We start from the raw sequence: 122,019 nt of genomic DNA on the forward strand, positions 1-122,019 counted from the left end.
AAGGTGACTTTTTTTTTCCTTAGAACTTTTTCAATGGAGCAAGGTAGCATTAGTAGTTGTAGCTTCCAAATATGGTTATGTCGGTGTTTCCCCTCCACCTTCACGTAATAAAGATGGACATAGAATGTTAAAGTCTAAGTTCTGTAAAGAGAGCTCTGTGACAGCTTCTTGTAGGGTCAAATTAGAAGAAATTTTAAAGTGTGGTAAGAGCATCCTATCAGAATTACTCCAAGACCCTTACTTCCCAAAGAAGTCACTTATGTCACTTTGTTTTTTTCAAGTAAAAAGACAGGTTGGATGAAGTGAGCTCCAGAATCCATCCATTTCCACCACTGAAACTCTACAGTGCTGTGAAACAAAGTATTTCAAGGAAAAGATTTTTAGCACCAGGCTTGGCAACGGAATTCCTGTCCTAGAGCGCCACCTAGCAGTGAGGAGACAGCAAAACCCAATCTCGGAAGAACCACGTACTTCAATTAATTTAGAACACAACAGATTTTTTAAAATGCAGCTTTGTTGAAATATTCCTTTCACCAAATGTACTCTGAGAGGTAATTCAGGTAGAGAAAGTCTGGGTTTATAATCCCCAAGTTAAAACTCCCACGAGGTTTTCACACACTACTTCCACTCTTGCTTTCTGACCCGTTTTAGCAGCTGCTCCTCAAAGCTCAGCTGTGTCTGGTCTTGAAGAAAAGCCCAGGAAGTATCACCAACAAACTCTCAGCTAACGCCCTTTGTGACACCAGATCACCCCCAACACTCCTACAGACTCCTTCCAAAGACAGCAGGAAATTCAATTTCCTTAATGTTTCATATCAAGTTTCCAATTGTACCCGTTTATCTTGTTGAATCAACTGGTTAACAAAGAGTAAAAGAAAAGAGTTACTGCTGACTTCATGGTTGGTCATGTGCTTCCCACACTCGTCATGCTGCCGTAACACTTGGTCCTTTTTGAGAGAGGAGAGAAAAGCCACCACAACTCAGGCATATAACACCACCCACTTTAATCTTTTTTTTTTTTAACATCTTTATTGGAGTACAATTGCTTTATATTGTTGTGTTAGTTGCTGCTGTATAACAAAGTGAATCAGCTCTACGTATACATATATCCCCATATCCCCTCCCTCTTGCGTCTCCCTCCCACCCTCCCTATCCCACTCCTCTAGGTGGTCACAAAGCACGGAGCTGATCTCCCTGTGCTATGCAGCTGCTTCCCACCAGCTATTTGGTAGTGTATATATGTCCATGCCATTCTCTCACTTCGTCTCAGCTTATCCTTCCCCCTCTCCATGTCCTCAAGTGCATTCTCTACATCTGCATCTTTATTCCTGTCCTGCCCCTCGGTTCTTCAGAACCTTTTTCTTTTTTAGATTCCACATGTATGTGTTAGCATACGGTATTTGTTTTTCTCTTTCTGACTTACTTCACTCTGTATGACAGACTCTAGGTCCATCCACCTCACTACAAATAACTCAATTTGGTTCCTTTTTATGGCTGAGTAATATTCCATTGTATCTATGTGCCACATCTTCTTCATACATTCATCTGTCGATGGACACTTAGGCTGCTTCCTTGTCCTGGCAATTGTAAATAATGATGCAATGAACATTGGGGTGCATGTGTCTTTTTGAATTACGGTTTTCTTAGGGTATATGCCCAGTAGTGGGATTGCTGGGTCATATGGTAGTTCTATTTTTACTTTGTTAAAGAACCTCCATACTGTTATCCATAGTGGCTGTACCAATTTACATTCCCACCAACAGTGCAAGAGGGTTCCCTTTTCTCCACACCCTCTCCAGCATTTATTGTTTGTTGATTTTTTTTTTTAACATCTTTATTGGAGTATAATTGCTTTACAATGGTATGTTAGTTTCAGCTTCACAACAAAATGAATCAGTTATATATATACATATATTCCCATATCTCTTCCCGCTTGCGTCTCCCTCCCTCCCACCCTCCCTATCCCACCCCTCCAGGCGGTCACAAAGCACCGAGCTGATCTCCCTGTGCTATGCGGCTGCTTCCCACTAGCTATCTACCTTACGTTTGGTAGTGTATATATGTCCATGCCTCTTTATCGCTTTGTCACCGTTTACCCTTCCCCCTCCCCATAGCCTCAAGTCCATTCTCTAGTAAGTCTGTGTCTTTATTCCTGTTTCACCCCTAGGTTTTTCATGACATTTTTTTTTTTAAATTCCATATATATGTGTTAGCATACGGTATTTGTCTCTCTCTTTCTGACTTACTTCACTCTGTATGACAGACTCTAGGTCTATCCACCTCATTACAAATAGCTCAATTTCGTCTCTTTTTATGGCTGAGTAATATTCCATTGTATATATGTGCCACATCTTCTTTATCCATTCATCCGATGATGGACACTTAGGTTGTTTCCATCTCTGGGCTATTGTAAATAGAGCTGCAATGAACATTTTGGTACATGACTCTTTTTGAATTATGGTTTTCTCAGGGTATATGCCCAGTAGTGGGATTGCTGGGTCATATGGTAGTTCTATTTGTAGCTTTTTAAGGAACCTCCATACTGTTCTCCACAGTGGCTGTATCAATTTACATTCCCACCAACAGTGTAAGAGGGTTCCCTTTTCTCCACACCCTCTCCAGCATTTATTGTTTCTAGATTTTTTGATGATGGCCATTCTGACTGGTGTGAGATGATATCTCATTGTAGTTTTGATTTGCATTTCTCTCATGATTAGTGATGTTGAGCATTCTTTCATGTGTTTGTTGGCACTCTGTATATCTTCTTTGGAGAAATGTCTATTTAGGTCTTCTGCCCATTTTTGGATTGGGTTGTTTGTTTTTTTGTTATTAAGCTGCATGAGCTGCTTATAAATTTTGGAGATCAATCCTTTGTCAGTTGCTTCATTTGCAAATATTTTCTCCCATTCTGAGGGTTGTCTTTTGGTCTTCTTTATGGTTTCCTTTGCTGCGCAAAAGCTTTTAAGTTTCATTAGGTCCCATTTGTTTACTCTTGTTTTTATTTCCATTTCTCTAGGAGGTGGGTCAAAAAGGACCTTGCTGTGATTTATGTCATAGAGTGTTCTGCCTATGTTTTCCTCTAAGAGTTTGATAGTTTCTGGCCTTACATTTAGGTCTTTAATCCATTTTGAGCTTATTTTTGTGTACGGTGTTAGGGAGTGATCTAATTTCATACTTTTACATGTAGCTGTCCAGTTTTCCCAGCACCACTTATTGAATAGGCTGTCCTTTCTCCACTGTACATTTCTGCCTCCTTTGTCAAAGATAAGGTGACCATATGTGCGTGGGTTTATCTCTGGGCTTTCTATCCTGTTCCATTGATCTATCTTTCTGTTTTTGTGCCAGTACCATACCGTCTTGATAACTGTAGCTTTGTAGTATAGTCTGAAGTCTGGGAGCCTGATTCCTCCAGTTCCTTCTTTCGTTCTCAAGATTGCTTTGGCTATTCGGGGTCTTTTGTGTTTCCATACAAATTGCAAAATTTTTTGTTCTAGTTCTGTGAAAAATGCCAGTGGTAGTTTGATAGGGATTGCATTGAATCTATAGATTGCTTTCGGTAGTAGAGTCATTTTCACAATGTTGATTCTTCCGATCCAAGAACATGGTATATCTCTCCATCTATTTGTATCATCTTTAATTTCTTTCATCAGTGTCTTATAATTTTCTGCATACAGATCTTTTGTCTCCTTAGGTAGGTTTATTCCTAGATATTTTATTCTTTTTGTTGCAATGGTAAATGGGAGTGTTTTCTTGATTTCACTTTCAGATTTTTCATCATTAGTATATAGGAATGCCAGAGATTTCTGTGCATTAATTTTGTATCCTGCCACTTTACCAAATTCATTGATTAGCTCTAGTAGTTTTCTGGTAGCATCTTTAGGGTTCTCTATGTATAGGATCATGTCATCTGCAAACAGTGACAGCTTTACTTCTTCTTTTCCGATTTGGATTCCTTTTATTTCCTTTTCTTCTCTGATTGCTGTGGCTAAAACTTCCAAAACTATGTTGAATAAGAGTGGTGAGAGTGGGCAACCTTGTCTTGTTCCTGATCTTAGTGGAAATGCTTTCAGTTTTTCACCATTGAGGATGATGTTTGCTGTGGGCTTGTCATATATGGCCTTTATTATGTTGAGGAAAGTTCCCTCTATGCCTACTTTCTGCAGGGTTTTTATCATAAATGGGTGTTGAATTTTGTCAAAAGCTTTCTCTGCATCTATTGAGATGATCATATGGTTTTTCTCCTTCAGTTTGTTAATATGGTTTATCACATTGATAGATTTGCGTATATTGAAGAATCCTTGCATTCCTGGAATAAACCCCACTTGATCATGGTGTATGATCTTTTTAATGTGCTGTTGGATTCTGTTTGCTAGTATTTTGTTGAGGATTTTTGCATCTATGTTCATCAGTGATATTGGCCTGTAGTTTTCTTTCTTTGTGACATCCTTGTCTGGTTTTGGTATCAAGGTGATGGTGGCCTCGTAGAAGTAGTTTGGGAGTGTTCCTCCCTCTGCTATATTTTGGAAGAGTTTGAGAAGGATAGGTGTTAGCTCTTCTCTAAATGTTTGATAGAATTCGCCTGTGAAGCCATCTGGTCCTGGGCTTTTCTTTGTTGGAAGATTTTTAATCACAGTTTCAATTTCAGTGCTTGTGATTGGTCTGTTCATATTTTCTATTTCTTCCTGATTCAGTCTTGGCAGGTTGTGCCTTTCTAAGAATTTGTCCATTTCTTCCAGATTGTCCATTTTATTGGCATAGAGTTGCTTGTAGTAATCTCTCATGATCTCTTTTATTTCTGCAGTGTCAGTTGTTACCTCTCCTTTTTCATTTCTAATTCTATTGATTTGGGTCTTCTCCCTTTTTTTTTTGATGAGTCTGGCTAGTGGTTTATCTATTTTGTTTATCTTCTCAAAGAACCAGCTTTTAGTTTTATTGATCTTTGCTATTGTTTCCTTCATTTCTTTTTCATTTATTTCTGATCTGATTTTTATGATTTCTTTCCTTCTGCTAGCTTTGGGGTTTTTTTGTTCTTCTTTCTCTAATTGCTTGAGATGCAAGGTTAGGTTGTTTATTCGAGATGCTTCCTGCTTCTTAAGGTGGGCTTGTATTGCTATAAACTTCCCCCTTAGAACTGCTTTTGCTGCATCCCACAGGTTTTGGGTCGTTGTGTCTTCATTGTCATTTGTTTCTAGGTATTTTTTGATTTCCTCTTTGATTTCTTCAGTGATATCTTCATTATTAAGTAGTGTATTGTTTAGCCTCCATGTGTTTGTATTTTTTACAGATCTTTTCCTGTAATTGATATCTAGTCTCATGGCATTGTGGTCAGAAAAGATACTTGATACAATTTCAATTTTCTTAAATTTACCAAGGCTTGATTTGTGACCCAAGATATGATCTATCCTGGAGAATGTTCCATGAGCACTTGAGAAAAATGTGTATTCTGTTGTTTTTGGATGGAATGTCCTATAAATATCAATTAACTCCATCTCGTTTAATATATCATTTAAAGCTTGTGTTTCCTTATTTATTTTCATTTTGGATGATCTGTCCATTGGTGAAAGTGGGGTGTTAAAGTCCCCTACTATGAATGTGTTACTGTCGATTTCCCCTTTTATGGTTGTCAGTATTTGCCTTATGTATTGAGGTGCACCTATGTTGGGTGCATAAATATTTACAATTGTTATATCTTCCTCTTGGATTGATCCCTTGATCATTATGTAGTGTCCTTCTTTGTCTCTTCTAATAGTCTTTGTTTTAAAGTCTATTTTGTCTGATATGAGAATTGCTACTCCAGCTTTCTTTTGGTTTCCACTTGCATGAAATACCTTTTTCCATCCCCTTACTTTCAGTCTGTATGTGTCTCTAGGTCTGAAGTGGGTCTCTTGTAGACAGCAAATATATGGGTCTTGTTTTTGTATCCATTCAGCCAATCTGTGTCTTTTGGTGGGAGCATTTAGTCCATTTACATTTAAGGTAATTATCGATATGTGTGTTCCTATTCCCATTTTCTTAATTGTTTTGGGTTTGTTATTGTAGGTCCTTTCCTTCTTTTGTGTTTCTTGCCTAGAGAAGTTCCTTTAGCAGTTGTTGTAGAGGTGGTTTGGTGGTGCTGAACTCTCTCAGCTTTTGCTTGTCTGTAAAGGTTTTAATTTCTCCATCAAATCTGAATGAGATCCTTGCTGGGTAGAGTAATCTTGGTTGCAGGTTTTTCTCCTTCAACACTTTCAATATGTCCTGCCACTCCCTTCTGGCTTGCAGAGTTTCTGCTGAAAGATCAGCTGTTAACCTTATGGGGATTCCCTTGTGTGTTATTTGTTGTTTTTCCCTTGCTGCTTTTAATATGTTTTCTTTGTATTTAATTTTTGACAGTTTGATTAATATGTGTCTTGGCGTATTTCTCCTTGGATTTATCCTGTATGGGACTCTCTGTGCTTCCTGGACTTGATTAACTATTTCCTTTCCCATATTAGGGAAGTTTTCAACTATAATCTCTTCAAATATTTTCTCAGTCCCTTTCTTTTTCTCTTCTTCTTCTGGAACCCCTATAATTCGAATGTTGGTGCGTTTAATGTTGTCCCAGAGGTCTCTGAGACTGTCCTCAGTTCTTTTCATTCTTTTTTCTTTATTCTGCTCTGCAGTAGTTATTTCCACTATTTTATCTTCCAGGTCACTTATCCGTTCTTCTGCCTCAGTTATTCTGCTATTGATCCCATCTAGAGTACTTTTAATTTCATTTATTGTGTTGTTCATCGTTGCTTGTTTCATCTTTAGTTCTTCTAGGTCCTTGTTAACTGATTCTTGCAATTTGTCCATTCTATTGTCCATTCTATCTCCAAGATTTCGGATCAACCTTACTATCATTATTCTGAATTCTTTTTCAGGTAGACTGCCTATTTCCTCTTCATTTGTTAGGTCTGGTGGGTTTTTATCTTGCTCCTTCATCTGCTGTGTGTTTTTCTGTCTTTTCATTTTGCTTATCTTACTGTGTTTGGGGTCTCCTTTTTTTTTTTTTTTTGCAGGCTGAAGGTTCGTAGTTCCTGTTGTTTTTTGAGTCTGTCCCCAGTGGCTAAGGTTGGTTCAGTGGGTTGTGTAGGCTTCCTGGTGGAGGGTACTAGTGCCTGTGTTCTGGTGTATGAGGCTGGATCTTGTCTTTCTGGTGGGCAGGTCCACGTCTGGTGGTGTGTTTTGGGGTGTCTGTAGACTTATTATGATTTTGGGCAGCCTCTCTGCTAATGGGTGGGGTTGTGTTCCTGTCTTGCTAGTTGTTTGGCATAGGATGTCCAGCACTGTAGCTTGCTGGTCGTTGAGTGAAGCTGGGTGCTGGCGTTGAGATGGAGATCTCTCGGAGATTTTTGCTGTTTGATATTATGTGCAGCTGGGAGGCTCTTGTGGACCAGTGTCCTGAAGTTGGCTCTCCCACCTCAGAGGCACAGCACTGAGTCCTGGCTGCAGCACCAAGAGCCTTTCATCCACAGGGCTCCTTAATTTGGGATGATTCGTTGTCTATTCAGGTATTCCACAGATGCAGGGTATATCAAGTTGATTGTGGAGCTTTAATCCGCTGCTTCTGAGGCTGCTGGAAGAGATTTCCCTTTCTCTTCTTTGTTCTCACAGCTCCCAGGGGCTCAGCTTTGGATTTGGCCCCGCCTGTGCGTGTAGGTCGCCGGAGGGCGTCTGTTCTTTGCTCAGACAGGACGGGGTTAAAGGAGCCGCTGATTCGGAGGCTCTGGCTCACCCAGGCCGGGGGGTAGGGAGGGTCACGGAGTGCAGGGCGGGCCTGCAGCGGCAGAGGCCGGCGTGACGCTGCAGCCTGAGGCGCGCCGTGCGCTCTCCCGGGGGAGCCGTCCCCGGATCCCGGGACCCCGGCAGCGGCGGGCTGCACAGGCTCCCCGGAAGGGCGTGTGGCTAGTGACCTGCGCTCGCACACAGGCCTCCTGGCGGCGGCAGCAGCGGCCTTAGCGTCCCATGTCCGTCTCTGGGCTCCGCACTCTTAGCCGCGGCTCGCGCCCGTCTCCGGAGCTCTCCCAAGCAGCGTTCCCAATCCCCCCTCCTCGTGCACCAGGAAACAAAGAGGGACGTAAAAGTCTCTTGCCTCTTCGGCAGGTCCAGACCCCTCCCCAGACTCTCTCCCGGCCAGCCGCGGCGCACCAACGCCCTGCAGGCTGTGTTCACGCCGCCAACCTCAGTCCTCTCCCGGTGCTCCGACAAAAGCCGGAGCCTCAGCTCCCAGTCCCGCCCGCCCCGGCGGGCGAGCAGACAAGCCTCTCGGCTGGTGAGTGCCGGTCGGCCCGATCCTCTGCGCTGGAATCTCTCCGCTTTGCCCTCCGCACCCCTGTTGCTGTGCTCTCCTCCGCGGCTCCCAAGCTCCCCCACTCCGCCTCCCGAAGTCTCCACCCGCGAAGGGGCTCCTAGTGTGTGGACACTTTTCCTCCTTCACAGCTCTCTCCCGCTGGTGCAGGACCCGTCCCTATTCTTTTGTCTCTGTTTAGTTTTTTCTTTTGCCCTAACCAGGTACGTGGGGGGTTCCTTGCCTTTTGGGAGGTCTGAGGTCTTCTGCCAGCGTTCAGTAGGTGCTCCGTAGGAGTTGTTCCACGCGTAGATGTATTTCTGGTGTATCTGTGGAGAGGAAGGTGATCTCCGCGTCTTACTCTTCCGCCATCTTCCCGGAACTCGTTTGTTGATTTTTTGATGATGGCCATTCTTACTGGTGTGAGGTGATACCTCATTGTAGTTTTTTTTTTTTTTTTTTTGCGGTACGCGGACCTCTCACTGTCGTGGCCTCTCCCATTGCGGAGCACAGGCTCCTGACGCACAGGCTCAGCGGCCATGGCTCACGGGCCCAGCAGCTCCGCGGCATGTGGGATCCTCCCGGACCGGGTCACGAACCCGCGTCCCCTGCATCGGCAGGCGGACTCTCAACCACTGCGCCACCAGGGAAGCCCTCATTGTAGTTTTGATTTGCATTTCTCTAATGATTAGTGATGTTGAGCATCCTTTCATGTGTTTGTTGGCAGTCTGTATACCTTCTTTGGAGAAATGTCTATTTAGGTCTTCTGGCCCCTTTTGGTTTGGGTTGTTTGTTTTTTTGATATTGAGCTGCATGAGCTGCTTGTATATTTTGGAGATTAATCCTTTGTCAGTTGCTTCGTTTGCAAATATTTTCTCCCATTCTGAGGGTTGTCTTTTCAACTTGCTTATAGTTTCCTTTGCTGTGCAAAAGCTTTGAAGTTTCATTAGGTCCCATTGTTTATTTTTGTTTTTATTTCCATTTCTTTTACCCATAGGAGGTGGGTCAAAAAGGATCTTGCTGTGATTTATGGTATAGAGTGTCTGCCTATGTTTTCCTCTGAGATTTTATAGTGTCTGGCCTTACATTTAGGTCTTTAATCATTTTGAGTTTATTGTTGTGTATGGTGTTAGGAAGTGGTCTAATTTCATTATTTTACATGTAGCTGTCCAGTATTCCCAGCACTGCTTATTGAAGAGGCTGTCTTTTCTCCATTGTATATTCTTGCCCCCTTTATCAAAGATAAGTTGACCATATGTGCGTGGGTTTACCTCTGGGCTTTCTATCCTGTTCCATTGATCTATCTTTCTGTTTTTGTGCCAGTACCATACTGTCTTGATTACTGTAGCTTTGTAGTATAGACTGAAGTCAGGGAGCCTGATTCCTCCAGCTCTGTTTTTCGTTCTCAAGATTGCTTTGGCTATTCGGGGTCTTTTGCGTTTCCATACAAACTGTGAAATTTTTTTGTTCTAGTTCTGTGAAAAATGTCATTGGTAGTTTGATGGGGATTGCATTGAATCTGTAGATTGCTTTGGGTAGTAGAGTCATTTTCACAATGTTGATTCTTCCAATCCAGGAACATGGTATATCTCTCCATCTGTTTGTATCATCTTTAATTTCTTTCATCAGTGTCTTACAATTTTCTGCATACAGGTCTTTTGTCTCGTTAGGTAGGTTTATTCCTAGATATTTTATTCTTTTTGTTGCAGTGGTAAATGGGAGTGCTTCCTTAATTTCTCTTTCAGATTTTTTCGTCATTAGTGTATAGGAACGCAAGAGATTTCTGTGCATTAATTTTGTATCCTGCTACTTTACCAAATTCATTGATTAGTTCTAGTAGTTTTCTGGTGGCATCTTTAGGACTCTCTATGTATAGTATCATGACATCTGTAAACAGTGACAGTTTTACTTCTTTTCCAATTTGGATTCCTTTTATTTCTTTTTATTCTCTAATTGCTGTGGCTAAAACTTCCAAAACTATGTTGAATAAGAGTGATGAGAGTGGGCAACCTTGTCTTGTTCCTGATCTTAGTGGAAATGCTTTCAGTTTTTCACCATTGAGAACAATGTTGGCTGTGGGTTTGTCATATATGGCCTTTATTATGCTGAGGTAAGTTCCCTCTATGCCTACTTTCTGGAGAGTTTTTATCATAAATGGGTGTTGAATTTTTTCAAAAGCTTTTTCTGCATCTATTAAGATGATCATATGGTTTTTCTCCTTCAATTTGTTAATACGGTGTATCACATTGATTGATTTGCATATATTGAAGAATCCTTGCATTCCTGAGATAAACCCCATTTGATCATGGTGTATGATCCTTTTAATGTGCTGTTGGATTCTGTTTGCTAGTATTTTGTTCAGGATTTTTGCATCTATGTTCATCAGTGATACTGGCCTGTAATTTTCTTTCTTTTTGTAACATCTTTGTCTGGTTTTGGTATCAGGGTGATGGTGGCCTTGTAGAAGGAGTTTGGGAGTGTTCCTCCCTCTGCTATATTTTGGAAGAGTCTGAGAAGGATATGTGTTAGCTCTTCTCTAAATGTTTGATAGAATTCACCTGTAAATCCATCTGGTCCTTGGCTTTTGTTTGTTGGAAGATTTTTAATCACAGTTTCAATTTCAGTGCTTCTGACTGGTCTGTTTATATTTTCTATTTCTTCCTGGTTCAGTCTCGGAAGGTTGTGCTTTTCTAAGAAATTGTCCATTTCTTCCAGGTTGTCCATTTTATTGGCCTATAGTTGCTTGTAGTAATCTCTCATGATCCTTTGTATCTGCAGTGTCAGTTGTCACTTCTCCTTTTTCATTTCTAATTTTGTTGATTTGAGTCTTCTCTCTTTTTTTCTTGATGAGTCTGGCTAATGGTGTATCAATTTTGTTTATCTTCTCAAAGAACCAGCTTTTAGTTTTACTGATCTTCGCTATCGTTTCCATCATTTCTTTTTATTTCTGATCTGATCTTTGTGATTTCTTTCCTTCTGCTAACTTTGAGGTTTTTTTGTTCTTCTTTCTCTAATTGCTTTAGGTTGTTTGAGATTTTTCTTGTTTCTTGAGGTAGGCTTGTATTGCTATAAACGTCCCTCTTAGAACTGCTTTTGCTGCATCCCATACGTTTTGGGTCATCGTGTTTTCATTGTCATCGGTTTCTAGGTATTTCTTGATTTCCTATTTGATTTCTTCAGTGATCTCTTGGTTATTTAGTAGTGTACTGTTTAGCCTCCATGTGTTTGTATTTTTTACAGATTTTTTCCTGTAACTGATATCTAGTCTCATAGCATTGTAGTCAGAAAAGATACTGGATACGATTGAAATTTTCTTAAATTTACCAAGGCTTGATTTGTGACCCAAGATATGATCTATCCTGGAGAATGTTCCATGAGCACTTCAGAAGAAAGTTTATTCTGTTGTTTTTGGATGGAATGTCCTATAAATATCAATTAAGTCCATCTTGTTTAATGTATCATTTAAAGCTTGTGTTTCCTTATTTATTTTCATTTTGGATGATCTGTCCATTGGTGAAAGTGGGGTGTTAAAGTCCCCTATTATGATTGTGTTACTGTTTATTTCCCCTTTTATAGCTGTCAGCATTTGCTTTATGTATTGAGGTGCTCCTATGTTGGGTGCATAAATATTTACAATTGCTATATCTTCTTCTTGGATTGATCCCTTGATCATTATGTAGTGTCCTTCTTTGTTTCTTGTAATAGTCTTTATTTTAAAGTCTATTTTTTCTGACATGAGAATTGATACTCCAGCTTTCTTTTGATTTCCATTTGCATGGAATATCTTTTTCCATCCCCTCACTTTCAGTCCGTATGTGTCCCTAGGTCTGAAGTGGGTCTCTTATAGACAGCATATACACGGGTCTTGTTTTTGTATCCATTCAGCCAGTCTATGTGTTTTGGTTGGAGCATTTAATCCATTTACGTTTAAGGTAGTCGATATGTATGCTCCTATTACCATTTTCTTAATTGTTTTGGGTTTGTTATTGTAGGTCTTTTCCTTCTCTTGTGTTTCCTGCCTAGAGAAGTTCCTTTAGGATTTGTTGTAAAGCTGGTTTGGTGGTTCTGAATTCTCTTAGCTTTTGCTTTTCTGTAAAGGTTTTAATTTCTCTGTCAAATCTGAATGAGATCCTTGCTGGGTAGAGTAATCTTGGTTGCAGGTTTTTCTCCTTCATCACTTTAAGTATGTCCTGCCAGTCCCTTCTGGCTTGCAGAGTTTCTGCTGAAAGATCAGCTGTTAACCTTATGGGGATTCCCTTGTATGCTATTTGTTGCTTTCCCTTGCTGCTTTTAATATTTTTTCTTTGTATTTAATTTTTGATAGTTTGATTAATATGTGTCTTGGCGTGTTTCTCCTTGGATTTATCCTGTATGGGACTCTCTGCACTTCCTGGACTTGATTGACTACTTCCTTTCCCATATTAAGAGATTTTCCCATATAATCTCTTCAAATATCTTCTCAGTCCCTTTCTTTTTCTCTTCTTCTTCTGGGACTCCTGTAATTCGAATGTTGGTAAGTTTAATGTTGTCCCAGAGGTCTCTGAGACTGTCCTCAATTCTTTTCATTCTTTTTTTTTATCCTGCTCTGTGGTAGTTATTTCCACTACTTTATCTTCCAGGTCACTTACACGTTCTTCTGCCTCAGTTATTCTGCTATTGATTCCTTCTAGAGAATTTTTAATTTCATTTATTCTGTTGTTCATCATTGTTTGTTTGCTCTTTAGTTCTTCAAGGTCCTTTTTAAATGTTTCTTTTATTTTCTCCATTGTATTTCCAAGATTTTGGATCATTTTTACTATCATTACTCTGAATTCTTTTTCAGGTAGACTGCCTATTTCCTCTTCATTTGTTTGGTCAGGTGGGTTTTTACCTTGCTCCTTCATCTGCTGCATATTTCTTTGTCTTCTCATTTTGCTTAACTTACTGTGTTTGGGGTCTCCTTTTTGCAGGCTGCAGGTTTGTAGTTCTCATTGTTTTTGGTGTCTGCCCCCAGCGGGTAAGGTTGGTTCAGTGGGTTGTGTAGGCTTCCTGGTAAAGGGGACTGGTGCCTGTGTTCTGGCGGATGAGGCTGGATCTTGTCTTTCTGGTGGGCAGGACCACATCTGGTGGTGTGTTTTGGGGTGTCTGTGAACTTAGTATGATTTTGGGCAGCCTCTCTGCTAATGGGTGGGGTTGTGCTCCTGTCTTGCTATTTGTCATGGGGTGTCCAGCACTGTAGCTTGCTGGTCATTGAGTGGAGCTGGGTCTTAGCATTGAGACGGAGATCTCTGAGAGAGCTTTCACCGACTGGTATTATGTGAGGCCAGGAGGTCTCTGGTGCTCTAATGTCCTGAACTCGGCTCTCCCACCTCAGAGGCTCAGGCCTTACATCCGGCCGGAACACCAAGAACCTGTCAGCCACATGGCTAGAGTGCCTTCAGAGTTGGAGAAGCTGGCCTGCAGTAGCCGTTCTTCTGTGCTGAACATCAGAATCACGTGCTTCTTCCTTGTTTTGCCACAAAGGCAGTGTTCCACAGAGAAAAACAGTAGCCTTGAAAATAGTCACAGCTCTGAGATGGCTTTTTTTTTTTCCTTTGTGCTTAGTCGGATTTCACTTGCTCACAGGGGGCTACGTGCAGAGGCCTTGCACCTGGCTCTTCCGACCAGAATTCCTAGTGTGGAATGGCTGCCGCCAGCACCTCAGCTCAGGCAGGCGTGTGCAGAAGTTGGGTGAAGGACACTTCATCCAAGATGGCATCTGGGGGCCGTGTCCCACATTAAATCTTTACAATATTTAGTGGGAAAATGCCACCATGCGAGATCAAAGAACCTGGGATTTAGATATCAGGTGACCAAAATAAGATCATTTTTGGGGACATAGGGAGTTGCTAATCCACGGGGTTAAAAACCTCAGTAACACAGCTAAGTTCTAGGGATCTGCTGTACAACATGGTGCCTATAGTTAACAATGTGGTATTGTCCACTTGAAAAATTTGTTTAGAGGGTAGACCTCCGGTTAAGTGTTCTTACTACAATTAAAATTTTAAATTCAGTTGCAGTAGTCAATCAGCACCCTATTTTTTTTTTTTTTTGGCAGTATACGGGCCTCTTACTGTTGTGGCCTCTCCCGTTGCGGAGCACAGGCTCCGGACACGCAGGCTCAGCGGCCATGGCTCACGGGCCCAGCCGCTCCGCAGCATGTGGGATCCTCCCGGACCGGGGCACGGACCCACGTCCCCTGCATCGGCAGGCGGACTCTCAACCACCGTGCCACCAGGGAAGCCCAAGCACCCTATTTATTTAAAATAAAAATGACTTTCTAACACAATGGTTCTCAACTCCTCATTCCCAGGCCAGTGTTTCCGAGGGATAAAACGCTCCAGTCTGTCACAGTGGCTCATGTATCTGTGCGTGGGAGGGAAAGTGGGGGGTGGGGATGGTGGGCTCTGTCAGATGAGGCAAAGGACGAGGAGATGGGCAGGCAGGACCGGGCAGCAGGAGTAGTTTGAACGAGTTGAACAGCAGCCTCCTGTAACCCCTCCCTGAAGAACCATCACTGTAAACTTTAAAGCTTATGGTGAGAAAGGTCAGGGCACGGTGTGTAGTTTTTCTTGTAGTTGGGATTATCCTCCTGCACAGTAGTTCTCGGCCCTTTCTGCTCATTGGAACACCTGAGACCAATAAAACCAGAACCTTTGGAGGATGATGTGGTCCAAGCTGGGGACGTTTTTGAAAACTCCTCCAGGTGATTAAAACACAGGGCCAGGATGGCAAACTGCTGCCCTTCCTGTGGGCTCTGTAATGTCGGTAACGGTCAGTCACAAGCATTTTATATTTCAGTGTGAATCTTTAATTTAACCTTTGTCATCTAACAAGTTTAAAGCTGGTGGCAGTTTCCCTGCTCGTTTCTTTAGGTGCAAATCACTACACTGAATTCAAAACAGGAAAACCTCACAATATTAATCTTCCAAGTCAATATATTCTTAAAAAGTATTAATGGCATAAAAGTCACCAAAAACTAAAAAGGAGGTTCTTGGTAAGAAGAGTAGATTCTCTGGTGTCTTTCATTTTGCTCTTGCCCCTGGAGGCCATTATTTGGCACCATACATAGCGCTGTCACAAGCCTGCCCCCTCCTCTCCCTCTCTCTCATTACACAACTCAATTTAGCCCCAACTGAGAGGTCACCAGAAAGTCCACAAAAGCAGTTAATGTCCAAATTAATATATTAACCCTAAAGAACACTTTTAAATCAATTTCTTTTGTTTGAACACTGAACTGGAGTCTGTGGTGCTGAAAGAATTTTCTGGAAAATAAGATGGGAAGTCAGAGGTGAGGCTCCAAGAATAAAGAACGATAAACTAAAAGGAGCCAATTTGGTAAATCAAATTTTTCTGAGAGACGGCTAAGAGGCTGGTTGCTGAGAAGCTGCAAATGTTGAACTTAAATTTTTTTTTATTTTATTTTGGCACTTTCTTTCACAAGCCAAACCAGGAAAATAACCAAATACGGTTTGTGCAGAAGAGTGACCTGGACAAAATATCTCTGGTCCTTCTACTACTCAGTTGTCTTATCTGTCTTATCTGCTCTTTATTCAATTCGAAATGCAAAGTTTAAATGGGCTGTTTGCTTGTATTTGATTAGACTCTTCCCAGTAATGCGTTCTGTTTAATAGATATTCAGAACATAATCTTGTAGAAAATAGATCAAGATTTCAATTGACCTTAATTATATCTTATTCTCTGTCCTGTTTATTCATTCACTCAATAAAATGTACTGAACATCTACCACCTGACAGAAAAGACATGAAGGTGGCTTGGCCTAAGGTGGTGGCAGTAGCTCCACAGAGAAATAGAAGGACTGGTGAGATATTTAGGGGTAGAATTTGACAGCCCTTTATGATAGGCTGGATGTGGGATGAAGGGCAGGGAGCAGTCAAGAATGATTCTACTCCTAGGTTTATATCTGAGGTAACTAGGGACACCAGGGATGGAAGTGGTGGGCAGGGAGGAGGGCAATTTTCCTGTTCAAGAATGTGTAGGGTGGGTTTGAGTCACAGACTCCTAAAAAACAGGGAACAATTTTGTACGAACATGCACTTTCTGGGGAGACAGTCCTCAGTGTTTGACATTTATTTAAAATAAAGTTAATGACCCCATAAATGGTTAGGGATCACTGATGCATAGCATATAGATCTTGGAAATTCTTAAACATTACATTCAGGTCAAACAGATGGTTCTGCCAAGTTGTTCAAGCAAATGGTCTTTTTTTTTTTTTTAATGTAAATCTTCTCATGTGCCACAATCACATTCTTGGTAATGACAGGGAATATTTTAAAAATTTTTTTTAAATTTTTTGGCTGTGTTGGGTCTTCACTACTGCACACAGGCTTTCTCTAGTTGCAGCAAGTGGGGGCTACTCTTCGTTGTGGTGAGGGGATTCTCATTGCGATAGCTTCTCTGTTGTGGAGCACGGGCTCTACAGTGCAGGCTCAGTAGCTGTGGCGCACGGGCTTAGCTGCTCCACGGCATGTGGGATCTTCCCGAACCAGGGATCGAACCCGTGTCTCCTGCACTGGCAGGTGGATTCTTAACCACTGCACCACCAGGGAAGTCCAAGCAAATGGTCTTTAATAAGACTATGTCTCAAGAGTATTCTATGCTTATGATCTGGTACAAGAACAAGGTAGCATCAGTGAGTGTTAATTTCATTCAACTTAGCCAAGACACTTGATAAAAATTCTGCAGAACTCTAGAATTTATATCAAAAACTAATTTCCACAATAAGTTGAATGACTTTGTAAATCTGAAAAGATTCTAAGCAAAGCCAGTACAGAATGCTGGTTTACTGATAATTACATGTTTGCTAGAACTGATTTGGCTTTTTTTGTAAAACTCACCATTTTTCTCTTAATGCAAGTTTTGAGGCAACTTTGCTGAGCCTCATCAATCTGGGTAAAGTCAACTATTGGGTCAATTCCATGTAGAAACCAAATAAAGACCAAAAAGTTTTGGTGGAGTTATATTTCTGAATCCAAACAGTTTAACAAAGATAAATCTACATCAACTGCAGAAAAAGTTGTTGGAAAACACAGTCTACCTGATCATAAACAGTTGTTCCACTGCCTAAAATGTGAGATGTAAGAAGGATGTTAACACTTAACTATAGCCAAATGTTCTACCCCTCTCCTCTCAATTCGATTAAGGTGGTGGCAGCAGCTCTACAGAGAAATAGGTGGACTAATGAGACATTTAGGAGGTAGAATTTGACAGGCCTCTGCCCCACTCCAGATGAATACAGGAATGTTATTACTTTTAAAATTCAAAAAAGAAAGGATAAACTTGTGGCTCTGGCCCATATCATGTATGTCTACTTAAGTTTCATCCTTCTAAGCAAAAGGAAAGACCAGTATCTGTTAAGGAGGAAGGTATTGTGAGGAGGAAATATGGAACATCCTATGGGGATATATTTTGCCTAACAGTATTCTAAATGGTTCATACACAGTCTTATTTAATTGACAGGTATTGTCATATACATGGTATGAGAAGAGATTTTTCACCAGAACATATGAGTAACAACACTGTAGTAACAGGATGCTTTTGTCAAGGAGTCATTTGTTGTAGTAAGAAATGAACTGAGCTCAGTCTTTGGTTTCTACCTGTGGTCCTGTGGAATGACAGATTAAGGAAGAGTTTGTACCAAACATCACTTAAATGGAGTTGAGAACCACCTGGAAATACTCTGCTCGAGGCAGAAGAGCTACTGCAGCAGACTCTGAATGTGGAACCAGGAAATCAAGGAAGTGACTGAAAGAGCACTGAATTACAGTCACAGCAAGATGGGCCTAGGTTTGGAATTCATGTGTGGAATAGTCTCAAAAGAGTATTTAAGAAACTGGAAGATGGTTTAGAAGGGTTTGATCTGTTGCTATGAAGGAGAGAAAGAAAACAAGTCTTTGAAATATGGCTGCCAGGTACTTAAGAAAAGGCTCCAGTGTGAATGAATCTCCAATTTCACGGAATAAAAGTATTTACAATACAGCAAAGGTTTACAAAGCCCGAAGTACTTGAAGAATGAAGAGGTCATGCCAAAAATGAAGACATATATTTTGGTCAAGAAGAATGTCAAATATTTGTTTTCACAGCTGCACAAGAGATTTTGTATTTTACTCAACTAAGCTCTTTGGGTCACACATTTAAGTGACATTTTCGTTCCTGCAGAATTATCACAACAAAAACTATAAAAAAAAAAACCACCTAGACATTTTTGACAAAACAAATTCCGACTTCATAAACACTTAAACAAATCAAACAAAATGCTGTTACAAACTCCAAAGATTAGGCTAATCGTAATTCTTTGAGCCCAATAACTTCCCATTAGTTCCATAACGTAAGTTTAGAAGGCAGAAATAGAGTAATATTTTGGTTTCCTCATCAAATTATTTATCTAAATTGCACCAAGAAGCAATAATCAAGTAAACATTGTTTCCTATATAACCATTTTTCCATAAACTAAAAAACATTTTAAAAATTTAACAGAAATATAAAACAAACTTTACACCAAACAGAAAGATAAAAGCATTTCCTGAAATCTATGCTTATAATCAAGAAAATTTAGCTATGAATAAATTCTCTACTCAGTTTTGGGGTATGTCAAACACTCAATTTCATGTGAAAAGTGGCACGCAATGATACTTCTAAAGTTAGAGAAGTCCTTGCCTGAGAAGTTAAAACAATTTCTGTCTACGTGGTTAAGAATGGCAGAGTTTGGGGCTTCCGGGAAGATGGCAGAAGAGTAAGACGTGGAGATCACCTTCCTCCCCACAGATACACCAGAAATACATCTACACGTGGAAAAACTCCTACAGAACACCTACTGAACGCTGGCAGAAGCCCTCAGACCTCCCAAAAGCAAGAAACTCCCCACGTACCTGGGTAGGGCAAAAGAAAAAAGAATAAAGAGACAAAAGGATAGGGACGGGACCTACACCAGTGGGAGGGAGCTGTGAAGGAGGAAATGCTTCCACACACTAGGAAGCCCCTTCGCCGGCAGAGACTGCGGGTGGCGGAGGGGGAAGCTTCGGAGCCGCGGAGGAGAGCACAGCAGCAGGGTGTGGAGGGCAAAGCGGAGAGATTCCCGCACAGAGGATCAGGGCCGACCGGCACTCACCTGCCCGAGAGGCTTGTCTGCTCACCCGCCGGGGCGGGCGGGGCTGGGAGTTGAGGCTTGGGCTTCGGTCGGAGCGCCGGGAGACGACTGGCGTTGGCGGCGTGAACACAGCCTGCAGGGGATTAGTTCGCCACGGCTAGCTGGGAGGGAGTCCGGGAAAGAGTCTGGAGCTGCCGAAGAGGCAAGAGACTTTTTCTTCCCTCTTTGTTTCCTGGTGCGCGAGGAGAGGGGATTAAGAGCGTTGCTTAAAGGAGCTCCAGAGACGGGCGCGAGCCGCGGCTAAAGGCGCAGAACCCAGAGACGGGCATGAGATGCTAAGGCTCCTGCTGCTGCCACCAAAAAGCCTGTGTGCGAGCACAGGTCACTATCCACGCCCCCCTTCCGGGGAGCCTGTGCAGCCCACCACTGCCAGGGTCCCGGGATCCAGGGACAACTCCCCCGGGAAGACGCACGGCGCGCTTCAGGCTGGTGCAACGTCACGCCGGCCGCTGCCGCCACAGGCTCGCCCCGCACTCCGTGCCCCTCCCTCTCCCCGGCCTGAGTGAGCCAGAGCCCCCGAATCAGCGGCTCCTTTAACCCCGTCCTGTCTGAGCGAAAAACAGACGCCCTCCAGCGACCTACATGCAGAGGCAGGGCCAAATCCAAAGCTGGGCCCCTGGGAGCTGCGAGAACAAAGAAGAGAAAGGGAAATCTCTCCCAGCAGCCTCAGAAGCAGCGGATTAAAGCTCCACAATCAACTTGATGTACCCTGCATCTGTGGAATACATACACAACGAATCATCCCAAATTGAGGAGGTGGACGTTGAGAGCAAGATTTATGATTTTTTCCCCGTTTCCTCTTTTTGTGAGTGTGTATATGTATGCTTCTGTGTGAGATTTTGTCTGTATAGCTTTTCTTCCATCATTTGTCCTAGGGTTCTATCCGTCCGTTTTTTTCCTCTTAATAATTATTTTTTATTTTAGTAAGTTTATTATATTTTATCTTAATTTTATTTTACTTTATCTTCTTTCTTTTTTTCCTTCCTTCCCTTCTTCCTTCCTTCCTTCCTTCCTCCCTCCCTCCCTTCCTCCCTCCTTTCTTTCTTTCTACTTTTACTAATTCTTTCTTTCTACTTTTTCTCCCTTTTATTCTGAGCCGTGTGGATGAAAGGCTCTTGGTGTTGCAGCCAGGAGTCAGTGCTGTGCCTCTGAGGTGGGAGAGCCAACTTCAGGACACTGGTCAACAAGAGACCTCCCAGCTCCACATAATATCAAACGGCGAAAATCTCCCATAGATGTCCATCTTAACACCAGCACCCAGCTTCACTCAACGACCAGCAAGCTACAGTGCTGGACATCCTATGCCAAACAACTAGCAAGACAGGAACACAACCCCACCCATTATCAGAGAGGCTGCCTAAAATCATAGTAAGTCCACAGACACCCCAAAACACACCTCCAGACGTGGACCTGCCCACCAAAAAGACAAGATCCAGCCTTATCCACCAGAACACAGGCACTAGTCCCCTCCACCAGGAAGCCTACACAACCCACGGAACCAACTTTAGCCACTGGGGACAGACACCAAAAACAACGGGAACTACGAACCTGCAGCCTGCAAAAAGGAGACCCCAAACACAGTAAGATAAGCAAAATGAGAAGACAAAGAAATACACAGCAGATGAAGGAGCAAGGTAAAAACCCACCAGACCTAACAAATGAAGAGGAAATAGGCAGTGTGCCTGAAAAAGAATTCAGAATAATGATAGTAAAGATGATCCAAAATCTTGGAAATAGAATAGAAAAAATGCAAGAAACATTTAACAAGGACCTAGAAGAACTAAAGATGAAACAAGAAACGAAGAACAACACAATAAATGAAATTAAAAATACTCTAGATGGGATCAGTAGCAGAATAACTGAAGCAGGAGGACGGATAAGTGACCTGCAAGATAAAATAGTGGAAATAACTACTGCAGAGCAGAATAAAGAAAAAAGAATGAAAAGAACTGAGGACAGTCTCAGAGACCTCTGGGACAACATTAAACGCACCAACATTCGAATTATAGGGGTCCCAGAAGAAGAAGAGAAAAAGAAAGGGATTGAGAAAATATTTGAAGAGATTATAGTTGAAAACTTCCCTAATATGGGAAAGGAAATAGTTAATCAAGTCCAGGAAGCACAGAGAGTCCCATACAGGATAAATCCAAGGAGAAATATGCCAAGACACATATTAATCAAACTGTCAAAAATTAAATACAAAGAAAATATATTAAAAGCAGCAAGGGAAAAACAACAAATAACACACAAGGGAATCCCCATAAGGTTAACAGCTGATCTTTCAGCAGAAACTCTGCAAGCCAGAAGGGACTGGCAGGACATATTTAAAGTGATGAAGGAGAAAAACCTGCAACCAAGATTACTCTACCCAGCAAGGATCTCATTCAGATTTGATGGAGAAATTAAAACCTTTACAGACAAGCAAAAGCTGAGAGAGTTCAGCACCACCAAACCAGCTTTACAACAACTGCTAAAGGAACTTCTCTAGACTAGAAACACAAGAGAAGGAAAAGACCTACAATAACGAACCCAAAACAATTAAGAAAATGGAAATAGGAACATACATATCGATAATTACCTTAAAGGTAAATGGACTAAATGCTCCCACCAAAAGACACAGATTGGCTGAATGGATACAAAAACAAGACCCATATATATGCTGTCTACAAGAGACCCACTTCAGACCTAGAGACACATACAGACTGAAAGTAAGGGGATGGAAAAAGATATTTCATGCAAATGGAAACCAAAAGAAAGCTGGAGTAGCAATTCTCATATCAGACAAAACAAACTTTAAAATAAAGACTATTACAAGAAACAAAGAAGGACACTACATAATGATCAAGGGATCGATCCAACAAGAAGATATAACAATTGTAAATATTTATGCACCCAACATAGGAGCACCTCAGTACATAAGGCAAATACTAACAGCCATAAAAGGGGAAATCGACAGTAACACATTCATAGTAGGGGACTTTAACACCCCACTTTCACCAATGGACAGATCATCCAAAATGAAAATAAATAAGGAAACACAAGCTTTAAATGATACATTAAACAAGATGGAGTTAACTGATATTTATAGGACATTCCATCCAAAAACAACAGAATACACATTTTTCTCAAGTGTTCAAGGAACATTCTCCAGGATAGATCATATCTTGGGTCACAAATCAAGCCTTGGTAAATTTAAGAAAACTGAAATTGTTTCAAGTATCTTTTCTGACCACAACACTATGAGACTAGATATCAATTACAGGAAAAGATCTGTAAAAAATACAAACACATGGAGGCTAAACAATACACTACTTAATAACGAAGTGATCACTGAAGAAATCAAAGAGGAAACAAAAAAATACCTAGAAACAAATGACAATGGAGACACGACGACCAAAAACCTATGAGATGCAGCAAAAGCAGTTCTAAGAGGGAAGTTTATAGCAATACAATCCCACCTTAAGAAATAGGAAACATCTTGAATAAACAACCTAACCTTGCACCTAAAGCAATTAGAGAAAGAAGAACAAAAAACCCCCAAAGTTACCAGAAGGAAAGAAATCATAAAAATCAGATCAGAAATAAATGAAAAAGAAATGAAGGAAACGATAGCAAACATCAATAAAACTAAAAGCTGGTTCTTTCAGAAGACAAACAAAATTGATACACCATTAGCCAGACTCATCAAGACAAAAAGGGAGAAGACTTAAATCGAAAGAATTAGAAATGAAAAAGGAGAAGTAACAACTGACACTGCAGAAATACAAAAGATCATGAGGGATTACTACAAGCAACTCTATGCCAATAAAATGGACAACCTGGAAGAAATGGACAAATTCTTAGAAATGCACAACCTGCCAAGACTGAATCAGGAAGTAATAGAAAATATGAGCAGACCAATCACAAGCACTGAAATTGAAACGGTGATTAAAAATCTTCCAAAAAACAAAAGCCCAGGACCAGATGGCTTCACAGGCGATTTCTAACAAACATTTAGAGAAGAGCTAACACCTATCCTTCTCAAACTCTTCCAAAATATAGCAGAGGGAGGAACACTCCAAAACTCATTCTACGAGGCCACCATCACCCTGATACCAAAACCAGACAAGGATGTCACAAAGAAAGAAAACTACAGGCCAATATCACTGATGAACATAGATGCAAAAACCCTCAACAAAATATTAGCAAACAGAATCCAACGGCACATTAAAAGGATCATACACCATGATCAAGTGGGGTTTATTCCAGGAATGCAAGGATTCGTCAATATACGCAAATCAATCAACGTGATACACCATATTAACAGATTGAAGGAGAAAAACCATATGATCATCTTAATAGATGCAGAGAAAGCTTTTGACGAAATTCAACACCCATTTATGATAAAAACCCTCCAGAAAGTAGGCATAGAGGGAACTTTCCTCAACATAATAAAGGCCATGTATGACAAACCCACAGCCAACATCATTCTTAATGGTGAAAAACTGAAAGCATTTCCACTAAGATCAGGAACAAGACAAGGTTGCCCACTCTCACCACTCTTATTCAACACAGTTTTGGAAGTTTTAGCCACAGCAATCAGAGAAGAAAAGGAAATAAAAGGAATCCAAATCGGAAAAGAAGAAGTAAAGCTGTCACTGTTTGCAGGTGACATGATACTATACATAGAGAATCCTAAAGATGCCACCAGAAAACTACTAGAGCTAATCAATGAATTCGGTAAAGTAGCAGGATACAAAATTAATGCACAGAAATCTCTGGCATTCCTATATACTAATGATGAAAAATCTGAAAGTGAAATTAAGAAAACACTCCCATTTACCACTGCAACAAAAAGCATAAAATATCTAGGAATAAACCTACCTAAGGAGACAAAAGACCTGTATGCAGAAAATTATAAGACACTGATGAAAGAAATTAAAGATGATACAAACAGATGGAAAGATATACCATGTTCTTGGATTGGAAGAATCAATATTGTGAAAATGACTCTACTACCCAAAGCAATCTACAGATTCAATGCAATCCCTATCAAACCACCACTGGCATTTTTCACAGAACTAGAACAAAAAATTTCACAATTTGTATGGAAACGCAAAAGACCCCGAATAGCCAAAGCAATCTTGAGAACAATAAACGGAGCTGGAGGAATCAGGCTCCCTGACTTCAGACTATACTACAAAGCTACAGTAATCAAGACAGTATGGTACTGGCACAAAAACAGAAAGATAGATCAATGGAACAGGATAGAAAGCCCAGAGATAAACCCACGCACATATGGTCAACTTATCTTTGATAAAGGAGGCAGGAATGTACAGTGGAGAAAGGACAGCCTCTTCAATAAGTGGTACTGGGAAAACTGGACCGGTACATGCAAAAGTATGAGATTAGATCACTCCCTAACACCATACACAAAAATAAGCTCAAAATGATTAAAGACCTAAATGTAAGGCCAGAAACTATCAAACTCTTAGAGGAAAACATAGGCAGAACACTCTATGACATAAATCACAGCAAGATCCTTTGTGACCCACCTCCTAGAGAAATGGAAATAAAAACAAAAATAAACAAATGGGACGTAATGAAACTTCAAAGCTTTTGCACAGCAAAGGAAACCATAAACAAGACCAAAAGACAACCCTCAGAATGGGAGAAAATATTTGCAAATGAAACGACGGACAAAGGATTAATCTCCAAAATTTATAAGCAGCTCATGCAGCTCAATAACCAAAAAACAAACAACCCAATCCCAAAATGGGCAGAAGACCTAAACAGACATTTCTGCAAAGAAGATATACAGACTGCCAACAAACACATGAAAGAATGCTCAACATCATTAATCATTAGAGAAATGCAAATCAAAACTACAATGAGATATCATCTCACACCAGTCAGAATGGCCATCATCAAAATATCTAGAAACAATAAATGCTGGAGAGGGTGTGGAGCAAAGGGAACCCTCTTGCACTGTTGGTGGGAATGTGAATTGATACAGCCACTATGGAGAACAGTATGGAGGTTCCTTAAAAAACTACAAATAGAACTACCATATGACCCAGCAATCCCACTACTGGGCATATACCCTGAGAAAACCATAATTCAAAAAGAGTCATGTACCAAAATGTTCATTGCAGCTCTATTTACAACAGCCCGGAGATGGAAACAACCTAAGTGTCCATCATCGGATGAATGGATAAAGAAGATGTGGCACATATATACAATGGAATATTACTCAGCCATAAAAAGAAACGAAATTGAGCTATTTGTTATGAGGTGGATAGACCTAGAGTCTGTCATACAGAGTGAAGTAAGTCACAAAAAGAAAGACAAATACCATATGCTAACACATATATATGGAATTTAAGAAAAAAAAATGTCATGAAGAACCTAGGGGTAAGACAGGAATAAAGACACAGACGTTCTAGAGAATGGACTTGAGGATATGGGGAGGGGGAAGGGTAAGCTGTGACAAAGCGCGAGAGAGTGGCATGGACATATATACACTACCAAACTTAAGGTAGATAGCTAGTGGGAAGCAGCCGCATAGCACAGGGAGATCAGCTCGGTGCTTTGTGACCGCCTGGAGGGGTGGGATAGGGAGGGTGGGAGGGAGGGAGACTCAAGAGGGAAGAGATATGGGAACATATGTATATGTATAATTGATTCACTTTGTTATAAAGCAGAAACTAACACACCATTGTAAAGCAATTATACTCCAATAAAGATGTAAAAAAAAAATAAAATAAAAAGCAGGAAGGAATCGCAAACAGGAAAACTAGAGATGAAACCAGGTGATGCTCACTGCATACAGTATCCTAAGTGGTTAATAAAATAATAAACGATGGAAGCACGACTGCTTCCCATCTACCACGACCCCTCCCTTAGCTGGGAATTGGGCATCTGTGCCAGGCTATAAATAGTCTCCTGTTCTGGAACCTTCCCCGCAGCCCAAGCTTGCACCAGTTGCCAGTACGTGCCATCCAGTGGCTCTGCAGGAACACTCATTCTCTGAACAGGAGGACCTCAAACACTGGCCCCTTTCTGAAGTCCTAGGAGGGGAGAGAATTGGGTACCTCTGAAAAGGCATCAGGTAGTGGCAGAGCACTCCCCATGGATCCGAGGCAGGAGGAGTGTGCACTGGGTGAGACCCTAGGAGAATACACATCTTGGACACTCAGTCTATCTGCAGGTGCAGGGAGGAAGGAGCTGCCAGGTGTATGCATGTCACACTGCCACTTTTAGGACCTCGGTTTGGGCTGTTACATCCCCAGGAGCTACTCCTGCTTTGAAACCTTAAACCCTAATGGCCCTTCTCTTGAGTACAATCTGTCCTTTATCTCCCTCTCCCCATCATTCTACCTGTACCTGTTCTTCAGCCTCAAATAGACCTGGTAACAGTCATCACCACCATCATCATTGCCATCCTCAAGGCTACCACATACTGAGTGCTTACAATTCACCCAGCACTTCGAGAAATACTGTATGTGGATTGATTCCATTAATCCTCCCAACAACCCTAAACCAATAATAATAGAGTTTTTAATCCCTTGTTCCCTCATTTAAAAAATATACATATTTATTTATTTATTTATTTGGCTGTGCCGGGTCTTAGTTGCAGCATGCGAGATCTTTAGTTGTGGCATGTGGGACTCTAGTTCCCTGACCAGGGATCGAGCCCCGGGCCCCCTGCACTGGGAGCACAGAGTCTTAGCCACTGGACCGCCAGGGAAGTCCCCCCTCATTTTCTTCCAGGCTCTTTCTGGATTCTTTCCCTTTCCTAACCAACTGTACTGCACAAGCCAAAGAGTTCTGAGTGCCTGCTACCCCCAGAGCCCTCCTCTGAGGAAAGTGGTTACAATGGTGGGGGGCGGTTCTTGTTCTGTCTTGTGTCATATCACTGGACTATGCTTCTGGTGCCAGTGGTTTAGTCTGGGGGTGGGACCCAAGCCCAAAGTGGCTATGGATAGGCTGGACATCAAAATGACCAACCACCCATGATATGGGTCTGTGAGAGTCTAACAGAGATGCTCCCTATTGGATAATGACAACGTCACCCAATCAGATTTCCTCTGGAGGGATGAATGTGAGACGCACACTGGGACAATGAAAGGCAGCCTCCACAGAGATGACAAGATGACAGATGATAACCATGGTAACTATACGTACCTGGATTTGTGTTTACTAAGTGCCACGTGCCCGGCTGAACGCTTCTCAAATTTTAGATTATCTTTAAGCAGTCTTACAACATAGATACTATTAGCACCTCCACTTTACAGATAAGAAGACAGAGGCTTAAGCAAGTTAATCCATTTGCCATTGGTTACACAGCCATGGTAGGGAGGAGATCCAAACCCAGGCAGCGGGACTGAAGATATTAGTCTATTTCTTTAAATAATAAACATTTTTAAGTTTTAAAAAGATTAACAGGGCTTCCCTGGTGGCGCAGTGGTTGAGAGTCCGCCTGCCGATGCAGGGGACACGGATTCGTGCCCCGGTCCGGGAAGATCCCACATGCCGCGGAGCGGCTGGGCCCGAGAGCCATGGCCGCTGAGCCTGCGCGTCCGGAGCCTGTGCTCCGCTGCGGGAGAGGCCCGCGTGCCGGAAAAAAAAAAAAAAAAAAAAAAAAGATTAACACTTGGTTGCCAGGGGAAGCGGGTGGGGGAAGGAGGGATGAATAGGCAGAGCACAGAGGGTTTTAGGGCAGTGAAGCTACTCTGTATGATACTATAATGGTGGATACATGTCATTATACATTTAACCAAACCCATAGGATATACAAAGCCAAGGATGAACCCTAATGTAAACTGTGGACTTTGGGTGGTAATGATGTGTCAGTGTTGGTTCATCGACTGTAACAAAGGCACCACTGTGATGGGGGATGTGGATAATGGGGAGGCTGTGCATGTGTTGGGGCAGGGGGCATATGGGAAATCTCTGTATCTTCTGCTCAGTGTTGCTGTGCATCTAAAACTGTTCTAAAAAATAAAGTCTATTTTAAAAAGGAAAAAAAAAAAAAAGAATGGCAGAGTTTAAAGTATTCTGGTTCCAAAAGGCTAATGACAACAAGAACTTACTAGGCCAACTGGTGACTGACTAAATGAGACAAATGACACCTGTTAGGAACAGGGCTGCGTTCAAAGCACACGGACAAATTTAGCTGACAGGCGCCTTGGTTGGCATCTTGGAAAACGTCAAGATCTGAACGAGCCATCAGAAATGAAATCTTTTAAATGTCTTAGTGATGGCTCCTGCAAAATTATGAATAATGTGGCACTGTATACATAAGTAAAATGAATTTAATTCTGAAAAGATACCAACAGTTTGTTAGAAAGGCCTTGCTCCCTAGTATAAATGTTAACAGGAAGCCTCAGAAGGACTGCTCAGTAATATTTTACTTTCTCAACCCCGAAGATGCCCCCCACCCTGATTCAGATTCTTCAGCTGTATAACTGGCCCACTGTTATTTAATCTATCCACATTCAAAAATATGAGATCTTTGTAAATCAATCCCTCTCCCCACCAACACCAGATAGCTGCTCAGCTATCTATCAGAACCACCATTCTTTTGGACTTATGCCCAAACTGTGTCTTCTGGCATCAAATCATTTATATGACACAAGATGATGTTGCAGTATTTTTCCTGTGGAAAGGGCCCTGAGGAGCTAGGAGTCAGCAGAAATGGGAATTTAAGCTGTGTGACCATAGGCAAGTCAGTCTTTCTAGGTTTCAAATTTCCTCATCTGAGGTCCCTTCTACACCAAAATTCTACAATTCTAAGTCTTTAGGTTAGACATAGTCTGACTGCAGGCAGAAGTCTCTAGTTATCCCCATACCTTGAAATGGACAACTGGCATCTCAAATGTGTGAGAGAGAGAGGGAAAAGGCATGGCTCACTCAGCTGGAATGGCCCTCTTTTGATATCCCATGGTGTGTTTTTGGATGGGAAAGGGGTACTGGCACAAGCCACTGGAGTTAAAACCTGAGTGGCTAATAGTAAAGCCGCTCTCTCTTCTACCCCTAAGGAGTTTACAACCAGGATTCTCCTGTGTGTTCTCACCCCCATTCCCTCTACACACACCTCAGGCCCCCACTTCCCAGTCAACATTTCTTGGGGACCATCACTACTTCTAATAGATCCTTAACACCAAAAATATGGGTGAGGGGAGGGCCTGTTCTAAGTATAGTAGATATCAACCCATCTTTTGTCAATAAAATATAATTAACCCTTAACCACGAGCATCTCCCGATCTTTTGAACATTTCTTATTGCTATCCCTGCCCATATACAGAAACCTATTTATTCATTTTCAAATGATCTATTAAATTTGTTTGATGCTTTGAGCTATTTCAGTTAACTACCAAACAAAGCACACCTTCTGGGAGAAGGTAGGGAAACATATTGGCAGATTGGCTGTCCTAGTCAAAGTTAAGTAGTCAAAATGTACGAGCCTCCAAAGGTTCATTCTTTACTCTGCTAATTCAAATAGGATCTTAACTATTCATTACTAAACAGGCTTCTGTCAAAGTGTGCTGACACTCATTAGTCTGACATGGGTCTGTCTAAATGATTCTCTGTGTGGCCATTTGCAAATGGATAGGATTCTGAAAGAGCCTTATTAGCACAGTGATTCCATTATCCCCATCTAACTGGCAAAGTGGGAAATTAGTTGCTGTCAGGTTACCCGGTGTTGGTAGAGTTCCTGCTGGTGGTTTTGTGCCATTATAGAGAGGGTTACAGTCTGACCTACTAAATATGTAAATACTGCTTCTACCAGATTCACCCTGCCGGAAACCCAATAATTGTCCATCTTGAGAAGTGATGAATATAACTCAATATTCTGGGTTTTTTCTCTAAAGAATGAATTCTAAGAAGCATCATCCAAAATGAATTTTCTTCTTTAGAAACAAATTGTGGATAATTATCTAAACTTGTATGAAAAACAGCTTTTCCAGTTCATATCACGGTTGAGTATCACATACGAAATTTAACTGTCATGTGATATTTAACTGTTCATTGATCCTCCATATAACTCTTCAACTGTCTTCTCCAATAAAGATGTCTGATGGAAAATCACAAAAACCCCAATGGGAAACCTGTTCTTTCCGGGTCAACTATCACTGACGTTTCCAGACTACAGTTTTTTGGTCAATTAGTATACCATCATTCTTATACATATGTTGGAATTAAAGGTAAATCTGGATTTTAAAATTTTACTGCATTTAACATGTTTTCTCTAAAGTTTTTGAACCAAAACACTCAGCAGTTAGAGACTTTGGGTTAAACTTTGTTTCATGATCACTTCATTCTAAGAAAGAAGTTTCAACCAGTAATACTCTACATTGAAATGCACTCTGATATTTACTCTCATCTCACTCCCTTCCTCAGTGGACATTTTGCTGATTAAGTAACTGAGAAGGAAAGAGGAGACATTCCTTACTGTAGAAAGAGAGAAAGGAAGTAGGGGCCAGTTCTGCCATTTAACGCCAAAACAGGAGGCCTTAGAAGAGGGGCTAGAAGGGTGAGAACCTAGTCATAGGCAGCGTGCCAGTAACTCACACCTCCTTCTCTGATTTTACCACTAAGAAATGCTTCTGTATTGGATTTTTTACAATTGGGTATAAGTCTGGTATTTTATCACAAAGAAATTTGTATCACTCACATTCTTTAATTTCACCTTTCAGTCTTTTCTCCTGATGGTTTATACTATGAGCTAAACAGAATGTCACATAATAAATTGGACTTCAGAGAACATCATGTTATATAAATGCTTAAACAATACCACTGTTTAACTATTGTTACATTAAGGCTCCAGGGAACTATGATGACTTACAGAGATGGCTCAGCTAAGTTTCAACAATCGGTCTCTATAATTTTGCTGTCAGTCTTCAAGAAATGGCCTACATTGAAAGATAGCTTAATTTTTTTTTAATGTAAAAGGGTTCACATGACCAAAGCTTCATGGTGTGGATTTTCTTACTGATCCTAGTATTTCAAAGAAATAATGATGGTAAAGATTGGAGCCCTTGATTCTCTCTATGATATAGAAGTTTTCAAATGAGAAAAGGCAGCCTTAAAATTCAGACATCCTTTTTCTGGAAATAGGGATGTGAGAATTTTTGTCTTACCACATATGGATCACAAAACATTAGTTTTTCAGTTTACCTTTATCAGTCATGATATATACAAGAAAAACATTTATACACTGTTATAAAACAGAAACTAACACACCATTGTAAAGCAATTATACCCCAATAAAGATGTTAAAAAAAAAAAACATTTATAGAAACACAAAAACTCCTTTAAACTACTACATTGAACAAAGGTGAACAAAACCATACAGAAAAAGTAACATCCACAAAAATGAAAATTAACATTAAACATCAATGCTTACACAACAAAGGGGACTGTTCGCATAACAAAGAGTCACACAGAAAGACAAAAGCATCAACTATCAAAATACTACTTTGTCTCAATACCTCCTTCTCTTTTGGCCTGGGAGGTCACCAGGCCCTAAGCATCTAGTTTATTTTTTCCCTCCCTGCTCTCTCATGCTTCCATCCTTTTCACACTGGGGTACCAGTGCAGGAGTCTCCTGGATGTGGCCAGCCGCGCAGCAGCTCCTAAGGCAGCAGTGGCTGTGCTTCGAGGAATGTAGAGCTTCTGAGAAATCTGGTGCTCAGGAGACAAAATCAAAGACAGCTGGTCCATGGCTCCCTGACTCTTATCTTTGAACACTGTAATAGCATGGCTACTAGAAAAATCTTCCTTCTCTAGGCTCTCTGGAGAGCTTTCCACTGAAAAAGAAAGAAAACACAGGTCTTTTCAAGAGGTTCTCACACTCTCCCATTCTAGATCTTTACTAACGTGTGTTACAACCATCTTCTGGTTAGGTGGTGCCAATTACCAATGGCAAATCAGAGAGAGAGAGACTCAGAAACCAGTCAAAAAATGGAAAGGAGATGAGGATGGGGGATCATGCACTGAGATAAAATAAATCTTGTCAGGATGAGGGCAAAGAAGAGAGGAAAAAATATCTACTTGTGAATAAGGAAGGGAAGATCTCTTTCTAGGACATCAAAAAAATAAATTGGATATAATTCCAATTCCAGGGAAGAATCCTTAAGCTCCCTTACTTCCTCCTCTCAGCAGTGAGCAAAATGGTGTCCCACGGGCCTTCTCTATTGCGAAAGTGGTCCCAATTCCAAGTCTGCCAGCATAGAAACAAAACTGACCAAACTGACCATAAAAATGAAAATTAACATTAATTAACATTAACTGTGTTTGCTACGAAATTCCAAAAGCCAATTATTAGCCACAAAAAGAATTCCTTGGGAATTAGTTTAACTAAGAAGAAATAATCTTTTCAATGGAATAAACTGCTGGGAACTCCACGCTGAGAGTTCTTAATAGCCACGGAAGTGGATACTAGCATCGTCACATGTGTACTCTAGACCAGGGCTACTGAAGGAGCTGGTCTATGAATTGTTTGAACCTGCCTGCAATGAGAGAAGGAGCTTTTGCCAACATATAAACCAACACACTGCTTCCTTCAAGAAAGTCCTCCTTTAGGAAAAAAAAAAAATCTAGGGGAGCTAAACAATGTGCTATTGTGTTGTCCATCATCACAAATGCTTCACAGACTAGTACCGGTATGCTGAGTACATTCTGAAAAGCACCGCTCTAGACCTTAAAATTACAGATTTCAAAAATTCAGAAAAACATCAGGCATAATCCAATATCTTATTTTGCATCTTTAGCATCTAGCAGCAGTAGCATGTGGTACACGTGCCATATAGTTATGATAAATTAAATTAAGGAGAATTTTACAGGGTATTCTAAAAAGTAAAACTCTGACCGCAAGACTATAATTAATGCCCACTAGAGTGGAAAAGAGACAGTGAGTTCTAGTGAAGTAATGGGGCTTTACAGGAAGTCGTTGGTGAGCTCAGATTTTAAAAGGTATAAAAACATGAAAGCAGGGACACACGATGAAAGAATTTAAAAGAGTAGCAAAACTTCTGCTTCCAGACATGATGCTAATTAAACAGGGATTGAAAAATAATCTCTCCTGCTTTAAACAACTGAAAAACTGGACAAAGTATATAAAACAACAGCTTTCAGACACTGAACAACAAGCTCAGAAGACAGTGCTCCCTGAGAGACGGGAAACAAAGTGAGCCCTACAAGTGCCTGAGCTCACTGTCAAGATAAAGCCCAGGCTGCAGTACAGGGAGGGAGAGTCCACATTGAGCCTGGAGGTCTCCCTGTGCTGAGAAGACAGAGTTTGGAATTCATGGAGGCCAGGTGTCCGGAATTCGCGGGGGAAAAGTACAAGTGAAGAGGCAGCTGCAGAGGGAGAAGAAGCCGGGGAGACCTGCAGAGGTCGCTTTGCGTCTTAGGCTAGGTAACGATCTGGCTCACGTATGTGAGGGGACCACCAAGGCCAGGGAGAAAACCAACCTGAAAGGAGTAGGCAGAACAAACACTAGGCATTTTATACTGGGGCAAAACAGTTTGTGTTCCCACCAGCTACAGTGTAAAGACATCCTAACACATAGGACATCAAGTCCCATCAATACCCTCAGAAAGGTACTGCCTAGCAGGGCCAACAGACTTAAGGCTTTTCTAAATCAGCCTAATGAAACCTAAAATAAACACAGAAATAATCAAAGCAATTTCAGGTAATTTAATTACATTCCTACCCCCCCCCAATAAATTATACATAGACAACAGGGAGGGAGGGAAGGAAGGAAGAAGGAAGGGAGGGAGGGAGGGAGGAAGGAAGAAAAAGAGATTCAGCCAACAATATATAATTCAGCATCTCCCATCCAATAAAAAATTACCAGATACACAAAGAAGCAGAAAAATGTGACTTGTAATTAGGAGAAAAACCAATCAGTAGATGCCAATTCAGAAATGACAGATGACAGAATGCAGAAACGATACATATGCTAGAATCACAAGACAAGGGTATTACAATAGCTGTCATAAGAACACTCCAAGTATTCAAGAAGTGAATGATGAGTATGCTGAAGAGAAAGATGGAAGATAGAAAAAAGACCCAAACCAAACCCTAGAGATTATAAATTGAACTTCTGAGATGAAAAATATACTGGATGGGAAAAGAACATATTAAACACTGAACAAGAAAAGGTTATATTATGCTCATAGATCAGAAGACTCAATATTGTTAACATGTCACTTCTCCCCAACTTGATCTAGAGATTAAAAAAAAAAATCCCAATAAAACTTTTAGCAGGCTTTCAGTAGAAATTAAACTAATCCTAAAATTCATATGGAATATGACCTAGAATAGCCAAAACAATTTGAAAAAGAACAAATTTATATGATTTCAAGACTTATTATAAAGCCACAAAAATCAAGACAGTGGTATAAAGGCAGACGTAATAGTAACAGAACAGAATGAAAGTCCAGAAATAGACCCTCACATATACAACTTAATTGGCTTTTGGCAAAGACATCAAGGCAGTTTAATGGATACAGTCTTTTCAATAAATCATGCTGAAACAGCTGAATAATTATATGTAATCAAAATAAACATTGATCCTTACATCACACCATACACAAAAATTAACGAACTGGATCACAGACCTAATGCAGGACCTAAAACTATAGAACTTTTATAAGAAAATGTAAGAGAAAGTCTTAGTTACTTGAGTTAGGAAAGATTTCTAAATAGGACACAAAAAGTTCAAACTATAAAGGAAAAAAAACCAACAAATCTGATTTCATCAAAAGGAAAACTTTTGCTCTTCCAAGGAGGCTGTTACGGAAATGAAAAGGCAAGCCACATACCTGAAATATTTGCAACAGATGAATCTGACAAAGGTTTTGTATCCAGAATAAAGAATTTTTACAAATCAATAAAAAGAAGATAATCCAACAAAAATGCACAAATACTTGAACAGGTAATTCACTAAAGAAGATATACAGATGGTACATAAACACATGAAAACATAGTCAACATCACTGGCAAATAGGGAAATGTAAATTAAAACCACAGTAAGATACCACCACACACCCACTAGAATGGTAAAATTTTAAAAGACTGGCAATATAATATGTTGCCAAGAAGATGAAGCAATCAGAACTTACGTATATCGCTGGTGTGAATTACCAAATGGTTCAGCCACTTTGGAAAACATTTTACAGTTCTTAAAAAGTTAAACAGGGGCTTCCCTGGTGGTGCAGTGGTTAAGAATCCGCCTGCCAATGCAGGGGACACAGGTTCCATCCCTGGTCCGGGAAGATCCCACGTGCCGCAGAGTAACTAAGCCCGTGCACCACAACTACTGAGCCTGAGCTCAAGAGCCCGCGAGCCACAACTACTGAGCCCGTGTGCCACAACTACTGAAGCCCGCACAGTTACAGACCATGCTCCGCAACAAGAGAAGCCACTGCAATGAGAAGCCCGTGCACCGCAACAAAGAGTAGCCCCCACTCGCTGCAACTAGAGAAAGCCCACGCACAGCAACAAAGACCCAACGCAGCCAAAAATAAATAAATAAATAGATTTATTAAAAAAAAAAAAAGTTAAACATGCAGTTAGCATATGACCCAGCAATTCCACTCCAAGGTACTTGCTGAATAGAAATAAAAAACATACGTCTACACAAAGAGCTGTATGTGAACACTCACAGCTTTATTCATAATGGCCCAAATCTGGAAACAATCCAGATTGGTGAACAGATAAACAAATTGTGGTATTTCCATACAACTGGGTACTACTCAACAATGAACAGGAACAAACTTTAGACACCAGCAACAACATAAATGAATCTCTAAAAATCAAGCTAAATGAAAGAAATCAGACATAAAATCTACATACTGTATGACTCCCTTTATATGAAATTCTAGAAAAGGAAAAGTAACATGCCAGAAGCCAGAAAGTAGGGGGAGGGAATGACTGCAAAGGGATATGAGGAAGCCTTTTAGACTGGCGGAAATATTCTATTATCATGACTGTGGTGCTTATTACAAGACTGTACACATTTGTCAGAACTCATAGCATTGTACACTTAAAAACTGGCAAGTTTTACTGTGCATAAACCTGACCCCGCCACCCCCCAAATTGCAGAAAAAAAAGAAGAGTGGCAAAGTGAAAGGGAACAATTGGAGGAGTTCAGACAAATGCTAACATCAGCAATTTTTCAAGTCATGTTCTGAAAAGATAAATGAAGGTTTTTAACAACATGGCAAACCATTGCATTTGTCAACTGTATGTCAACCTACCTGAACCAGAGTGTTTTTGTGAGGAATCGACCACTGCAGGAGTTGAGTTGAGCGCTGCTGTGGACAGCTGAATTTGCTTTGGACAAGTCTCAATGCTGCTAGGCTCAAACTGGCCACCTTCTGCTGACTGCTGTGACTGGATAAGAGAGATGTAGAACTCCTCCAATTCGGGCAATGTGGGAGAATCTGAGGAACTCTTTAAGTTTGGTTGCTACAGAATGGGGAAAACGGGGCAAAAGCATGAAAAGTAACTGTTAGTTCAACAGTAAGAATTAAGTCTATTTTGTTTCCTTACTTATATACAAAAGAATATTTTCATATCATAATTAATAAATAAAACTCCCCACTTTTAAAAATCTAGATACTCTCTGGAAAAGAAGTCCTTCTCTAACTTAGTGACCATTAATTCAAGAAGCATGTATTGAATGCATATTATGAGCAAACATGGTACTGAGGGCTGCCAAGGAAGAACGGCAGGAAATGAGAGGAATAACATTCACTGAGCACTCATTGTCAGGCACAATGTTAGGTTCTCGGCATGTGTTTCTTCAATGAAACATCAGAACGTTTTTCTAGGTTAGGTGTTGTTACATCTTCTTTATTACCGCTTCCTTTACTTAGCATAATGCTTTTTTACAAGAGGCTTACCAAGTTATCCAATGTCAACCAGTAAGCGACAAGGCAGAGAGATGAACTCAGGCTAGCCCATGTTCTCTCTGCTCCATCACACCGCCTCCCAGTAAATACGATCCCTGTCCCTAAGGAGCTCACAGTCCTCGGCTAGGGAAACAGTACACGTGCTGCAGGTGGCCATGAAGAAGGCATTAACTGCATTCCGCAGCATCAAAAACATGCTAGGAGAACACAAAGGACTTAAAGGAGGGCTCCTCAGAAGAAGTGACAAAATGGAGTACCAAGAATCAGGGTTTGAGAGGAAAAGATGAACTTCCCAAACAAAGCCTCGATTTGGGCTAAAGCGAATGAAGTGCCAAATTGTAATCAACAGATCCTATATCCTACCACAGAGCCGCTGCTGACATAGCTACAGTTTACAGTGACTCAGAGAATTTGTCTTCTGTGATGCTAACTAACTGGCACTGACGATTAAGTGGGCCCTGTCAGGACCAGGCCGTAATGAACCGACCTAAGTGGCTTACAGCCTGGGATCTGCCCAGGGTAAACTGAAACAAAATTTATACAAACAGAAAATGTAGCTTTGTGTGTTCTTTAGGCTGTGGAGTAGACATTTAATATCAGCTGGCATTCCTTTTGCATTACTTTTTGCTTCCATTAGGAAACACCTTGTTCATTTTCAAACATGGCTGGCATGGATGTGACTGATATATAATTATGTCATATACAAATGGCTGTGCCCCTTTATTTGGCAGCAAAAATGAAAACTCTAAAAGTCCACATAGCTATCCTGCCATACAATATGCTACTTCAGGAGAGCAAAGAGCTGGATTCAATTTTTTGCTTAATTTATGCAACTTCGTGTATGTGCTTTAGCTACCCTTTAAGTTTATTCTCACTGAAAATGAGGTTCTTTCAATAAAGCTTCAGTGATAATTAAGTAAATATTAATATGGCAAACTTTTAGAGCTGGAAAGATCATTAATCCAAATCAGTCCTTGTAGATGGATAAACTAAGGCCCCAAAAGCCAACTTGTGGTAAAGACTAAGCCACAGATGACAGAACTCCCAGACAGGTGTTTTTTACACTAAGCCCTGCTGCCTATTTTCAGGAGTTTAACAAAATCAAAATCAGAAACAGTTTTTTTAAAAGCTGTATCTTTTTTTCTTTCCTGATAAATATGATTTTGAAGAAAGACAAATTGTTAAAACATAGTTAAATGCATTCTGACAGCTTTTCACACTGGAAAAAAAGAACATAGGTAATGTCTTCTAAATGTGTATGCCAGTACTGAAAGCAAGTACCTGTGGTCAACTTAAGCACTTAATTGAAAAGTAAGAGTCTCTTCCTCTAAACAGTGGTTTAGGGTGCTGCTGCTCAAAATGTGATTCACCATCAAGCAGCTTCAGCATCACCTGGAAGCTTGTAAGACACGGAGAACCTCAGTCCCCATACCAGATCTGCTCAATCAGAATCTGCATTTTCACAAGATTCTCAGGTGATCTGTATGAACATTATAGTTTGAGAAGCATTGCTCTACCAGATTTATCCCTCTGTAGTTATCAACTACTGACTCCCTCATAGTTGTCTGAAAATATACCTTTATGGAACTAGAGGTCAGTGGCAGATTTTCAAGAAACATGTTCATGATTTCTGAAACATTAACTTATGCAATCAAAAGAATAGCCCCAAACCACAACATACAACTTCATGCCCACTAGGATGGCTATAATTTTTTTTTTTTTTTTGCAGTACGCAGGCCTCTCACTGTTGTGGCCTCTCCCGTTGCAGAGCACAGGCTCCGGACACGCAGGCCCAGTGGCCATGGCCCACGGGCCCAGCCGCTCCGCGGCACGTGGGATCCTCCCGGACCGGGGCACGAACCTGCGTCCCCTGCATCGGCAGGCGGACTCTCAACCACTGCGCCACCAGGGAAGCCCCCTATAATTTTTAAAACTAGATAATAGCAAGTGTTGGCAAAGATGTGGACAAATTGGAACACTCTTATATTGCTGGTGGGAATGTAAAATGTGGCAACTGCTTGGAAAAGTCTGGCAATTCCTCAAAACACTAAACACAGAGTTAACATAGGACCCAGCCATTCAACTCTTAGGTATATACCTAAGAAAACTGAAAACGTATGTCCACATAAACACACATACACAAATGTCACAGCAGCACTATTCATAATAGCAGAAAAACAGAAACAACTCAAATGTCCATCAGCTGACACACGGATAAACAAAACGTGGCCTATCCATACGATGGATTATTCAGCCACAAAAAGAAGTAAAGTACTGATACATGATGAACCTTGAGAACATTACACTAAGAAGCCAGACACAAAAGGCCACACACTGTATTGATTCCAATTATATGAAATGCCCTGAAGAATAAGTAAATCAATAGAGAAAGTAAGATGAGTGGTTGCCTGGGGGGAAGAGGGTTGGGGAGTTTGGGTGGGGGCGACAGCTGAAGAATGCGTTTCTTTCTGAGATAATGAAAATGTTCTGAAATTCTTATGGTGAGGATGGAGGCACAATATGCTAGTAAACTAGTGAATATACTAAAAGCCGTTGAACTGTACACTTTAAATGGGTGAACTGTATGGTATGTATATTATATCTCAATTAAGTTGAGGAGACAGAGGATGGAGTCTGAGCCCCATGAATGCGGAGGAGCGTTGACAAACTCCTCAGGCTTTCAGCTGAGATCTCCAAAGAATCATGCTTTAGGAGTAAGAGCCACATTCAAGGACTAGGGACAAAAGTGAAATACAGCAGTCCTCACCAAACCTAAACCAAGCCTCAATATGTGTGAAGGTGACTGGCTGGAATCTGCCAGCCACTAGACAACTGAACCCTCTTTGGAGAGGAAGCTATCTCATCCAGAGCCTCTCTAAATTCCATAATGTTCAACATTCAATTAAAAAGAACCATGAGGTATGCTCCGCCTGTCTTTCCCCTCCCCTGAATGCCCAAAACAGGATCAAATGACAAGATCAAATAGAGAAAAAAGACAGTAAGAACACACTCAAAGGTAATTCAGATATTGAAATTATCTGCAAAAAACTTTAAAATAACTATGATTATTAACATGTTCAAGAAAACGGAAGTTACAGACAAAATTGAGGAAAATATAGAGAATTTAAATGGAGAACTGGAATCTATAAAATAAAGAATCAAATGGACATTCTAGAACTGGAAAATAGTATGTTTGAAATTAAGAGCTCAACATGTGGGTTTAACAGCAGACTGGATCCTGTAGAAGACAGGACTAGTGCACTGGAATAATCTATATAAAACCTCCAAACAGAGGCATTGCAAAAGAAAAAAAGAGAGCGAACAAGAAAACAGAGCCCAAGTGGGACTCAGCCAAAAGTTCTAACATACGTAGAACTGAAATGCTAGCAGGAAAGGAGAGAGATAATGAGGCAGAAGCAGCGTTTGATTAGATGAATGGACCAGAATTTTCTAAAACTGATGAACAGTATCCATCTGCTGATTTAATAAGCTCAGTGATACATATGCAGAATAAATCCACAGGAAATCATATCTAGATAAATAATCATCAAAATGCTGAAAGCAAAAGACAGAAAAATCTTAAAAGAAGCCAGAGGGGGAAAAAAAGACATACCTTCAAAGGAGCAATGGTAACTGACAACTGGCAATTCAACAGAAGCCAGAACATAAAGGAATGACATCTTCAAAGCATCGAAAGAAAACAGTGCCAACCTATTATTCAATACTCATGGAGAATATCCATCAAAAAGGAAGATTAAAGTCAGAAATATGGGAAATTAAACATCATACTCCCGAACAACCAATGGGTCAAAAAAGATCAAAGGTAATTAGAAAATATTCTGAGACAGACAAAAATGAAAACACAGTATACCAAAATTTATGGGATGCAGCAAAGGAAGAATTAAGAGGGATGTTTCTAGCAATAAAACATTAAAAACACATTAAAAAAGGAAGAAAGATCTCAAATAACTCAATTTTACACCTTAAGGAACTAAGAAAAGAAGAACAAACTAAGACCAAAGTTAGCAGAAGGAAATAGTAAAAATTAGAGCAGAAATAAATGAAATAGAGAAAAGAAAAAAATCAATGAAACTAAGAGTTGTTTTATATATTGAAAATATAAACAAAACTGAGAAACCTTTAGCTAGACTAATGAAGAAAAAAAGACTCAAATGACATCAGAAAAGAAAAAACATTACAACTAATGCCACAGAATTGAAAAGGATTTTAAGAGACCATTACAAACAACTGTACACAAACAAACTGGATAACCTGAAAGAAATGGATAAATTCTTAGAAACATACAGTCTTGCAAGACTGAATTAGGAAGAAATAGAAAATCTGAACAGACAGATTACTAGTAATGAAATTGAATCAGTAATCAAAAACCTCCCAACAAAGAAAAACACAAGATAAGATGGCTTCACTGGTAAAATTCTACCAAACATTTAAAGAATAATTAATACCAATTCTTCTCAAAGTCTTCCAAAAAACCGAACACTCCCAAACTCATTTTACAATGCCAGCATTACCCAGATACCAAAGGGATAGTGGTTTTTTCTGAAGGGGTGATGAAAATGTTCTAAAATGGATTATGCAGGTGGCTGCACAAGTCTGTGTATACTAAAAGTTATTTGAATTGCCTACTTTAAGTGAATTACATAGTATGTGAGTTATAGTTCAATAAAGCTATTATATCTTAAAGAAAAACTACCTGAGAAACAAAATATAAGTTTATTTTATCCTAAAGCTAAATCTGTGCTTTAAGTAACCTACATTTCTGGAACAGACTGTTCTATGTAATGCAGCATACTTTTATCAATGATCCCATGCAAAGTAACCATATTCTGTAGAAAATCTATCACTCAGAAGGTTCATCTTCCACAAATCTGCTTTTCAACAATTCTCCTAGACTTGAGTCCTTCATTTTCAATGTAATGCACAAAAGTACAGAGACCGTTAGCCAAATTTCACGATTCACACAAACAGTCCTGCTGTTTTCAGGATGGAGAAACACAAAACAAACGGATTTTGCTCCAGGGTTAGTGTTTTCTGCCAAAGCAACAAAAAGAAAAAAACTGGCCTAGATGATAGGACAGATACAGAACTTAAAATGTATGATTAAGTGAAAATACCTGTTTTCCCTATCCCTAATGTAGAGGCTTAATCAATCTTTTAATTCTAGTCTCAGAATTTTTTTCTGGAGAGATGAATAACTACAGTAAGTTAACTGAAATTTATTTTTAAATAAACAAACATTTTTATGTATATATATGTATTGTACCAAATGCTAAGAGAGGGATCATTAACCAGAATTTTACTTTCTAAAAGTGAAAGTATTTCCTCATGAAAACTTGTACCAATAACATTCGTTAGACATTTACATTTTGAATTCCGGTTGTGCCAGTATTTTTTTCTTGAGCACCCAGTCCTTCTGGTTTTTCAACTTCTACTTCCTTCCCACTCACAAGGCCTGAAGGCTGCCATGAATCATCCCATATAGCTTTGGGTGTAGAAAAACACCAATCCTATAGAGAAAAAAATTGCAACAATAAACTGAGACATAGTGCCATATGATCCAAATGGAGGATAACTTGGGCAAGGTAAAGGCAAAGAGGCAATGTATACTAAACAAGAAAAGATATTTATTAACTTTCTATATCAGTGTGAGTTTTCCCCCTTGCTTCACTGGTCCATGCTCAACACACTGAATTCCTCTGAATACACAGATCACATTAAAAAAACACAACTCTCTTTGTAGTATTTTCTTCAGTACTGTTTTCATGGTTAGATGATTTTCATGATCATCCAGTATTTAAATGGCACAAATAACAAGGGGCAACTTAAGTGTTGATAGTTCTTCTAAGAGCTGGTGGAAAATAAATTAAAATTCAAATATATAGGGCCCAATATTAGTAAATATACTCACTGCAGAGATCCAGACATAATATTACAAGGCAATGCAATAAAAATTAAATTAGGGAAAACTGTTTATTTCTAGATCCTAAGGCTGTGACTAGGTGCCAATGGTAAAACAAAAATCATAATGATTGATAGAATAGATAGCCACAATAAGTCCATGGTTTACTCTCCCCTGCTTCATCCTGCCCCTATCCCTAACACTACCACCTTTGGTGGGGGGGCGGGGGTGGGAATACATTCTTCTGAATTATTGTCTGATTAATCCCTATGAAATGCAGAATGCATAGCTTTTTTGAGGCTTGGACAATTACATTAATATTTCCTTTTGCAGTAGTGATTTGCTTTATGTTTTCCCAAGGATCTAACCTTCTGTGGCATTTCTTTACATGATGAATATGGTTTCTTTCCATCAAGCCTTGAGGTAGGTAAGTGGGAGGCAGCATCACTTCCTTCTCCCATTCCAGCCGGCAAAGGTATCCAGTTCTCATCCCATATATCATCATCTATGGTTACTGACTCCAGGCATGGCATTCCAGTGGGAATCTCATCCTAGAATGTATCAGGTGACAAATAAAACTTTAATTTATGATTCCTGTATGTATTTTGAAATTTAGGTTTAAAATTTTTCCTAACTCCAGGTAAAGATGGAAGTTTGAGTACATAATTTATTACTCTCTCTCCTGACACATCACCAAAATAAAATAATTTAAGGTATAAACTTAAGGTCAAAGAGAATGTAAAAGGAGAAAACATCACCTATGTTCTGGATACAGGAAATCAGACAACTGACAACTTATTATGCAGTCCTGAGAAAGTGGAATCCTGAGCTTGGAGCAGGAAAAACTGAGAGTCAACCCAAATTTATACCATAAATACTGCAAAAGTTCAGGAATTGCTCCTACAGAGTTTTTGGAATTGAGGGTGTAAAGTGGGAATGAAAACAAGAGCTCTCGTTAAAAGTCTGTGTAAGAAGCAGTCAGACCTCCAGGTACCCTCCCCTATTTAAAAAACCCAGGAAACTACACCTCTTCCTCCTGCTGGAAGACTAGAGGTCTTCTGGAGGGTAAAGCTGAGGACGGTGCAAATATATAATAAAAACAGTACAATTAAATGAAGGGTTGTTTTATACTGAATATAGAGCTCTGTCACTCTCTTTTTGATAGCAGGACAGAGATGAGAGTAAAGAATGCACAAACTTGAAGATAGATCCAATCTGATTATCCAGTCTGAACAACTGAGAAAAAAACTGGGAAAACAAACAAACATACATACATACAAAAATAGAGTCTCAGGGAACTATGGGACAATACCAAAAGGTTTAACATTTGTGTCGTCAAAGTCCAAGAAGAAGAAGAGAAAGAATGCAGTGCAGAAAAGTTATTTGAAGAAATATGTCTGAAAACTTCCCAAATTTGGTTTGGGAAGACACAGACCTACAGATTCGAAAAGCTTAGCAAAACTCAAACAGGATAAACTCAAAGAAATTCGTGCCTACATAGATTACGATCAACATGGTGAAAACTAAAGACACACAAATATCCTGAATGAAGCCAAAGAAAAATTACACATTATTATAGTGGAACAACAATTTCAACACTGCACATCTTGTATCAGAAAACATGAAAGCTAGAAGGAAGTGAAATGGAATTTTTAAAGGGTTGAAAGAAAAGAACTGGCAACCTAGAACTCTACATCCAGCAAAAGCATCCTTTAAGAATGAAGATGAAATAAATACATTCTCAATGACGAAAACAAAAATAATTTGTTTTCCACAGACTTGCCCTAAAAGAATCACTAAAGGGAGTTCTTTGAATAGACAGGAGATGATACCAGAAGGAAACTTGGAATATCAGAAATAAAGGAAGAGCAACAGAAAAAGTAGATATCTGGGTAAATATAATAGACTATTCCACTCTTGAATTTTTCAGAATGTTTGAAGATGGAAAGCAAAAAATATAACATTATAAATTCTCAATATACATAGTTATTATACATAGTAGAAAATAAAGAAGGTGGGAAGGGGTAAAGACCTATATGGTAGTAAGATACCTACATTCCACTTGAAGTGGTAAATATTGATTAAGTCCACTGTGAAAAGTCAAAGGTGTATATTGTAATTCCTAGAGTAATCAGTACAAAACCATACATATACAATGAAAATGTAATAAGTAAATTAAAATAGGCTACTAAAGAAGAATGCTAAATAATAAAAGAATACTACCAAAAAACAGTAATACTAAAAGAAGAAAGGAAGAGCAAAGGAATGAAAAGCTGGGGAAATGAATAGAAAAATAATAAAATGGTAGACCTAAAATCAAAACATATTGATAATTTTATTAAATGTAAATGAACTAAACATACTAATTAGAATTCAGATTGTTGTGCCTGGACCTAACCCTTCCCACCTGCAGGCTGGAACCAGCCCTGGGACACCCAGAACCATGCAGCCAGCTGTGCTGGAAACCAGCTCCACCACCAGCAGACTGGCACCGCAGAACCAGACGACCCAGAACCTGGCCCAAGCCACCACACAAGGCAGAGCCTGGCAACCAACCAGGCTGAGAGCCAGCCTTGACTACCAGTGCACCCACGGTAGTGGGCCCAGTCACAACAGAAGGGCCCATGCAGCCCACATGGGGGCATCCCTATAGAATATAGCTCTGGTGACCAAAGGGGAGTGTGCTGCTGGGCCCCACATGACGTCTCCTATATAAGGCCACTTTCCAAGAGCAGGATATGGAACAAACTAACCCAATACTTAGATATAAACACAGAGAATTAGGCAAAATGAAAAAGAGGAATATGTTCCACATGAAGGAATAAGACAAAACCCTAGGAAAGGAACTAAGTGAAGTGGATATAAGCAATTTACCTAATAAAGAGTTTAAGGTAATGATCATAAGTATGCTCAACAAATGCAGAAGAAGCATGGATGAACACAGTGAGAAGTTTAACAAAGAATTATAAAATATAAAGAAGACCCAAACAGAGCTGAAGAATACAATAACGGAAATAAAAAATACACTGGAATATCAACGGTAGATTACATGATACAGAGGAACATATCAGAGTAGTGGAAATTACACAAACTGAACAGAAAAAATAATTTTTTAAAATGAGGATAGTTTAATAAGAGACCTCTGGGGCATCAAGCATGCTAACATTCACATTATACAGGGGTCCTAGAAAGAGAAGAAAGAGAGAGAAAGGGAATTTGGGAAAGGAAACAGATATCCAGGTCCAGGAATCACAAAGAGTTCCAAACAAGATGAACCTAGAGGTCCATATCAACACACATTATAATTAAAATGATAGAAATTAAAGATAAAGGGAGAACCTTAAAAGCAGAGAGAGAAAAGCAACTAGTTACATATAAGAGAACTCCCATAAGACCAGCAGCTGACTTCTCAGCAGAAACTTTGCAGGCCAGAAGGGAGTGGCATGATACATGTCTACAACCAAGAATACTCTATCCAGTAAGGCTATAATTCAGATTTGAAGGAGAGATAAAGAGTTTTAAAGACAAGCAAAAGCCAAAAGAGTTCAGCATCAGTTTTACAAGAAATGTTAAAGGGACTTCTCTAAGCAGAAAAGACCACAACTAGACATATAAAAATTATAAAAGGAAAATCTCATTGGTAAAAGCAAAAAAACAGTAAAGGTAGTAGATCAACTACTTATAAAGCTAATAGGAAGGTTAAAAGATAAAAGTAGTAAAATAATCTAGAACCACAATAAGTAGTTAAGAGATACATAAAACAGAAAGATGTAAAATATGATGTCAAAAAACACTATATGTGAGGTAGGGGGAGGGAGTAAAACTGCAGGGTTGTTACAGTGTGTTTGAACTTGAGATCATCAACTTAAAATAACTATATATATATGCTTTTAAAACTTTACATATATGTGTGTGTGTGTATATGTGTGTATATATATATATATATATATACATACATATACACACACACATACAGAGAGAAAGAGAGGGATAGGGAGGGAGGAAAAGTGGGAGAGTTAGTTATATATAAACCTCATGGTAACCCCAAACCAAAACTCTATAATAGATATACACAAAGAGAAAGGAATCCAAACATAACACTAAAGGCAGTCATCAAATCACAAGAGAAATGAGCAAAAGAAGAAAGGAACAAAAAGAACTACCAGAACCAATCAACAAAATGCCAATAAGTATATATCTATCAATAACCACTTTAAATGTAAATGGACTAAATGCTCCAATCAAAAGACACAGAGTGGCTGAATGGATTTAAAAAAAAAAAAAAAGACCCATCTAAATGCTGCCTACAAGAGACTCACATCAGATCTAAAGACACACACAGACTGAAAGGGAGAGGATGGAAAAAAGATATTCCATGCAAATGGAAATGAAAAGAAAGCTAGGTTAGCAATACTTATATCAGACAAAATAGACTTAAAACAAAGACTGTAACAAGAGACAAAGAAGGATATTACATAATGATAAAGAGATTAATCTAACAAGAAGATGTTACAATTGTAAATATATACACACCCAACACTGGAGCACATAAATACATAAAGCAAATATTAATAAACATAATGGATTTTATTATAAATAATAATAGTAGGGGACTTTAACACTCCACTTACATCAATGGACAGATCATCCAGATAGAAAAATTTATAAGGACACAATGGCCTTAGATGACACAGACCAATTGGACTTAATAGAGATATACAGAATATTCCATCCAAAAGCAGCAAAATCACATTCTTTGGATGTGCACATGGAACATTCTGCAGGATGGATCACATGCTAGGCCACAAAACAAGTCTCAATAAATTTAAGAAGACTGACATCATATTAAGCATTTTCTGACCACAATGGTATGAGACTATGGAAGTCAACTACAAGAAAAAGCTGCAAAAAAAACACCAACACATGGAGGCTAAACAATATGCTACTAATCAAAAATGGGTCACTGAAGAAATCAAAGAGGAAATTTAAAAAATACCTGGAGAGAAATGAAAATGGGAACACAATGCTCTAAAAAATCTATGGGATGCAGCAAAAGCAGTTCTAAAAGGGAAGTTTATAACAATACAAGCTACAAACAAGAAAACAAGGAAACAAGAAACATCTCAAATATACAATCTAACCTTATATCTACAGGAACTAGAAAAAGAGAAACAAACAAAACCCAAAGTTAGTAGAAGGAAGGAAATAATAAAGATCAAAATATTGTAGAAATAAATGAAAGAGAGACTAAAACAACAATAGAAAAGATCAAGGAAACTAAGAGCTGGTTCTTTGAAAAGATAAACAAAATTGATAAACCTTTAGCCAGACTCATCAAGAAAAAGAGTGGGCCCAAATAAACAGAATCAGAAATGAAAGAGGAGTGCTTTGTGACTGCCTGGAGGGGTGGGATAGGGAGGGTGGGAGGGAGGGAGACACAAGAGGGAAGAGATATGGGAACATATGTATATGTATAACTGATTCATTTTGTTATAAAGCAGAAATTAACACACCACTGTAAAGCAATTATACCCCAATAAAGATGTTAAAAAAAAAAAAAAAGAAATGAAAGAGGAGAAGTTACAACTGATACCCCAGACATACAACCATACAAGACTACTAAGAACAATTATACACCAACAAATTGGACAACGAAGAAGAAATGGATAAATTCCTAGAAACATGCAATCTTCTAAGACTGAATCAGGAAGAAATAGAAAATCTCAACAGACCTATTACTAGTAATGAAATTGACTCGGTAATTAAAAAAAACTCCCAACAAATAAAAGTCCAGGACCAGATGGCTTCACAGGTGAATTTTACCAAACATTTAAAGAAGAATTAAAACCTATCCTTCTCAAATTATTCCAAAAAATTGAAGAGGAAGGAATGCTTCTGAATTAATTCTATGAGGTCAGCATCACCCTGATACCAAAAACCAGACAAAGACACCACAAAAAAAGAAAATTACAGGCCAGTATCACTGATGAAGCACTAAACTTGTAATTACCATACAACTCAACAATTGCGCTCCTGAACATTTATTCCAGAGAACTTATGTCCACACAAAAACCTGTGTACAGACATTCATAGCAGCTTCATCTGTAATAGCTAAAAACTAGAAATAGCCCAAATGTCCTTCAACAGGTCAATGATGAAACAAACTATGACACATGCATGCCATGGAATACTACTCAACAATGAAAAGATCTAACTATTGATACATGCAATTACTTGAATTATACTGTGTGAAAATAGCCAATTTCAAAGGGTTACATACTATATGATTTTACATAGCATTTTTTTTTTTCGCGGTACGCGGGCCTCCCACTGCTGTGGCCTCTCCCATTGCAGAGCACAGGCTCCAGACGCGCAGGTTCAGCGGCCATGGCCCACAGGCCCAGCTGCTCCACGGTATGTGGGATCCTCCCAGACCAGGGCACGAACCCATGTCCCCTGCATCATCAGGCAGACGCTCAACTACTGCACCACCAGGGAAGCCCTTACATAGCATTTTTAAATGACAAAATTTTATAAATGGAGAACCAATTAGTGGGGAGAGGGGTGGTGGGAGGGAGTGGGTGGATGGATATAAAAGGGGCAACACAGGGACCCTTGTGATGACAGAATTATCAGTATCTTGACTGTGCTGTTGCATACATGAACCTGCATGTGTAAATACTGTAGAGAACTAAATATACATACACACACACACACACACACACACAAATAAGTACAAGTAAAACTGGAGAAATCTGAACAAGGTTGGTGGATTGCATCAATGTCAATATCCTGATTGTGACACTGTACTACAATTTTGTAAAATGTGACCACTGGGGGAAGTGGGTAAAGATTACATGAGATCTTTCTGTATTATTCCCTATAGCTGCACATGAATCTTTTAGTAACCACAATAAAAATGTCAATTAAAAAATAAAATAGAAATAAAACTAATTCAACATTATCTTTTCCAGAAAACAGAAAAGGAAGAAATGCCTCTAGACTCATTTTATAAGGCCAGCACCACCCTGGTACTAAAACCATACAAAGATAGTACAAGAAAACTACAGACCAATATACTTCATGGAAATAGACATAACAATATTCAACAAAACATTAGCAAATGGAATCCATGGTGTATAAAAAGAATAATACACCATGACCAAATGGGGTTTATCCCAGGAAAGCCAGTTTAATCCAATATTTAAAGATCAATTAATGTAATATACCATATTAATACAATAAAGGAGAAAACATGATATCAACATATGCAAAAAATCATTTAACAAAATTCACATCCATGCACGCATGATAAAACTTTTCATCAGGATAACAAAGACATCCTCTCTCACAACTCCTGTTCAACATCGTGTCTGAAATTCTAGCCAGTGCAATAATAAGGCAGGAAGGAAGATAAAGACACATAGATTGGAAAGGAAAAAATAAAACTGTCCCAATTAGCAGACAACACTATTGTCTATGTAGAAAATCCCAAAGAAATCTACAAAACACCTCCTAGAACTAATAAATGAATTTAGCTAGTTCACACCATACAAGCTTAAAACACAAAAATCAATTTCTACATACTAACAATGAAAATATAGAAACTGGAATAAAAAGATATCATTTATAATTGCTCCCAAAGTAAATTAAATAATGAGGTAAGTATTACCTAAGTTAGCTTAATCTTTGTTAGCTTTAAATACCTAAAGATAACAAAACATGTTCTGTATATTAAAAACTATAACACCTTGATAAAGGAATAAAAGAAAACCTAAATAAACATATATACTGTGCTCACACATTAAAGATGTTAATTCTCCTCAAATTTACCTACAGATTTAATGCAATTCCAATAAAAATCCCAGATACAGATAAGTTGATTCTAAAATTTAAATGGAAAGGAAAAGGAACCATAATATTAAAAATAATTTTGAAAAAGAGTACAGTAGGAGGAATCATACTACCTAATTTTACGAGGTATGAATCTACAGTAATCAAGACAGTATGCTACTGGCAAAGAAAGAGACAGATCAATGGAGCAAAATAAAGTCTAGGAATAGTCTCACACAAATATGGACATTTGATTTTTGGAAGGTCTACAAAGACAATTCAATGGAGAAAGCATAGTCTTCTCAACAAATAGCACTAGAATTAGACATCCATATGCAATAAAATGAAACTTAACCTAAATCTCACACCTTATAGTAAAATTAAGTCAAGATGTCTTGACACTGAAAACACTGTACACAAAAGAAAAAAACCTGATAAACTGAACTTTCTCAAAATTAAAAACCTTTCCTGTATGAAAGGCACCATTAAGAGAATGAAGTTACAAGTGGGAGAAAATATTTGAAAATCGCAAAACTGACAAAGGGCTATCCAGAACATATCCAGAACAAAAACCCAACAGTAAGAAAGAAAAAAAACAATAAAAAAATGGGCAAAGACATAGGCATTTCACCAAGAAATACATGTGGATGGCAAATAAGCACTTGGTAAGATAGTGAGCATCACAGTCATTAGGGAAATGCAGAGTAAAACCACACTGTGATACTACTACACACCTATGAGAATGGCTAAAAATAAAAATTACTCACAATATCAAGTGCTGATAAGATATGGAGCAACTGGAACTCACACACTGCTGGTGGGAATGCAAAATGGTATACCCAGTCTGGAAAACAGTTTGACCACATAAACCAGCAATCCTACTCCTGATTATGTTTATAAAAAAACCTGTACACAAATATTTATAGAAGCTCTATTCATAATTACCAAAACCTGAAATAACCAAAATGCCCTTCAGTGCATGAATGGATATACAAACTGTGGTACATCCATACAATAAAATACTACTCATCATCTAAAGAAATGAACTATTGACACATGCAACAATTTGGATGAAGGTACTATGCTGAATCAAAGAAACCCCTATTGGGAAGTTACATACCGTATGAGTCCACTTATATGATAGTTCTGAAAAGGTACAACTACAGTGACAGAAAACATAAATGGTTGCTAGGGCGTTAGGGATTTGGGGAGATGTAATTATAAAGGGGTAGCACCAGGGAGCTTTTTCAGATGATGGAAGCATTCTGCATCCTGATTGTGGGGGTGGTTACATAAATCTATACGTGTATTGACAGGACAGTACTCCGACTACAAAGTCAATTGTGTACTGTATGTTGATTTAAAGAGAAAGAAATATTAACACCAGAGAAAATAAAAGTTATGCAGGAAAGGAAAACTTGCCGTAACATACTACTTGGCTGTAAATAGCATTTACAGAGTCATAGTAATAAAATATTGAATGGTGATCTAATGGAAAGTTTGATATAACTATATTAGTAAGATGATGGTGGGGGAATAGAAAGGATATTTTTGTGGTGGGGGAGAAGGGATGAAAGAGAACTAAACCCTCATCTCTAGTAGTAAGAAGGGCATACATACTTAAAACTGAAGAATCAGGAAATAACATAAGCATGCTATTTAATGAAAGAAATCGAGGTAAATTCCAAAAAAAGCAGCTAAAAGAGATGAAAATGGTTGCTCGGTGAAATAGGAAATGTAGGGGAAGGGGTTATAGGGAACTCTAAGCTGTGTGTACACAAACATTTGTTTGTTTTTGTAAAGCTGTGAATACATAAACATTTGATTAAAATAAAGTATATCCTTCAAAAAAGTTGTCAACATTTTTCCTGATGGGTTTTCGTAATACCGTTTCTCAATACTAGTTTCCATTCACTGAATAATTCTTGAAGACTGTCCAGAGCGATGGGATAGTAAAACACATCAAAGTCAAATAATGGCGTTTCTTTTTTTGTGATCAAGGCTATATTGCTGCAACTTTGGTCTTGGTGACTGTTGAAGAATTTGTAATTCATCTGTGGGAGATGCTCTGATGGCACTGGAGCAGTAGGGTTTAAAGAGCTATGTTATTCCAGTACCCTTCACTTATGAATTAATTACATTACATTAATTACATCTAAAAAAACTATCTTCCCTTCTCCTACCTCATTTTCTTCCTTCAGATCTTGTAGCTCAGAGATGGAACACTTTGGATCGTCTTCACAGCTCTTCTCTTGGGTTTTCAAAGAACTGAATTCAGAATCCTTTAACGGCTGCTTTGAGGTGATTGACTTAAGGTGACTGAAAGCCTTTTCATCATTAATATCTCGCTAGTAGATAGGAAAGAGAAATTATTTTATTTTCTATACTATTTCTAAAATCTACTTGCCTATAAATTCTGAGGGGAATTTTTTGCTATGGTTCATGCATATGCCATATTATTTTCTAACTTTATGCATGACCCTAGGTCTTCCCATCCTACTAAACTAGTTCAGGCCGAAAAACATTTATGGAGTACAGATTACGTAATGTGTACATGGTAGCTCTGTGGATATAAAGATGAATGCAACAGGTCTCAGCTCTAAAGGAACTCAAAATATAGCAATGAAGACACACAATCAGATAATCACAGCACAACCTTCAGTGTAGAGCCAACACAGAGATATGACCAAAATATCACTGGGGAAGGAGGATGTCTGAGAATATGCAATAAAGGAGATAACACAAATTGTTAGGATGCCTAAAAGAAGAGTAGGAATTACAGGGAACTCGGTGTATAGAGGTAGGTGTATGTGTGTGTATCTGTGTGTGTAGCATATGGGAGTCTTGACATGTTAAAATATAGGCTGGGATAGGATAGAGGAGCTTTGGACCTTATCTTTTTTGCAGAAAAGATGGCCTTATTTCATTTTCAGGACTGAACTATGATTATTTAAAGACATCAAACAGTGATGATAAGATATTCTAAAAACTTTTAAGGTTGAATTCAACTCACTATTTAAGAATCAGGAAATATAACTGTTCTAATCAAGTAATAACAACTAGCAAAAATTCAGGTTTCAGAAAGCCAAACAAGCCCAATTAATTTTAACTAATTTTATTTTATTATTATTTTAAAATAAATTTATTTATTTATTTTTGGCTGCATTGGGTCTTCGCTGCTGCGCATGGGCTTTCTCTAGTTATGGCGATAGGGGGCTACCATTCGTAGCAGTGTGTGGGCTCCTCATTGCGGTGGCTTCTCTTGTTGTGGAGCATGGGCTCCAGGCGCACGGGCTTCAGTAGTTGTTGTGCACGGGCTCAGTAGCTGTGGCTCATGGACTCTAGAGTGCAGGCTCAGTAGTTGTGGCGCATGGGCTTAGTTGCTCTGTGGCATGTGGGATCTTCCCGGACCAGGGCTCAAACCCGTGTCCCCTGCATTGGCAGTTGGATTCCTAACCACTGTGCCACCAGGGAAGTCCACTAATTTTAAACTAAAATGAAATCTAAAATGTTGACATCATTTTAAACATGCAGCAGTAAACATTCATACATATTTTTCAGAGTAGGTTAATCTCTCAGTAGTCAAATGGCCTTTTAAAAAAATTTTTTATTGAAATATAGTTGATTTACAATGTTGTGCTAGTTTCAGGTGTACAGCAAAGTAGCCTTTCCTTTTTATCTTTTCTAATAGTAAAATTCCACTAAAAAAATAACATCATCCCTATAATTTAAAAAGTCAGATATATAAAACATACTTACACAAAATAATATTTTCATATTTTATTCAAAGAAAAAAGCTTTGCTGTGTCCAAAAAAATAAATTTTGGGCTCTCAAAGTGAACCCAATCTATATTCTTAGCCCCGTATTTGTTGCCATGAGGAATATGAGACTCAGAGGACATGTCTATTTATCTGCTTATTTGTTGAAAAATCATTTAACTTATTACTTACTAATGTGCTTCACTTTACTTATATCTAAAATAGGGATCTTAAAGCACCAATCTGGTAAAGTGGTTGTGAAGATTAAATTAACTAGTACATGCAAGTACTTAGAACAGTGCCTGCCGTGCAGTATGAGTTCAATAAGTGTCGGTTATTATTTTTTTTATTATTGGTACTGTGGGATGGAATAATACATAATATTATTATTACTGTGGGTAGGAGTTGCCACAAGGTTTACAGAGAAAGTAAGAAATGAGAATACTTCAAGAAGAATGTAAGGAGTGTAGAGGGAAGAACAGCATTTGGGTCAGTGTAGGTGAGGTCACAACTGCAGCAAGGCAGCAGTGGAATTCAGTGTATGAGAGAAATCATACAGGAAAAGCATGGCTGAAGTAAAGGTTTAAACCAGCAAATGATGAGAGACAAGATAACTGTTAAGATTACTGCATAGTTTCCAAACTTTCCTAGGTTAGGAATGCCTCAGTTTCGTCATCAGTAAAATAAGGTTAATTATAGTCACTACATCACAGGGATTTTATAAGCATTAAATAATAGATTTAAAGTGCCTTTTATAGTGTTTGGCATATAGTAAGTACTCATTAAGTTTTAACAATAATAAAAAGAATATGATGATGTTTGCAAAAACCTCTTACCATGGTATATAATTCTCTCTCTTTTGATTGTGGATTTATCTCTCGATCTTCATTAAAATAGTGCTGCTGGGAAGGAAAACCCAGTTCTGTCAGGAAAATGTCCTCTGGCCCTGCACTGGATTTAGTATATAAAGTTAAAGGGTTGAGGTCTCTGAAACCCTAGGATTAAAAAAATACGAAGGAAATTTAGTTTCTCAGAGAAAAAGTGAAAAAGTTAGCACTTCATAATTTTCAAATGTTGTGGAAATGTATTATCTTCTAAAATTTAATAGTCAGATTTTTTTTCTATAGTGATAGATTTTGCTAGCCACAAAAATTATCAACATCAATATTAATGAAAATGTAGACACTGCTATCAATAATTACAAAATAAGAGACTGTTGCACTTCTCTAAGAAAACTTCAGAAAATTAAATAATTGGGAGTAAGACAGAATCCTCAATCAATTATTTAAAATAAAAGTATATTCTAAAGGAAAATAAGCCAAACGTAGTTTTTTGTGATCATGTGAAAATTAAGAAAGTGCTCTGCATTAAGAAGGCAGGAATCTCACAGATATCGCTAAAGAATAAATCAAATAACCTTCAGTATTAAATTCTCTTATACCTTAAACTGTTGAGATTAAATACAATACATTACAAAATACATCCAGACTGCTCCACCTTAGAAGGAACATTTTCTTGGCATACAATAGCATGGCCCTCTGTTCTCAAGACATGATGGAAATAGATGTCTTCATGTGAGGACGTATCACACAGAAAAATGTTAAGGATTCCATCTACATATTCATCCACTACCCCCACTAATGGCTTCAAACCACACAACTTCTGGAACTGCAAAATAGCTCCGGATGTCCAATGTTCCTGAAACACAAACAAGATATGAGATTCAGATGACAGATGCAAACATGAATTATAAAAAACATATACAAAAATGAATTCCTAATGAACTAGAGATTTTAGTGGGAAAATCAAAGCATGAAAATACTAAAATAACACATTTGAGGATATTTATGATTTGGGGATGAGAAAAGTCAGAATAAAGTCAGAAAAAGTCAGGAAAAATGATGAAAATGGGATAATGGGAAAAAATTTATTTTAATGTGATGAAAAACTTTCATGTTTGGAAATGTTTGAGTTAGATTATTGGACCAACCCTCCTACAGAAACTAAATATTCTAGATAAAATATTTTTTAAATATGTCCCCAAAGCATCAAAGAACTGACAAAAGTGTAACAAATTATCAGGCCAAAATTAAAGGGAAAGTGGGAACTATTTTTGCCTTCAGGGTATGTGCTAATCCAGGCAAATCTTCACTTCGGTTTTGATGGTCTCACAGGTCAAAGAGGACAGAAATCAAAGCCAGTAACCACCCACAGTAGGGAGTGGAGAGGAGGACTTTCCTTTATTAAGCTGAGTCCCTAGGGGTTCATGCTCAGGATAAGGAGGAAAAGAAATAAACTAGCCTTCACATGGATTTGCAGCTCAATTTTCACATCACCTGGGTGATACACAAATCCTCAGGTTGTTCATTTAAATTAACATGGCTCCAGACTGGTCGTACTGCTAGATACCTGGCAGAAGCGAATGTAAATCTCTCTGGAGGTAGGCAATCTCAATCTGTATTCAACCATTTTTACAAAAATTTTTAAAAGTCAATGAGCAGTACACAGACAAAGATAAAAAGCATATAAAGAGACAATGAATCACAAGGAAGAACAAAGAGAAACAACATAACTAATACAAAACCTCCAAAACTTTAGATATTTGAATTTCCAGATGAATTATAAAATAACTAACATACTATGCTTAAAATAAAAAAACAAAATTAATTTGAAAGCTTCTGCAGAGACCTGCAATCTATTAAAAATTGATCTAGTAGAATTAAAGAACCAAGAGAATTTTTAGAAAGTAACAATATAATAACCAAAATTAAAAACTTAATAGGTTTATTCAATAGCAGATTAGGTAGAATTAAAGAGTGTATCAGTAAAGTGGAAGGTGATTTGGAAAAGTTACCCAGAATGCAACACAGAAGACAGAAATATGTAACATACAGAAGAGAGGTTAAAAGATATGGAAGGTAAACTGAGAAGGTTTAACATACTTTTAATTATCATTCTAGAAAAAGAGAGGCAGAAACAGAGAGAGAGAGAGGGAATATAAATATGAATATGGAGAAATGACAATAATTGAAGAGATAATGGCTGGGAATTAGCCAGATTTAATGAAAAGTAACAATGCACAGATAAAAAGTCCAATGAACCACAAAGTAGGATAAATAAGAATAAATCCACACATAATCATATTAAAACTGAAGAACACGGTTTTCAGACTTCAGAAACATGTTAGAGTGGAAAAACTACCTTTGTCTTCCCCTTTCAATCTACATCCAATGAAACATCCACAACTCAACAAAGGTGTCTCCGCCCAACACAATAGGGCACTGGAGAATTCCACACATCTACACACCCAAAGCTGGGTGTACTGGAACGCACAGTGGGGGCGAGGGAACCTCAGAGCCTGTGCCTGCAATCCTGGCCCTTCAACTGAGGCAGCGGAGCCCATAGCTTCAGAGAACCCAGTAGCAGCAGGGAAGGTGGTGCACACACTGTGGCCACCTGACCACTCCAGGCACCCATGACCACAGGCAAGTGCAGAGCAGCGGCAGTGGGGCCCGCGACCCTGTCCCTCCAGCATCTGAGGCGCCCATGACCCCTCCTCCCATCCCCCTTCCCCCACAGAAGATCCTGTGCCTCAGGGGATCCCAGACACAAGGAAAGAGCCAACCATCCTGGTGATGACAGCGGCTCTGGCAGAAGCATGGCAGCAACGACCCTGGTGGCACAAAAAGCAACAAAGAAGGCATAGAGCCACACCTATTACAGGGTGGGTGGAGGCTGAAAAGTGCTAACTCTCAAATATGACCAAAGGCAGCTCAAGGAAGAGAAACCGAAAACTTGTGAGATGGTGCCACCTACCGGAGGGAATTTAACTCCTAACCTGTCATTTAATACTAAATGCACTGGCTCAAGAACACTTCATCAAACAACATGAAGGGCCACAGTGACATGGTACCACAAAAAGACAATGACAATTCTCCAGAAACCAAAGTTATGGAATGTTCCAATTTAACTGATAGAGAATGCAAAATAGCTGTTGTGAAGAAATTCAATGAGCTAAAAGAAAACTCAGAAAGGCAGTTTAATGAGCTCAGGAATAAAATGAATGAATAGAAGGAATACTTTACCGAAGAGACTGAAACTTTAAAAAAGCACCAAACAGAAATTCTGGAGCTGAAGAACTCAATAAATGAGATGAAGAATACATTAGTCTGGGACTAGAGCAGACCATATGGAAGAGAAAATTAGTGAGTTTGAAGATAGAAATCTAGAAATGATACAAGTAGAAGAGGAAAGGGAAGATATTCAAAATGAGGAAATCCTACAAGAGCTCTCCAACTCTTTAAGGACAGGCAACATTAGGATAATGAGTATCCCAGAAGGAGAACAGAGGGAAAAGACAGCAGAGAGATTATTTAAAGAAATAATACAAACCTGGGGAAGAAACTGGATATACAAGCCCATGAAGCTAAGAGAATATCTAATTACCCCTATGCAAAAAGACCTCCTCCAAGACATAATATTAAAATTGTCAAAAGTCAATGACAAAGAATTTTAAAGGCAGCCAGGGAAAAAAGGATGGTGACCTACAAAGGAGCCCCCATTAGGCTACCAGTAGATTCTCGGCAGAAACGCTACAGGCCAGGAGGGAGTGGAATGACATTCTCAAAATACTAAAAGATAAAAACTGTCAGCCATGAATACCCTATTTCAGCAAAGTTATCATTCAGATATGAAGGAGAAACAAAGACTTTCCCAGACCAACAAAAGCTGAAGGAGTTCATCAACACTAGACCTGCCTTACAAAACATGTTGAAAGGAGCTCTTCAACCAGAAAAAAAAAATGGCAAAAATACAAAAAACTTTGAGCAAAGTAATAACAAGACAGAACTGGAAAACTGCAACTCTCTATCAGAATAGATTTTTAAACACTTTATTAATAAATAGTATAAAATCTAAAGGGAGAAAAAAAATAAAGCAGAAAAAGAAATATAGCTCTCTTAGTTTGATAACAACTCACAACATAAAAAGGGGTAATTTAAGAGAACAAAAACAAATTTTATAGGGGAAGAGGAAAAGGACGGCACTTGTATAGGTAAATGAATATAAGATGCTATCAGCAGAAAATGGACTATTTTAATTGACATGTCTCATACAAACTTCAGGGTAAACACAGAACATAAAAATAGAGCAGAGACACAAAAAACAGCAAAAGAGGAAGCTAAGAAAAATATCTTAGAAAACCACCAAACCAAAATGGCAGACAGAAACACAAGGAAAAAGAAACAATGGGGGGAAAAAAAGAAACAATGGGAGATTTAAAGCAACCAGAAAACAAAAGCTAAAAAGCCAACATCCAACTATCAATAATTGCCCTAAATGTAAATAAACTAAATTCACCAATCAAAAGACACAGAGTGGCTGGATGGATTACAAAGCAAGACCCAACTAAATGTTCCCTCCAGGAGACTCGTCTCAGCTCTAAATACAAACATAGGCTCAAAGCGAAGGGATGGAAGATGATTCTCCAAGAAAACAGCAGCCAAAAGAAAGTAGATATAGCCATACTCATATCAGGCAAAATAAACTTCAAGTCAGAAAAGGTAACAAGAGACAAAAATGGACAGTATAATAAAGGGGAAAACACATCAAGGAGACCTAACAGCGATTAATATATTTGCACCTAATATAGGAGCACCAAAATATATAAAACAATTATTGACAGACCTAAAGAGAGAAATTGGCAGCAACATGTAATAGTAGAGGACTTTAATAACACCCCACTTACATCTATAGATAGATCATCCAGACAGAAAGTCAACAAGGAAACACTGGCCTAAAATGAAACAACAGACAAGATGAATTTGATAGATTTGTACAGAACATTCATTCCACCCAAATGCAGTAGACTATATATTCTTCTCAAGTGCACATGAAACTTTCTCAAGGATAGACCGTATGTTGGGATGCAAAACAAGTCTCACTAAATTTAAGAAGATTGAAATCATATCAAGTATCTTCTCTGATCACAATGGAATGAAATTAGAAATCAACTACAAGAAGAAAACTAGAAAAGTCACCAATACATGGAAACTGAGCAACATGCTACTGAACAACTATTGGGTCAATGAAGGAATCAAAGAAGAAATAAAAAATTACCTGAAGACAAATGAAAATGAAAATACAACATACCAAAATCTATGGGATGCAGCAAAAACATTACAAAGAGGGAAGTTTATAGCAATATAGACCTACCCTTAAGAAACAAGAAAAATCTCAAACAATCTAACCTTACAGCTAAAGAAACTAAAAAAAGAAAAACAAAGGGCAAAGTTAGTAGAAGGAAATAATAAAGAAATAATAAAATAAAGAAAATAAAAAGAAAGAAATAAAAATAAATAAAAAATAAAGAAATAATAAAGATCAGAGCAGAAATACATAAAATAGAGAGTAAAAGGACAGCAGAAAAGATCAATGAACTAAGTGCTGGTTCTTCAAAAACATGAACAAAATTTGACAAACCGTTAGCTAGACTCACTAAGAAAAAAGAGAGAAGGTCCTGATAAATAAAATCAAACAAAACGCAGAAATAACAACAGATATCACATAAATACAAGATTGTAAAAGAATATTATGAACAGCTATATACCAACAAATTAGACAGCCTAGAAGAAATGAACAAATTCTTAGAATCATACAAACTTCCAAGACTGAATCAGGAAGAAATAGAGAATCTGAATAGACTGATCACTAGCACAGAGACTGAAACAGTAATCAAAAGCTCCCCAAAAAACAAAAGTCCAGGACCAGACAGCTCCACAGGTAAATTCTACCAAACAGTCAAAGAAGATTTAATACCTATCCTTTTCAAACTATTCTATAAAACTGAAGAGAAGGGAACATTTCCTAACTCATTTTAAGAGGCCAACATCACCCTGATACCAAAAGCAGACAAAGACAACACAAAAAAAGAAAATTCAGGCCACTATCTCTAATGAACATAGATGCAAAATCCTCAACAAAATATTAGCAAACTGAATTCAACAGTACATCAAAAAGATCATACTCCATGATTAAGTGGGATTTATTCCACACAAGAATGGTTCAATATTCACAAATCAATCAATGTGATACACCACATTAACAAAATGAAGGATAAAAGCCATATGATCATCTCACGGGATGCAGAAAAGGCATTTGACAAGATTCAAAGCCCATTTATGATAAAAACTCTCAATAAAGAGGATACAGAAGGGACATATCCTCAACATAGTAAGGGCCACATATAACAAACCCCCAGCTAACATCACACTCAAAGGAAAAAAATTGAAAGCTATTCCCCTAAGATCAGGAAAAAGACCAGGATGCCCGTTCTCGCCACTTTTATTCAACACAGTATTGGAAGTCCTAGCCAGAGCAATCAGGCAAGAAAAATAAATAAAAGGCATCCAAATTGGAAAGGAGTAAAACTGTCACTATTTGCAGATGACATGATTTTATATATAGAAAACCCTGAAGACTCCATCAAAAAACTCTTAGAAATAATAAATGAGTAAAGTAACAGGATACAAAATCAATATATAAAAATTTGTTGCATTTCTATATGCTAACAATGACCTAGCAGAAAGAGAAATTAACAACTGCAAAAAAATAAAACATTTAGGAATAAATTTAACCAAAGAGGTGCAAGATCTGTATATTGAAAACTATAGGGACTTCCCTGGTGGTGCAGTGGTTAAGAATCCACCTTCCAATGCAGGGGACACAGGTTTGATCCCTGGTCCAGGAAGATCCCACATGCTGCAGAACGGCTGGGCCCGTGGGCCATGGCCGCTGAGCCTGCGCATCTGGAGCCTGTGCTCCACAACGGGAGAGGTCACAACAGCTAGAGGCCTGCGTACCGCAAAAAAAAAAAAAAAAAAAAAGGGCAGAGGAACAGAATAGACATTTTTCCAAAGAAGACATACGTATGGTCAACAGGTACATGAAAAGATGCTCAACATCACTAATTACTATGGAAATGCAAAACAAAACCATAATAAGATAGCACCTCACACCTGTCAGAATGGCTATTATCAAAAAGGCAAGAAATAAGTGGTGGCAAGGATGTGGAGAAAAAGGGAAACCTGTTGGTTTCCCTTTAAATTGGTACCTCCACTATGGAAGACAGTATGGAGAGTCCTCAAAAAATTAAGATTAGAACTATCATATGATCCAGCTATCCCACTTCTGGGTATTTATTCAAAGAATATGAAAACACTGATCTGAAAAGATATCTCAACCCCCATGTTCTTTGGCATTATTTACAATAGCCAAGATATGGAAACAACTGAAGTGCCCATCAACAGACGAATGGTAAAGAAGATGTGGTATATATGTACATAATGGAATACTGCTCAGCTTTAAAAAAATATATATAAATGTCTTGCCATTTGCAACAACATGGATGGAACTTGAGCATTTTATGCTAAGTAAAATAAGTCAGATAGAGAAAGAGAACTACCACATGATGCCACTGATGTGGAGTATCAAAAAAAAACGAATAAACAGACAAACAAAAATAAAATAATGTACAAACCAAACCAAACAAAAACAAATACATATATATGGAGAACAGAGTAGTGATTACCAGAGGGGAAGGGGAAGCGGGGAGGGCAAAATGGGTAAAGGGGGTCAGGCCAACTACGGTTACAGATGGAAAATAAATTTTTGGTAGTGAACACGTGGTAGGGTATCCAGAAGTAGAAATATAATGTTGTACACATGAAACTTATATAATGTTATAAATCAACATTACCTCAATTACAAATAAATAATTTTGTTTCCTAAAGAGTAAATTTACAAGTTTCAATTTCATTAGCAGATAGTTTTAATGCCATCCTGAAATTGTTAAAAGCATAGTATCCTTTGAAAAAATATCCTAGGGCTTCCCTGGTGGCACAGTGGTTAAGAATGTGCCTGCCAGTGCAGGGGACACGGGTTCAAGCCCTGGTCCTTTAAGATCCCACATGACGCGGAGCAACTAAGCCTGTGTACCACAACTACTGATCCTGCGCTTGAGAGCCCGTGAGCCACAACTACTGAGGTTGCGTGCCACAGCTACTGAAGCCCGCGCGCCTAGAGCCTGTGCTCTGTAACAAGAGAAGCCACCGCAATGAGAAGCCTGCGCACCGCAACAAAGAGTAGCCCCTGCTCGCCACAGCTAGAGAAAGCCCGTGCACAGCAACAAAGACCCAAAGCAGCCAAAAATAAATAAATAAATATATAAATTTATAAAAAAGAAAGAAAGAAGAAATATCCTGGATTATTGAGGTCTTTCTTCTATACAGATAGCAAATATCTATAAAATAAAAATCTATCCTGCTTTTTAAAAAAGCTGAAGAACACAAGTAACAAATACAAAATTTTAAAAACAGCTACAGACAAAAAGGATATTGCCTTCAAAGGAACATCCATTAGATGGACAGCTGGCTTAAATATCATAAGGGAAACCAGAAGCCAGTGTAATGATACCTTCCATGTGCTGAAGATAGTAACTACCAACCTATAATTCTATACCTACTGAACATATCTTTCAAGAATAAGCACAAAATGATATTTTCAGGTGAACATAACTGAGTTTGCCATCAATAAACCCATACACAATGAAATCCTAAAAGATACAGTTCAAATAGAAAGAAAATGTTCCCAGAGGGTTTGAGCAGCAAGACTGAAGAGCTAAGAGACTGAGAAATGCGTGACTAAATCTAAATGGATTTGTTATTATTACATGCAGTTATTTTCTTGAGAGGTTAAAAACAATAACGTTAATTACAAAACAAAAATAGATCAGAAGAGGACGTTAAAGAAATTTGTGTTCTAATGTTCTTGTATTGCTACGCACATATGCTGTACTTCCTAGAGTAATCACTGAAATAACATAGTGGAATGATTAAAAAACCTCTTCAAAATAAGGCGTACAAGGTGAGAAAAATAATAGGTAAGCCAGTGACTTTTCACTAGGGCCACTGGGTTCTCTCCAGTGCTTGCAAAGTTTAGTTGTCATCTAAGGATTTGGGCGGATTTTATATCCGTACAATGATTTTGGAACGCACCCATTCTATGGCTCCTTCCCTTTAAGTATTACACCCTAACTTCTAGCTGTTTTGCTATTCCCGAACAATGTCCTCTAATCCTGCAAGCCAGCAAGGCTGTAGACTGGGGAGTGACCTCAGGAAAGAAGCTGAAAAATTCCTGACTCACCTATTGCGGTTTGACTTCCAAGGGTAGACTTCTACTTTTCTGCCTGCTTTAGATTTTGTATATGAGAGTATTAGCTCACCAAACCAGAAAAAAGATATAGAAATAAAGACATGAATGAGATACATTCAGTTAAAAAAATTTATTGAGCACATACCATGCACCAAACATTGATCTAGGCACTGGAGATACAGTGGTAAATATGACAGACAATATCCCTGATCTCAGGAATTACAATGTTGTATGTGAACAAACAATTAAAATAATACCAGATAGTGTTATAAAGATAAAACAAGGGACTTCCCTGGTGGTCTAGTGGTTAAGAATCTGTCTTGCAATGCAGGGGATGCCAGTTCGATCCCTGGTTGGGGCACTAAGATCCCACATGCCATGGGGCAGAAAGCCCGTGCACCACAACTACTGAGTCCATGTGCTCTGGAGTCCGTGAGCCAAAACTAGAGAGCCCATGTGCCACAACTACTGAGCCCGCACATTCTGGAGCCCATGCACCACAACTAGAGAGCCCGCGTACTGCAACTAATGAGCCTGCACACTCTGGCGCCCGCACGCCACAACTAGAGAGAAGCCCACACACTGCAACAAAGAGCCCGTGTGCCTCAACTAAAGATCGCGCATGCCACAACTAAGACCTGATGCAGCCAATAAAGAAAGAAAGAAAGAAATTAATGGTACAGATGAACCTATTTGCAGGGCAGACATAGAGAATGCACGGGTGGACACAGTGGGCGAAAGGGAGGGTGGGATGAATTGGGATATTAATTTTGACATACATACACTACTATGTGTAAAATAGATAGCTAGTGGGAACCTGCTGTATAACACAGGGAGCTCAGCCCGGTGCTCTGTGATGGCCTAGGTGGGTGGGATGGGTGGAGGAGGGAGGTCCACGAGGGAGGGGATGTGTGTATTCTTATGGCTGATTCACTTCACTGTGCGACAGAAACTAGCACAACACTGTAAAGCAATTATACTCCAATTAAAATAAATAAACATTTTTTTTTAAAAAAAGATAAAACAAAATGATGATGAATGACTGAAGAGGAAGAATGCACTTTAAATTGACTGGTCAAGGAAGTCCTTCTTGGGGAAATAACATTTGGGCTTAAATTTGAATGACAAGAAGGAGCCAACCATGAGAATTCTTTGAATAAGTTATTTCAGTGACCAGCATGGGCAAAAGCCCTAAGGCCAGAAGCAGTTTAGGAAGGAAATTGCAAAGAAAACGAAAAATGGAAGCCACCTGGCTGATATGAGAGTAACGGACATTGGCTATGAGTGGGTCACAAATTTAGCCCTGACCTCCCTGATGGAAGTACTAAAAAGAAACCTAGTCAGGGCTAAAATGCACCCTAGAAAACAATGCTGAGTAGTGACTCGCACAAAAACCATACTTTGCATAATTATTTATAATACTCAAAAATCAGAAGTGGACTGAATTAGTCTAACAATAAAGGGACAGTTACACAGGCTACAATGCACATTTAGCTAATAGATTACTTACGTACCTATTAAAATTGAGAACTATAACATGTAAATGTATTTATGCTATAATGTTGAGTGGAAAATGGAATATAAAATAATATGATTACTATTTTATATAAGCCTAAAAACCCTACAAAACCCTCATCCCCAACATCCAATCAACTAAACTGAAAGAAACTCATATCAAATTTCTAAATTGAATGCATTTGAATGGTGGCATTACAGATAATGTTTTTTCTTCTTCTTTTCTCTTTATTGTGCTTTTCAGATTAAAAAAAAGTAAGGAATAATCCACGTATATGTTAACAACTGATAAGTTATTTAGGTTAAACAGACAAATATGGTGTAATAAATGTGTATGGCATATATAATTAAGAGTTCTGAGGGAAAAAACATAAAATTAGGTGCATAACTATAGCTACATAAACCAATGTATCTATATGGATGAAAATGCCTCCTGCTCCATCCCACTCCAATCATCTCCCACCACTAGAGAATTCTTTAAAAAAACATATATCTGATTGTGGCAGTTCCCTTTAGTCGCTCCCCAGTCTGGACATTGCGTCCAGACCCCTGCACATGGCTATGGGTCTCCACCTTAGTTTACTGTCTACTTCTCTGACATCATTTGCCATGCACCAATTCCAGCACATCCTCTATTATGCAGCCAAAGAGAACCACTTAAAATTCCTCATATTTGAGATATTTCATGCTGCTCTCCCTTTGCCTGAAATGTCTTTCTTTTCTTGTCTGTCCAGTTATAGAACTAATCTTCCTTCAAAGTTTCATGCAAATGCCACCTCTAGTATGGGGCCTTCTCTGATTACCCCGAACAGAGACGAGCGCTCTTCCTTTTGCATCTCTACCACACACTGCAAAATTTTCTAGCAAATATGACACAGCACTATTATTTTTGTCTACATGCCTATCTTTCACACTGTCTACAATGATTTCTTTGAGGGCTCATTCTATGTTTTATTTTTGTATTCTGAGAACCTAGAATTGTTCTTGGCATCAAATGTTTGCTGATTAAACAGGAAACAAGCAAACATACCTCTACTGGTCTCACCCAAGCCAAAGAACAGGGGATAGCCTGAGCTGGAAGCCTGGTGTAGCAGCACCTGAACAGATAATCAAATATATGAATAGTTAATCATATTTCAAAACTGCATTTTATGGAATCTCTTATCCACTCCTTGATTTAAGCTTTTCACACCATTTCAGAGTATTTTACTCATGCATTTTAAAATTAATGTCTTACACTGTAAAGTAACCTAAGAAATACACTTGTAAAAACATAATGGTCCTTGAAAACCATGCAATTAAAATATAGGTCGGATATGTATAACTGAAAATAAATAAATAAATAAAATATAGGTAGGAACAGTTCAACCTTCATGCTATATAAATGCAACTCTTAGCATGACCCAAAGAATGATTTTCTTAACATAAGATTGAAATTTAGTCTCATGGTTCATTCAGATTCACGGTCATGTGAAAGAAGACGCGAGAGATTATAATCCAACTGTGATTATAATGACCAAATGACCATTTGCCAAACCTGCACTAAGATGAAAGGGGGTGGAATGGAGGGTAGGAGGGAGGGAGAGAGGCAGGAGAAAAGGAAGAGAGATCCTAAGCCCACAGAGTTTCAGCACTACAGCTCAAAACTTAAGTTGTCCTTATTCAGTTTATTAACTCACTTGAGGAACCTTAGGGAGGACTTCTGAACAGTTCCAATATTTCCAAAGTCTGGATAGAACACTTCAACTTCCTGTTTCCCAAGAATTCGATGGATAATGACCCGATACCACCACTTATCCTCAGAAATCCTTACACAACAGAGACGTCCCGGTTGGATAAAATACTCTGGCATGGCATATCGATCAGAAACCAGCTGATTAGAATAACAGCGCCTGCAGAATTCCATAATACACAGAAACCCATAGGGGAAGAAAAAATTAAAGATCATTTTTATTGATGTATCAAGAGCAGCAATGTCTTGGCAAAAAGCAAAGAAAAAATCCCTCACTTTTTCTGATTTGGTAATGCTTATTATCAATACCAATTAATTTTCTTTTTCTTGTCCAAATCCCTTCTCTTTATCAACAAACTTCTTCCAATAGAAACTTACTAAGTGATTATTATGTAACATTATGCCAGGTGTTCTTGGGTGGTAGGTGAGTATATAATGTGGTAAAGTTAGAAAAAAACTTTTGGAGAGATACAAAGTAAATTATTCTTGTATGTGGCACCAATGTAAAAATCAGACATTTGTTGTACATGAATAAATCTAAAGTAACTGAAAATGTAAACATTTTACATAGTGTTTACTAACAAAGGACATGATTTTTCACTAGAGAAAAGATAATTTAGAGCAGTAGCTCTCTAAGTGTAGTTCACAAATCCCTGGGACCCTGATACCCTTTCAAAAAGTTCCTAAGATCAAAGCTATTTTAATATTTTAGTATTATTATGAAAATAGTTATTTGCCCTTTTCACTATGTTAATATTTGCAATGATGCTGTAAAAGCAAGGGTGGGTAAAATTCCCGGTGCCTTTGCTAAATCAAGGCAGTGGCATCCAACTGTACTAGTAAACATTTATTTTTCACTGCCATGCATTCACATTAAATAAAAAAGAAAAAGAAAGAGGCTACTTTCACTTAAGAATATCCTTGATAGGGCTTCCCTCGTGGCGCAGTGGTTGGGAGTCCGCCTGCCAATGCAGGGGACGCGGGTTTGTGCCCCAGTCCGGGAGGATCCCACGTGCCATGAAGCGCTGGGCCCGTGGGCCATGGCCACTGGGCCTGCACGTCCGGAGCCTGTGTGCTGCGGCGGGAGGGGCCGCAGCGGTGAGAGGCCCGCGTGCCGGGAAAAAAAATAAGAATGTCCTTGATAAAGCAATAAAAATTATTAAGTTTATTAAATCTCAACCACTGACTATCTTTTCAATATTCTCTGTAACAAAATGCAAGTACAAGTAAAATACTTCCCAAGTTGTCTTAATGAAAAGCACTTTTGCATTTCAGTTGTGAACTGAATTAGCTGCTTTTTGTGTGTGTGTGTAGATTTATTTTTACTTGGAAGATGAACTAGACACTATTTTCATGGAATACCATTTTTGCTTGAAAGGCCACTCACAAACTATGTTTATTCAGACTTGCATATCTGCCACACATTTTCTCAAAAATGAAGCAAGCTTGCCACTTCAAGGAAAACACTGACAGTATTTATTGTCAATGATAAAATTCAAAAGCTTTCAAATGAAAATTAGGATTTTGGCAACGCTGCATCCACCACCATAAACATGACAGCTTCCTAATACTTAATACTTTTCTGATGCAATCAGTGATACTATTAATGAATGTGATTTTTTAAAGATATATTGTGTGATGGAACATGTCAACATCTGGAAGATCTATATAACTCAGTGAACCAGTATTTTCCAAAAGACCAACACATGTTTTAAAATCGTAGATGGTGGTAAAATTCAGGACCAGTTCCATTGAGTCCACACTGAGAAGTTCCCTATGCTTACTTTAATGTTAAGCTACTGCTGTCTTGAAATTCTTAATACTTTTTAAACAAGGAGTCTTACATTTTAATATTGGACTGGAGCCTGCAATTACCTAGCTAGTCCTGGATCCATTCAAAGTGCAAAGGCAGAAAATGTATTTTAACATAGTAGAGTTTGAAAAGTTCAAATTCCACACTGAAACTAACTTCAAGAAACTACCACTTGTCAAGTTTCAGTACACTATCAAAGAGTATTCACAATTTTCTGAAAAGGCTATTAAAATACTCCTTTTCCCAATTATGTATCTGTCAGAGGCCAGATGTTTTCATGTACTTCCACCAAAATAAAGTATTTCAAGAAATTAAAGACAGAAGCAGATACTGAAATCCAACTTTCTTCTAGTATGCCAGATATTAGAGATTTGCAAAAATGTAAAAGAGTGCACTATTCTAATTTTCATAAAAGTTATTTTTCATAAAATGTTATTTATATTCAGAAAAATGAATTTATCGTTATTTTTAAACAATATTTTTTACAGTTTTAATTTCTATATGATAAATATTGATAAACAAAAGTTCTCTTCGGTCCTTAATTTTTAAGAGCCCTGAGACCAAAATGTTTGAGAACTGACTTAGAATGAGATACATGAAAAATACATTGAAAACAACAGATTCCTACCGCATTTCAATCATCATGTCTTCAAGTAACTCTGATGAATCCCTGCTATAGATTCGGATGTAGAATTGACTAGGAGAGATGATACACTCCACAAAGACCCCCACGAGGGTACTGGTACCTAATGGGGGTAGTTTGCATAATTTCTTGTCCCGTACAGCATCAGGTGGGATATCATGATTTGCCATTGCCAAGTTGAGCTGTGATTTGTTAATTTCTACTTGCTACAAGTTAAAAAAAATCAAAGAAACCACTATAAATCTTTGAGTAACATTTCAAACTTTATGACAACGTTTCTTAAAATATATTTCATGAGTCACCTTTATCAGAATCACCTGGCAAATAATAAAAATGAAAATTCTTAGGCTTTAGCCCAGACTCACTCACTAGAAGAGAGGCCCAAAATTATGCCTTTAAAAAAATTCCCTAGGTGATCCCTACCTACATTAAAATATTAAAAGTACTGTCTTACGATATTAGGTAAAGAGTGAAAAGTGTGTCACACAACTGCCCTATATAAAATTGAAAACATCGTACTTCAAATACTTAGGCTGAACTAAGAGTCTCATCCTACCCAGTTCTACCAACAAAGGCAACTTTAAAGAATGGATTAAATTTCAGGGCTTTCCTGGTGGCACAGTGGTTAAGAATTTGCCTGCCATTGCAGGGGACACGGGTTCGAGCCCTGGTCTGGGAAGATCTAACATGCCATGGAGCAACTAAGCCCTTGTGCCACAACTAATACTCAAAATTTTTAAGTACTTTTAAGGCTTAATACTGAACCTGCGCTCTAGAGCCTGTGAGCCACAACTACTGAGCCCACGGTGCCACAACTACTGAAGCCCACGTGCCTAGAGCCCGTGCTCCGCAACAAGAAAAGCCACTGCAAGGAGAAGCCCGCGCACTGCAACAAAAAGTAGCCCCCACTCGCCGCAACTAGAGAAAGCCCGCACGCAGTGACGAAGACCCAACACAGCCAAAAATAAATAAATTTATTAAAAAAGAAAGAATGGACTAAATTTCAGACTAGTCTTCCAATCAAAAATACGGTTTCTCAAACACTCTCATTCTCAAATATATTATTTTCCTTCAGGCCTTTCTATTGTCCTCTAGAAAATATAGCAGGCTCTCCAAACAAAATGTTTTCCTTCCATGAAAGAAGCCAGGTGTAAAGGGCAGAAGGCAAGAAGAGTAAGCAATTAATTCCTTAGTAACTACAAAATAAGTAATAGGAGATGAGAATACAAAAAGGGAGAAGTGTGTGTGGAGATATAATAAAGGAGAAAAACAATAAAAGCACCCTCTAACTGAGGCTAGGTGCAGGGGCAACCTGCAGCAGTGCTGAGGCATCCAGCTACAATAGAGCTCCTCAATTCTTCCCTCAAAAGTCCTGGAGGGTTGTGAAGCCTACTGAAACACATGGACAGAGAATCAGCAATGTTATCCTGAAACAACTGTTAAATCTTCGAAGACAACTGAAAAGCCTGAAATGAGACTCAAGGAAAGCTAGTTATACAAAAGGCTGAAAACCAGAATAAATGCTGCATAAGGTGACTTCAGACCAAAGTTCTGGTCTAGCCTAAGAAATCATACATCTAGAAATAAGACCTTTCTCAAACAGAATTTTTGTCTAAAGAAACATTCATTCAGTTACTTTCCATAATGCTGAATCTCCAGGGCACAAAGCCATCAAACCTTACTCACCAGCTGTAAAGGTTTTACCACCAGATTAGGCTTCTTGCAAATCTTCTCTTCTGGCTCTTTGTGGTTTTCTGAAGGGCAATCCTGTGTTTTCTCCTTGATAACAGTAGTAGACAGTGAATTTCTAGGGGGACTGGACACACAAGCTTTGGCTTCTATTTTCTTATCTGATTGAACTAAACATGAATTTCTGACTGATGACACAGCTCCATCTGAAATGACCAATAGAGGAGCCTATTGTATATCTATTAAAATAATTTGGAAACTGTTAATAAGCACATTCTATGTGCCAGGCACTGGGCAGATAATGAGAGATGAGAGATATGAACCTGTCTTTGCAGACCTTTCAGTATGGAGAGATGTAACAGAAGTTCCAGATGGGAACAAATCTTATGTTATTTATGTTGGGGGGGGGCAAGTCTGATAAGGTTTTTTTAACTTTGGTGAAAGGCTTTATTTTACAACATCCTGATTTCAATTTATTTCTTGTTCAGCTTTAGTTGTGAACATTCATTTGTTGCTTAATGTACAACGTATGTGGCTACTTAATAGTCCATAATACAATGCCTTAATTTTGGGGGAATTCCCAAACCAATCACATATTTTGACCATACAATCATACAAATTTACACGTGTATGATGATTATAGGAGGCTGACACATTAAAACAGACCCCAGATAGACATAAAACCATAGTGGCTCCTAAAGAAATAAACTAGTAACTGTACAAAGATGTAGGTACAAGAATATTTATCACTGTATTTTTTATAATGATAAAAAAATGGATACTCTCTACATGTCCATTGACAGGAGACTGGTTAAATAAACTATAATACAGTTACATAAAATAATTATATGTAGTCAAAAAGGAAGAAATAAACTTGTATATGCTGTTATAGAAAATTACCTCTATGAAGTATAAAAAGCAAGGACTTATATAATGTTTATACAATACTGTTTTGTGGAAGAAAATTATATATATGATAAATAATTATAGAGAAGAGGTCCAGAAAAAAAACACTAAAACTATCACTACTAGTTACTACCTCTGCATTGCTGGAATTGTTTAAACAAGCAAATACTGCTTTTGTAATTTTTTTCTAAGTGCAGCTAGGCTCACATATACATTTTAAAAAGTCTGGAAGGCTATATAAAAATTCTAATGACAGTTTTGGTGGGACTAAAATGTAGAGAAATATTCACTTTCAACTTTTTACTCATCTGTGCTATCTGAACTTTTTAGAATGAATGTAAGTTATTTTAATCAGAAAAATCAACAAAGATACATTTACATTTTGTAAAAAAAAAAAAAAAACCACAGCTGTCCACTTTAGCCACCTGTAGAAACTTATAAAAATGTAAGTATCATACTGTACTACAGATGGCAAGACATTACCATTATGGGAACTGAGGAAAGAGTATATGGGATCTCTCTGTGTTCGTTCTTAATAACTGCAAGTGAACCTACAATAACCTCAATAAAAATTTCAAAAGAAAAAAACCACTAAGCCAAACAAAAACAAAAGTCAAGTGCCCTAAATGCAATGTGATATGCTGGAGTAGATCCAGAAACAGAAAAAGAACAAAACTGATAAAATCGGAATAGACTCTGGAGTTTAGTAAATATCAGTGTACCAATGTTAATTTCTTAGTTTTGATAAACATATCATGGTAACGTAAGATGTTAAAATTAGGGGGAAACTGGATGAAGGGCATATGAGAACTCTGTACTATCTTTGCAACTTTTCTATAAACCTAAAATTATCTCAAAATAAAATGTTTTTTTTAAATTACAACTGCTGAGTCTCAATGCACACCCATTTATTCTGAACGTCCATATATTTCTAAGAATCTCCATATATTTCTAAAAAGAGTTAAGAACCACTGAACTATCTAGAGCTTCCCCCTCAGAACACCATTTCAGAAAATTTATTTCTTCAGAATTATTAAAAAATCTGGACAATGAAGAAAGTAAACTTAAAAATCTCAGATTTTAATACAGTAACCTCATTGCAACATATATCACCAGAAAGGAGGTCATTATATACAAAACATTTTCAAGGCTAATGTGTGATCTGTTTGGTTGATGTGGTTACAATAACGCCTATTTACATAACCAGTGCTTTCTTTTTCCTTGTTCTTACAGAGACAATTAAAAATCAGGTTTGCATCATATTGTAATTCAACTCACCAGGTGGTAGAGGCTTCATATCAGCATCAAACACCAGCAAGTCTTGTTCTCCTTCCCTGAACTCAACATGGAGAATGTCACTAAGAGCTCCAACAAGCTCGGTCACATTTAAGAAGCCCAGATTTTTGGGTGAAAGTTGCTCTTTAAAAATTACCTGTCACCAAAGCAAAACCAAAAACCAAAAAAAAACAAAACAAGAATATAACATATACAGATGCCCATGGACAATGCTTTAATTTGGAATTAGCCAAACTAAATTTGTAAGGGTGAGTTAACTCAGGCATTACAACAAACCCTTGCTTCCATGCAAGTATAATACAAACCAAGAGACCTATAATCCCTCACCATAAACTTCTAGGCCAACTTCAAGTTCCTTTTACAGCATATGTTAAATTGAAAAGAAAATTAAGGGACATTTTTACCTCTCATTTTACACAATGTCTGATTATAAAGCAAAAAGTCTTTTTTAAAAAAGAGGGGAACACACAAAATACAAAAATCATAATAAAACTTGATATTTCTCTATTTTCAGAGAAAGAGTATTCACTACCACTTTCCACATGCAATAAAATACTATTTTTAAACATTTCCTTAAAATTTTTGTTTATTATTTCACCCTGGAAGTTGGGATAAATAGGCAGGTGTCTATGTATTTCCTATAACTGTCTGATTTTCTCACCTTGGAAAAGAAGAACTATACCAAATACAGATAGAAGAGAATATATATAAGATAGATAACAAGTATGTTTGGTTTAAACTGCACAGTGAATTGGTAAGTTTGCCCTTGTTAATAAAGACGTCCCATTAAAATGTCTGAATTCTTAAACTTTTGTCTCCATAACCAAGGTAAAGCAGTAGAGCTAACCGTAGTTCTTGCTCTCTTCCTCTTGACTAGGTGTTAGTAGGAAATAAATCCCTGCTCTGACTTAATCACCTTGGGGAAGACCAACAGGAACACAGAGGGCAAACAGTTCTAAAGGATTGACCCTTGACAAAGGGTGGGATTTCTGCAGTGCACACTTCTTGTTGGTGTAATGTTCTGAGACCCAACTCAACTCTTTATTGACTTCTCCCAGGACACTTGTAAAAATGGGGCCCAGCGTCAGTCAAGTCACGGTTTAAAGGGTCATTAGTATCACATCTATAGCCAATCACAGATATCCCAAGAGAGAAAGAACTCGTAGAGGACAGAAGAAGGGTGGTGGTGAGTTAGATCTGGTACTTCTACTTACTTCCTTGTACATTACACATTATGGCTTCTTTTCTTTTTATGTTCATTAGTCTAATGGTTTCTTTACCTTCTCGGTAAGTGCCCAGTACTATGAATGTGCAATTCAGCTGAACACATGACTAGGTTGGGAAGGATTCTTTTTAATGTAAGTTATCAATTTTTTGAATAAGTGATATTCAGAAGTTTTGAAAAGGTACACAGCAAAAACTTAGTCTCCAGCCCACTCCCATCCCTCAGTTGACCAGGAGATCACCTCCTTGGAGGTAACCATTACTACTAGTTTTTTATGCAAACCATCACCAGCAGATTCTTGTGAAACTTTCCAGAAACTGTCAAAACTTGAACATGCATCATGCTTCAACATAATAGATTACACCTGTTGTATTTTTTATGAATTAATACGGAGGTAATTCCAAATCCTTATATGAAACACAGTTGAGTAATCTTATCTCAGAAGCAGTTTCTTTTAGTAAGTTAGTTTGGTCCATCCATTGATATGTCAGATACACTACCCTAGGTCCTCTGTTATGCTATCTTCTTTATATACTCCCAACCATAAGCAAGAAAGTAATTGGTGTGTATTTCTACTCCCACTCTCTTACTTCTCTTCCATCTCCAATCGATTCTGGTTGTTTTATTTTTTCCTTAGAGTTTATATTTATGCCTTCAAATATATGTATATATCCTATTACATGATTTCATTTCCTCATGGAGTAGATTTTGTAGATGATACACTCATAGTGCAAGCACTTTATTTTCTGCAAATTGGCAGCTGGACCCAGCGGCTTGATCAGACTCATGCTCCACCCCTATGACAAGACTATTGGTGATGCCATGTTCTAAAAAGAGGCACATATAATGCCTGGTTGTCTTTTTTTTTTTTTTCTTGGTGTTGTTAGGAGCCATTACTGGTCGATGCCTGATCTACTATTTTATTGAGAGGCTTAACATAGTGATATTCTAATTCTATAAATTCTTTTTTGTTATTTAGTTGGAATATTTTATAGAGATATGCTCCCCTCATCTGCTATTTGGTTAACCAGTCCTACCAGTTCATTCAGGAAAGTGAGGTAAGTGACTCGCTCTTTCTCTTTATTTACCACTTTCTAAGGTAATGAATTGGTTCTCTATCATCTTCCATGATAACCAATTAGCTTTTTTCTTTTTTAATTAATTAATTTATTTATTTAGCAGGGGCTACTCTTTGTTGCGGTACGCAGGCTTCTCATTGCGGTGGCTTCTCTTGCTGAGGAGCATGGGCTCTAGGCACACGAGCCCAGCAGTTGCAGCATGTGGGCTCAGTAGGTGTGGCTCGCAGGCTCTAGAGCGCAGGCTCAGTAGTTGTGGCACACAGGCTTAGTTGCTCCGCAGCATGTGGGATATTCCCGGACCAGGGCTTGAACCCATGTCCCCTGCATTGGCAGGTGGATTCTTAACCACTGCGCCACCAGGGAAGCCCACTAATTAGTTTTTAATATCATATGAACTCATAGAATTAAACATATTTGATGGGCTTCAAACCACTGCAATTATTATCCTTATTGAAACCTGAAATAACACTTCACATGGATTCCTAAGCCCTTCTAATGTGAACCTGGTCTTTAATAGTCCTTGCTGGTCTGGAATGGTAAGATGTTCCAGGTTCAATTTATGCAATTAGAAATCCTTGTACATACAATTAAAATTATCTCATAATTACCCCCATATATCCCATAGTAATAATAATTATTATTATTTTTTTATTTTTTGTGGTTCACGGGCCTCTCACTGTTGTGGCCTCTCCCGTTGCAGAGCACAGGCTCCGGACACGCAGGCTCAGCAGCCATGGCTCACGGGCCTAGCCGCTTCGCAGCATGTGGGATCTTCCCGGACCGGGGCACGAACCCATGTCCCCTGCATCGGCAGGAGGACTCTCAACCACTGCGCCACCAGGGAAGCCCTCCCATAATTGTTAATATGCTCTATATCAGGGGTGCCCAACCCCCGGGTGGCATACTGGTACTGGTCCGCAGCCTGTTAGGAACAGGGCCGCACAGCAGGAGGTTAGCGGCCGGCGAGCCAGCAAAGCTTCATCTGCTGCTCCCCACTGATCGCGTTACCGCCTGAACCATGCCCATCCCCGATCTGTGGAAAAACTGTCTTCTACAAAACTGGTCCTTGGTGCCAAAAAGGTTGGGGACTGCTGCTCTATAACACATTACTCAATAGTCTCAGAAAAACAGTACTCACATTACCATCACCAGTATAATTAATAAAAGCAGTTTACATTTTTTTTCCTATGCTCACCCCTTCTCTTTCTACCATTTTGTGTAACTGTCCTTTATATTGTCAGAGTTTATAGCCATTATATACTATATTCTCTTCTTTCTAACCCTCATTTGGTCTTAGTTTTATAAGTGGTGCTCATGTTCAGTTCTTTTGTTGCTGTTCCTCAAGTGATTTTGGTTACCTGAGGTTCATTCTTCAGTAGACCCCTTGAGGTCTCATGGGAACAATGGTTCTTCAATTCTTGCATGGCGGCAATAGCTTGTCTAGCTCTGTATAGTTGAAAGTCAATTTTGCTAGCCATAAAATCCTTAGCTCACATTTTTTTTCCTTGAGTGTTTAAAATATGTTATTTTTTAAAATCCCTTTTCTTCTAAACATGAGAATGTTTAGAAGAACACTGAAGGGGGCTTCCCTGCTGGCGCAGTGGTTGAGAGTCCGCCTACCGATGCAGGGGGCACGGGTTCATGCCCCGGTCCGGGACGATCCCGCATGCCGCGGGGCGGCTGGGCCCGTGAGCCATGGCCGCTGAGCCTGCGCATCTGGAGCCTATGCTCCGCAACGGGAGAGGCCACAACAGTGAGAGGCCCGCGTACCGCAAAGAAAAAACACTGAAAATGTTCTATAACCTAATTTTGTCTCCTTTATAAGTCACTTGTTCATTTGTTCAAAGGATTATTTTTTTCTTTAAGTCACTGGTTCATTTGTTCAAAGGATTATTTTTTTCTTTAAGTCCAATAATTTGGTGTTTGTCATTCTGGGTTGATATTCTCAGGTATGCAGTGTGTTCTCTCAATATATAATTTCAAGTCTTCCATTTCAGTAAAGTTCACTCAAATTATAGTTTTCAACATTTGTTCTGTTCCATCATTGGTTTTATTTCATACGTTGGCTCTTCTCTGCCTGTTTTCAATGCCTGTTACTTTCGCTTCAATCTTTCCTGTTCATTTTTTCCTAGTATTTTCTTATGAAAATTTTTAAACACAGGAAAAGGTGAAAGACTTGGACAGTGAACATCCGCCACCTAGATTATATAATTATTAGTATTCTGCTATATTTCATCATCTATATAGCCATCTACCTAACAAACCATCTTACCTTTTTTATGCATTTCAACACGAGCTGCAGACATCAGTACCCTTTACCCCAAAATATGTCAGTATGCACATAATTAACTGAGTTCAATATCTGTTAGTTTTTAAACATAAAATTTACATACACTGAAATGTATAAAACTTAAGTTTATCATTCAATTAGCTTTGATAAATGCACACTGTGTGCTGCAAACTCACATTTAAGATATAAAACATTTTCATCACTCAGCAAGTTCTTTCTTTCCCAGAGAAAACCAACTCTCTTTTTCCACCATAAATTAGCTTTGGCTATCCTAGCAACTCAAATAGAAGGTATCCTACACTGTGTACTCTTCTGTTCAGCAGCAAGCGTTTCTCAAATTCATCCATGTTAGTTCATCTATCAGTAGTTGATTTATTCTTAATGCTGAACAGTACTTCATTGTAAGAATATACCACAGGGCTTCCCTGGTGGCGCAGTGGTTGAGAGTCCGCCTGCCGATGCAGGGGACATGGGTTCATGCCCTGGTCCGGGAAGATCCCACATGCTGCGGAGCAGCTGGGCCCGTGAGCCACAGCCGCTGAGCCTGCGCGTCTGGAGCCTGTGCTCCGCAACGGGAGAGGCCACAGCAGTGAGAGGTCCGGGTACTGCAAAAAAAAAAAAAAAAAAAAAAACCATATGGGCCTGCAGTTTTTTCTGCTTCTCCCTTCTTTTGTGGAGAGGTGTTTTTCTTTCTTTTGTTTTTTTTAAATAACAAAAATCCATTTCTTGATACTTACAGGGATATTCAGATTTTCTATTTCATCTTGCCTCAGTTGGGTAATTTGTGTCTTTTGAGGAATTTTTCCATTCCATCTACGTTGTCAAATGATAGGTACAGTTGTTCATAATATTTCCTTATTGTCCTTTCAGTATCTGTAGAATTTATAATGATATAATCTCTTTCCTGATATTGGTGTTTGTGTCCTCTCTTTTTTTCTAATTTAACTAGTTAATGGTTTATCAATTTTGGTGATCTTACAAAGAATCAATATTTGGCTTTGTTAATTGTTGCTACTTTATTAATGTCTATTCTTGATTTTCTTATTTCTTTTCTCCTACTATTTTGACTTTACTTCGCTCCTCCCTTTTCTAGACTTCTTAAGGTAGACCTTCAGGTCAATGATGATTTTATACCTTTCTTTTCTTCTAATTTAGGCATTTTAGAGCTATAAATTTCTCTTTGAGCATTGTTTTAGCTGCATCTCACAATTTTTGACATGTTATATTTTCATTTTCAATTGGGAATATTTTCAAATTTCCTTTGTGATTCTGTCTTTAATAAGTTATTTAGCTACATTCAATATCCTGTAATAAACCATAATGCAAAAGAGTATGAAAAAGTACACATATATATGTATAACTGAATGACTGTGCTGTACACCCAGACACTAACACAACATTGTAAATCAACTATACTTCAATTTTAAAAAATAAGTTATTTAGAAGAGAACTGTTTAATTTCCAAATTACCTGGAGGGTTAATTCTTAGGTAATTCATTGTATTGATTTGTAATTTAATTCCATCTTAAAGAACATACTCTGTAAGATTTCAGTATTTTGAAATTTGTTGAGACTTATTTCATGGCCAACTACATGGTCCATCTTGGCAAATGTTCCATGTGTACCTGAACAGAATGTGTATTCTGCAGTTGCTGGGTACAGTGTTCTATAAAAGTCAAACAGATCATGATGGTAGAGAGTGTGGTTCAGATTTTCTATGTCCTTATTCATTTTTTTTGACTATTTTATTAAATGCCAGAAAGACAAAACCCCTATAATTGTGGAGTTAACTCATAATTAATTCTGTCAACTTTTAGATCATTTATCTTAAAGCATTATTAGGTGAATACACATTTGAATGTTGTGTCTTCCTAATTAACCATTTATCCTTATGAAATGTCCCTCTATCTCTGATAATACACTTTGCCTAGAATTCTGACTTTACCTGATTTTTTTTTAGTCACTTCGATTCTTTTATGCTTACTGTTATGTATGATATATCTTTTTCATCTTTTACTTTCAACCAATCTGTATCTTTTTACTAACAATGTATTTCATGTGGACAGCATTTAGTTCCACCTCATAACTTCATTAATTGTAATATATACTCCACTACATTTGTGAAATTATTAATATAATTGGACTTACAGGTACCATTTTTTAAATTGAAGTATAGTTGGTTTACAATGTTGTGTTAGTTTCAGATGTACAGCAAAATGATTGTTTATACACATATATATTTTTCAGATTCTTTTCCTTATAGGTTATTACAAGATATTGAATATAGTTTCCTGTGCTATACAGTAGGTCCTTGTTGTTTACCTATTTTATATATATTAGTGTGTGTCTGTTAATCCCAAACCCCTAATTTATCCCTCCCTCCCTTTCCCCTTTGGTAACCTATATAACCTATGTCTGTGAGTCTGTTTCTGATTTGTAAATAAGTTCATTTGTATCATTCTTTAGATTCCACATATAAGTGTTATCATACGATATTTGTCTTTCTCTGACTTACTTCACTTGGTATGATAACCTCCAGGTCCATCCATGTTACTGCAAATGGCATTATTTCGTTCTTTTTTATGGCTGAGTAACATTCCATTGTATATACATACCACATCTTTTTTATTCATCTGTTGATGGACACTTAGGTTGCTTCCATGTCTTGGCTATTGTAAACAGCGCTACAATGAACACTGGGGTGCATCTATCTTTTTGAATTATGATTTTCTCCAGATATATGCCCAGGAGTGGGATTGCTGGGTCATATGGTAGCTCCATTTTTCGTTTTTTAAGGAACCTCCATACTGTTTCTCAATAGTGGCTGCACCAATTTACATTCCCACCAACAGTGCAGGAGTGTTACCTTTTCTCCACACCCTCTCCAGCATTTACTATTTGTAGACTTTTTGATGATTGCCATTCTGACTGGTGTGAGGTGATCCCTTATTGCATTTGCATTTCTCTAATAATTAGCAATGTTGAGCATCTTTTCATGTGTCTGTTGGCCCTCTGTATGTCTTCTTTGGAGAAATGTCTATTTAGGTTTGCTGCCCATTTTTTAATGGGTTGTTTGTTTTTTTTATAATGAGCTGTATGAGCTGTTTGTATATTTTGGAAACTGAGCTCTTGTTGTTCACATTGTTTGCAAGTATTTTCTACTACACAGCTAACATTTTTGCTATTTAATTTCTGCTAATCCCATTTGTATTTTGTTTCTCTCAAACTCTGTTCCTTTGTTGTCCTTCAAGCAAAACAGCTGAACAGTAAACCCCGTCTTCCTTTGAGTTTACTTTTTTTTTTTTACTGAGTATTTTTATACAATTCCATTTTAATTTATCTATTGGCTTTATAGCTAACTCTGCATTATTTATTGTTCTATACATCCTTAACTTTTCAGTCTTACTGTACTACTTCACATAAAACACAAGAACCTTGCAAACTATAGTTCCATGTACTGCCCCTCCACTCATTATGCTATGGTTTTCACAAATATTACGTCTACATGTTACAAACCCAATTATACAGTGTTATAATTTTTGTTTTAAACAGTCATATACTTAATTGATTTTTTAAAAAGCCTTTGATATATACCCACACATTTACCATTTCCTGTGCTCTTCAATCCTTCCTATAGATTCAAATACAATCTGGCATCATTTCCTTCAGCCTGAAGAATATTCTTTAGAATTTCCTATAATGCAGGGCTGCTTACAATTAATTACCCATTTTTGATTGTCTGAAAATACCTCTACTTTACCTTCATTCTTCAAAGTTCTTGAAAGATACTACCAAGATACTATACTACTGAAATAAAAAATTGGGCAGAGTGGGGTTTTTTTGAAAACTTTAAAGATGTCATTCTACTGTCTTCTAGCCTTTACTGTTCCTAATGAGAGGTCAGCCATCATATTTAACATTGTTCCCCTCTATGGCAATGTGTCATTTTTCTTTAGTTGAATGATTTTCTAATTACTTTGAGTTTTCTGCAGTTTGACTACAATGTGCCTGTGTAAGATTTTCTTTGTATTCATTTTGTGGGCTTTTCTGGGCTTCTTAAATCTGTAAACTCTTTCATAAAATTTACAAAATTTTCAACCATTATTTTCTCAAGAATTTTTTCTCTTTTCATTTTTTTCTCCTTACCATCTTTCTCTCATCACAATTACACATATGTCAGGCCACTTGGTGTCGTCCCACAGGTCTCTCAGACTCTGTATTTTTTTTTTTTTTTTTTTTTTTTTGGCCACGCCACACGGCTCACAGTACCTCTCAGTTCCCCAACCAGGGACTGAACCTGGGCCACGGCAGTGAAAGCACTGAATCCTAACCACTATACCACCAGGGAACTCCCAGATTCTGCTTTTAAAAAAATTTTTTTTCATTTATTTTCTCTCTCTGTTCTTCAGATTGGATCATTTCTACCAATCTGTTCTGGGGTTCACCGATGCTTTCTTCTGCCATTTCCAATTTGTTCTTAAGACACTGCAGTGAATTTACTTCAGATATTTTATTTTCAACTCTAGAAAATCATTTGACTTTATAATTTCTTTTTCTCCACTGAGGTTTCTTATCTGTTCATTTAGTGTGAACATATATTGCTTTACACTCTTTTTAATGTGGTTTTAAGAATTCTTTAAAACCTTTTTGCTAACTTCAACATCTGCATCATCTCAGGATCCGTTTCCATTATTTTTCTCTTCACCAAGGGTCACATTTTCGCTTCACCAAGGGTCACAACAAAAACGTGGGTTCTTGTTTCTTAATCTATCCAGTAATTTTGGTTTGTATCCTGGACATCATAATAGGTAAGCTATAGAGACTGTGGAATCTTTTACAGGTCTTCTAAGGGTACTGCTTTTCGCTTAGTTTTAGCTGGGAGTTAATTTGACTAATCTTAAGTTCTGACTCCCTGTGGTGGGCAACAGCTGAAATAGATTCAGTTCTTTTAGCCTCAGAGGCTGCTTTGAGTCTGCCCCAGGCATGTGTAGTTCAACAGTCAGAGATTTGAACAGAATTTATGTGCAGAATTTGATGCTCCCTCTCTGTAGCTCTCTCCATCCTATGATTTCTCCCCTCATTTTTCAGCTGCTTATGTAGCTCCAAATCAGAAGCCGGTAAAACTTCTGATTTCTATCCAATCTCCAATTCCAAACAATGTATGGGGCCTGCCATCAGGCCAAAATCCAGGCAAACAAAAAGGTGCCATTCCCTCCTCCAAGTGCTGACTCCTTTCCAGTTTCTGCCTGCTTTTGGACAATTTCTAGTACCTTCAGAGAGTGATTTTGCATATTTTGTCCAGAACTTATAATAATTATCTTCACGATTGTTCCAAAATAGGCTACTCAGACATAATATTACCTTAATTTGTTGGCATGCCTGGGTTTCTCACTAGATTTCAAAAACCTTAGTGACACAGCCTTTTACGCCTAGATCCCCAGTGCCTCCCTCATTTATTCTGACTTTCAAAATGCTCCTCGTTTTTACCTACCGTTTTTCTTAGGGCATTAGCTGTTATATTTTTTGCTCTTGTAATCTTTGAAGTTTAATCTTCATTTCTGAAATGATTTTTCCTTTTATTTATAATTCTTCCCTGAGTACTGTTCACCTTATTTCCAAATTCGTGTAATTCAGATTTATGTTGTTCTTTCATTTTTTGTATCACTTTCTTAATATATTTTTTTGAAAAAGTAGGTTTCAGTTTTGATCTTTATTAGGGACATGTCTTTCTGACATGCTTTTATTGTCAGTAGATACGTTATTCTGCTCCTTATTCTCTTTTTTTCCTAAGACAATGATGCAATTTCACTCTGACCCTCTTCTGTTGAAATTCACGGAATTGTGAAATTCATTTTCCTGACTTACAGGACATCATTCTGGATTGCTTTCTGCTTCACAGAGCTCCTCCTTCCATTGTTTTCATATACTGTTTAAAAATACAGTAGGGGGCTTCCCTGGTGGTGCAGTGGTTGAGAGTCCGCCTGCCGATGCAGGGGAAATGGGTCGTGCCTCGGTCCGGGAGGATCCCACATGCCGCAGAGCAGCTGGGCCCGTGAGCCATGGCCGCTGAGCCTGCGCATCGGAGCCTGTGCTCCGCAACGGGAGAGGCCACAGCAGTGAGAGGCCCGCGTACCGCAAAAAAAAAAAAAAACCAGTAGGTTAATTTTGAAATTTCCTGGCTCTTTTCCCTTAATACTACTTACATCTAAGACTTCTCTTTTTCTACTGTCCGTATCCTGCTCAATTTTTCATTAGTGTCTGTAAGGGAGCTCTGGCTGGTCAGTTTCAAGAATTCACAGGAGCTATGATGCTCCAGCCCTATTCAACTCTTACCATGAAACATTCTCTGCTATTATAAGTCAAATTATCATCCAGTTTCAGCTGCTGTTTTCAAAATGGCTTGCTGTACATTCTAGTGAATACCTGATGGCTATTTTCCAATTCTTTTGTCCCTAGGTCCATCAGACATTGGCTCTCTTGCTTCCCTGTTTTCTCCTGGCACAGACATTGATATTATGAGGCTCTTGTGGCTGCTGCTGCTTACTCTCCAGCAATTCTTCATGGGAGACATATTACCCAATTTTGTTATAAATATTGTCTGTGGATTTTTTGTTTTGCTATGTAGTTTCTCTGACTGTTGTTACGTGGCACTTCAGGAAGATCCAAAAACTATGCTGCCACTGCACTATCTTCCCTTCAATTAGCAATTTAACAAAGGATCTTGAAAGAATGGCAGGCGGGTGCCCAGGTATTTCAAGAGGACAAATCACACAGGTAGCTTTTATAACATGTTGGATAAATAAAGGGTTAGTAAGTGTTACTACAAGTTAGAATAAAGGTTAAATTAAATCTATACTTATATATTTCTAATAATAATGTTGAATTTCTGCCGAAGTCTTTCTACTAAGAAGGGCAAAGAGCTTCCCTGTAACATTAAAAGCTTTGTTTTACAGACTTAGAGAATGAACTTATGGTTAGCAAGGGGGAAGGTGGGGTGCGGGAAGGACAGATTGGGAGTTTGGGATTGACATGTACACACTGCTACACTTAAAACAGATAACCAACAAGGACCTACTGTATAGCACAAGGAACTCTGCTCAATATTCTGTAAAAACCTAAATGGGAAAAGAATTTGAAAAAGAATAGATACATGTATATGTATAACTGAATCACATTGCTGTACACTGGAAACTAACACAACATTGTTAATCAACTATATTCCAATATAAAAACAAATCCTATTTTAAAAAAAAGGTTTATTTTAATTTCTCCAAGATTGTTGACTTTTAATCTTAACTCCATGAATTTTTATTACAGGAAGCTACTTTTGCTAAAATGTTAGTTGTAGAAAACTATTCACTTTGAGTTGTGAATCTAGCATAGGAAGTTTATTTTTACCCATAAATTTTGTGACAATTAAGTCATATTCTATTACTTTATTACTCTATTTTACACTTTATTCTTTTTATTTATTTTTGGCCGTGTTGGGTCTTCATTGCTACGTGTGGGCTTTCTTTAGTTGTGGCAAGTGGGGGCTACTCTTCGTTGCGGTATGCGGCCTTCTCATTGTGGTGGCTTCTCTTGGTGCATTGCATGGGCTCTAGGCGCAGAGGCTTCAGTAGTTGTGGCTCGCGAGCTCTAGAGCACAGGCTCAGTAGCTGTGGCGCGTGGGCTTAGTTGCTCCGACGCATGTGGGATCTTCCTGGCCTGGGGCTCAAACCCATGTTCCCTGAATTGGCAGGCAGATTCTTAACCACTGAGCCACCAGGGAAGTCCCTACACTTTATTCTGTAATTTCATTTTTAGATAAGTGACTTGACTTGTTAATCCAAAAAACATCAAGACTCTTTGTTTTAGCTTTCTCTCATGGGCCTATTTGAAATAAACTTTTTGGCTCTAAAAGATTCATTTCTTTAAATTCACAATGTGAAATAAGTTTTCTCCATCACTGAGGGATGATATGCATCTTTTCTAAGTTTTCTTTTTTTTATTCTACTATGAGTTTTAACAGTTATCGAACAATTACTATGTGGCAGGCACTGTTCTAATTACTTTATTTTAAGCCATTTAAACTTGACAAAACTCTATAAAGTAGGTAATATTATTCTGACTTTACATATCATCTATGAAATAGCACATAGAGGTGATGTATCTTAACCATTATGCTATGTAGTATCTCACAACATCCATGTTTATATGTACAAATATGTGATAGTGTTCATGACATAGTAGTTAAGAGTTAGGATAGTGAAGCCAGACTGCCAGGGTTTCAAATCCTGGCTCCACCCATTATTGGCTACCTGACCCTTAGGCAAGTTACTTTTCTGTGCCTCACTCTGTTGTGAAAACAAATGAACTGCTATAAGAAAGGCATTCCAAATACAGACTGGCACGCCTAACCATTTTTAAAAATTGGGTAGATGGCATTATCTGAATTATCATTCCGCAATGTGATTTTTTGTCACTAAAACATAATTGTTCCAAAAATGATTCATGTTGCACGGATGAAATCTAGTTCATTTATTTTATCTGCTACATATTACTCCATTGTATAAGTGTCAATCTCAATTTATTTATCCATTCTCCTACTGATAGCCATTTAATTTGTTTCCAGTTTTTTACTATGCTGCAATGTGCGTGTCATATGTATGTCCTCATGTGCACGTTTAAGAGTTTCTCTAAAGTGTATCTGTAGAAGTATTAATAGAACTCCTGAACCATCAGGGGTGCACATCCTCAAGTAAAGTGATATTGCCAAAATGCTCTCCAAAGGGGTTTTGTCCCACAAGTAGTGTATGACTTATTCTGTTTCTCCATATCCCCACTGACACTTAGTATTATCAGGCATGAAAAATAACTTTTATTCTAATAATATAATAATAGTGGTAAAAATATTCTTCCTATGCATAATGAAGTACTTATTAAGAATCAGATTCTTAACTCTTTTAGTAAAGAAGAGGCCACCAAAATGCAAAGCAAGATGTTTAAGTTCTAGAGCATAGACTTGGAGGATCCAAGGAACAGCAACAAAATTTCTATCAATCATAAGCAAGCCATAAAAAAACATGGCTGGTGAAAAAGAAAACACTCACCTCAAACTCTCCAAGAAGTTTAGAAATAAGTAAACCCTCTGGAAACTTGGATACAACCTAATAAATAGAAAATTGAAATACAATATAAATAGACACCACTGGAATGCTGGGTGACAAAATATCAAAATAAGAAAGTATAAATTTAAAAAGTAACAAGGCAAAAATAACATTATTATTGAGTGAATGAATTTAAGTCACAGTATTGTTTTAAAAATCAGTTTCCAGGTCTTTTTTTTTTCAATATTTATTTATTTGGCTGCACCAGGTCTTAGTTGTGGCATGCGGGATCTTCGATGCGGCGTGAGGGATCTTTAGTTGTGGCATGCAGGATCTTTTTAGTTGAGTCATGAAGGATCTTTAGATGTGGCATGTGGGATCTTTTAGTTGTGGCATGTGGGCTTTTAGTTGTGGCATGCAGGATCTAGTTCTCTGACCAGGGACTGAACTTAAGCCCCCTGCACTGGGAGCGCAAAGTCTTAACCACTGGACCACCAGGGAAGTCCCAGTTTCCAGTTTTAAAAAAAGTTATAACAACCAAAAAAGGCACTGAATTCCAACATTTCCAGAGTTGAGAAATCATTCTTGTGTAATACTGCAATGCCACAACTCCCCAGAAATTCCTAGACATAGTTCTTTAGCTCAGCTAACATAATTAGCTTTAGCTCACATAAAATAAATATTCTATGGCATAATTTCAAGCATTCTAAATGGCAGAAAAGAAATGCAATGCACACTATAGAAAATGTTGGAAAACATAGTTAAGCAAAGATAGTAGCCATTGTTGTCCATATGCACATAAAAATACCTTTACTGAATATGAAAATAAGGTCATTACTTCTCCAGCTTTTTAGTATCATATCACAGACTTCTTTCTATATCAGTAAGTATAGATCAACATGTTTCCTAGTGAAACTGAGCAGGACCCTGTTGCGCTCCTGGGCACAGAAGCCTTTCCATGTCCCCCGTTGCTTGTAGGGAACAGACTCCAGCCTCCATGACCTTACTGAGTTCCAAAGGGCAGATATGAACAGCTACTAATCCAGGAAGGGAAGGGATGCAGAGTCAAGGGAGAAACAGCCAAGAAAAAACAGTGCAGCCTTGGAACAGGGTCCTGGTTCTGCCTCAAAGGATATACATAACAATGTCTTTAAGCTCTTCATAGAATTAAAACATAACAAATGGAAGATGTCAGCATTCTTCATACCAGAGAAGACCACCTGAGGCCAGACTAAAGGAACCAGAAAAACTCATCAAGATTACCTGAGAAGATATCAAAGGAATGCAGCCCCTGCACACACCCTAATCTTATCAGCACCCCCACCCTTGAACTGTTGCCATAAAACTCACCAAACTCCCCTGGGTTGGGACACATAGTTTTCAAGGCACGAGCCTGCTGTGTCCCCCTTTGCCTGGCAAAGCAATAAAGCTATTCTTTTCTACTTCACCCAAAACTCTATGTCTCTGAGATTCAATTTGACACAGGAGCACAGAGGCTGGGCTTTCAGTATCATTAGCTACAGTTTCTTCAAATAGTCAATATAATAAAATTTGTTTATTTAATTATGTATGGCTATTTCCTATTTCTCATCATCACAAATATTGCAACAATTATCTTCATACTTGCATTTTGCATACTTGTGCAAATATTTTTAGGATAAATTCCTAGAAATGGACTTGTTCTATCCCAATAAGGTATAAAAAGCTTTGTGTTTTCCTAGACCTTTCCAGATATTATATCTTATTAAAAATTCTAATTCAAGCTTCAGAAAAATATAAAGTAAAACTTATTCCAAAATCCTATGACCCAGAGACAGTTGTTGCTGCATTTCAGAAAACATCCTTTCAGAAACCTTTTTATGCACATACATACTCACATTAGTTTTTACATGAAAGGACAATACTAAACGTGCTATTCTATAAAACCTGTTTTTAAAGTCCAACAATATACCAAGAAGACACTTCCATGTAAATTAATCGAGATACACCTAAACCTTCTTATGAACCACATGACACTCCCTAGTTTGGGTGGATAATGTAAGCAATTCTTTTTTCAATGAATGCTTAGTTTTTGTCTAGTTTTTTGTTACCATAAAAAAGTCATATTGAACATCCTTAAATAAATAAATAATTGTTAAGTAAATAATTGTTGGACACTTTAGTCAAATGTCCAAACAAAAAAACAGGGTCTGAATGCACCAAGGTTTTTGCATTTCTCCCAGTAAAACCACAACAGCTGAAACAGAATAAAATAAGGCAGTAAGAGTTGTAACGATACTCTCGACCATTCAAATCAGAATTAACAGCTCCCACCAAAATTTTAAGCATACATACCCTTTGGCCCAACACAAAACAGCCAAAGAGCTTTCACAAATTAATGAGGAGAAACAATAAATTAGGCCAAGGACATGAACATGCAATTCACATAAGAAATGTAAATGGCTATTAAGCATATGAAAAGATGCTCAGTGTAAAAATCAAGAGGTATAAGTTAAAACAACATGATTGGATAGTGACATTTTACTGTCAGTGGGAGTGTAAATTTGCTCAAACCTTTTAGAGGGCAATTTAGTAATATTTATCAAAACAAAAATATTCAATACCTTTGGCAACTCTACGTCTAGATAAATGTTCAAGGACATTAACTGCAGCATTTTTTTTTTTTTTTTTTTTGCGGTACACGGGCCTCTCACTGTTGTGGCCTCTCCCATTGCAGAGCACAGGCTCCGGACGCGCAGGCTCAGCGGCCATGGCTCACGGGCCCAGCCGCTCTGCTGCATGTGGGATCTTCCCGGACCGGGGCACGAACCCGTGTCCCCTGCATCGGCAGGCGGACTCTCAACCACTGCGCCACCAGGGAAGCCCAACTGCAGCATTTTTTAATAGCCAAGGCTAGAAATAACCCAAATGTTAATAACGGATCTCATAAGTGAAATACGGTATACCAACACAATGGGATACCATGCACTGTTTAGAATAATACTTGACATACATACATATAAAACTGGTATTGGAAAGATCTTTAACTTTTAACAATGATTTATTGGGGTGAGGGGAAGAAAAGAGAATTTTTGGAGGAACTTACATTTTCTAAATAATTTTGAGAACATTAAAAATGTTTAGGAGTATGAAATTTATTTTTTTCTAATCTTAAAAGATTAGCCACTCCATTTGTAATATATTTGAAAAGATCAGGAATAAATATAAAACTAAAATATTTGTAGGCAAATTAAAATTAACCACAAATGATACCCAAATGTATAATCAATTATTCTCATCCATTTCCCAGAAACAGCAAACACTTACAAGTTTTATCTTATGTTTTAGCTCTGGATTGATAGTCCCTCCAGGTCCAGTTTGTGCAATAACTGATTTGAAGGTATTCTCCAACTATGAAAAAAAGGGAAAAAAATTTTCAAGTTACAATCAAAAAAAAAAAAATAGTCAAAGATAAATCTGAACAGTATTAAAGGAAACATCTATCAAAGGAAACGTACGTCAATCAAATGGAAGAATAGTGTTCCTAAGAGGCACTGTAACATTTCATACCCTATAAAATACATTTAGAGTTGATGGACTCTTTTTTTTAATATAGTTTTTAAAATTTTTATTGGGCTATAATTGACTTACAATGTTGTGTTACTTTCTGCTGTACAGCAAAGTGAGTCAGTTATACATATACATATATCCATTCTTTTTTAGAGTCTTTGCCCATATAGGCCATTACAGAGTACTGAGTAGAGTTCCCTGTGCTATACAGTAGGCCCTTATTTGTTATCCATTTTATACAGAGTAGTGTGTATATGTCAATCCCAATCTCCCAATTATCCCTTCCCCACTTCTCCCCTGGTAACCATAAGACTGTTTTCTACATCTGTAACTCTATTTCTGTTTTGTAAATAAGTTCATTTGTACCATTTTTTTAGATTCCACATATAAGCAATATCATATGATATTTGTCCTTTTCTGTCTGGCTTACTTCACTCAGTATGACAATCTCTAGGTCCATCCATGTTGCTGCAAATGGCATTATTTCATTCTCTCTTTTTTTTAACATATAGACTTTTTAATGTAGAAAGGTTTGAGGGTTTTTTGTTTGTTTGGGTTTTTTTTTTTTTTTTTTTGGGCCACGCAGCTTGTGAGATCTTAGTTCCCTGACCAGGGATCGATTCTGGGCCCTCAACAGTGAAAGCGGGGAGTCCTAACCACTGGACCACCAGGGAATTCCCTCGTCCTTTTTTATGCAGTTGGACTCTTTATAAAACTAAACACTGAAAATTTCCAGGATAATTAACATTCTCTATAACAATTAGATTGAGTCTTCAATTACAAAATCCCATACTCTTTTTTTTTTATGCTTTTATTTATTTATTTTTGACTGCATTGGGTCTTCACTACTGCACGCGGGCTCTCTCTACCTGTGGTGAGTGGGGGCTACTCTTCATTGCAGCGCACGGGCTTATGTGGTAGCTTCTCTTGTTGCAGAGCACAGGCTCTAGGCATGCAGGCTTCAGCAGTTGTGGCTCGCAGGCTCTAGAGCGCAGGCTCAGTAGTTGTGGTGCATGGGCTTAGCTGCCCCGTGGCATGTGGGATCTTCCTGGACCAGTACTCGAACCCACGTCCCCTGCACTGGCAGGTGGATTCTTAACCACGGCGCCACCAGGGAAGCCCCCAAATCCCATACTTTTAACCAGTAAAGATTTTTGTTACTAATTTTCTTCTGTTTATAAAATTATTCAATGTTTATTAAACACATTATTTAATGCAGGTTAGAGGTGGGATGGTGGAAGGTCCCTGGGAGCCAGGAATGTGAGTGAGCCAGGGCACCGGTGGAATGTCTTGCCTTAAGGAGACAGAAGGAGAGCTCTGCTGTTGTAGTAGAAATGAAGAAGGACCAGTAGGGATACAGAAAGGCTCTGTAAATGTGGGGTCAGCAGGTGGAGAGAGTTACTATCTGATAGCTTCAGTATTCTCTCTGTGAGTTCAGAAGCAAGGCCCACTCCTGAGAACAGCAGGAAAGGAAAGGGAGCTCAGACAGCTGAGAAAGTGGAAAAATAAAGTTGAGGAAAAAAATGGATGATTATCTAAACTCAACAGGTAGGCAGTAAAAATAGGTGAGGCCTGAGTTAAGATAGCAAGGGTCAGAGGATTTTAGTAGAGAGAAGCCAATGGCATAGAGAGGCCCCAATATGGTAAAAAGATGATGCATGGGAATAACTGAAAAAATAAGCTGGAAGCACAGGAGGTTAGGAGTAGAGAGTATCATGGAACATATCCAGACACCAAGGTCCAGTGAAGAGCCACAGAGTGGAAACCTAAAGTAGAATGAAAGGGTGGGAGGGAGACACAAGAGGGAGGAGATATGGGGATATATGTATATATATAGCTGATTCACTTTGTTATAAAGCAGAAACTAACACACCATTGTAAAGCAATTATACTCCAATAAAGATGTTAAAAAAACAAACAGGTGAATAAAATTTAACAGGAAAGCAAATAATAAAATTCAGGATATTTTTAAAATTATAAAAAGTAGAATGAAAGATCATGGAGTTATATTTAGAACTGATAAGTAAATGTAAAAAAATACATTAGAAAAAACACAAAGATATAAAGAAAAATACAAATTACCTAAAATCCTATCACACAGACATAATCACTATTAATTTATTCCTTCTAAACTTTCTATTTTTTAATATTTCTTCATATTGCCACTTGGCCTGTCATTACTTACAAACTGTGTGACCTTTTAGGTTTCAGTTTCTTCATCTGAAAAATGAAGACAATCTCATTATCTCCTAAGGCTGACATGAAAGTAGGATCTGAGAAGGGGGAATTAGATTCCTAAGGTTATATCACTAACTTTCACAAAATGCCTCAGCCCTTGGTCTTAGGTTCTTTACATTTCTTCTGGATCTGCCATGAGATATTTCCCTAAAGCTCTCCCAGTGAACAACGGGAGAACCTAAAGATAATTGATTTTTCACATCCCAACATGCTCCCACCATTTGAAGATTCAATACAACCACTTATTACAGTAAGTCCCCTACATACAAACGAGTTCCATTCCAAGAGCACGTTTATAAGTCCAAGTTGCTCGTTAAGTCCAACAAAGTTAGCCTAGGTACTATATAGTACTGTACTGTAATAGGTTTTTAATACTTTTCACACAAATAATACATAAAAAACAAACACAAAAAAGTAAAGAAAACATTTTTAATCTTACAGTACAGTACCTCAAAAAGTACAATAGTACAGTACAACAGCTGGCATACAGGGGCTGGCATAGAGTGAACAGGCAGGAAGAGTTACTGACTGGAGGAGGGAAAGGAGGTGGGAGACGGTAGAGCTGAAGGATCGTCAGCATTAGGAGACAGAGGGCAAGCTGCAATTTCACTCACACCGGACGCTGATGGAACGCACGTTCGCATCTTTGAAAGTTCACAACTTGAAAGTTCGTATGTAGGGGGCTTACTGTAAATTACCACTGTGCTAGGTGTTTCAGGGGACAAAGAAAGGGTCACTTTTCACAGCTACACAAAAATTCACCAATTCTGATAAGTTTTTTTTTTTAATGCACGTTGATATGACAGCGGTCACAATACAACCTAACAAAATTGTTTCAAATGAAGCTAAAGACAACTAGGTGCTACTAGAGCCATCTTATGGAAAAAACCGAACGAACTTTTTGGCCAACCCAATATTTGCCAAGCCTGGGTTAAGATGTCAAAATGATAGGCTCTTAGCTAGGAACAGAATGCATCTCAAGAAGATAAGAAAAAAATGTTTTTTGCCTCAAGCTAGATGAATAAATCAAGCTGACTTTAAACTGAATGCCGTGAGGGAGATTTTTTAAAGTCCAAGTAATCCTGGGACTATCTAGATAAGTAGATAAGTAGAGGGTAAAAGTTATAATGTTGTGGGGGAGAAGTAGGAGTGGGAGATAATCAGTGATTGACATGAAGAAAGTAATCAAGAGGACACCCTGATTTCAACAATGCTTTACTGTCAGATGCCTACATACCAAATAGAAAAAATGGACAATAAATCAAGTGAACAAAAGATCATAAATAGGGGCATAAATAAAGATGGAAACGAACCCACTATATATATATATGCCATATTCAGATAGGAGCCTACAGAACCAGAGAAGGGGCAGAGAAGAGCTTTGAATCAAAAAGATATACTCCTCAGAAAAATGGATGAAGATAGGAATAGGCAATTGATTAAAAATTAACACTAGCTAGCCAATAAAAGCATAAAGTTCAACCTCTAATAAACAGACATTAATAATCAGATATAGTTATTTGCCTATCAAATTGGAATATTATTTTTACAATAATGCTCATTTATTCGTTTAACAGATATGTACTGAACACAAACTATGTGCTTCACATTGTAATCAGCACTGAATATACAGGGGTAAATAAACTAGGTATGATCACTGCCCTCATGGAACTTGCAGTCTAGTGATGGGAGACCAACATGAGACAGTCATATAACTACATAATTACAATTATGATAAACATTATGAAAAACCCACAGAGTGTCATGATAGAATACTATGCCTGAAAGTGTTAGGAAAGCAATGTGAGATCTAACTTAGACTAGGGTTGGTGAGGAGGGAGAGGTCAGGGGAGGGTGTTCTGAAGAAGTGTCCATTTATACTGAGTACTAGCAAAGGTACAAGGAAAGAAGCACATACACATGCATCTTATGTGAGTGTTAACTGAAACAACTTTTATGGAGGACAACCTAACTGCATACATGATAAGCTATAAAAGTACACATTCCTTTAGATGTAGTGATTGCTCCTCTAGAATTTTATCCTGGGGAGTAACAGAGATATCTGCAAATGTGATCAAGATTTTCATCAATAAGGTTATGTTTAATTGCAAAAATAGCAATAGCCTAAATCCCCAAGTTTATGTGGAATCTAGAAAAATGGTACAGATGAACCAGTTTGCAAGGCAGAAATAGAGACACAGACATAGAGAACAAACGTATGGACACCAAGGGGGGAAAGGGGGGGTGGGATGAATTGGGAGATTGGGATTGACATATATACACTAATATGTATAAAATAGATAACTAATGAGAACCTGCTGTATAGCATAGGGTTTCTACTTTGCTATACAGTAGAAACCAACACAACATTGTAAAACAACTATACCCCAATAAAAAATAAAACATTAAAAAAAATCCCCAAGTTAAAAAATTATGGCATATCCATAGTGCCATTAAAAATTATGTTGCATTACAGTATTTAACAATGTGGGATGTTCATAATTCTGACTAAAAAAGCACGTCACAAACCTGAACCAGAATGATGCTAAATTTTATTTTTTTAAAAAAGAAAAAGTCAACTTTTCTGGGTGATAAAAGAATATGTGATTTTAATTTTCTTCTGTGCTTTCCTGTATTTCAAATCTTTTGCAATCTATCTGTATTACTTTTGTAATAAGAGAAAAAATTTAAAAACATAGACACCTGGGTGATATTTAGAAACATGAGGGTAGAAGCATTTTGGAAGGAAAATACATGAAGCTAAAAGCAGAAAAGAACAGAAGTTACGTCTCAGAGGGATATACAGCAGGTCTTTTGGCCATATGGTAAAACATTAATACATTTCTGATAAAGATCACAAAACTGGCACAGACACACATACAGGAGTGACGCTTTCAACTGCTCAAATATTTGCTAAGTATCTCATTTGACTAAAAACTAGGCAGTATGAAATTTGACTTGCCAAACTAAAAATTTCATCTGAACTCATGGGAAAATAGGCAGGGAACAGCTACTCTAAGTTGGCCAGAGAATGCAACTTCCAGAGAATTGCACTAAAGAACTACTGAAGGGCTCCTTTTGACAGTAATTGCTTAATAGATCCAGTTACTTGTTGAGGACACTCTTAATAGACACTGGAGCCAGGTCATCACGTGAAATTTAAAATCCTTCTTTTCTTATATTCAATACAAATCACAGCATCTAATTCATGTAAAAACTATCCATTATTTGAGTGAAAAAGTTAGTTGCAAACTAAGACCCAGCCCTGATTTTTAATTCATTTAAGACCAGAACTTCTTTTATAATTCCAGGTTTACCTACTTTAAATCTCATGCTGAATATTACAATAAATTTTCTAAAAGTAGGGTAGGATGGGGTACTGATGAAATAATGTTGAGACAGGACAAGAAAAATTAAACATAAAATTCTCTCTGTGCATTTGAGCCACTACCTGCTTTACTGTGTACTGTACATCTGCAGTATACATTAACTAGATCCCCTGAAAAGACACAGGAATGCCTACTTGCCAAAAAACAAAAATAAAAGCAAAGAAAAACAATTTCCTCCTGGCTCCAGCAAAGTAACTCCTTAGGAGATAAAATTCCTTTCTCAATCCTGTAGGGGGGTCACAACAACCTACTAATTGCCTTGTTGAACTATGTAAACTGTCAGTATGTTACTTTGATGTATAACCCTTTGTCTCAAACACTGATGTAACTGTGCCTTGACCTCTAACAGGTGGAACAGTTTTCAGAGCTTTCTGAAAGACTGCCTCCTGGGTTATAATTCTCAGGCTGGCTCGAATAAAATTTCCCATTTCTTTCTTAGATCGACTATTGATTAATTTTTTTCATTGACAGTACTCTTAGTTGTAAGGCTGGAGAACAAAGAAATGTCAGATCCCTGTTACTTTGACCAAACACTCTTATGGGCAGTAACCTGTTAATGCGAAGTGAAGTAACATCACTGTTAGCTGTAGTCTAGGTCTATACACTAAGGCAGAGAATTCTGAAGAGCTGGGCTGGACAGTGTCTAAGGCTTCATTCATTAGAATGATAGCAGCTAATCCATACTTGTCCATCCACATTTTCATCCCCCATCTAAACTTCCTCTGAAGAGGTCAAAATAAAGGAAATTGAATAGAATGTGGTAAATAGGTTATTCATGTCTTGCAAAAACAGGGTTTAAATTTTTCTAACCATTTGCTTTTGTGAAATAAAGCAGGAAAATGGGAAAAGGTAGGATACTAATGAACAAGCCTGCCTGTTCCTCTTGCAGGTGAAAAAGAAACTCCAGTCCTCATTTTACAAAGGAGAAACTGATTGTGTTTTAAATGTTTTTTCTATGACAAAAATAATATACGTTCACTGAAAAAAAAACATAAAATACAGATGATCAGATGAGAGGCTGTCTCCCAGGCTATAGTCCTCAGTAAGGTCCCCAAATAAAACATAACTCACATACAACTTTTAGGTTGTGCATTTTTTTTCAGTTGACAGTGTAGAACTGGCATAGAAACACAAAATTACACACTCCAAATTATAATCCAGCTAGATTAAAACTTTAAGTTTTCTTTTTAGCCATGAATCAAAAAGAAACCAATTTTTTTTTAGAGATTAACTATGATGCTATCATTTATTGAGGGTGTACAACTATCAAGAACTATTCTACACACTTTACAAATCTTAACCCATTTATGCTACAAAAGTCATCCACACTTTACAGATCAGAAATCTGACTTACAAAGAAGTTTATCAATTTGCCAAGTTTACATGGCTGAAAAGTGGCAGTGGTGAAGTTCGACTCAGTCAATCTAGTTCAAAACTTCACTGTCAGCCATTCCCCCCCACCAATTCCCACACAGGTCAACTCAAATCTCACTTTCCCCTGGAAGACAGTCTTGACTACTTTAGTCCTTTCTATATCCCACATGACAGAATTAGCACCTACATTACAGAATTCTATATTCTTCATTCCTATGCAGCAGAAAGCATAAGCCACCAGAAAACATGAGATGTGGACCCAGGGGTGGAAAATGTATTTTGGGCTGCCCTGTTCTAGCCGTTTGTCTTGGGTCAACTTAACCTCTCTGGGTCCAGTTTTCTGGCATAACAATATTTTTCTCTTGAAGTTCTCATGAAGGTCCAATAAAGAAACATAAAAGAACTTTGTAATGTTAAGGCACTGTCCCAATATTCTTCATGCCTCTCATTCTCTTTCTCTCTCAGTCTGTACCTAATTAGATTATGTCTCAAATTCAGGGCAATTCTTGTCTCTTCCTTTTTTCTCTCACAGCTTTCACAATTTTTCTTTGCTTATGACCTTTGCTAGGACATTGGTTGCTAAGCAGACTTGTTGAATACTGAAACATTCAGGGTCCCAGTCTTTATTAACCTCCAAAGCTTTATTGCCCAATGGACCCCCAGCCCAAAGATGACTCAGGAACCCAACAGGTCTTCTGGCCCTGGAGACTTGCCTGGCCTAGCACTCTGAGAGTATTACACAGGAGGCACAGAACACCATTTATATTAAAGTCACATTGACTTAGATTCTACTTAGTTACGTCATTTAGACATGGTAAATGTGCTTCTAACTCAGAATTTCGCCTTGGGCAACATCACGAGCTTGGCAAGTTTCTCTTTGGTGTCTAACCTTGTCACTTCTCTCCCCTCCAAATCAGCATGTAGAATTCCCATGATCCTTGGATCTTCTTTAAGGTAAATTAATCTTTTGATTTGTGTATATGCGTGTGTTACTATAAAATGGAGGTTTATGTTTTATTTATTCTTAGTGCAGATGAGCAGTTTAATTGAAGTCTTTGGATGACTATAATTTTGCGTAAGGCATTAGCACCAACAGTGGAAAGGTTAGGCAGTCCATTGCTGTTAGGGTCTTAGACGAAGGGAATTTGAGACAGATAAATATTTCAAAACTCATCAGAACGACTAGAAAACAGATAATGCCTATTCTGAATAATTATTTCTCTTGTGAACTTTCAGAATTTTTTCTATACAGAAAAAAAGTGAGCTGATCCTAATTTAAAGTTCATTGCTGCATTGCAATTTGAATAAAGCTTCTAAAGGCTATTATTTGAGTCTTCAGCTGGAAAAATGACACATCTAGTTGCCATGTGTTCACTAGAGTTAAATTTCCTAAGACTTATTGAGCATCTGCTCAGCACAGTAGGTTACTTAAGCTGAAAAAGATATGAGTTGTCTCCCTCTAGATGCTTATGCATATGCAGAACCATGAAGAACAATGTGAACGGACAAATCTGAGTTTAAGTTTTTGCAGTGAAACTTTCTGATTAAGACATTATTTAACCTCTCACACCTCAGTTGCTTAGTCTGTAAAATAAGAATTGTAAGTCTAATATCCCAGATATTCTGTTTTATGAGTAACTTAAAATGAGACAATATAAGAAAGTGCAGGGCATATCATGGTCTCTCAAACAAATAACAGTTCCCTTTTTGTCTATAATATACTGCAGATTATGATGAGTGAGAAACCAATTTTAAACCTTCAAGCGGGGAAGAGCTTTGTAGGTATGAGATCAGAGGCAGAAGTAAAAGAAAAAGACTAACAGATGTGATATTCCTAACTTGTGAACTTCTATTTCAGAAAAGGAAAATGACAATTTAGAAAAATACATTTCTAGCCTATGACAGCCAAAATTCCTTCACTTCACTAAGCAAAAATTGACTAAGCAAACTTTCTTCCACTCATTAAGATGAGCATATCTCAAGAGAAAAATAGGCAAAGGAAGAGAACAGATAATTCATCAAAATAAATTAAAGTGGCTAATAAACAATTTTAAAAGCTCAACTTTGTCAGTAACCAAAAATGGATATGAAACAATTAGACTATGTGCAGCTTTCGGTCAGAGAAAATATTTTTGTATTTAACCCTGTTTCAAGAATTAACATTTGAGTTTTTAACAACCACATGAAATCCCATGGGTTATATAACCAAAAGGTATGGAGAAAACAGACACTAACATACCATTAGTTGTACAACTTTTCTGGATATCAGTTTGGAAAAAAATCATTTTTAAAAATGAAAATTTTTTTGATAAAATAAATGGGGCTTCCCTGGTGGCACAGTGGTTGGGAGTCTGCCTGCCGATGCAGGGGACACGGGTTCGTGCCCCAGTCCGGGAAGATCCCACATGCCGCGGAGCGGCTGGGCCCGTGAGCCATGGCCGCTGAGCCTGTGCGTCCGGAGCCTGTGCTCCGCAATGGGAGAGGCCACAACAGTGAGAGGCCAGCATACCGCAAAAAAAAAAAAAAAAAATTAATGAAAAAGAGTCCAACAGTTAGTTCATTGTAACCTTCTGAATTTCAAAGATAAAGACAGGAATTGACAAACATACAGTCAGTTTATCTACCAAGGAAGATGACCATGCTGGTGTCAGGTCTCTCCAGCACAGGAAATGTCAGGAAAAACAAAAGAAATCTAAACAACGGGGAAATCACTATGAAAGGAACAGGAGTGAAAACTATCTTTTGGCAGTAGGACTGTGAGTAACTTTCTTAGGCTGAGTTTTCTGTATTAAGAAAACTTCATCATTCAAAACAAAGTTATGGCTCCCACCATCCTGCCATAAACAGGTGGAAAATAATGAGTTACAGATGTTAACTAACAGTGCTGCAACTGAGCGGTGAGTCCTAAACTGCCTCACCTGATAGCCTGGAGAGTTCAGTCTGTAGCACAGAAAGAGGTAATAGAAACAGATGAACTGAGGAGACAGATTCCAGTTTGGGGAGGAAAAGGATGCTACTACACAGGTAGGTATGGAGAGTAGGGATTGGCACAGAGAGATATAGCTCTGCAGGTCTGCAGAGGGACCCCTCAAGTTTCTGGATGAGTACTGATGTGTGCATAAGGCGGGGGAAGGGGATGTTCTCTGAGGCTGGGGAAACAAACGATAAGAAGCAAGAGGCCAAACAATACCCAGAGCTCACAGAGAGCTGAGAAACATTAAGTGCTCCCACTAAGGCAGAATGGAAGGACCTCTTAACACATCCAGGTGAATCCTCAGAAAGGTAATGCCTCAGTGGTGGAGCCAAATTAGCTCTAGGCTGAAGGTTTCTCTGGACTAGCAGTCTTAGCCTGCTAAGGGTTCTATAGCAAAATAACTTAGATTAGGTAGCTTTAAACAACAGAAATGTATTTTCTCACAGTTCTGGAGGCTGGAAGCCCAAGATCAGGGTTCCAGCTAAGAAATAAAATATCGCTTGCCATATCAGTAAATAAAGGATGTCGAAGTCATCAGCAATTGTAGCTACCCCAGATGGTGAGCCCTGATGGAACTCAGGATTAAAACAAGGAATGCCCACCATCTAGCAGCCATCAGACTGCAGCTACTTCCAACGGTGCAGCCTGAGGAAACTCAGGATGGGAAATCATAGGATACTGGCCCCAGATAGCTGAGGTGCATATCAAAGGAATTATTTCAGTGAACCCAGACTCCTGCATCTTCCCCTACACAAAAAAGTGCTAACTAAATTCCATAACTTGAGATATCTAGTTTTCTTTTATTTACAGTAGTCTTTTGTTCCAACTACCTGGTATTGTTATAAAAACTCCTATATATCCTGGTTTTCCCCACTTCCTCTTCGGAACAGTCTTCTCAGCGTTTATCTGAGAGGCTGTCTCCCAGGCTTGAAGTACTAAGAATGTCTGCTGAATAAAACATAACTCTCTACTTTCAGGTTGTGCAATTTTTTTCGGTTGACACAGCCTAGTTGGATCCTGGTGAGGATTCTCTTTCTGACTTGCAGATGGCTGCCTTCTTGCTGTGTGCTCTCACGGCCTTTCCTTGGTGTATGCACATGGAGGAGAGCAAGCTCTCTGGTTTCTCTTCTTATAAGGGCACTAATCCCATCATGAGGGCTCCACCCTCACAACTTCATCGAACTCTACTTCCCAAAGGCCCCACCTCCAAATACTATCGCATTGGGGGTTAGGGCTTCAACATATGAATTTTAAAGGAACACAATTCAATTGATATTACCTGCCCTAAAAAATCTTAAAAGCAAAACTCAAAATGATCGATTCCAAGTAAATTAACTGAGTGAAGCTCAACAATTCATAATGTCTAGCAGCTAATCAAAGTTACCAGCCATGCAAAGAGGTAGGAGAATGTGACCACATCAAGAAGGAAAATAGGGAATTCCCAGGTGGTCCATTGGTTAGGGCTCCGTGCTTCCACTGCAGGGGGCACAGGTTCGATCCCTGGTTGGGGAACTAAGATGTCACATGCTGTGGTGCAGTCAAAAAAAAAAAAAAAAGAAGGAAAATAAATTCAAAACCCAGAAATGATGGAGATGATAAAATTAGCAGTTAAGGTCATTAAAAGTTATTATAAATCTTATAAATATGCTTATGTATATAAAGAATGAACATAATAAAGAAATAAATAAAGGACATAAAAGAGATCCAAGTGGAATATGTAGAACTTAAAAATATAATGTCTAAAATGAAAAATAATCTGGATGGGATTAAATGCAACAGAAGATCACTGAATTTGAAGACAGCAAGAGAAAGTACCTAAAATGAAGCACACAGTGGGGAGGTGGAGGGGAAGAGACTCAGAGAAAAAAAAAGAACAGAGCCCCAACAATCCACAAGGAAATAACAAGCAGTCTAATATAGGCATCCTAGAAGAAGAAGAAAGGGGAAAAAATACTTGAAGACAAAAATTCTCCAAATTTTCTAGGAGGGTAGATCTTATGTTAAGTGTTCTTATCACAAAAATTTAAAAATAAATAAAAATAGGGAATTCCCTGGTGGTCCAGTGGTTAGGGTTCTGCGTGCTCACTGCCAAGGGCCTGGGTTCAATCCCTGGTTGAGGAACTAAAATCCTACAAGCCACGTGGCATGGCCAAAATAAATAAATAAACATATAAGATAAATAAAATAAAATAAAAATAAAGAGGGCAGGTGATGAATATGTTTATCGTATTGGCTGTGGTGATGGTTTCAGAGGTAGATAATTATCTCCAAACTCATCAAGTTGTATACATTAAACATATACAGCTTTTTGTATGTCAATCATACTTCAATAAAGATTTTTAATTAGAAATAAATTTCCAGATCTCATGAAAATTATAAAACTCATCTGCAAAAAGCTCAGTAAATCTCAACCAGAACAAATAAAGAAAACTCTACCAAGGGACACCAGAATGAAACTGCAGAAAAACAATGATAAAGAGAAAATCTTGAAAGCATCAAAGGGGGAAAAAAAACGCGTTATGTACAGAAGAACAAAGAATGACTATAGATTTATTGTCAGAAACTATGCAGACCAGACAGCAATGAAACTGTCTCTGAAGTTCTAAAAGAAAAAGAACTATCACCCCAGAATTCTATACCCAGAAAAAGTATCACTCAAAAATGAAGACAAAGACTTTTTCAGATGAACAAAAGCTGAGAATATTCACTGCCAACATATTTATGTTATAGGAAATGTTAAAATTTTCCAGGCAGAAGGAACATTATACTGAAGGGAAATTTGGGTGCAAAGGATTGGAACTTTTAAAAATAAATAGGTAATTTATTTTAATATTTTTATTACTTAAATGTTGCTTATTCAAAATAAATACTTTAAAGCAAAAATAAAAATGCATTAAGGAGCTTATAACATATACACAATTAAAATGTATCACAAAAATGGCACAAAGGATGGGAAGAGAGAAATGTAAATCTATTGTTCTAAAGTTCTTAATCTACATGAAATAGTATAATATTACATGAGGATCAACTGTGATAAATTAAAAACATATGTTGAGAACCCTAAGGCATCCATTAAAAATATTTTTAAAGAGTTATAACTAATAAACAAATAACAGCAACAAAACAGAACCATAAAAAATACTTAATCAGGAATAAGGTAAAGATGTCCCCTCTCACCTCTGCTTTTCAATACTGTTCTAGGAGTCCTAGATAATTCAATAAGATAAGAAAAGGAAATAGAAAGCACAGCTGACCCTTGAACAACATGGATTTGAACTGTACAGATCCACTTACACACAGATTTGTTTCAGTAAATATATTAAAAAGTTTTGGAGGTTTATGACAAGTTGAACAAACTTGTAGGTGAACCGCGTAGCCTAGAAATATTCAAAAAAATTTTAAAAGGTATGTCATGAATGCATAAAATACATGTAAATACTGGTCTATCCTTACATAGGCATAAGATGAGTGATATTTAATATAAAAATAATGTCTTCATTTTCTTACTTTTTTATAACTGTGCTTTCAAAGAATTATATTACTGTACAGTATGTCTCTCATAACTGGAGAAACTGCTCATCAGCCTATCATCACAGGTAAGTGTTTTTTTAAAAAAATGAAACAATGCTTCCAATACTGTATTATGAATATAATACTGAATGTCATAAAAATTTTATAAGTCATTCGTTAGTTAGGCTAGGCTACCATGAAGGAATCATATCGATTACTTTAGGCTATCATAAAGCAATCACATTGCTGCTTCTACAACATCAATGCATGAATCACTGTACCTGTAACTAATATTATTTTCTGTTTCACATTATCTTTTCATTTCTGATGTCTAGTTAGTAATATGTATAATATATACAGTGTTTTGTATCATATAAAACAATATTGATATAAGTACTGACAAATGATTCATCTTGTTGATAAATATAGTAGAGTTCTGTAAATGTATTTTTCTTATGATTTTCTTAACATTTTTTCTCTAGCTTCCCGCATTACAAGAATACAGTATATACTAACATATAATATATAAAACATGTTAATCAAATGCTTATGTTATCAGTAAGGCTTCTGGTCAACAGCAGGTTATAAGTAGTTGTTTTGGGGGAGTCAAAACATATATGCAGATTTTTGACTGTGCAAGGGGTGGGCACCCCTAACCCCTGCAGTATTCAAGGGTCAACTGTATAATAATTCAGAAGGAATAAATACAACTATCTTTGCTTGAAGATGACATATTTGTCTATATAGAAATCCCAAAGAATCAACCAAAAAACTGGAATGAATATGCAATTATAGCAACGTTGGAGAATACAAAGTTAATAATACAAAAGCCAATCACTTTCCTATATACCAGCAAGGAACAAGTGGAATTCTAAAGGAAAAACACATAGCCATTTACATTAGTGTCCCCAAAATGAAACACTTAGATATAAATCTAACAAAATAGGTACAATCTATATGAGGAACAATACAAAACACTGATGAAAGATATCAAAGAACTACTACTAAATAAATGGAGAGATATTCCATGTTCACAGATAGGAAGACTCAATACTGTCAAGATGTCAGTTCTTCCCAACTTGATCTATAGATTCAATCCAATCCCAATCAAAATCCCAGCAAGTTTTTTTGGGGGGATGTAGTGGGATAACTGACATGGAAAGGAGACATGACCCATGAGCCCCCCCCCCAGCAAACTGGGGGCTGGCGAATAAGCCAGAACTGCAAACAGTCCTGATTGCTTTGAGCCCCCCCCCCGCGGCAAACCGGGGGCATGCGAATAAGCCAGAGTTGTGAACAGTTCTGAATGCTTCGAGCGCCCCCCCCCGCCCCCCCCCGGCAAACCGGGGGCCTGCGAAAGAAGCACTGAGTGCTTTGGGCACTGATCCATGAGATGTCCTCAGTATAATCAGAGTGGTGGGAACGCAAGGAAATGTCCTTGTGCTACTTCAGTATAATCAAAATAATGGTGGGAACTTTGTGCTGCTCTTGCGCTCAAGGACGAAGCACAGCAGGTGCTCACGAAAGCCAATTATTGCTTGTATAATCAATAAAAGCATAGGTTGCTGCTTTGGCACTTCTGAAATGTTAAGAAAACAAGTCTTAAAGTGTAAATCTAGATAATGCTTTAATAAAAGTTACCACAGCAAGACAGACGGCGCTGTTTTGCCTGAGCGAGCGGCAGCCCTCTACTGCTGTGCTTTGGCACAATTCATCTCGTGTGATGAGCTTACTTTCGGCCCTGTCCTAAGAAACTACAACAGGGGGATATCAAGAAATCAATTCTAAAGTTTATATGGAGAGACAAAAGACCCAGAATAGCTACCTCGATATTGAAAGAGAAGAACAAATTTGGAGGACTGACACCATCCGACTTCAAGATTTACTATCAATATAAAGCTACAGTAATCAAGGCAGTGTGGTATTGGCAAAAGAACAGACAAATAGACCAATGGAACAGAACAAAGAATGCTGATATAGATCCACAAAAATATAGCCAACTGATCTTTGACAAAGAGAAAAGGCAATACAATGGAGAGAAGAGAATCTTCAACAGTAGTGCTGGAAAAACTAGACATCCACGTGCAAAAAATTGAATCTAGACACAGACCTTACACGCTTCACAAAAATTAACTTTAACATGGATCACAGACCTAAGTGTAAAACAGACTATTAAAACTCCTAGAAGACAACATAGGAGAATACATAGATGACCCTGGGTATGGTGATGATGTTTTAGATACAACACCAAAGATATGATCTATAAAAGAAATAAGTGACAAGCAGGACTTCATTAAAATTAAAAACTTCTGCTCTGTGAAAGACAATGTCAAAAGAATGAAAAGACAAGCCAAAAACTGCCAAAAAAAAAAAAAAACTGCAAAAGACGTATCTGATAAAGAGTTGTCATACAAAATATACAAAGAACCCTTAAAACTCAACAGTAAGGAAACAAACAACCTAATTAAAAACTGGGCAAAAGATCTGAACAGACATCTCACCAAAGAAGATATACAGATAGCAAAGTAAAAGATGTTTTACATCATATGTCATTAGAGAATTGTAAATTAAAACAACAGTGAGATACCACTATATACTTAGTAGAATGGCCAAAATCCAAAACACTGACAACACCAAATGCTAATGAGGATGTGGAGCAACAGGAACTCTCATTCACTGCTGGTGGGAATGCAAAATGATACAGTCACTTTGGAAGAGAGTTTGGCAGTTTCTTGAAAAACTAAACGCTTATCATACGATAGAGCTATCACGCTCCTTGGTATTTACCCAAAGGAGCTGGAAACTTATGTCTACACAAAAAAACTGCACACAGATGTTTATAGCAGCTTTACTCATAACCAAAACCTGGAAGCAACCAAAATGTCCTTCAGTAGGTAAATGGATAAACTGCAATATATGCACACTATGGAATATTACTCAGCACGAAAAAGAAATGAGCTATCAAGCCATGAAAAGACATGAAGGAACCTTAAATGCATATCGTTAAGTGAAAGAAGGCAATTTAAAAGGCAACATTTGTATGATTCCAACTATATGACATTCTAGAAAACACAGAACTATAGAAACAGTAAAAAGATCAGTGGTTGCTAGGGGCTAGGGAGGAGGGAGAGAAGAGCAGATGGAGCAAAGAGGATCTGAAGGGCAGTGAAACTATTCTGTGTGATACCACAATGGTGGATATATGTCATTACACATTTGTCAAAACCCACAGAATTTACAATACCAAGAGTGAACCCTAATGTAAACTGTAGACTTTGGGTGATTATGATGTGTCAATGGAGGTTCATCAACTGTAACAAAGGTACCACTCTGCTGCAGGATGCTCATAGTAGAAGAGGCTGCATGAATGTGGGGGCAGGGAGTATATGGGGACCCTCTCTACTTTCTGTTCAACTTTGCTGTGAACCTAAAATTGGTCTAAAAATTTTATTTTTAAAAATTAATCCAGGGCTTCCCTGGTGGCGCAGTGGTTGAGAGTTCGCCTGCTGATGCAGGGGACACGGGTTCGTGTCCCAGTCCAGGAGGATCCCACATGCCACAGAGCGGCTGGGCCCGTGAGCCATGGCCACTGAGCCTGCACATCCGGAGCCTGTGCTCCGCAACAGGAGAGGCCACAACAGTGAGAGACCCACATACCGCAAAAAAAAAAAAAAAAAAAATTAATCCAAAAGAAAAAAATAGGAAAAAACCCCACAAAAATTAGACTTAAATCAAACCATACCAGTAATTACACTAAATATAAATGGTATACACACCCCCATTAAATGACAGAGATTGACAGATTAAATGAAGAAGCAAGACAACCAAATACTGTCTAAAGGAAACACATTTTAAATATAAAACAGGTATGTTAAAAATAAAAGTATATAAAAAGATACACAGTGCTAACATCTAAAGAAAGCTAGCATCACTATGGTAATATCAAACAAAGTAGACTCCAAAACAAGGAACATTATGAGCCATAAAGAGGGACATTTCATAATGATAAATAGGGCAATTCATCAGGAACACATATCAATCCTAAATGTGTATGCACCTAACAGAGATTTATAATATCTGAAGCTGAAAGGTAAAATAGACAAATTCACAATTATATTTGAAGATTTCAACACTGATCCTGCGGTAATTAATGGAAAAAGTAGGAAAACATCAGTAAAAATATAGAATTCCTGAATGACACTATAACCAACTTTACTAATTGACATTTATAGAACACTCTACCCAAACATTCCTTCAAAGTAGATATGAAACATTCACCCACATATATATATTTTGGGCCACATAAGTCTCAATATATTTACAAGGAATGAAATCAGACTATGTTTTCTTAACACAATCAAGTTAAATTATAACTCAACAACATCTCTGAAAAGTCCCCAAGTATTGGAAATTAAACAACATGCTGTTAAATAACCCGTAAGACAAAAGAAATCACAAAGGAAATTAGAAAATATTTTGAACTAAATGAAAATACATCGCATCAAAATTTGTGAGATACAGCTAAAGTAGTACTTAGGGAAAATCCATAGCCTTAAATGTTTATATTAGAAAAGAAGGACCAAAATCAATGACCAAATTTTCTTTTCTTGCTCTTAAGGTAAATATTAACCCAAAATAAACAGAAAGAAGGAAATAATACAGATAAGCACAGAAATAAATGAAATAGAAAACAGGTGGGAAAAATCAATAAAACCAAAAGCTGGTTCTTTGAAAAATCACTGAATAAATCTTTAGCCAGACTGATCATGAAAAAAAGAGAAATTATCAATATTAGGAATGAAAGAAGGCGCTTCACCACAAATCCTACAGATCTTAAAAAGACAATGAGTGAATATTATAAACAAATTTATTTCAACAAATTTGACAACTGAGATGAAATGGACATCTTCTTGAAAGACAAAGTATCAAAGCTCATTCAAAAAGAAATGGATAATCTGGGACCTCCCTGGTGGTGCAGTGGTTGAGAATCTGCCTGCCAATGCAGAGGACATGGGTTCAAGCCCTGGTCCAGGAATATCCCACATGCCATGGAGCAACTAAGCCCATGTGCCACAACTACGGAGCCTGCATGCCACAACTACTGAAGACCACACACCTAGAGCCCATGCTCTGCAACAAAAAGAAGCCACTGCAATGAGAACCCTGTGCACCACAACGAAGAGTAGCCCCCGCTTGCCGCAACCAGAGAAAGCCCGCGTGCAGCAAGGAAGGCAGACGCAGCCATAAATAAATAAATTTATTTAACAAACAAAAGAAATGGATAATCTGAATAGCTCTTTATCTGTTAAAGAAACTGGGTCTGTAATTTAAAATCATTACCCAAAAAATCCCCAGGTCCCGACTGCTTCACTGATGAATTCAGTGGAATGTTTAAGGAAACCTAATACAAACTCTTGCCAAAAAAAAGAAGGAAAACGTCCCAACTCAGTTCAAAAGGCCTGTATTACCATGATTCCAAAACCAGATAAAACATTACAAGAAAACTACAGAAAAATATACCTTATGAACATTAACACTAAGGTCCTTAACAAGAAAACAGCAAATCATATCCAGCAATATATAAAAAGACATGATGACCAACATGCTGGATTCATTCAGCAACATAAGGTTCCTTTAATGCTAAAAAAAAAAACCAAATCAATGTAATTTATCATACAAAGAGATTAAAAAAGAAAAAGCTCTACAGAATTCTGACTCCAATTACAATGTGTGTGAGGGTGTTTCCCCATATCCAAGCAATTCTTCAACACAAGCTGGGTGTCCTACAATTCAACTCAATTCTGACATTGGCGATTGCACTCAGATTCCAAGGTTAAGGGCCAAGTTCTACAAGACTGAACCCCCACCCCATCCTCTGACTTCAGATGACAATTGCAAGTCCAGGTTGTTACCTGAGCTTCTGATCCAGTGGCTACAAATCAGGTTTCCACAACCCTCTCCTTGGGTTCAATTTAATTTGCTATAATGGCTCAAAGAACTCAGAGAAACATTTTAATTACTAGATTATGGGTTTATCATAAAAGGATATAACTCTACACCATATACAAAAAGTAACTCAAAATGGATTAAAAACCTGAATGTAAGACCAGAAAACATAAAAACCCTAGAAGAAAACTTAGATGGTGAGCTCCTTGACCTTGGTCTTGGAAATTCTATTTTGAATTTGACACTGAAAGTAAAGGCAGCAAAAGCAAAAATAAACAAGTGGGACTACATCAAACTAAAAACCTACGGCACAGAAAAGAAGACCTCGATAAAATGAATGGGAGAAAATATTTGCAAATTTTATATTTGATAAGGGATTAATATCCAAAATATATAAAGGACCCTCACAACTCAACATCAAAAAAAACTAAATAATTCAATTAAAAAATGAGCAGAGGATCTGAACATTTTCCCAAAAACATACTGATGTCCAATAGGTAAATGAAAAGTGGCTTGATATCAGTAATCATCAGGGAAATGCAAACCAAACCACGATGAAATATCACCTAACACCTGTTAGAATGACTATTATCAAAAACACTAGAAATAACAAATGTTGGCAAAGGTGTGGAGAAAAGGGAACCCTTGTGCACTGTTGGGGGGAATATAAATTGGTGCAGCTACTATGGACAACAGTACAGAGAAACACCATATCATCCAGCAACTCCACCACTGGGTATTTATCCGAAGGAAACAAAAACACTAACTCAAAAAGGTATCTGCACTCCCATGTTGCAGCATTATTTACAATAGCCAAGACATGGAAACAACCTAAGTGTCCATCGAACAATAAATGGATAAAGAAGTTGTGGAATATGTATATCAGCCATAAAACCAGAAGGAAATCCCACAATTTGTAATAACAATGGATGAAACTTGAGGGCATTATGCTAAGGAAAATAAGTCAGACAGACAAATACTGTATGATCTCCCTTACATGCAAAATCTGTTAAACAAAAATAACAACAACAAAAACCCAAACTCTTAGAAACAGAGAACAGATGGGTGGTTGCCAGAGGCAGCATGCTGGGGGCGGGCAAAATGGGTAAAGGTGGTCAAAAAGTACAAACGTCCAGTTATTATCAGTCCTGGGGATGTAATGTACAGCATGGCAATTATTATTTATATACATATTAATTGTATATAAATAATAATATATATTCTATGTTAATAACAATATGTATTCTATAATTAAAAGTTGCTAAGAGAGTAAATCTTAAAAGTTCTCATGACAAGAAAAACAATTTGTAACTATGTGTGGTGATGGATGTTAACTACACTTACTGTGGTGATCATTTCACAATACATACATATATCTAATCCTGTTGTAATCCTGTTGTACTGAAACTAATATAATGCTATATGTCAATTATATCTCGATTTTTTTAATGAATGAAAAATAAATAAATAAAAAGATATAACTCAGGAAAAGTCAAATGGAAGAGATACATAGGGCAAAGTATACGGGAAGGAGCAAAGAACTTCCATGCCTTCTCCTGGCATGCCATTCTCCCCAAATCTCTAGGTGTTCACCAACCTGGTAGCTCTCTAAACCCAGGCTTTTGGGGTTTTCATGGAGGCGTCATTATATCAGCATGACTGATTAATCACTGGCTATGACTGAACTTAATCTCCAACCCTCTGATTACATGGCTGACTCCAACAGCAACCCATCCTTAGGTGATTTCCAAAAGTTACCTCATTAAAATAACGAAAGATACCTTTATTGCTCTCTTTACTTAGGAATTTCCATAGGTTTTAGGAGCTCCATGCCAGAAAAGGATGAAGACCAAATATATATTTCTTATTATAAATCATAGTATCACATCCTATAATCATCTCAATGGATGGAGAAAAATTCAATATACGTTCATGGAAAAAATTCTCAGAATCTAGGAATAGAAGAGTATTTCCTCAATCTAATATAGGGCATTTATAAAAATGCTACAGTTAACATAATAGTTAATGATGAAAAAAATGAATGCTTTTCCCCTATAGTTAGGAACCAGGCAAGAATTTTTACTCTCACCACTTCTATTCATTATTAAACTAGAGAAACTAGCCTTTGTCATAAGGCAAGAAAAAAGTCATATAGATTGAAATGGAAGTAAAACTGTCTTTACTCCCAGTATAAACTAGAGTTGAGTTTATCGAGTACCTTGATTCAAGGTCACAGGATACAAGGTCAATATACAAAAAAAATTGATTTTCTACATACAAACAATAATTAACTAGAAAATAAATTGACAATACCCTTTATAATAGTATCAGAAATATGAAAAATGTAGCTGTAAGTTTAACAAAATATATGCAAGTCTTGTTTACTGAAAACTATAAAACAGTGCTGAGAGAATTTACAGATCTAAATCAATGGAGAGCTATACTGTGCTCAGGAATCAGCAGATTCAATATTGTCAAGATGTCAATTCCACCCAAACTTATCTATAGATCCAATGCAATTCTCATCAAAATCACAGAGAGCATAATTATTTTTGGTAGAAATTGACAAGCTGATTTATATCAAGTTAAGTTTATATGGAAATTCAAAGAACCTAGAATAGCCAAAGCAATTTTTTTTTTTTTTTTTTTTGCGGTACCCAGGCCTCTCACAGTTGTGGCCTCTCCCGTTGCAGAGCACAGGCTCCGGACACGCAGGCTCAGCGGCCATGGCTCACGGGCCCAGCCGCTCTGCGGCATGTGGGATCTTCCCGGACCAGGGCACGAACCCACGTTCCCTGCATCGCCAGGCGGATTCTCAACCGCTGCGCCACCAGTGAAGCCCACCAAAGCAATTTTTAAAAGAACAAAGCTGTAGGACCTAACCATGTAATTTCAACGTATTATAAAACTACAGTCATCAAGACAGTGTGATACTTGCAAAAAGACAGATCAATGTAGATCAGTGGACCAGAATAGAGAGAGAGACAGAGAGTCCTGAAAGAGACCTACACATAGATGAGGTCAACAGATTTTACAGAAGTGCCAAAGTAATAAGGTAGTCCAGTGAGGAAAGAGTGTTTTTCAAAAATAGTGCTGGGGATTCCCCTGGCAGTCCAGTGGTGAAGACTCCAAGCTTCCAATGCAGGAGGTGTATGCTGGATCCCTGGTTGGGGAACTAAGCTCTCACATGCCATGCCCCATGGCCAAAAACAAATAAATAAAATTAAATTTAAAAATAATAAAAAATTTAAAAATAGTGCTGGAATAATTGGCTATCCATATGTAGAAAACTTTGATCCATACCTGGTACCTTACACAAAAATTAACTTGAAATAGACCTAAGAACTAAAATCAAAAAACTTATAGAATAAAACATAGAAGAATATTTTTGTGACTCTGGATTAACCAAAAATCTATTAGGTAGGCAAGAACCAAAAGAAAAAAATAAATAAATTAGATTTCGTCAAAATTAAAGACTTCCCCACAAAAGACAGGATTCAGGAAATGAAGAGATAAGCACAGACCAGGAGAAAATATTTGCAAAACATGTCTCAATAAAGGACTTGTGGGCTTCCCTGGTGGCGCAGTGGTTGGGAGTCCGCCTGCCGACGCAGGGGACACAGGTTCGAGCCCTGGTCTGGGAGGATCCCGCATGCTGCGGAGCGGCTGGGCCCGTGGGCCATGGCTGCTGGGCCTGCGCGTCCGGAGCCTGTGCTCCGCGGCGGGAGAGGCCACGGCCGTGAAAGGCCTGCGTACTGCCAAAAAAATAAAAATAAATAAAATTTTAAAAAATAAAGGACTTGTAACCAGCATACATAAATAACTCTTCCAACTCAATACAAAGAAAACTCGATTTTTAATAATGAGCAAAAGATATTATTAGACACGTCAAAGAAGATATACAAATGGCAAATATACTTACGAAAGGATACCCAATATTATTTATCATTAGAGAAACTTCAGTTAAAGCCATAAGGAGATACTACTATACACGCACTCAAACGGCTACTGTTTTTTAAACTGATAACATCAAATGTTAACAAAGATGTAAGTGGAACTCTTATACATAGCTCATGAGAAAGTAAAACTGTACAGCCACTTTGGAAACAGTTTGGCAATTTCTTAAAAAGTTAAACTTACTGTCTGACCCAACAATCCTACTCCTAGGTATTGACCCAAGAGAAATGAAGTCAATGTTCATACAAAGTGTAAGCAAATGTTCATAGCAGCTTTATTCATAATACCCCAAACAGGAAACAAATATTATCTAATGGTGAATGGATAACAAATTGAGGTATATCAGTACAGTGGAATGATACTCAACAAGAAAAAGGAACAAACCACTGATACATACTGGATGAATCTCAAAAGCATCCTGTTAAAGAAGCCAGACACAAAAAGCTAAGCATTAGTTAATCCCACTTATATGAAACTCTTGGAAAGTCAAAATTATACTTATAGAAAGCAGTGGTTGCCTGTAGCTGTAGTTGGGGAAAGAGATCAACTACAAAGTGGCATGAAGGAACTTTGGGGAGATGATGGAAATGCCGTTTCTTGATTTTGATGGTGATTACACAACTAGATACATATGTTAAAACTCAAAGTGTACATTTTCAATGGGCAAAGTTTACTATATGTAAATTATGTTACTAAAGCTAATTTTTTTAAGTTACAGAAATGAAGCACTTTTATGTCTTTAATTTCCATGTGTTTATTTTGAGCTCTACTTAGGTTGTTATCTTGCTAACATAATCAGGCTTTTGTTGGTTTTATTCTAGTAGGTTTTACTCAAAGTCCTTCAGCACCATAGTCACAGAAAAATACCAGGATTGCAGTGCTCAGGGCCAGCCATTCAGGTGAAGATATTCATGAGTTAAGTTGCAAATATGCTTCTATAACTTTGGTGAGAAGCTGGAACTAGAGATACAGATTTGGGAGTCATCTGCAGAAAACAGTTGAAACCATGGAGTTGATAAAATTGTACTCTTTTTTCACTGCCACCTCTCACTTCTTAACTAATCCACAGAACCATAGAAAATGCTTAAGTTAAATGTGAAATAAGTGAACAACTTGAATTTTAAAAGGTCAGCTTTTCCATGAGAGCTAAGTAATAGCCACTGAATTTAAACACATTTTTGGTGTATTTATAACTCCAAAGTCGGATATCTCACCTGATTTAATTTTTCAGTGTGATTCAGCCTTGAAGTCTCCACATTTGACCTAGAAGTATTCTCCACGTCCAGTATTTGCTTCGGTGGTTCCATGTTTGAAGTGGGCTGTGAAAAGCGTGCCATTGCTACTGGGGAGCCTGTGGGATATGACCCTTGTTGCTTCCTTCTAAAAGGCTGGGTAAAAATTTTACCTTCTGCGAATAAAAGAAGAGGAGAGAAAAATTATCACTAACAATTTCTAGTTTTCTGGTATTTATATATAGAGGCTAGGCCCTCAACTTAGAACTAAAAATTAAGTAAGCTTACATTTTTATATTAAGCCAATAAAATTTACATACAAGGGAATGATTAGTCACCTACAGAAGAAAACCAAAAGATCATAAGTGTGTTACTGAAAGGTTGGGGCTATCTAAAACTCCACTTAAGGACACCTGAATATAATTATAAACAGGCAGGATTCAATAGGTATAAACCTAAAAAGCTGTATCCTGTTTAGGAGACCAAAAAGTCTTCAAATAAGGAATCTGCTTGAATTATGCTTTTCAAACTGGATAACCATCTAGTGGTATGGGGGGAGGGGTGGGGAATGAAAAGCTACAGAATAAAGGATATTCTTCTAGAGTATAGATTTTTTTTCTTCAAGATTTGTATGGAGGGGAATACTACAGGAGAGGTATATTCTGTTATACAACATGAAAGACAGATCACCGGACCCCACCATGGCCTAGTTCTTTCTTTACCCTAAGATCAAGCTCACACACACAAAAAAATTACTTCCAAGATATCCTGATGAGGAATAAGGTACCGTGTATGGGGAAAATGAACAATTCAATCACTGGGAAGGAATATCCACCCCCCACAAGTCAATAAGTTGGCAAACTGCTTTATACAACTCAATCTCACGTAAGTTTAATAGCATGAGTTACTCTCCCAAAGTTTGAGCAGCGTTAAGAATACTGATACAGGGAGTTCCCAGGTGGCCTAGTGATTAGGATTCCGGGCTTTCACGGCCGTGGCCTCGGTTCAACAGCTGGGGGTCAGAGAACTGAGATCCCACAAGTCCTGCAGCAGGGCCAAAAAAAATTGTTTTTAATTTTTAAAACAAATACTGATACGGTTGAGGTTTAGACTCAAAACACTCAGTGGCCCCTACAGCCTTCCCTGACCAGAGTCTGTAAACCCCCTAGCATATTCTTGTCAAATTACACTTCCCACCACAATTTAAATATTGGTTTGTAAATTCACGATATTCTCATGGTTCACCTATATTAATCTAAATACAAATTTTGAGAAAAAAAGAAAATCATTGAAACAGGCATAGAATTCCCCAAATAGGCAGTGTATAGATTCTATACAGTCAAGGGTCTAGAGGGACACTATACAAATGATCACATCAGTTTTCTGAGCCCTTAAGGGAGACAGTGATTGGGTAGGAAAAGCTCACTGAATGAGCAGTAGTAAGAGTTCAGTATCTAACTCTAGCTGTACCACTTTTCAAGTCATGAAATTTTCAGAAAGTCATTTAACTTTCTTGAGCTTTGGCTTCCTTAACTATAAGGATAAGATTGGGTTACTCACCCAACTTGTCTATGGTATGAGAATCCAAGGTAAATTGCTATACAAATAAGGTGGTTATCATTACACTACATCAATTACTACAATGCCTGCTAGAATATCAAAGATCAGTGTTAGCAAAGATCAGATGGCAAATGCTACAAACTAGTATTATTATTATTATTTTGCAGTACGCGGGCCTCTCACTCTTGTGGTCTCTCCCATTGTGGAGTACAGGCTCCGGACGCACAGGCTCAGCGGCCATGGCTCACGGGCCTAGCCTCTCCGCGGCATGTGGGATCTTCCCAGACGCGGGCACGAACCCACGTCCCCTGCATCAGCAGGCAGACTCTCAACCACTGTGCCACCAGGGAAGCCCTAGTATTATTTTTAAAACTTTTCATTTTCCATGTTATATCTTCTTTACCTGAACACATATAACTAATGTTCTTTTTCAGTACTCTAGAGAGAGCTGATCTTGTGTTTTCATAATAATAGCTACCACTTATTATGAGCTTACTAAATGCCAGGCACTTTACAGACCCCCATCTCAGCCTGACTCCAAGAGGTAAGTATTATTATTCCTATTCTAGAGATGAGGGAACTAAGACTTAGACATTTTAAGTAACTCGCCTGAGATCATATAGCTAGCAAGTGGTAGAGCCAGGATGCAACTTCAACAAACTGTTGAAGCTTAGCCATTACATACATATGTACATATGTACTACAACTGCTCCAAAGTCTGCTGATCTGCAATAGTTACCAGTGCTAATATGCTTACCTGCTGGCCATCCTCTCTGCTTTTCCTCAGATAGGCTCTTCTTCAGCATCAACAAAGAACCTGCTCTGGTCTGTTCTACAGAAATGACATCTGCAGCGGCATTCAGTGCCTCAAACATAGAGAAGAAGCCATACTGCACATACTGGAATGATCGTCCAAATCGCTTGGCAAATGCGTTCTCAAAATCAGAAAGGAGAATAGGAGATAACGTCAAGAGGTCTTTCAACTCACTCTTCACGACAGCTGGAAGAATAGGGGGCACCCTTCCTCGGTAAGGTACTCGCCGTTGAGATCTGGGCCCAAAGCGAACACTGGCCCTTCCCTTCTGCATGGAGTTTCGAACCTTATGGCTGCCCCTCTGTTTTGCAACTAAACTTGCTATTCCTTTGGTGGATTCATCTGGAATGGCTAAGGAGGTGTGAAAAAAGAAATCATATTTAGGTGAAAACTTACTTCCTTCTTTATTCTTTGCATCTGTGGCTATATAATTTGTAACTCTCCAAGGAGCTGTGTATATAGGTGACATGATAAACACGAACCCTTGCTTGCCTCCATTTCTTGCATTTTAGACAACAGCTTGTTAGCTTCTCTACTACAGGATGAAGAATGAACAGTAAAACCCAATTTATTATCACTGCTGCTAATTAACTCCTGAAAGATCTGAAACCCTGGAGATGAACAATAAACTTCCCTACAATTATGTTTCTGTGCTTTATGAAATTTTAAACGTGATTTCATAATTTGAAGTCCCATTGTTAAGTTTCTCCTGACTTAAGGTGCAATAATATTAAATCACATGCACAGTGTAGTTTTTGTGAATGCACAGTATTCTGGGGAAGGTTTCTTGGTTGTGCTAAAGCTCTAACTCTGTCCACAACCTCTAAGGTGCCTATGATCCCTCTTCTCCCTCACAAAAGTAAAATCCCCTGCTGGGGATGCAGGATAATTGCAGAGCTAGAACAATTCTTTACTAAGTGATTATTATTGCAAAGTTCAAAGACCTTCAAATCTTAAACCTACCTTTCAGTATTACAGTACCGTCCCCACAGGGGTAGACACTGACAACATCAGGCATACCCAACACCAGCTCCATGGTGGACCGATACCCAAGGTTTCGGAGTGGTAAACGGTTGCCAACCATAAAAAGGTACTCCTTTTCCAACTGCTCTGGGGTCAAACCATCTTTGGTGGAAATGAGAAGTGACCTTATTTCCTTCCTCAGGCATTCCTGTATACGCTCTTGTTCAGACATTGCGCCCTACAAGACTTAAGACAGAAACACTGCTCGTGAGGAAACGCAGGCAAACCCAAGATGGAAAAATAAATACAATAAGAAGTCTAAAATGGCCAATAGTGGAATACAAACAACTGAGATGTGACTTCTACAGGTGATGAGGCAGAAGCAGTACCTCGAGGGTGCTCTGAAACTTCGTTTAGCAAAGCCCCCATACAATTCAGTCTTTATCCCAACCTGTGTTGCTTAACCCGTGTGCATCGCAAGAAATCCCGGCCACGGCCTAGTGTGTGAGAAGTCCGACTTCCTGGCTCGTTTTTCGCTGAAGCGTTAACTCGGATTGCTCGGGGTCTCACTCTACACTGCAAACTTCGTATCAGATAAATCTTTCGTCCACTCTTTGGGAACCAGGGCTGGGAAGGAGGCAAATGCAACACCCCTTTCCCAGCGCGAGGACAGGGCTCCGCGTAAAGACGCTCGCACCGGCATACTTTCTCCACCCCAAACCTATGCGGAGGATCCCCGCGTCCCCTTCCGAGTCAACGACCTCATCGTTGCCCACCCCCTCCCTACTTCGCTCGGGCGACGGGTGGAGGTGGGGTCCCCTGCCCCGCTCCCAACGTCTCTCAAGGGCGCCGGCAAAATGGGGACTTGTCCTTGCGCCTGCCCCGGGGACTGCCCACGACCCAGGGTAAAAGAGGCAGGCCGGAGGGAAGCAGGCGAAGCGCCCCTCACCCCGCAGCTGGCGCCGGCGCTGCCGTTGTGGGCCTCGCAAAATCAAAGGCGCTCCCTTAACTAGCGGCCACGTAAGAGGAGCTGCGAAGCGGGTTGCGCGCCTGCGCACTGGTGCCGGAGGGCCCGCGTGGCGCTCCCATGGCGCCGCGTTCCGGCCCCTCAGGGACGGACGGTCGGGCAGGTCCTGGCTGCTCCGGAGTCTAGCCTGGGTTCCGCCCCAGTCCTGGGGCCGGTTGGCCGGGCTCCCAGGCAGCGTAGGTGGCCTTCTGGGATATCCGGCGCCTGCCTCTTGCGACGTGCTTGGAAGACACGCGGTGCGGCAGCGCGCAAGAACCCCTCCAAAGACCTCCCAGCCAGGGTCAGGGAGGGTCAGTCCCGCCCTACGGACGGGCAGCCCGATAAGGAGGCTGCGAGGTTCTTAGCCTCCGTGTGCTTCTCATTCACCCGTGGAGCTTATTTAAGGAAGAAAAATGATGCCCAGGTCTGATCGACAGAAATTCTGATTCAGCAGGTCTAGGTCTATTGGGGGAAATTTTAGGCAATTCTGGTGCTTGGTGGAGAATCACTGCTGAGCTAGATAGATGCAACTTAGGCTCCCGGAAGAGAGGAATGGGTGAGGCAAGGAGGGCTTCTTTTTCTTTTTTTTTTCTTTTTTTTTTTTTTTGCGGTACGTGGGCCTCTCACTGTTGTGGCCTCTCCCGTTGAGGAGCACAGACTCCGGACGCGCAGGCCCAGCGGCCATAGCTCACAGGCCCAGCCGCTCCGCGGCATGCGGGATCCAACCGGACCGGGGCACGAACCCGCGTCCCCTGCATCGGCAGGCGGACGCCCCACCACTGCGCCACCAGGGAAGCCCGAGGAGGGCTTCTTGAATGACTGGAGAACATTCCAGGTGCCCCTGGAGATGAAAGAGCTGGGAAACTAAAGAAGAGGATGTATTTGAGCAAACAACCTGGGGGTGTAGTTATTGGATAGGTGGAAAGAGCCAGATTTATAAGGTGCTAGAAAACCAGAAAACAGTATATAAGAGATGTAGACTAGAGAGGCATAGAATGAAGACTTTTACCTTAAAATATACAATCTAGTTAAAGGAACAAGACAAACCAAAAGATAACCAAGGAATTCGAATCAAGAAGGAAATCAGAGCACACACAGCTACTTTAGCTTCCATCTAAAATCCC

At 38.3% G+C, this 122,019-nt stretch overlaps 1 protein-coding gene across 4 annotated transcripts; it reads right to left on the reverse strand.

Annotated features, from left to right (window-relative positions):
* Nucleotides 1-32,021: 32,021 nt before the first annotated feature.
* Nucleotides 32,022-120,121, reverse strand: TDRD5 (tudor domain containing 5; the record flags this gene model as incomplete). Of its 4 annotated transcripts, none has more annotated exons than XM_082864290.1 (17): nt 32,022-32,269; nt 36,729-36,939; nt 42,770-42,913; nt 43,674-43,856; nt 53,322-53,486; nt 55,755-55,892; nt 56,395-56,595; nt 67,652-67,718; nt 68,301-68,513; nt 70,795-71,015; nt 72,496-72,704; nt 74,683-74,836; nt 88,387-88,443; nt 91,690-91,773; nt 116,535-116,671; nt 119,101-119,277; nt 119,890-120,121. In XM_082864290.1, the coding sequence occupies 17 exons, from the start codon at nt 120,119-120,121 to the stop codon at nt 32,022-32,024; spliced, it is 2,841 nt and encodes a 946-aa protein (XP_082720416.1). The 4 variants fall into 4 exon arrangements, with proteins under 4 accessions (XP_082720416.1, XP_082720414.1, XP_082720413.1 ...); XM_082864288.1 differs by having other exon boundaries at nt 55,734-55,892; nt 72,496-72,668; nt 116,535-116,725; nt 118,870-119,277; XM_082864287.1 differs by having other exon boundaries at nt 116,535-116,725; nt 118,870-119,277.
* Nucleotides 120,122-122,019: the final 1,898 nt, after the last annotated feature.

This window comes from Leucopleurus acutus (genome assembly GCF_964270905.1).
Source record: "Leucopleurus acutus genome assembly, chromosome: 2".
Lineage (NCBI taxonomy): Eukaryota > Metazoa > Chordata > Mammalia > Artiodactyla > Delphinidae > Leucopleurus > Leucopleurus acutus.